We start from the raw sequence: 118332 nt of genomic DNA, 5'->3' as shown, positions 1-118332 counted from the left end.
GATTTGTTATCAAAATGCATTATGAGTATGAGTTGCAAGAAAAAAATAAAAAAAAATTGATTATGAAATCATGCATGTGGGGCAATCAAATGAACTTAAAGTCAATTAGAAAATAAGTTGTCTCATGAGAACTACTTTTCAATAGGTATCCATACTTGAAATTAAAAATGGCCATCTTTCAAAATTCCCTTTACAAAAAAAAAATATCCATTTGCTTTCCCTTTTGAGCCTATTAATTATTCTTTCTAAATGAATCTATTCAATTATCACCATCCAAATTTGGGGGTAAGTTCCAAAAAAAAAATGGATCTCAACAAGATTGTATGTGATCTTATGTTAAAGGTTAGAAAATAATCCTTTATGTTAAGAGGCCAAGCTTGAAAAAAATGAGTTCTCAAATTTTGAACTCATGGAAAAAAAAAAGAAAAATGAAAGGTGAAAATGCATGTTTTGAGAAAAAGAAAAATGTCTCTAAGAAAATGATCTTTGATTTGATCATATTTAAATACATTTTTGGCCCTATTTATCCTTTCTTTCAAAACCTAAACCACGCCCTATGTTATGTCTTTTAAAAAGCCTATTTTGATCATGTGTGGATACTTAGGTTGGAAACTTATTCCTTAGAAAATCATTATGATTTGATTTTAGATGAATTTTGAATGCTCAAAAGCATGATGAAATAATAAAAAAAATAAAAAAAAAAGAATAAAGCTCTAAAGTAAAAACCCGAAAGAGCAGTCTAAAGCAAAATTGAAGAAAGTAACTCATGACTTTTCATGTAGCACCAAAAAGGCATTTTGAAGGGACATTAGAAACTTTTCTTTAAAAGACCAAAGAGATCAATCTCACTATGAAGATTCCTTCTAAAATTTAACCCTTGTTCATCTTTCAAACCAAAAATTTTGAGCTTATTATAGTTGGTCTTAACATTTATTAAATATTACATATCAAGAACTGAAAGGAGTGCCCAAAGATATTACACTTTAAAAGATGATTTTCATTTATGAGCTCAGATGAAAAGATGTTTCTGTTCTCATTCAGTGGCCAAATTCTTTAGATGACTAAAATTCTTCCTAATGTGCAAACCATTATATCCTTTTGGAAAGACCAAGTTGCGATTCATCATTTTCATTCTAGGCAATAATCTCTAGTTTTTAAAAGATTTGATCATATATGAAAAAAAGTTTGTGTAGGGCAATTTCCATTGTTATTATTTAGAAGATTTAAGAAATGTTCAAAATGCATTGAATCTTAATACTCATGATGAGAGGTAGGTGAATACTATAAGAGATTTTTCTGGGCAAAAAAATGCCAAATGAAAGAGACTAATATTGAAATAACTCATTAGATGAAAAGAATGGTTTTCAATAATGAAAATGTTGAGAATGTTTACTTTAGTGCGTGAAAGCACTTATCAACTAATTAGAGGCTATGTCATGAAAAGATGAAAGGAAAAAAAGTTTTGAGAATCCTATTACCATAATTAAGGACATTTGGTATAAAATTCATACATTGCATTCATTGCATTTCATATGGTGCACTCATATTTTCTAGGGAAAAAAGATGTTGACTTTAATTTTTTATAAAAAAGAAAACTTTGTTCAAACAAGATTACCTCAGGGTATATTTGTTAAAACTTTTGAGTAGTAGTCTTAAAAATCTTCATGTAATTATTCTTAAAGCCTTTAGGTGCATCATCAAAACTGTTAAACTCTTTTTAAAGTCTTCCGAGCAAAATCTATAAAACCTTTAGGCATTATTTTTAAAACCTCCAAATATCAATTTTTAAAGTGGTGAACATTTAATTTAAAGAAGTTTTTTCAAAGTTTGATTTGTAAGACCTTCAAGCATAATCACCAAGTCCTTTGAGCAAGATTTGTAAGTTTTTCGAGCTGAATTTAATTTAGAGTTGAGATTTGTAAGACCTTCAAAGATAATCTTTCAATCCTTCGGGCAAGATTCATAAATCTTTCAAGTTAAATCTATTTAAGAGTCAAGACTTCTAAAACTTTCGAGCATAATCTCCAAATTCTCTAGACAAGATTTGTAAATCCTTCTTGTTTAATCTATTTTAGAGTCAAAATTTCTAAGACATCCTAGGGTAATCTCCAAATCGTTCAAGCAAGATTTATAAGTTTTTCGAGCTAAATCTATTTTAAAGTTGAGATTTGTAAAAGCTTTAGGCATAATCTTCCAATCTTTTGAGTAAGATTCGTAAATCTTTTGAGCTAAATCTATTTTAAAGTCAAGATTTATAAAAACTTCTAAATGTAACGTCCAAATCCTCTTAACAAGATTTATAAGTCTTTCAAGCAAAACCTATTTTAAAATCAATATTTGTAAAACTTCTGAACTTAATCTCCAAATCCTCTGAACATGATCTATAAAACTTTCGGTTATGATTTTTTAAAACCTTCAAGTACATTTTTTAAAAAAGTTATGAAACATTTATTTAAAGAAACATTTTTCAATTATTGATTTGTAAGATCTCCAAACTTAATCTTCAAATTTTTTGGACATGATTTGTATGACTTCCAAATATAATGTCAATACATTTAGGTGTTATCCTTAATTTTTAAAGAAATTGCATGCCTTCGCTTTTGGAGAGCCTTTCACAAAAAAATTTAACCCTGAATGTAATAAATATCTATATCTTTGTATAATTTTTATTTCATAATAAATGCACAAGAAAGAATAATTGTAAATACCCCATTTTATTGAAAATTTTATTAGAATTAAAACGGGCCTTCAATTGTAAATTGGGCCTTAATACGACAAAATGAATTTTATGCCCCAAAATTAAAACTCTGAAAATTTTAATTTTGCTTTTAGTTTTAATTTTGGTTTCAATTTTAGTCTTAATTTTGATTTTGATTTTTAATTTTAGATTTTATTATTTTTAGTCTAAGAGTCAAAAAGAAAAAAAAATCAAAAGTAAAAAAAATCAGAAAAATAAAAAACGTGGGATTGTTGTAAAAAAGGAAACCTGTGATTAAGTCTTGGATTTGATCTTGGGCACAATTCATGCAAAATCAAATCCTAAAGAATCAATTCATGAAAAAAAAAAAATCACAATCATAGATTTGGTGACATTGATATTTTCCAAATTGGAGAAGTATGAATCCGTATAAAGGATTTGAATCTGCAAGTCAAGGGAGAAGGAGAAAACAAGCATACATGGACAGCAATAGTTCACCATTGCCTCAGATAACATCACTAATCCTCCACTGCCTCTACCTACAATAACCAAATTCCAAAATCACCAGTCGCCAACAAATTCCCTACAAACATCATTGTCCACCGTTCACTAACAACCTTATGACCACAACAACCATCACTATTTTACTATCTTTACCTCCATCTCTGAAAGTAGCCGAATTCAATAGAAACAAAGCAACACAGAGGAAGGCCTTAATCAATTAAAGGAGGCAATCACACAGAAGCAAAATAAAAAATAGAATTGGCCTTACATAACCCTACAGTGAAGCAGCTTCAAACTGAACCCAACCAAAATAGAAATTCAATACGGAAGAAACCCAATTTCAAGCAAAACCAAATCCATCCCAAATTCTTCCAAATAGAGAGCCACAATCATAGTACAACCATACCATACCCATACCCAGCAAACGCAAACGCAAACCGAAAGCCATTAATCCCAAACAAAAAAATCATACCCACCTTAGAACCAAGCTCACAAGCAGCCCAATTTCAAGAAGCAATACCCAAAAAGTCATACAAAAAAATCAAAACCCAACCAACCTAGAATCGACGCATTCAACGTACAGAAGACAGTAATCGAAAGCTGTAACCCATTAAACCAAAAGTCAACCAACCTGAACTCAAAAATAAGAACCCATTCACAATCACAATCAATTAGCAGCAATCTACAATCACAAAAAAAAAAAGGCAAGAAGTTAGCAATAAAGGGATTTTTTTAAAGGTTTCGATTTGGGTCTTTTTTTGGGTTTTGTGAAAGGAAGTTTTTCAGTGGTCTCGGCGAAAGGTAGTGGCATAGACGATGGTGGTGCACGGCGAATTGACGTCAGATTCTAGTAGTGATATTTGGTGGTTTTTAGGCTTGTTTATTTTTTGGTTGGGGGTTCTTGGTTGTTGGAAAGTTTAGAAACTTAGAAGAAAGGGGAAGAATAAAACAAGGAATGACGAGATCAATAGTGAATCAGCGCCAAATTCTAGGGAAAGGTCAATGGAGTCTAGGCTTTGTTCTTAGGGAAAAAGTTTCAGAGGAAAGTTGAAACATCAGAGAGTAGCCATGGGAAATAAATGGGAAAAGATGATGATTTTGTGTTCTAACCCAAACGGCATCGTTTGGAAAGAAAAGTTTTGCCTCGTGCGCCTATTGACCAGTTTTTGGGTCTCGCCCAACTTAAAGAATTCATCAAGCCCGCGTGAAGGAAAGTCAAGCCCAATCATGAGGCCAAGTCATCCAGCCCCTCATTTCAAACTTGGGTCAGAATTTTGTTTGGGCCATTACAAGCTCAATTTGTTTTAGACCTCAACTGGGCTTCCTCCAATAATTGGTATGTATTTTTTTAATTTTTTGCTTTTATTTATTTTATGTTATTGTGTATTATTTATTTTGATTATGGATGTTTTAAAATATATAAAAATATTTTTTTTAAATTAATCCATGGTATTCTACTAAATTATTGGAAGATTTTTGTAGATTTTTAAAAAATATATTTTTTATTATGAATTCTACCAAATTATTAGAAGATCTCATTTAATTAAAAAAAAATTTCAATCCTACTAAATGATTGGATGATTTAAGTCTTGAATTAAGTCTTTCCAAATTATTAGAGAACTTAATAAAATTTTTATAAACAAAAATAAGATAATAGCAAAATTTTTAATCATACCAAACTATTGAAGGATTTAAATCTTGAATTAAATCTTACCAAACTATTGAAAAATTTAATGAGTTTTCTTAAAGCAACTTTATAAATAAGTTTTCGAATAAAATCTCATCAAATTATTAGAGGATATGCATCCAAGTAAATCTTACCAAACTATTGAAGGATTTTATTGATTATTTCTTTAAATAAAATATATTAATCAATCTAATGATAAAGCATCTTCAAAGTGGGATATTAGTGTCCATGAATATTTCTAAGGTAAGTAAATTATTTTAAATTGCTACTAAACAATTGGAGTAATTTTGGAATCAATTTTCAATAATTAAATTATTTAGTAAAATTATAAAAATATTTTAAGGTTTGAATAATTTGAAATCAAATCGGTACCATCGTTTGGATGGGCGCTATAAAGGTGTCATAACCTTTCTCACACGTAATTGCACTCTTAAATATAAAATATAGTTATATGAACTAGAATCTACTATTTAAAGACACCCAAGTCAAACTTAAAATTTCTCTTTAAATGAGACAGATTCAGTTAAGTGGTCAATCATACCTAAATAAAAAAGATTGACAGTGACTTCTTAAATCTATGTCTATCGATAGGTTCACGGATCTATACATTATGAGAAAGTAGATTAGAAAAAAATTGGTCTCCATCAACTTTCCCTTAATCATGATTTTTTCTTGCAAGAACTTTAAGATTTTTTTTTTTGTTTTCACCCATAGATGGGGTGCCGTGAGAGAATAGTTAAACAAATGCGTAAATGGCACAATATTTCCATGATGAATTTGTAAAAGCATGTGCATTAAAGATTATGCATACTTCCCTAAGATGCTATGCATCACTATTTGAATCTAACAAAAATCATATTATATTATCAATGTATGCACAAAATAACAAGATATATTTACATGAAATAAAATGTATATACAATCCAATGTGATGATAATTATACCATTTTAGAATATATGCATATGAAATGAGTGATGAAACACATTTATGTGAAATGCATATCATTTGTGAATGTATGTGCACGAAACATAATGACATATTAGGTGAGTAATGATATATATATATATATATATATGATTGATGTAACATATTTGTATGAAATGCACTGGCATACCATATACATAACAAGATATGTTTACACGAAATGCAGTGCATGTACTATGCAACTTTAATGAAATTGACTCTACCATTCAAATGTTTATAAAATGAAATGTATGTACAACCTTAAATATGAAACAAAATAAAGATGAACGCAAAAAGATCAAATGAAATGCAAAAGGTAAAATAATATTTAAGGTTAAAATTTTTTCTTTTCTTCTTTTTTTTATAGAAAGAAATAAAAATTTAAGAAAACATTTCCTATGGAAAGACAAGTACATAAAATGACCAATATTCAAATATTTTCTTCTTTTTTTATGCTTTTGCTTTTTATTCGGTTAATAAAAAAAAGCAAGAAAATCTTTTTTTAAAAATAGTTTTTAAAAATGTAAAATTTTGACAAACATCAGACGAATTAAATTGTATTTCAATAAATTTATTGAAAGAATTTTTTCTTTTATTTTCAAAATTTTAGTTTTATTTGCGTTATTATTACCTCTATACATAGATTGTATTAGAGTGTTCCCTATGTGTCCTAATTTGGGTAATTTTTACAAAAAGAATTAGTATGGCTTTATTTAAGGCTGATTCTTTAAGGTTTACTACATGTTGGATTAAGATTTATACGTCTAAAGATTACCAAATTGCTCTTCACATCATTGTCCATTATAGACTAGTAAGGTATCCTGATTCTCACTCATTATAGGCTTCAAACGAAAAAGATTCATTTTGAGTGAGAGTGTTTTGTTAGCAAATACGGAGATTATTACCTTACGGGAACGTAGCTACTTTACTTTTTCATAATAGGGATAAAGCTCAGGTCTAGAGCTTATGCATGCAAGTGAATGTGCAAAGTGTGACGGGAAATAATGCAATTAAAACAATACAAGTAAAGAAAAAATAAATGACAAAATCAAGGTATGAATGTAACTAACATGCATTATTCTTTAAAAAAACTTAAAATGAAAGAATTAAAAATAAATATCAATTAAAGCTTTAAATCTAAAACTTGGGATAACACAATTAATTTTTGGCTTGACTCTAAAAAATGTCTCCAGTGGAGTCACCAAGTTGTCACAATATATAGGTTTATGAATTTGACCACAGAACGTAAAATATTTGTAAATTAAAAAAAAAACAAAGTCACTATAATCTTTTTTGTTAGGTGTGATTAATCACCTAAAAATTTTATCTTTTTAATAAAACTAAAAAAAGAATTTAAGATTTATCAAAAAGATATTTTAATCTTTGAAAACAGAGTTAGGTTTGAAAGTACGATTATGTGTGAAAAAAGATTAGCACCCTTATAGCGCCCCGTTTAAAAATAGTACTAAGTAATTATGTGTTATCTTTGGTGTTGGATAGAAATGATTTCAGTTTGAAATTTAATAATAATTCATTTCACCTCTTTTTGAAAAAAAAATCAATTTTATTAATAAACCTTTATTTGGGAATATTGAGAAAATCTTTAAGTTAAAAAATTACCTTAAAATTCTCTAACATCTAGGCAAAATTTAAAGATAACTCTTTTCACTTAAGATTCATCATGACATTCCTTAAAAATAAAAATAACGTTATTTGCATATGATAATTATTGGTGACTTTCTAACATCTAGGCAGAGTACCAAAATTATTTCTCTTGTAATGCTATTTTAGATTTATTTTCAATTTTCTTGTAAATAATATTTTCCATCAAAAAAATCTTTATACGGAAAGGGATGATTTTACAATTAACCTAGAAACAATAGTAACAATTAAAAACGTAGCATGTGGAATGACCGTAAATCATAATCTAAAAATAAATATATGAAAATGAATGTTATGTAAGTTGATGAAATGCAATTTAAGATCAGGTCCTTAAATATAAAGAGACTATCAAGACTCTTCAATCTCTAGGCAGAGTTTAGATGTGACTATTTATATTTAAGATCTCTTTTTTTTATTTCTATTCTTTTGTTTAATATTGTTATTATTTCATATTAAGGAATTGTATAAAAAACTTAATGAAATAAAAATTTCTAAATACCTCATCCTCATATGAGATTTTCATACAAATCTTTCAAATTTCAGTATGGCTTTGGGTGTTAGCATAGGTCAAAGTTTTTAGGATTTGAGTAATTTTAGGGTCTAGATAATTTAGAGTTGTGGGTTGCATTTAGGGTTTGGGTCCAATTTAGGGTTTTGGTAGGTTGTTAGGATTTCGAGGTTTCATGGTTTTATTTTTTTTTAGAGAAAAATGAGAATTATTGATAATTAAATTTCCTCAATCATCCTTAATATTTAGACAAACTTTCAAAACAAATTTGGTTTTCTAGTTTCCTTTTTTTTTAAAAAAAATTTTTATATTAATGCAACATAAAGCAAATAAATAATGCAAATGCAATCCAAAAATTAAAACAACCAATTTAATCCATCTTATGCATATTTAATCCTATCTAGTTTCTTTCATTTCCTTTCCCAAATAAAAATTAAAAATGAAAGCAACTTTATTTATTATTTATCTTGAGAGAAAGTTTTCTTTTTTTTTTCTTTAATTAATTTTTAATTTTTTAAAATTTTCAATGTTTAGACGGATTCAAATTCCTTCCAATATTTAAGTAGAGTTTTCAAAATAATTTTTTTACTTAAAAACACTATCTTATATTTTATTTTTCCAAACAATGATAATAATTATCCCATTAGTAAATTTATGCATATAAAAATATAACATTAGCATAAGCATTCATAATTTTAATTCCTAAGCATTCATTTCCTTATAATTAAGCTTATGCACTCATAAAAATATATAAACATAATTAAAGATTAAAAAAAAAAAGAAGAGTGTTACGCAACAAGCTTTCCACATTACAGCCCAACATAAAAATCCACTAAGCTTAAATGAATGGTGTATTGGATAACATCTAGTCCAATGAGAGGTGGATCATGGGTTGTAGGTTTGGGCTAGTGGAGTCTTGGCTCTGGTCTTGGGTTGAGTCAAATTGATCTGTTTCTTTTTCCTACTCTTTTTTTTTCACATTATAAAAACCAAACCCTTTTTTTAAATTTCATTTCTTCTTCCCCTTAAAAAAGAAACTCAACTTTTCTCTAAACAAAATAGATTGCTTACCTATCTAACACATAAATTTTAGTGGTCGGCCATCATGCATCCATCATTCACGATTGGCCAACCCCCTTTTCAGCTTAAATTTTACCTAGAGCCTCTTTTTCACCTCTTTTTTCTCATTCTCCAAGTGGTTTTTCTCAAAAATGCCTGTAAAGCCATAGATCTAGGATTTTGAACCGAAACTTCGCACCATAGTTTCACCCTTTTCCCATCATCTGATCTCCTTGCATTTTTAGTATGTAGTTCCCCTTCTTTTTCTCTTTCTTTTCACAACTCAAATCTGTAAAACTCTTTACCATCATGAGCCAACACCACTTCACTGCTGATGGTGATTTTTCTTATTTCCTTGCTTTTCCTTTTTTTCATTGAACCTCAAAAGATCTAAAAAAAAAAACCTTTTTGACCCGAAATTAAACCTCATTCCCACCTTTGTTTTTTTAATTTTTTTTTGTCTTATTATGGCTACCGATCTTTTAACTTGTGTTAATTGTGGCTCCCTTTGGGGATGAGTTTTTTTTTTTTTTTTTGTTAACAATAGGAATAGATTTTGGTTTTGTCCAATGAGAATTGGTTGTGGGTTTCTTATTTGTACTTTAGTTGTCAAAGTTGATGATGGTAAATTGTGGTTTTAATGGTGTAGGAATTATAGGAATCTGGTAGTGATGAGGTGAGGTTTGGTTGATGAGAGATGGATAATGGGTAGAGGTTGTTTTGGCAAATGCTGGTTCTGGTGGTTAAGAGGATTCAATGGTGGTGGCTATGGAAAGGGATATTGGGCCTTTTGGCTTGCTTGGGTTGAGAGAATAGTGCTATTGGTTTTTATATGTGAATGGGTTGCAATAGTCCAATGTTTAACAACTCCTCAAAGCTGTAGGTAGTGGCCAACAAGATAATGGAGTAAGGTAATGGCCAATAGGTTTTGGATGGTTACAAGCAGAGCTTGTCTTCTTGCTTCTTCTTTTTTTTTTACCTTTTTTAAAGCAATTAAATAAAATTATGTTTAAATTTTGGGCTTTAACTTGGATTGCATTTGGGTTATGAAGAACAAATTTGGGCTTTAAAAAGTGTTTTAAGCCTCCTTTATAAAATTTAGGCTTTAAAATGTAAATTAGGTCTTCATAATTAGATTTGAGCTTTTAAACTTAAATTTTAAATGGCAGCTAACAAAATTAAATTGCACCTAAATGACCTTATAGGATAAATTTAATCGAAATTCTCAAATTTCCAAATCATGACATGTAAATTAAGGAAAAACAAAATTGAACCAACTTGGATTGACCTAGATAAAATTAAATATTTACATTGGTTAAAATCCTCTATTCACTTCTAATTAACGGTATCTATTTATTAAAAACCGACAATAAAAGAAGAGTGAAAAGGAAATTCTAGTCTCTTCATGAATTGATGTTACTTATACTTATCAACTATGTTTGCTACAACATGTATGAAATATGATTAAATTTGGTGTTCTAATATTTACATATGATTTTTAGGATTTAAGGTTATGCATACAATATCATCTAACTCATTAACTTGAATTCATGGTAAGCCATGAACAAGATCAGATTGCAATGTTTTCCCCTCTTCCCTCTAGCATCCATAAAAGCTAGCTAACTCGATAATTAACATTTTCCTTCAAACTGATTGTTGTTCATGGCAGAGCATCAAGATATCAAGACATGAATGAAACATTGATGATTTGCTACGAACACTATCTGATTTTAGGCAAATTTTGTTACCTCCTCTGCCCTCTAACAATCATAAAAGCTAGTTATCTCACACCGAAATTTTCCTACAAACTGATTGTTGTTCATGTTAGAGCATCAATATTTCAAGAGATAAAATAAAAACATTGATGCTTTGCCATAAACACGATCTGATTATAGGCAAAATGTGTTAAAATGTTGGACATCGAGAGTCATAGGTTGGTTTTTTTTTTTGTGTTCAAAAAGCAGTTTTTTTTTTTTTTCACTTAAAATTTTCAGGAATTGAACTCACCAAAAATCAATTCTCCTATACTAAAACCCAAAAGTATAACTTAACGAATTCTTAAATCATCCATGCATTACATCTCACTTTATCTAACCATACAAGATATCACACAGGTCTGTGAACTCAACAACAAGATAGAAGGGAAAGATATTTTGGAATTTTTCTTTGTGTTAGACAATGATTTTGAAACTCATTAATTTCGGGTCACTACTAATCTTACTCATCTCACAATAGCCGTCTATCATTATCATCCGGGCCACCCACTTGGCAAAAGGATCACATTTCCAATTTTCTCTCTGCCCTTTTAGCTACTTTAATTAGCTTGTCTTGATCAGCATTGAAGCCTGCATTTAAGCCTTTCCCTTTCTTTCTCAGATTAATTGCTTCGAATTTGGGTAGGCTGCGATTTTCGTTCTATCACCATTGTTGTATCATTGATCTGTCCATGTCATTTCCATTTGTTATCAATTCCATGCATTCATGTTCTTCCAGGCCATACAGTCGCCACGCTGAATCTTTTTTCGAATTCGTCTTTCATTTTGGATACATCAAAAAAAAAAAAAAAACCATCATTAATGTTGGCAGCCATGTGGGTGAGGCATGGCATGATGCAAGCAATATTGCAAGTGTTCATCTTAAAATAAAAAAATTTTTAAAAAAAACCTGAGCTGTATCGACTCGATCAATCGTGGGATGACACATTGCAAATTGACTGAAAAAAAACCCAAAAGTTTCTTTTTATGCCTTGCTGAATCCCGTTTCAACATTGATTCAGGGGGGACCCATTTTTCTCCATTGGACAAGTAATGCAAAACTTTTGTCTTTTATATTATCCTCTTTTCTGGATTCAAATGTTTCGGCTACAAGCACTGTACTGTTCTAGCTAGTTAGTGATCAGTCCAATATTTAAGTGTTATTTCAGAGAGTAGTTTGGAAATTTGTATGGAAGACAAGTGTTTGGTTTCGTTGTGAAAATTAAGTAAGCCTTATAAACTAATTTATTATCTTGATTATGTCCTGCTAATTAAGTCCTTGGCCTTCTGATATCTGTAAGATACGAGCAATAATACTCGATTACTCAGGTTTAAGAATTAGGACTAACTCGAGTCTTGAATGAAAGAATACATATATATATTTACTATTGAATTAAACATTCGGATACAATAATTCCATAGATTCTCAGCGGACATTTTCTTAAGAAGTCCTCGTAATGTAAGGTACATTAATTTACTTTCAGTCTGCATGCTTTGAACCTTGAGTGTGACCTTTTCTGTCACTTTGCAGTAGCAGCCTCAAACAGATGATTGAAACAACTCAAATATGAACTTGTCAACAAGGTTAAAGCAAATCTTTACAGGTACTGTGAAAATCTGTTTCATGGAAATTTCAAATACCATGACAAAGCAAAATGTATGCAAGAATTGATGTATATTGTTAAAATTTATTTTGTGGCTGAAATTACCTTATCGTTGGCTGACACTTGTTAATTACGTACCAATGCTGATGTATCTTACCCCTTTCTTCACCATATTTTCCATTTTTTTTCAGTTATATGAAACAAGAATTTTATATATGTAGCTCAAAACCAGGCACTAGCAGGTGATCATGCATGTTTCACACTTCAACAGTTTCCAGTTTTCTTGATCTTTATCAAAACATTTAATTATTATTCATTTGTAGCTGCATAGACATTAGACAATTAATTTTGGCACATGATTTCACCAACATTTTTTAGCAATGCCAATGATGCCACCTTTGTGAGAAAGGGGAAAGCTGGGATACAAAGGATTTAGGCCACTGACCAACAGTTTATTTATTTCAAAGGCAATTATGAGGGTTTCCCCTCATCCAACCAATCTATGAAGAAATTTTGGTAACCTATCTCCACCTCTAGAAACTTCTGGATAAGGATTCAGCTGATGGCATTGGCAGGAGCAGCATTCGTTTGCCACATTTTCTTGACGAGTATACATAGCATAAAACAAAGCGAAATATTGTCTATATTGTAATATACAATTCAAACAAATAAGTATGCGTAACTGGTTAAGAAATCAAAATATTAGCAACAGAAAGATGATTTTGATAAACTAGATATAAGTAATTTTGGAGTTGCATTTTACAAATGATCCTTATTAACGTCTTTATATAATGTCAACGTATTTATGTTGTAAAATTTAAATGTGACTAATCCAACACTACAAAATATTTTTCATATATTGACATTTGGTTATATTAACAGTTAAATTTAGTCAAGAAAAGAAACTTTTATTAATGGATTTTTAATATAATCAGAATATACTATACTTATACTAACACTTTATTTAACCGTTGATATAAATAAAATTTTTTTGATGATGTATAATTATCCATCAGTATAAATATATTATATATTAAAGGTTATTAACGTGACCATTAGTATATGCCCAAAACAAAAAAACTATTGGTTTACAAAAAATTGACTGGGATTATTTAAAGTATTTTTGACCAAAAACACATTTAATAATCCATTCAAAAAAATTTTTGAAAGGGATTATTGAAGGTGTTTTCGGCCAAAAACACCTTCAATAATCTATGCAAAATTTTTTTTGCATGGATTATTTATTTACGGTTAAATTCCGTCAATAAAAGAGACTTTTATTGACAATTTTTTAATACCGTCAAAATATATCGTATTTATACCAACACTTTATTTAACTATTGGTATAAATAAACTTTTTTTGATGGTATATGACTATCCGTCAGTATAAATATGTTATATACTGACGGTTATTAATGTAACCGTCAGTATAGGCTCAAAACAAAAAAAAATATTTGCTTACAAAAAATTAAATGGGATTATTAAAGACATTTTTGGTAAAAAATGCATTCAATAATTCATTCAAAAAATTTTGGAGAGGGATTATTGAAGACGTTTTCAACAAAAAATCCTTTCAATAATTCATACAAAAAATTTTGGAGGGGATTATTAAAGGCGTTTTTGTCCAAAAATCCCTTCAATAATTTAAACAAAAAATTTTGTTGTGAAGATTATTGATGACGTTTTTGACCAAAAACACCTTCAATAATCTTTTGAAAAAATTTAGAAGAGATCATTGAATGCGTTTTTATCCAAAAACACCTTCAATAATTAAAAAAAAAAAGTTTGTTGAAGGGATTATTAAAAGTGTTTTACAAAAAAACATCTTCAGTAATCTCTTATAAAAATTTAGAAGGGATTATTAAAAGAGTTTTTGGCTAAACATGCCTTAAATAATCCCTTGAAAAAATTTATTGAGAGGATTACTGAATGCATTTTTAGTTAAAAATACTTTCAATAATCCCTTATAAAAGTTTATTGAGAGGATTATTCAATGTGTTTTTGATCAGAAATGCCTTTAATAACCTTATTAAATTTTTTGTAAAGGATTATTCAAAGTATTTATGATAAAAAAAACACTTTAAATAACCTAAAAAAAATGGCGGGTTTATGAATTTAAATCATTTTCTTTACCTCCACTTTCAACCGACTCTACATACTTAATTTTTACCTCACACCAACTCTCTCCACCTCTTACCGACTCTACAAACTTAAACTCATCGGCACCCATTTTGTTTTAGAACTAAATCAAAGTTGAAGCATCAAGACTCTTGTCATTTCTCAAAGGTATTTTTCATTTTTTGCATTTCAATTGTGTGTCATCGAGCATGGTTTTTTCTTTTGGGCTATATTGGATGAATCTAGGCTCAGTCTTTGTCACCTAAAAAAATAGAAGAGGGCCTGAAAATATTATTAGCATACTGTTTTTATTAATGGAACAACTTTAATAGGAAAAATAGATGAAAACTTCATCTGTTCTACTGTAGATTGGTGGCCTCTTGATAAATGTGATTATGGAACACATAGTTGGGGAAGAGCTTTTGTTCTTAATCTAGTAAGTAGCTTATCCTTAGGCTTTTTGAATAAAACATCACAGAAAAAAATCTTTCCTTATGAAATTTTAATGCTTGCTTCACTTTTACGAAAATTTCTTAAATAATAATCTAACTGATCAAGAAATGAATTGTATGGCTCCGACATTGAAACAAGAGTTGCAATAGATCAATATGCATCTAATATGAACAATCTTCAAAACATTTTTCAAAATATATATAGAGAATTTGAGGTTTGGCCATTAGTAATAGCGCTAGGAGGATTTTTTGATGCAAACTTCGAGCACCACGTTTGTAGACATTTAATTATAGATATTAATTTTCTTTTTTTTTTTTCTGGATTTGGTACAATAATATTAGTTCTTGACTTATTTTAAATTTGTGGATCAAAACAATTTAGTTGTTGTTTTATTTCAAATGTTATTAAATATTTTTACTTTTTTTGTGTATTTTTACTTTATATGAAATCATATCATATTATGATTATAAATAAATTAATTTTAATAATTAAAAATATAATTAAAAAAAAGTTTTTATCGACACCTTAAAATTTATATCGATGCCTTAAAACATACGAGTCTATATCGATGAGCATTAACTGTCAGTATAGACAAGAAATATTAAAACATTCAAGTCTATACTGATAGATGTTAACTGTCTGTAAAAGGCATAACGGTGAAACACACAACAGATACTATACCAATAGATATACATTTACTGACAGTTTTGAATCGTAAGTATATCTCTTTAAGTTATTCTGACACTTTAAAAACTAACAATATAGGTCTATATCGACAAGAGATATATTGATGGTTAAAAATTTATCAGAATATACATTTTAATCATTAGTATAGGGTTTATGGTGTTATACTGACGGATTTTGGGGTTTTACTGATGCTTTTTTTAGCGTCACTATATATCAGTTTTCTTCTAGTGTATTTGATTCAGTTGGATGATGCATGAATTTTTTATTCAAAGAATAGAATTTAAATTTCTATTTTTTTTAAATAAAAAAGGTGATTAGTAGAGTATGACATTCCAATCTTATATCTAAAGATTGTAAGGACCTGTTATACTATACATGTAAAGTTCTAAACCCAATTTGTGACACATATTTTGCAAGACAAATCGTGAGTTTTTCAAATTATGTAGATATTCACAAATAGTATACAAGCAATTTCCAGTTAGATAAGGGTTAAGTGTTACACCTTAGAATTTACTTCTAAAATTTTAAGAAAGCAAAGCGCTATACAGTGGGAATTACTTTTATAATCTTAAGAAGCCAAGTGTTACATCGTGAGATCTACCTCCAAAATTCCAAGAAAGCTAAGTGTTATAAAGTGAAAGTCACCTTTATAATCTTAAGATTTGTGTGATCCTAGTTCTCCTTGTGCCATACTTGTAAGGCGAAAATCATGGAATAATGAAAATGAATGTCAACAATATTTATTCACCTTGTTAACATTTCCTTTTCCCTTTACCAGTGGAGGGGTACTGGAGAGTTTGGAGACTATGACCAAGGATGACTAAATGGTGTAAACTAAAAGAAACAGTTAGCCCTTTGTTTTCCCATGCCAGCCACAACGATGATGACAAGCCATAAACTTTGACAGAAATTGACATACACCATCCTTCGGCAGCCAAGATCTCTCCACTATTTAATCTTATGTATAACTTCAACAGAAAATTAAGATTAGATTTCACCTTATAATCCTGTTAGACAATCATGCCAATATTGCTGAAAGAGACAGGTAGCAGCCATTGGATGGTAAAACATTGGCTTCATGATAAGTTCCGATTAGTAGGTTTACCAATTAACTATTTCCCTCCTACTCAAAATTTGATATAAAACAAATTGAGTTAGAAAGCAAGTCACGAAAACCACGGATATATCTATCTTCGTATTTTGTGTACTCGGTTTGTTATATACTAATGAGCTGCAAATCAAAATTGTTTTCTATATACACTTTGGGAGGATTCTGTCATGAAATTAGAATTTTGAATACAAATTGGATCAAAATGGAAGCAAACATCTATTTCAGACCTTGATATATGTAGTAACCACCTAATTTATTAGGGTTGTTATATCATATATGCAAGTAGCAAAATGGGACAGAACCTTATATGTTTGATTTTGAAGCTGCTTATTGCATGTTGGGAATTGCTTTTGGGATATAAAATATAAACAAGGCCATAACTTTGAGCTAGCTCTAAGAAAGTAAGAACCTGAAGGACCAACCACAACCATAGAACAGAATTAGAAAGGAATGGATACTTATCCTACCTGCTGAAACACCATCCAAACTCAACAGGTAGAGCAGTTAGTCCATATTCTTCATGGCATAGCCTCTTTATAGCTTTCCAGTGGCGAGTAACAATGATGGCAAAACCTCATTTCAGATTGAAAAAACTTGTATTGGATATATGGACCCTCCAAGCATTACAGCACTACTAGTAATATGTGTAGAAATGCTTAAAGTTCTTCTCGGTCCGCCTCTTCCCCCCCCCCCCAATAATTGAGTTTCATTGACAAACCACAATCTATGACCGAAACTCAAGCCCCAGACATCGCACACTAGCAAAAATGGATGGAGTTTCCTTTCCTTCAAGTGCCATAAAAGTTTAAAATTTCATCAGCAATGGCATAACTACAAGGTGCTACTTTTGTTGCATCAGTTTATATCATCTACAATTTGCATTAAATAAATTATCATTGATATTTCTAAATGTGACCAATATTTTAAAGTCATAGTCCATTTATTTTGGGAACATAATTCCCCATCTGTGACTGTAGAGTTATGATTTTTATATCTGAAACAATATGAGGGCAACCTACTTTCACTAAGGGAATCTGAAATTATTCACATTTTCAAGTTCTAAAAATCAAGTAGGCTATCAATGTTGACTTGAAATCATCTAATCTCCAAATTTGAGGATTGGACTGGTTGAGTCAAATCACCCTTTATGCTCCCTATTTTAAATATCTTAGTCATTGTTCAATATCTTAGGTGTTGAGTTTCGTCCCACCATGATGTTTCTACTGCCAATGGTATGTAGCCACTATCAACTTCAGGGTTTGCAGCCGAGTTTGAACTTAAAATCTCCAAAAGGGTTGCCAGTTAACGGATTTGATGACTAAAAAGGAGATCCAATCTTTATTTTTAACCAATCCTGGAATGATTTAACAGTTAACCGTGCTGTTTTCTCATTTTGTTCATTGTTCTAAATGCTACTTATGTTCTTTATAAAATAGACCAACCATCAGATATCTAAACAAATTGACTTCTTGTCGGCTGTCTATGCAAAAATAATCTAGGCACTTTTCTTCTCAAAATTTTTTTTTCTTCTTTTTAATTGTTCACTCCTGATTAAATCTCTTTGGCCAAACATACCTCAATTATACCATTGATAAGATTTGCTCAAGGTCTATATCGAATGGTAATAAACAAGGTACTGATATTTATATTATAACCAGACAAATACACGCTACATATTTATGAACGGTTTCCTGCACACAAGTAAAAGAATAAGCAGAAACCAGCTGAGCTTCAATATTACCTATAACCAAAAGCTACAAGCTGGCCTCTCAAAACACCTTTCACTTTAAAATAACCAAAAAGGTAAAAGTCCAGGACTGACCCAAAAACAAGGTTGTCAAACTGTGAAACAGAGAAAGAGATTCCGGGGACAATATATGCAAGCATCCCTCTGGTAAATCTCTCCGTCAAACCTGCTAAACCATCTAAAAAACTTGATGATAACTTAACAAGGCTATTCAAGCTGAGTTAGGCCTGCTTCTCCAAGTCCTTGGAGCTTATGAATGTTCCATGAAATCCATATGGAACTCGAGATGGAAGCTTAACTGTGGCTTCTAGCTGTAAATTCATAGCATTCACAATCTGTAGTTCTGATTTCCAGGTCTTTTCGTCATGAACAAAAGCCAAAATATAACCATCATCTTCGTTCTTTGAATTGGGGTTTCGACGAAAGAACAAAGGTTCACCACCATACCTTTGGCCTCCATAGATATATTTCTTGACCTCTCCAGTTGAGAGGTCAACTTTGGCAAATCCCGACACTTTAGGCCAAGGCTCAGCAAGAGCTAAATATGCGAACTGGGTTTTTCTTCCCAGCAGGTTCCGGTTCACCATCCCTGCCTCCAAGTTCACTTGTTCAGATTCTGAAATGATGGGGCGGCGTGTTGACTTGCCAGTCTTCAAATTCAATCTAATTTCAGACAGAACACTCTTGAGACTCTCATCACATTCATTGAAAATGGAATCTGGAGGTGTCATGCTGGAGCCAATTACCACAACTTCATCAGTCTCTGGCTCCTCCCAAGCATTCCAAAGATGGAAACAGAAGCAATCAGGTGCCTCAACCCACCTAATACCAGAAGCATCAGTGGCATTCTTGTCCAATATCCCAAACCTTGACATCTTGTTCTTGTCATAGACAACTGGTGAGCCACCATGAATCATTTCAGGCAATTTGAAGACGACTTGCTGATCAGGGATCACCACAAAGTTTTCTGTGATTGCAAAATCATGCATCATTGTTGGACCGTCTACTGGAATCTCAACATCAGGTGATTTCTTACCATCCGGTGAAAAACGGAAGTACTTGAGATATGGCTTTTGTATAACATCATAGCTAAGCGCAAAAAATTCACCGGTTTCAGGATCAACTTTGGGATGAGCAATCATTGTAGACTTTAACTGACCATCAAAATCATATCTGCCAACCGTTTTCAAGTCCCCTGATGGAGTGATACGAACATGGTAAGGCAAATCATCTTCGGACATAGCAAGGAGATGACCATCAAAGTAAACAAGTCCAGCGTTAGCAACTCCAGTACCATGCCTTGGATCAACAAGCCCAAATATGCCACGGGCGTAGAAAAGTAACAGTCTAGCTATGCCAGAGTGGCCATGGAGTTCACCTATGGCCTTGGGGAAAACTGGACGCCCAAAAGCTCGTTCTTGGACCAGACGGTTTGTTTCAGTGAACCTACAAGCATAGCTAGCTGAGCCATTTTTGAACCGAACCGCATGAACCATCCCATCCCCATCAAAGAAATGGTGTCCGGCGACCGGTTCGTGAAGTGGGTTGGCTCCGTTTCGAACGTAGACTCCTTGTATGCACTCAGGGATTGTTCCAGTGACAGGAAGCTTATGCTTGACTGGTCGCTCTGGTACTGGAGCAAAGTTGCCAGAGATTTGGATACTGGGGTCGGCTGTTTTGGGAAGAGGACGTTGACGCTCATGAAAGACCAAAGCATTCTCAACCACATCTAAAGCCATAGCTGCAGCTCTTTGAAAAGGATTCCATTGTTGGGATTGAGTTTTCTCAGTAGAACAAGCGTTTATGGGGCGTTTTGTGATGGGACTAGAAGCTGGAGTAGGTGATGGAGGATATGTTGGTGATTGTTTTGGCAAATGAAGAATGGGAGGAGTTTGGAGAGAGCAGGAAATGTTAGGCTTTCTACTAGGCCTTTTGAAAGGTATAGAAGAAGAAATAGAACCCAAGTCTAGAGATGAAGAGGTTGAAACTGAGAGTTTAGGCTTAAGACAATTGCCTGTTGCAGATGAAGCCATGGGTGCTCAATTTTGGCCAATTAATAGTTGTTATGGTTTGTTTGGAATGAAGGGTGAAACTTTGAATATTGTGAGATTCTGCTTTATATGTATTGGGATGAGAGAGACTTTAAGTGATGTTTTAGCTTAACAGAAGAGGTGTGGAGTGACTGTGTTTTGAAGAGGGAATGGGAGAGAGAAGAGGGTATTTATAGGAAGAGAGGGGGCAAATATAGGTCCATCTGAGACACGTATCATGTACTGTGGGAGAATAACCACCTGTTAAATTTTATTTGAAAAAAAAAAGGGAAACAGTTACAATTTCAAGTGATTTATGCTTTATTTAAGAGTTGGAGCATGAATCTTAAAAGTTTAGAAATCTAATTACTTATCCATGCCTTAAAAGCGTTTTAATTTTAATAAATAAAAACTCCAGTAAAATATATTATTTCATGTATGAGAAAGAAAGAGAAAAAGTTACCTTCACCTCAAAATCAAAGACTTGGTTTATTCATTAATTCTTCTGGAAACTATGATATTGAGTATCAATGATCCGTCAGTAATATATTATTTAAAGTTATACATTAACGTCTTGAGGGGTTAGAGTAATTTATCAAACTTTGATTTTATGAAATGGAAAACTAGATTTGATTTGTATATTGAATGGTTTGACGCAAGAAAAAAAGAGGTAGCGTTAGTGTAGGGTTCGGGTTGGGGAAGGTTTGTGGTTGGGTGCGATGTTATTGGTCCCTAATGGACACGTCTAATTCTAACCCCGCGTTGCTTCCTCTTTTTGACGAGAGACATTTCTCCCTACACATGACCTTTGCTCTGTGTTTGCTGCCTTTCAACACCTCACATCAACTGACCCACACACTTGCCTTGTCATCCACATTCATCTCTTCTCATACAAAAAGAAAAAAAAAAAAGACTTAATTTTCTCTTTTTCTTTCTTTTTCAACATATATGTAATGTAAGTGACAGTGAAGGAAAAAAAAAACCATAGTAATGCGTTATGTGTATCATTCCCCACGAAAACTACCCAAAGTTTCTTTAAACTAATGACTTGATCAACAACGGGGAGACAGCAGACAGGTGATAGTTAGGTACTCTCTTTGACGGCATTAATGTTCTTGTGTTTTTAATTTTGTTATTCCAACTTTTCTTTGTTAATTAATTTGTATATCTTCTGAGGAAAGATTTTCTTCCTCGGAAACATATGCTAATTGTTTTTTTATATTAATTTCAATTAAAAATTTCGCTTAATTGATTAAATTTTTATCAGTTGCAGCTCGGTAAGAGAGATTCCTTTTTAATTTTTTGCTCCAATTAACATGAGAGAGGTGAACAATTTTTTTTAGAATTAAACTTCCAGTCATGGACAAACAACCATATCTCCATTCACGTTATAACAAAAAGCATATAATTTTTTGAGTGCGAGATTAGTCTCTTACCCTGAATGACCCTAAATCACTGAAAATGTTAATATTATATTCTTTCACTTTATAATATTAAATTGATTGAGCTAACGGTTGATTAATTTGTTGAAGATGACCAATCTTTTCATTATTTGCCAAGATCAGACCTCATCTTAATTTATAGAATAAAATACAACATTCTCAAACCTTCAACATGTCAATTTACGGCTGGTGATTTACTAATGATGATTAGGTCTTGAAACTTTTTATTTTTTAAAAAGTTTTTAATTTATTATTAAATATTTTATCTTATTATATATTACGCAAATAAACTTTTTCGAATTCGTAATTTTCAAATGTCAATCTACTCACATGTTAATTGATCTAAAGATCAATCTATTGAAAACCTTTTATTAAATATAAAAAAAATTAATTTTATTTTTATTATTACATGGGAATTAGATCGATAGAGTTTAACTACCTAGCTACTAGGGCACCTTTCTAATTTCCTTTAGTGGTCAACTTTGATTCTAAGATATTCAAACATTGGCTTTTCTCCAACTCTACATTTTGGTTATTTTAATGCAATATGATCACTAGGTTTACCCAACTAATCAACTACTTGCTTACTTAATTAAAAAGAAGCAGGTATATAATGTTAATTACCACCTAAAACCATGTTATTCAACCCACCATATCTAACTTTCTCTATAACTGAAATGAAAGAAATTACCTTCATTTTGTATAGATAATCAAATATGTCAAAATAAGAATATTGATAAGCTACGCCATAATATTTACATATCATTGATTGTATTCTAGTTTGAAATCTTACCACATAGATTTTTCCACCATCAAGTTACTTACCATTTTGTGGGTTTGGTTCGACTTTGGTTGGGTCATGATCTAGGTTTTGTTTGTCAAAAATAATATATAAATCTAATTAATAAAAATTATTTTTATTTAATTTTAGTTTTCAAATATATTAATATTTTAATATTTTTTTAATTTTAAAAATTTTTGGACCCAACGAGCCGAGTCGAACCTTATATAAAAATTTTCAAAAACCAATCGAGTTTGACCTAACTCATAATCACTTCTATGAATATGACATAAGATTTAGCCATAATCATGTGAAAAAAGTTGCCATAAATTAATTATGGAGGTCCATGATCCACGCTAGATGGGAATTCACATGATTAATATTATTAGTGTTATTTGTGCATCATAATTTAACTTAGACTTTTGTCATGCAACAAGGAATTAATTAATCAATATGATTGGCCATAGATAACGAGAAAATCGAGATTTTAGTTATGTTTGTTCGCAACGAGGCACATGAGGTCGTTCAATTTCTATTGAAAAATGAAGATTAAAAATTGAAAGTTATATATGAATAAAAAATTAGGCTACCACTTAAATTATTTTGGAGGAAGAAGAAATGAGGCTGCAAGCATATGGATTCGCAATGAACAAAGAAATGTTTGAACTATTGAAGAAATTTTTAATTGGAATCTTGCTGGTTATTTTTAAAAATAAATAGTGATGTGAAATTTGTTTGAAATGAAAAGAAACTTCATCTCGATTTTCAAGCTAAGCTTTCATTCCTCCATGTGAAACAAAAAAGAGATATTTTAGATAGAGCAAACATTTCAATTCTTAAAAAAAAAAAAAAAAAGAAAGAAAAGAAAAACAATCTTGCAATTTTCTATTGTTTGAGCCTTATTAATTTACAATCATCAATGAATCATGAAATTAAGAGTTTATTTGTTGATAATCTTTTATGTACATGCATGTATGTGCAATCTTAAAATTATTTAATTATGATAAAAAATTATGTGAGAATTTATCACCTATAAATGTAGTTTCCATTCAAAATTTTAATGAATAATATATATTTTTAAATTATAATTATTAATTATAGTGTAATTATTATAAATTATATGTTTTCAACAACTACATATTAGTCCAAGGTTTAGGTTCAACATAATTGTTCTTTGATGAACAAAATCGGATTCAAATTCTCCTTCTTTGAATTAATTTAAAAAAAAAAAAAAAAGAAACAAGTTAAATCTGTTTTGCAGATATAGTAGTTAGTGTTGCACATGTAAGGCATGGAAGGCACCTCTCCTAGTTATAAGAGACGCAAATGCAACCACGGTATCACATGTGCACATGGTGACATGTGCTAATTAATTAAATGCTATCTAAAAATCAAAGAAAAATGTTAGTCAGTATTGAAATGATATCTAAGAAAATAAATTTTTAATGAATTAATTTTTTTTAATTTTATAAAAACAATATATTAAATGTAATTTTTAAAGCAATATTTTAATTATTTTTAATCATTAATTTATAAGCACCCATTAATTAGACGCAATACCTATCCACCAAATGCAAATATATTCCCAGAGAAGTAGTTTTTTTTTTTTTTTTTTTAAATTTATCTTCATGAAATTGTCTTCTTGCAATAAATTCATTCTTGCAAATGGTGCCAGAAGATCATGTGCTTGTTTTGACGGACAATTAAACCTAAGAGAAATCGATAGCTTCAAACATTAATTTCTGAACATTAAATACAGGAAGAGCAAAAGTGATGGGTAGTTGCCACAAATGAAATTGCAACAATTTTATTCTGCAACTCGCATTTCCAATATGTTAAAAAGAAAAAAGCATAGCCCTTTGGTATCTCCATATGTCATGGAAGAATTTCTTCTAAGAAATAATTCAATTTACAACTGTTCGACCAACCGACTTTACCTGAAAAAACTGCCAACTGCCCAAAACCAACCTACCTTTCCGCCTTTCTTTTTGGCTACCTTTAATCTATCAAATAATTAAATTTTGTTTTATAGACCCACCAATGGTAAGGCTACAAGCTCCAAGAAAAAAAGAAAGACAAAACATTGAGCGACCCTTTTCTTGGATTCTTTTATCAAAGTGCATGCACTTTAATTTAGTTGATAAACATTAATTATGATTAACCCAATGTTTAAACTAATTTAGGTTATGTTAAACATTGATTAAAAATAGTTTAAAATATAGATTTTAGGATATTAATTAATTAAATTATTATTTATAGTAATATTCTTATATTAAATGCAACAGTTGATAGTTAATTTGATGAGTGCTTCTGTATTGGGAGAAGATATTACATATTATTTAGAAAAGATTTAGCAGTAATGCATTGATTTCATCAAAATCAAGAGAAAACAATATTAATTACAATTAAAAAAAAATTTACCATAACTAGTATATAGTTAACCTTTCTCATATTCAAATAATGCAAACTTTAAAGCAAATGTTTTTCATACAAAAGACTATTTTTATATCACTATATTATTGGATTCTTTATGGTTTAATATGAAATTAGCAATGATAATTAAGAGAAGGGGAAGGCTCCATGCTTTGACAATTAGTCTCTTCTATATGGCCCCATAAATAAAGGGGGTGTTAAATTAGGGCACATGGAGGGGACATTCCATGGGAGCAAAGGACAGGTGGTTGGGTATATTAAACAAAATGCATGGTGGGCACTCCTTTTTGGGATAAATTTATAGCATTGTATTGAAGACGGACGGAACAAATTTAATGAGGAAAAACATTCATTTTGTTTTCGTTACATGTAGAAATTTTGCTTTAATGTTATTGAATCGACTCAAATTATGAACAACAATTAACATGAAAATAAGTCATTTTTCATTTGGTTTCATCTTTCGTGTATGATTTGAAAAATATGTGTCAAATTTTGTTTGGTAATCAATGATCACTTCCCATATTTAATGTATGTTATTTCTTTTTTCTTTATTGTATTCTGTAAGTTAATAATCCATTTCAAACTTAAAATTTTCATTCTTTGTGTCTTTTAGATTCATGGTGTTATTGTGAGTATCACTTATCTCGCAAAAATTTTATAATTTTTACACTTATAATTAATATTTATAGTTTAACATTCTGATTCCATTTACCTTCATTCGTATTAATTAAAATTTAATTTGTTTTACATTTTATACATTACTTATTATATATTAGTTTTAAGCTCGATAACCTTGTCTTAAAATTTAACACAAGCGTAACTATCAATAACACAACGTTACTTGTCTAGGTTTTTGTTCATTTTACAAGACAACTAAAAGAAAACTTTGTTATTTTTCACAAGCTTTCTTGCCATTGGCTTTGCCAATTTTATATCAATTATCATCCAAGCCAAAAGCAAGAGAAAATGCATTTTGCTTATGGTGACTTGACACCAACTTGATTCCATTGGATGAATGTAGACCGTTAATGCCTTGCACCGTAACTTCACTTGTAACAATCAAATTTTTGTTGCATGAATATTGAAAAAGGCATGTCAAGATCTCGAAAAATATACATATAATTTGTGTAGTACAAAAAAACAAAACATAAGGCCTTACTGTCTAATGCATGATGTGGAGCACCTAGAATGTACCGAATGAAGGCTACCGTGCAAAGTGTCGAAAGTTGTAGACAAGCTGACGTGGACGAGTTATCGTAAATGGTCACCAAAGTCCACTTGGATTGCACTGAACTTTCCCACATCTCCCACTTATGGAATTACTTTTGTGTTTTAAGCCTTACGTGTGCATATTCCATGACTGTTTTTGCAAATTGTTTTGAGCAATAGGGCATTTTTCATGTTTCTATCTCTAAAAGAAAGGTAATATTTCTTACATAATTCTTACATAAAGAATTATATATATCATAGGGATAGGTTAATGACATTTTGAATACTTCTGTAAAAAGTTATGGTCATGGATTTTGATGTAAATTTAAGACAAATTATATGTCTATCTCTTAAAACAATTTTTTTTTTTTTTGAAGTAATTAAAAGAATCATTTTTAGAATAAGAGAATGTTTGTACAAACTAAAGACGAGATTAATGTGAATACATGACAAGTAGACAAGGTGGGGCATTTTTGTATGGATAGCTTTTAAATTGAAGGAAAATAATTGTGTTTCCCTCAATCAAAGTTCTCTGATAAGCCTGAAATCAAGGATTATATCAAATCAAATATTTTTTCTTTTCATTTTTTTCCTTTCTTTAAACATTTGTGAACAACCTTTTCCTCCAAAAATATCCTGTCGATGCCAATCCAATCAGAAAAAAAATCTGAACACATGGCAACATATGGTTCGAACACTTGTATCCTTTCTCCAGACAAACTCGACTTGCATTTTATCTTGATCTTTGTGGGACAACCTTAATAAACGGTACTCAAATTTGGCCAAAAAAAAATAAAAATTCAGTAGTCAAAGCCTCCTTTTTGGTTCAATATTCTTGCTCCAAATTACTACTTTGTGGATTTATAGAACATTTATAGTCTTTGTGGTATGGGATGTGCTAATAATTTGAATATGAAAATGTAGAGAAACAATAATGGTATTATATATAAATAATATAATTTTTAAAGATAAGATTTAGTATTGTAAATTGGAATTATTTAGATTGATAGTTTTTTTATAAACTCTTTAGTATTTCTATTAGCATATAGCAATACAAAAAAAATTTAACCAAAACATGATTTATGAGAAAAGTTGTAGAAATGGATTCACCAATCAATGCAAAATATTGTAAATCTTCAAGATTAGATGCTCATTTCTAAAAATTTGTCCAAGATCTCAGTCTGTTTCTTAAAATTATTTTGTGCTCATTATTATTTATTAATAAAAATTATTTTTAGTAAACGGGTCCGGATTTGAAAAATCTTATCGATCAAATGGGCTTCTTAGGCCATGAACAGGTAGGTATTCAAGGTTAGATTACAATCTTGAGAATATTTGCTATTAGTATAGTACATTTCATTTATTTATTTTTATATTCAAGATTCGAAACTACAAAGATTTTAGTCGGCATATCATCCTTCATTGTACCAAAAAAATAATACATATGGAAAAAACGCGTCTAGTATCGGCTAAACCTAATCTAAAGAACAAAGTAAATAAAAAAAAATATTGTTAATCTTTTCTATAGAGCAACTACTTAATTATATAACATACACAAATTTTACACCTATCCCTTCTTCCAAACATGGCAAACTTTTTAGCTTCCATTAGAAAACGTGTTGATGGAAATTTAGGGTCCATACATGTGATCATATTTCCACATTTGAAGTTGAAACTCTATAATTGTCCTAATAATTTTATATATCTCTCGCATGAATCACTTGTTATTATTCTAATCAAACGCAGTTTAAGCTAATAGAATGAAATCGAAGTTCATATACCTAACCTTAATGGCCTAATCAAGATATACAATATCCGCATATTACTTAACTATAAGATTTATTTATATTTCTAATCTTTGATTTGGGTTTTGTTAACTCTGTTTTTTTTTTTAACTTAAGAAAAAGGCCTTAAGATTTAAGAAGCTTTGCCCTTTGAATTAATTAATACATGCTATGTATTAATTAGTTAATGCATTAGCACTTTAATTGGATAAGAATTTAAAAGATTGAAGATAAAGACTAAATAATAAAGTTGAAGAACTTCTAACGTAATCAATGACCACAGGTTGCTAAGATTTAAAATATATATATATATATATATATTATTTTAGTGTATAAAAAAATTTGTTCAAACTTGAGCTTTTTGACACAATCCCCATTATAAAATGACATCTCTCTATATTCTTTTAATAACTTTCCCATCATCAATTTGAAATCTATACCATATATAATGCAATGTGTTTGATTAAATTTGGCATCACAAGTTAAGTAGAAAAACTATTTAAATAACAACAACAGTATTTTTTATGTCTTTCAATAATTTTTTTTTTTTTGTTTCACATACACTTAGAAAAAAAAACACTATTAAGTACTCACTCATCATTTTTTTTTTTTATCTCGTCAGTTCTTTTTTCCATCCACATGTTGAGTGCGTCAAAATCGAAATCATATTTATGTAATTATTATTCAAGGTGAAATGTTCCTATTAACTAATCAATCTAACATATGTCTCACCATAATGAATTAGGTTCATGGTATTTGGGAGAGATGATTTACGTTAGTGACTTCATTCAATTATCCATAGTTTTTTGCACTTTTTTTTTTCCTGAAAATTTCTTTTATATGCATAAATTTGTTCTTTGGCAAAAAACCCTGCTTTACTCAAAAGTTTAATTAGTAGGGTACTGTAAATAGTTGATACTTGATAAGAAGAAAAGAAAAATCCAAAAATAAAAATTTAAAAAAAAGGGTAAGCTAGTTCTTTTATGGAACCGAAAGAAAGAGGTGAATCATAATCCAACTTTAAACGACAAATAATCCCATCAAAGTTTTTTTTTTTTTTTTTCTCTATCCTTTTAACTTCCTGTTTTCTTTGGTCATTTTCTTTCATCGATCCTTTTAACATTTGGAAGTTGAGTCCAATCAAGATTCGTGATTTTGGTTTCTTAGCTTAGTCCAATATGTGCAAATCATGTCTGTCAAAATCCACATTATTCCTTCGGTTGTCAATGCAGAAAAAGCAAAAAAAGACAACCTTGGATTTTTGGCTCCAACTTACACTTGAACAGCCTCAAAAAACTGCCGTCAAGGGTGCTGGGTCGTTAATCTATTGCCACGTTATCCCATTTTTGGATTTTCCGACAAGACATCATACCCGAAACGTGTCGGTCCATCGATGCTCTACCAAACGTCGTTGGAAACGTGTCCGACGTCGTGTTTTTTCCATCAAGTAACCGACTTTTCTTAGCAGTCCCCTTCTCAACTCAAACCAACCGCACTCAAATTTGTGCTTTCTTTGTTGCATAAAAAGGACGTTGATTATGACAAATAGGAAAAAAAAGAGCATTTGTGCCATTCAGATGTAAGAATGAGTCCTTGTAGGAATCCTTTATGGCCTTACCTAACTCAGAGAGTAGTCAATTCTCATTTTTTTTGTTGATATTTTTTGGTGGATTGGAACTAAATGGTTATGGAAATTTCCAAGAAAGATCATATGGACGAAAAAAAAATGTTGGAAACTAATGACAAATTCCATTCAAATATTTGCTTTGGGTACTGGAAGATATATGGAAACTTAATTTGGTCCATTTGCTATATGGTAGAATTTTTGGTAAAATGGGTCGTCATCTTTCCACTTGCTTTTTGTCAAAACTTGGAATCTTTTACTCTTGTTGGCCAATCAACTATTTGTATTTGATTCACCTTTTATGACCAATATTAAACATTTGTCGAGGAAAATATATAAAATTAAAAGTTGATAGTGATAACCGATGATGTTTATTGGTTGGACCATACATCTTAATCGATAAAGATTTAGTGGATCATTACAAATCTCGTATTAATTGTTTGTGTTTTCATTTTTTTTTTAAATTTTGTTTATTATCATTTTTTTGCAGAATATCAAATCCTAATTAAAACCAACGATCAATTAATTTTATTTTTCATCTCCTTTTCTTTCTTCTCACTCAATTGCAGCACTAATTCATTCATACGAGACAACGTTCAAATCTTACATAATTTTCATAACCTAACTAATATCAATATCCATTTTCTTTGGTTGGAATTGGTTGGAATATTTTCAATGAACCATTGCAAAAATTAGGGGAAGAAAATTTCAATTTAAAGTTTCTTTTGTAGAATTTTTAGGTTTTGGATAATGTAGACACCGAATTTTATTCGAGTCTATATTTTTATAATTAAAAAAATTTTAATTAATTAAAAAAATTAAAAAAAATTAAAATTAAAAATTAAAAAAATAAAAATAAAAAAGAAAAAAGACAAACAGAAAATTCAAATAGAAAAAGAAATGGCTAGTGCCAGCACGTGCCGTGCATGGCACCACTAGCCACCCATGCCTGCCATTACCCCAGCCATCATACTACCCCTTTGTCCAGTCCCTTCACTCCGTCAACACACGCAACTACCGTTTCAATTATAAAAAAACACTCTATTCTCTCTCATTTCAGGCGAGCTGAAACTCTCGGATCCCCTCACCAGAACATTAGAAACACGCTCCCTTACCAAAAATCTTTCAGACAAAAAAAACTCACCCCTCAAATACCCAAATAGATCTACGAAAATCAACAAAAAAAAAAAAAAAAAAAACCATAAAACAAAACACAGTCCTCTCAGCAAGGAGGAACCCAATGTCGAACCACCTGCACCAAGAAAGAAAGGTTATTAGTTTGAGTTTTTTTTTTAAAAAAAGAAGAACAGAAAACTTTGAATCTCGATCTACATTGATCGGAGCCGTTTTCGATGAAGAGGAGATCGGATTTAGAAAAATCGTGTTGAAAGCAGCTTTCTGGACACTTTTGAAGTTTTCGGCCACCGACGACGGTGGACCAGGCGACGGTCGGCGCGGTGCTCCAACGGCTAGACGGTGAGACGGTCGGAGAAAACCCAGAACTCAGAGGAAATTTTTTTTTGGTCGAAATGGTGAAATGAGCTGGAAAAAAAAACCTGACATTTATAGAAAATATAAAAGCAAAAATGACGTTGTTTTGAGCATAGGGCCAAAACGACGCCGTTTCAAGCGTAAGAGGATTCGCACGTAGACCGAACCAGACTCGAGATTCACGTAAACCGACTCATCGACCCGCCTCAGCCAACCTCCAGCCAGTTCAAACGAACCACCAGTGAACCGATTGAACCGGTCTGAACCGTTCCTTAATCGAATCGCGCATCAAATCGAACCTTTTTCGATCCAATCGAACCGTCATTGATCGGTCCGGTTCAGGTAAAAAAAATTTTTTTTTTGAATTTTTGAATTTTTTATATATTATTATTTTTGTTATTTTAAGTATATTTTTTATATTTATGCATGATAAAGTTTAAATTTGTTAGGATAAGTTTTCTAATTGTTTTTAATAATAATAAAATGAAAACAATATAGGATAATAACTAAAAAAATATATTAAAAATATTTAAATAATAATAATAATGGGATAAGCTTTTTATTTTTCCTGCTTAGATATTGGAGGAAATAAAAAACATTTTCCTAAAAGAATAATTTCGCATAGATGTTGGAGAATTATTATTAACAAATTTTCATAAAAATATATATATATAAGAATTTTTTAGTTTTCAAAATTCATAAAAATCGAACTTGCTTCAAAAATTCGTCTAGATGATGAGAATTTTTAGAGATGTTCGCGTTTTAATTAAACCCCGAGCCCTAAACTTAAACCCTAAACCTTTACCCTAAATCTATTTTAAAACTTTAAGGATACACGTGAAAATCTCACATGAAATAGTTTGTTCCCAAATGCTGCCTAAATAATGGGGTATTTAGAAAATTTCATTTCATTAAGTTTTGCACACGAGTTCTTAATTCACATTAATAATAAGATTAATAAATAAAGAGCATAATAGTAAATTGAGATCTTAAATATAAACAGTCGCACTTAAATTCTGCCTAGATATTGGAGAGTCGCGATGGTCTCATTATACTTAAGAATCTAACTTTAAAATTGTATTTCATTTTACATAACATTCATTAGCATACATACGTTAGCATGTTATCATCGATAATTATCTGTATTATTCTCTCTTTAATTTACTGTTCAATGATAAAATATTTTATAATAAAAAAGAATAATACTTTCAAAAAAATTTTTTTTTTGTGATATTATAAAATAAAATAAAAATAACATTCCGAAAGAAATAATTCTTGGTACTCTGCCTAGATGTTGGAGAGTCACTAACAATTATTTTCTATAAAGATTGTTATTTCATTTTAAGGATTATTGTGTTAAATCTTAAGCGAAAAGAGTTATTTTAAAATTTGCCTAGATGTTGGAGAATTTTAAGATAATTCTTTAACTTAAAGATTTTCTCAATATTTCTAAATAAAAATTTTAGCAAAATTTTATTTTTTCAAATGAAGAGAATTAGTGTTAAATTTCAAATTAAAACCATTTTTATCCAATATCGAAAATAGCACGTAATTAAATGGTACCAACTTATGGGCGTTATGGAGGTGTTAATCCTTATCCACACGTAACCAACTCCTAAACCCAACCTAATTTTTGTAGACTAAAATTCATCTTTTGGATAAACTTTAAACATGCTTTTATAGTTTTATTGAAAAGATAAATATTTAGGTGACCAATCACACTCTAACAAAGATTGGTGGCGACTCCTCTTATTTACTTCGATTTTAAAACTCATTTACGTCTGACAGTCCCAAAACCGTTACGACAGATAGTAAGATTGGGTATTTATTATAAATTAATTTAATTTTGTCTCATTTTTAAGGGTTCTCTTTCATTTGAAATTTTAATTTTCTTTCTAGTTCAATGGATCCAATAACCAATTACAAATAGGTCGGTTTGGAGATTAGATGCATGAATTTAGTACATGCAATTTTATGTGGTTGATGATTCAAACCTTGCATATATTTGACTTGAAAATGTGTTAATTCCTTTTTTTGTTCTCTTTTCATTCCTCGTTAATGCTTCAAAATTTTGAGATTTACATTCAAATGAGGTTAAAAGAGACTAAACCTTGCATATATTTGACTTGAAAATATATTAATTTCCTTTTTGTTCTCTTTTCATTGCTTATTAGTGCTTCAAAATTTTGAGACTTACATTCAAATGGTATTTAAAGAAACTAAGTGACTAAAATTTTTATTTTATTATGCTTGAATCTTCTTTCTAAAAACAGTTAAATCTTTCATTAGAAATGAAGGAAAGGATTGAAAATTAAAAGAAAAAAAATTATAATAAAAGAAAATCCCACATATATATATAGTGTTTTAGGATTCTAATTATTATTCCTTCTTTTGGGATTAAGGATTGGCCTTTTAAATAGACGTGTAATTTAATTGGTATTAAAATTATTCCTATTATGTTTTTGTATGTTATTAATAACTCTTTTTTTTTGTATAAGGATAAAAAAAGTTCTCAAACAAAAATTAAATAATCATTTACGTTTTTAATATTTTGTTACAATTAATCAACTCATGAATTTTTTATTTCAAATCATTTGAATTTTTAAACATTTATTTTTATCTAATTGAACCTTGATACGTATATTTTTACTCAATTAAACTTTCAATTAAACTAAACAATTAAGTATTTTTCTTCTGATAAGGGTTTAATTGATAAAAGTAGATATTTGAGGATTTAATTGATTGAAAAAAAAAATGCTTGATGACTATTGAATTTTACATCGAGAGCTTTTTTGACTCTTTCGCTTTTTTCTTTTTGTAAACTTAGTTGGCTTATTATATTGCTGTATTTGATTTAGTCTTTGATATATTTATTTTTATCTCCATAGATTAAAATTTTGTTTTCCCAAATAAAAAAAAAAAAGGAAAATCCCCTCAGCAGTCCGGTTTATAAAGTTGGGCTCAAAGACCAATTTAGTAATTGAGGGTTGTTTCGGGGCTCGATGGGTCTATGTGGTTGACTGTAGTTTTATGGTTTGATTTGTTGGGTAATGGGCCTGTGGCTGCCTATTTCTTATGTCTCAAACCAAAAGGCCCAAAGAAATACTAGTTGTCATACTGTAGACTAGACTGATGGAGTCACTCGACTGTAACGGTGAACATAATCTCAACCATACATCATGACCACACTGGGTCCACCTCAATCAATAATAAATAGCAGTAACTAGAATGGACGGAACCGACTTGATTAGACCTTCTGCTACTAGAACAAAACTCACAGATAGGTAATAACATCGTAAGCCACCTCTTTGTCTCTGCTGTCTACTTTCTAGTTTACCCACCCTGTTTTTGAAGGAAAAACAGACACTCCCCAAGGGTCTTAATGAAAAGAATTCGCAATTAAGCTGCCAAAAAAAAACAAACAAGGTAGTTTTCTTTTGCTTTCCTTTTTAATTTGTTTATGTTCGTATTACTTGATTTTTTAACTGTTTTTTTTTTTTTTTTTTCATTTGGACTGTGGTAGCTTGTTGGGAAAATTTATTTTGATGTTCCAGCTAGAAGTTTTACTAGCTTGATTGGTTTTGGGTAAGTTTCTGTCTTTGGAAATTTGGGTTTTTTAAAAATTATTTTTATGTATTTAAATTGTACTGTTTTCGAATTCAGCATTTCCTCTCACTCTGATTTCTCAGGTCAAGCTTTTTCTTCCAAAATTAAATAAAAAAATATTACTTTTTATTACTCATGATTTGTGGATCGGAGAATGTGAGTGGTGCTTATAGTGTAATTAGTTTGATTTACTATAGAATGTATTTTATTTATGTAACTTGACTAGAGATTGCTTTACTGTTTTCATGATATAGTTTTCATTTTACATTGTTTTGACAGGTTCTAGAACATGGTTGTCTTTTTAGGATTAAATGTTATACAGGATTTGTGTAAATTGCATCATTGTATTAGCTTCTGCTTGTTTTTAATTCTCAATGTTGTAAGGCTTTTATGCCTTTTTAGTGTTTTTAATCTACTTTTTTCCTTCAGGTATGTGAAGAGGAAGCAAGAGCTTAGGTAGTTGAGTCAGAATGGAGTGCAACTGCTTTGAGCCACAATGGCCTGCAGATGAATTGTTGATGAAATATCAATATATTTCTGATTTCTTCATTGCACTTGCTTATTTCTCAATCCCTTTAGAGCTTATATACTTCGTCAAGAAATCTGCTTTGTTTCCATATAGATGGGTCCTTGTTCAGTTTGGTGCCTTTATAGTTCTTTGTGGGGCAACGCATCTTATTAACTTGTGGACTTTTACAATGCATTCAAGAGGTGTGGAAGTAGTAATGACCACCGCTAAGGTTTTGACTGCTGTGGTATCATGTGCAACTGCCTTGATGCTTGTACATATTATTCCTGATCTATTGAGCGTAAAAATTAGAGAGTTATTTTTGAAAAATAAAGCTGCGGAGCTTGATAGAGAAATGGGTCTGATTCGTACACAAGAAGAAACAGGTCGACATGTTAGGATGCTTACTCATGAGATCAGAAGCACTTTGGATAGACATACTATACTAAAAACCACTCTTGTTGAATTGGGTCGAACTTTGTCTTTACAAGAATGTGCCTTGTGGATGCCGACATGTACTGGGTTAGAGCTCCAACTTTCCTACACTCTTCGTCAACAGAATCCAGTTGGTTATACTGTACCAATACATCTTCCTGTGATCAACAAAGTATTTAGTAGCAGTCATGCAGTAAAAATATCCCCAAATTGTCCAGTAGCTAGACTACGGCCTGCAGGGAAGTACATTCCTGGGGAGGTGGTTGCTGTCCGTGTCCCACTCCTACATCTCTCTAATTTCCAAATTAATGATTGGCCAGAACGATATGCTTTGATGGTTTTGATGCTCCCTTCAGATAGTGCTAGGCAATGGCATATCCATGAATTGGAGCTAGTTGAAGTGGTTGCTGATCAGGTAAAAATTGCCCTGTTTGCTTCTTAACCAAGTGTTGAATATTTTGTACCACCCCTTCCCAATTTTTATGCTTTTAAGTGTTGTTTTATCTGTTGAATCTTAAATTTAACTTCAGTTTTTTTGTGCATATCCATTGGTAGTATTCCAAAGTCAATTATATTTTTTCTGATGACCTATTGTAATTGCCTTGTGGTAATTGTAATAGCTATATGGAGTAGCTTCAAGGATTTATTTTATTTGACAAAGCTTTCTCTTTTCTTCTGCATTGTTTTTCCACTTTGCCAGAAGCCTAGGTTTTCTACCATTAGGAATTCACTCATAGGGGAATATTGCTGTTAAGTGTGCATATCCTTGGACACTGTTTTACTAGTCATTTATGGAATTTGGAGAGCTGGGTTGTTCTTGGGGTTTACTTCCTAAAACCTGACCAAAAAATGAAATATTTTCACTGAAATTATTTTTCAGGATTTTAGATATTTGCAAGGTGTGTCAAAATAACTTAAAATTGATTTGTTTATTATAAAGGGAAGAAAGACAATATCACTTAAGAAAATGCAGTAATGAAGAGCCTTTGTCTAAGGATTTTACATGCCCTTATTTTAGGAGGGGTATTTTGAGGTTGCTACGAATGTGCTTATTTGTTTTGGAGCTAGTCTGCCACAATAAATACCTATTATTGTAATTATCAGATGTTAGATTTGATTCAGAGATTCTTTCTGCTTTCTCTATTCTTCATCTATTACTGTTTTCTCCCTTCCTCTTCTCTGTCTCTTTGCATTCTGTTCTATCTCTTATTGCCACATTCTGTTGTTTTTCCTTATAGCTACTTGCTGCGGATAAGTTTGTCCTTAAATTGCTACTTATGTTCCAGATTCAATGTTGCTAAAAGCCCTTATTTGTAAATTTGCATAATGAATTCAGGTGGCTGTTGCCCTTTCGCATGCTGCAATTTTGGAAGAGTCAATGAGGGCTAGGGATCTTCTTATGGAGCAGAATGTTGCACTTGATCTGGCCAGAAGAGAAGCAGAGACAGCAATCCGCGCTCGAAATGATTTCTTCGCTGTTATGAATCACGAGATGAGAACCCCAATGCATGCAATTATTGCTCTATCTTCTTTGCTGCAGGAAACTGAGTTGACACCTGAACAGCGTCTAATGGTTGAAGCGATTCTTAAGAGTAGTAACCTTCTCACTACTCTAATAAATGATGTATTGGATCTTTCAAGGCTGGAAGATGGCAGCCTTCAACTAGACCTTGAAACTTTTAACCTTTATGCTTTATTCAGAGAGGTAGAATTTCATTTTCCTATGGCTTTTGGAAATTTCTAAAATGCCGCTGGGTTTTTGTCATTCTAGTAGTGTGCATTTATTGCGATGTAGGTCCTTAACTTGATCAAGCCCATTGCGTCTGTTAAAAAGCTGCATGTTTCATTAAATTTGGCTCCAGACTTGCCAGAATATGCTGTTGGTGATGAGAAGCGCCTTATGCAAACAATTTTAAATATTGTTGGTAATGCTGTGAAATTTTCAAAGGAGGGCAGCATTTCAATCACTGCTTTTGTTGCAAAATCAGAATCACTGAGAGATTCTCAAGCCCCTGAATTTTTCCCTGTGCCAAGTGATAATCACTTTTATTTGCGTGTACAGGTTGGTGCCATTGTTGGCAGTTGTATTTTTCTGCCTTAGTCTGCTATCATCGTATCTTAGATGTTGGTAATGTTGATTCTTCTTTGCTTCTGGTGTAGGTGAAAGATTCAGGATCAGGGATTAGCCCCCAAGATATTCCGAAGTTATTTACCAAATTTGCACAAACTCAATCAACAGCAACACGAAATTCTGGTGGCAGTGGACTAGGGCTTGCAATTTGTAAAAGGTACGTTCTTTTTTTTTTTTTTTTTCTTTGCATTTACCATCATCTATGGTTGTACTGATTTGTCTACAGAGGCAGTGTGTTTTGAATTTTTAGCTGTCATTCTGATGTTTTAACTTTTTTTATTGTGATCAGGTTTGTAAATCTAATGGAGGGGCATATTTGGATTGAGAGTGAAGGTCTTGGAAAGGGATCTACTGCTATCTTCATTGTAAAACTCGGTATCGCAGATCGCTTGAATAAATCTAAACTTCCCTTCATGTCTAAGGTGTCAACAAATCATGGTCTGACAGCTTTTCCTGGGCTTAAAGTGCTGGTTATGGATGATAACGGGTCAGTTCTATTGTGTTCATTTTAATCCTTATTTATTTAATTAATATGTTTTCAAATCATATTTCTAGTTACAGATAATAAGATCTGTATGGTACTGGTGCTTGTTAATTTTTTAGTTACAAATTGTTTTCATGTATGCTTATTCTATGCATTATTTGTAAATTCACAATGTCAAAAATCAATAGTTTTGTTTGGTGTTGTTATGATTGCACATGATACTACATAGTCTTTTTTTTTTTTTTTCTGGATTTTGTTGTATCCTGTTTACTGCTATTTTCTTCTTCCTGCATGTCATGTGAACGAACATTGAATTTTTTTTTTTTTAATGGGGTAATGCAGGGTTAGCAGGATGGTGACAAAGGGGCTTCTTGTGCATCTAGGGTGTGATGTTACAATGGTAAGCTCGAGTGATGAGTGTCTGCGTGTGGTTTCTCAGGAGCACAAGGTTGTTCTCATGGACGTTTGTGTTCCTGGTATAGATGGTTATGACATCGCCATCCGCATACGTGAGAAATTTACAAAGCGCCGTGAAAGGCCATTACTAGTGGCGCTCACTGGAAATACAGACAAGGTGGCTAAAGAGAACTGCATGAGGGTTGGTATGGATGGTGTTATATTGAAACCTGTTTCACTTGATAAAATGAGAAGTATTCTATCAGATCTTTTGGAGCACCGACTTCTTTTTGAGGCAATATAAGCACGAAGAATATCGGAGACAGACCATATAAGGGTGAAAATGAATAAAACGAGGAAGACGATGAAAGAAATTCTCTGGATGGTTCTGTCCATGTACATACCACGCAAAATCAGAGCACTACAAGGGAAAATGATGCATTTGCTGCGAAGCATATAAAACAATTGGTGTGCCAAAATGAATTTTTGTGTCTTCTCTTGTGCAACAACAGATTTTATAGCAAGTGCTGCAAATAGGTTGTCAGGAACTAAGTCTGTTGTGGATCAGTTAAATTAAAACGGTACTAGCAAAACACTCTGTGCGTGGTCATAATTTTTTTTTTTGTTCTGTCGTATCTAATTAATTTCTTTTTATTGAAAAATTCATCTAATTTAAAAAATAAGCTTATTGTAGATCAGATAAATTAAAACCGTACTCGCAGAACATTTGGTGCGCGGTCAAAATTTGTTTGTTTCGTCGTCTTTATTTAATTATTTTTTATTCTAAAATTTGTTTAATTTAAAAAAATCGAAAGGTAACAAAAATAAAAACGAATGGGTCTAATATGTGTTTATTTTGATTGGTCTTATCTTTTTTAACAAAAGTTATCTAATGTTTTAAAATAAAAAAGTAAAAAGATTAAAAAAAGAAATAAAAATGAAAAGAAAAAGCAAAGAAATAAAAAAAAAATCTTATATAAGATGCTATTTGGATATTTTTATTAAATTTTAAAATATTAATTTTTTAAATTAAAGTATCAAATAATTATTTTCTTAAAATATCAAATAATCATTTTATTGATATAATATATATAATTAATAATAAAAACATATATTTTTATGTATACTTTAAAATTAGTCGGATAAAACACCTAAAAATGCTTTTGTTCCAATCTCCCCTTTGTTTTTTTTTTTAAAAAAACCGAAATGTTTCAATTTTACCTTGATTTAAAAAAATTTAAACCTCTTATCTAATTGAGATGGATCAAATTTATCAAATATAATTTTTTTTTATATCTCTATCAACCAACACAATTTATTCTAAAATTAATCTAATAAAATATTCTTTTAAAAATCCAAAAGAAAAAAAAAAGTTAAAATAGAGTTATGACATGGACACCTCAATTAACTTCTTTTTTTTAATTGAATTAATTTAAAAAAATTAAAAAATAGATTTATTAAATTAAGGTATTAAATCATGATTTTATTAATATAATAAACTATTTAAATAAAAAAATAAAATAAAATAATAAAAATAAAGTTAAATCAAGGATTTAAGAAGATATTGAAAAAAATTAATTATATTATCAAATGAAAAATATCAATATATTTGAATCAAATAAAAAATTATCAAATATTGAATCAATAATATTAAACGGATCCCAATTTTTTAAAAAATTTTAGAATATTTTAAAAAAATTATTATAGATAATATGTGCTTAGCATTAAGGGGATCATACAAAAAAATAAATAAATTCAGTAAAATATTTATAAAATATATAAAAAAGAAAATAATAGAAAAGAGGAAAAGAGAACCAAAAAAGCAAACATGCATAATATAACTGGTATTAAATGGGTCCCATAAAACTAAATCTAAAAAAGAAGACTAAAAAATCAAATCCAAAATGTGATATCAATAAATTCGTCATATTTTTTGAAAAAATTAAAATAAAAAATGAAAAAAAATATTTTAATAATAATATAATATCAATCTTACATTTTTAAAAATATTACAATTTTTTATTAAATATATAACGAAAAAAAACTAAATAGAAAAAAATTAAAAAGTGAAAAAGAAAAAAATTAAATAACTTAATATGTGATGTACCATTAAGATTAAGTCCTAAAAAATGTAAAAAATTTATTTAATAAATATATCAAAATAGAAAAAAAAATAAAAACTGAAAAAAAAATGCAACATACTTTTGATATAAAAATAAAAAAATATAAAAAAGTTTATTGAATCTTCTAAAAAAATACATAAAATTTAATATTAAGTTGATTATTTAAAAAAAGATAATTATTAAAACATTTAAAAAAGAATAAAAATTCTACGTGATATTAAAAAAATTTAAGAAAAATACAATTCAAAAAAATTTTTTTTTAAAATGATCTCATTAAAATTTTTTTAATAAAATACATAAAAAAAATTACAAAATCAAATGCGAGTTAAAAAAAATTACAAAATCAAAGGTTTTTATTAAATATAATAAATAATAAATAATTAAAAAAAAATTGGATGAAAAAAATCAAATTGTGAATCTCACAAATCAATGTAAGAAATGTTGGGCCCACAACATTTAGAAATTTTAAAAGAGTGAATCTCACCAACTAAAAAACAAAAAACCAAAAAGGTCAAAAATTGTTCCACAATTTAAAAAAGTAAAAAAAAAAAAAAAATCTCGCAAATAAAAAACCGATTAAATAAAAAAAATTAAATCCATACCTTAAATAAAAAAAGATGTGGACTCCACATCCTTTAAGAAAAAAATTTTAAAGAGGTGGGATCTAAAAAAATAAAGAAAATTAAAAATTAAAAGGATGTTACGTGGCAGGCCTCATGCCCAACACGTGATTGCCATAAATCTACGGCATTTATATATAGAATTTTAGGAATGATTTTATTTTTTTCCAAGTCATGCAATTTCCTTTAGGTTTAAAATACTACTCAGAACCAACCTTGTAATTAAATCCACATCTCAGACAAACATAGACATCATCAGTCAAATGTTATGCATTGACACATTTTTACCAAATTGCCACTCAAAGAATACACTTAAAAATTGCAACTCAAAGAATACGTTTGCATCTCAACCACCCACATTTTCCATATAACAAGACTTTCGTTCTTCTGCTGAATAAGCTTAAGAAGACTTTCTATTTCTTGTTATGTTATAAATTTACGTTCTTTCTGAATACTCCCTCAAGAAAATCATACACAAAAAAAAAAAAAAAAAACCACAAGGAAAGATGGGGTTGCTTGTATGGCTCTTTTAAGTTTCTCAGCTTTCCATTGTTGATTCTTATGTTTTCCCAGGCTATTTTTTCATCAGTGTCTTTCACTTCTTCTGTGCACTTGTGCCCTCCTGATCAGAACCTTGCCTTGCTCCAATTCAAGAACGTGATTTCCTTAAACAACTGTTCTTACCAGGGTCCATTTATAAGAAATCTATCCGGGATGAAACCAAGAAAGATTCTGTCTATGAAGGAAGGTACTGATTGTTGTTTATGGGATGGGGTTTCCTGTGATAATGTAACAGGTAATGTCATTGGCCTAGACCTTGGAAGCTGCCAGCTTTATGGAACAATCGATTCAAACAGCAGTCTCTTTCTTCTTTCTCACCTTCAAAAGCTTAACCTGGCTGACAATGCCTTTTGCATGTCTCAAATTCTTTCAACAATCTCACAATTAGCTAGTGTGACACATCTTGATTTATCTAATTCCGATGTTTCAGGTTCAGTCCCACAAGAAATATCCCATCTTGATTTATCTAATTCCTCCTCGTGGGACAACACAGTCAAATATTGTAAGGTTGAGGGCATTTCTAATTATTCCAAATAGCAACCAATGAAGACGCTTACACTTGGCAAACCACACAAATATGCTACGATTAGATAAAGCCAACGAAGACTTTGCGTTTTATGTTGAATAGTTTCCGAAGACTTTCCATTACTTAAGTATTATTTTCTAAATTTACATTGTTTATGATAACATTTTCTGCTTTTCGATTTTGGGGAAATTAAGATGGAGATGCTGGTATGGCTCTTACAATTTCCAAGCTTTCTGTTTTTTTATTTTGCTCTCCCAAATAGTTGCCTTTTCATCAGGGTCCTCTTCTTCTTTGCACTCGTGCCCTTCCTGATCAGAACCTTGCATTGCTCCAATTCAAGAACATGATTTCTTTAAATAACTGGTGTTCTTTTCAGGGTCCATATGTAGGAAATCCATCTGGGAACATACCAGGAAAGATAATTTCTTGGAAGAAAGGTACTGATTGTTGTTTCCTGTGATAATTTAACAGGTAATGCCATTGGCCTGGACTTGAGAGACTGCCTCGATGCCAACGGTAGTCTCTTTCTTCTTTCTCACCTCCAAAGGCTTAACCTGGCTGGCAATGCCTTTGCATGTCTCAAATTCCTTCAATGATCTCACAATTAGCTAGTTTGCCACATCTTGATTTATCTAATTCCGACCTTTAAGGTTCAGACGCTCAAGAATATCCGATCTATCCAAACTTGTTTGGCTTGATCCCTCTTCCAATCGTTATTTATACTTCGAAAGACCTGCTATGAAAGATTGGTTCGAAACATGACCAATTTGAGGGATTTATCACTCAATGGAGTCGGAATGTAGTTGCACCTCCTACGTCGGCCAGTTTGTCTTCTTCTTTGGTCTCTCTCAATCTAGAGTTCTGTGATTTGGGTAATAGTAATGGAGGAGAATTTCCTGTTAATATATTCCTGTTACCAAACATGCAAATTGCTCCCGTTATCGTACAATACTAAGGTGAGAGGTTATTTTCTGAAGTCTAACCGGACTAGTCCCCTGAAGTTCTTGGAAATTTTGGGCACAGGATTCAGAGGAAAAATACCCAATTCTATTGGGGGGTTTAAAGTCTTTGGAACATTTATTTCTGGGAGGCAACTTCGCAGGAGAATTACCCGCTTCGATTGGCAATTTAGTGCCCTTGAAGCACGTGATTCTTGCAGGCCGTAATTTCACAGGGTCTATTCCTGTATCAATCGGAAACCTTACAAAAATCACTGAGATTCAACTCTCCAATTACAATTTCAGAGGTGAGCTCCCATTATCACTTAGCAAACTTGGAACATCTTAACGTTTTTATTTCTTGAAAATAGCAACTCCCATGGTCAAATTCCAAATGTTTTCACAGTTCTCACCAAGCTGTCTATCGTAATTCTTCGATTCAATAATTTCAGTGGCCAGTTACCATTTTCTTTAGTCAACCTGACAAAGCCTGTTCATGTAGACTTTTCAGATAGTCAACTTACAGGTTCATTCCACCATCTATAAATAGTGATGCAGGTTTGGTTTCCCCAGACATATCCCGTAACTTATTCAAAGGAACAGTGCCATTTTTCTTGTCTCTTATTCCATTTTTACAAAACTTGTATCTTAGTTGTAACTAACTAGATGGTTATATCGATGACTTTCATGTCAACTCATCACAGTTGGTTGATGTTGATATAAGTCACAACAAGTTTCATGGCCTTTCGAAACTTAGGATGGTACAACTAATCTCTTTGATTATTTAGAATTTTATAAAACTAACATGATGATGTGAGAAGCAAATGAGATTTTCATTTGTAAAGGATTGACAACCACACTCAAAGAGCCAATTCGGTCTTGATATTGTAATTTGAAATCGAGGTCTATTACTATTTTTAAAGAGTTTAACCATTCTTTTCTAACTCAATTTTAAGTAGAAGAAAAACTAAGAAAATAACTCTAAGCTTGATGTCTATCCATCAAGGTAGAAATGAGTTTCTATAAGATTACATTATGCATTTTATTGCGGAAACTCTATAAGTGAAAGATCTAAAGCAAACGGCTATAGTGACTGCCATCAACAATGGACTCAATGATAGAGAATACCACTTCAAGCTTACACTTTTCTTTGAACCACCAAAGACATTAGTTAATGTGCTATTTGTCATGGAAAAACTGAAGTTTCAATGAAAAACCAAGGTGAGAGAGGCTTATCCCCCCATTCGACTAGAAGAAAGGTAAGGAAATCTATGATCCTCATTCAAAAGGAAGACAACAAGGGTACCCTAAAGCTAAGAGCCTGAGCAGACAACAGAACTACATAGCATTGAATATTTTCAGGAAGAGTATTCTAATGCAAATAGAAAATGATCCTGAGCTCAAATAGCCAAAGTCACTAAGGCATAACACTTGACTAGACCCTAACAAAAGATACGCATTTCACAAGGACTTCAGCCACAACACTAAAGACTGTGTTAACCTAAAAAACTAGATAAAATGTTTGATCAAAAGAAGTCGACTAGATAGATTTGTGGACCTACCAAGATATGGTCCAGGTAGGCCAGACTATAGAAGGAGGAATCGAAAAGAAGAGCTAGAAAGGAATTAGGGGGCAAAGAATGGAGGAATGAACAAGAAGAAGAAGGCTAAGCTATAGACAATCGACTCATTACAGGTATCATTAATGTGGTAACTAGTGGGAGCTCCACCTCAGCTAAAAGAAAGTTTGATTAGGGGATGATCATTGCCATTGGGTCCTCGGCCAAGAAAAAAACTAGAAAGACGAATCAATCTCCTTCAACTCGAAAGATTTGGAAGGAATTCAATTCCCTCACGATGATGTAATAGTGGTCATTGTTGTGGTGTACAACTATGTGGTGAGAAAGATTCTGTTTGACAGTGAAAGTTCAACCGATGTACTATACTATACCATCATGTTAAAAATAGGTATAAAGGAAGAAATGTTAAAACCAATCACCACCATTTTGATCGATTTTAGGAATGAACAAGTGCCAGTAAAGGGAACTATCAGGTTGTAGATCACATTAGGCATCGAGTCGAGGAACATCATCTCAATTACTAAATTTATGGTGGTAGACGTATCTTTATCTTTCAACATCATGTTAGGTCAACCTAGATAGTTTATTATGTCGTTAATTGGCTTAGCTCTTCATCTATAGATCAAGTTTTCAATGTCAAATAGGGGTTAGAGAGGTCAGAGAAGACCAATCCATGATGCAATAATGTTATGTGATGATGATGAAAGGTAAGACTATGAAGTAAATTGATAGCAAGGCCAAAACCAAAACACCAGAAAAGGCAAATGTGATTGAGATGAAAGTAAAGGAAGTGGAAGAAGCAAAACAAGACAACCTTGGTAAAGAGTAACATGAAACAAAGAAATGAAAATAAAAGCACTTTTAAATCACTAAAAGCTTTTAAGCTCTTAAGCTCTATAGTTGTATATACTATAAACTTTTTTAATTTTTAAGCAAACCTACAAAAGCCAAGCTCATAAGCCAGCATATATACATACATGACAAACAAGATTGAGCTATCAAGCTAGCTAACATGCACACTTGTGAAACAAGACCAAGCTTTAAGCTAGTTAAAGAAAATTTTAAATGAAATTCCACTTTTTGATCAAGTTCTACTTTTTTGCTAAATTAGTTCACTAACAGTCAACCAACTGTTATATCATGATTTATCTTTATTGTAGAAAATAATCTCGACCTAACTGAGCATAAAGAAATAATTGATCAAACATGAAAAGTTGACAACAACCTACTTGAACCGATAGAAGACCTTACCTCTATACCATTTTTGGGAGAATAATTCTAAAAAGTATATGCAAATTGGGGCAAGGCTTCACAATAAAAAACAACTAATTCAATTATTAAGGAATAATGCCGACCTATTTACATGGACTCTATCTGATATGCTAGGTATAGATTTTGAGGTGATAGTCTATCGATTACACGTAGATCCAAACATAAAATTAGTTCGGCAAAAGAAAAAAACTTCACCCTAGAGAAGCAAAAAGCAATAAAAGAAAAAGTCAGCAAATTGTTAAAGTAGGCTTCGTCAAGCAGGCATACTATCGTAATTGGATTACTAACATAGTCATGGTAAAAAAGCACAGTGGCTAATAAAGAATGTGTATAAACTTTACTGACCTGAACAGAACTTGTCCAAAAGGCAGCTTTTCTTTTCTTAAGATAGATCAATTGAAAGAAGTTAAAAAATTTTAGATTGCTTAAATTAGGTTGGTTTGAGAGCAAAAAGGTTGTAAAGTAAAAAATAAAGGCCCCAGAAAGCTCTTTATATAGCAAACATAAAGATCAAATTAATATTTTAGGTCGTGCCACGTGTCCTAATCTAACCAAGGATGAATGCTTGCGTTTTCAGCTCTAGGTTTTTTATCGTTCAATTTTTTTTCTTCTCATTAAATGTAATTTTTAGACAATAGAATGGAAAATTAATCATTCCACTTATTCAGATCAATCAAAAACCTAAGTCACACTAGTTAAATAAGTCAAACACCAAGTCAATCCGTGCTAAACTAAAAGATCAAATTCTAACACCAAGAAAAAAAACACAAGTCCTACATTAATCCACACCACATCGACACATAAATCACGTCAGTAATTACTTATAAGCTCACTTGGTCCAACTTTGGCCTATCTTGACACTAGATCATTCACCTCGATAACCCTAAGATAGGCTAATTAAGTATATAATTCGAACCCATGCTCAAGGTCAAGCTTGACACTGTCAAGCACACATCAAGTCGGCATTTACCAAATCAACCAAGTCTACACTCTACAATTTGATACTCAAACTGTTCGGTGAGGGGATAAAATGTTAAGGGTATTTTTAAGTATAAAAGGCAAAATGATCTTTTTTCTCATTAGAGACCGTTAGCAGACAACTAGGGATAGTTTTTACTTTTGGATTGACTTAAATGTCATGCTGACCTGGCATTTACAATACCACATCAACTCAATCACATCACCAATTTACCCCATAGATCATTCACCTTTCACTTATAAATAGGGCTATTTAGGTACTATCTATCTTATCTTACTTTTTACTACTTTCTTTTTATTTTGCTCACTTCCAATCTCTTATAGTTGACCTCTAACTTGAATATCGAAGTATAAGCATAGAAAATAATTATTTTTTTTATTTTTAACCGCTTTTTTTCTTTCATTATTTCAGGGTTTTATCCCTTAGCTCGAAACTCTACCACAATAATTTCCATGAAAAATTACTTTAAGGACCACTCACAGTTGTATTGCCTTAGCCATATGTTGTTTTAATTTTAAACAATAAGTTGACTTGAGAGATTCTTCCTTCAATCTACAATAGGAGTTATGTTAAAATTCTTGACTTGTCTAATAACAACTTGAATGGCACAATTCCATAATGTTTGGGAAATTTAAACTACTCAATGGTGGTTTTAGATTTGCAAATGAACCACTTTCATAAAGTTGTCCCTGCAAAGTTTGGAAAGTGCTAAGCCTTAAGGACTCGTGGCTTAAATGAAAACTAATTGGAAGGATGTTTGCCACACAGTTTTCTCAAATGTAAAGAGATAGAAGTTCTTGATGTTAGGAAAAACAAAATCAATGGTGAGTTTCCCCATTGATTAATAACTTTTTCAAAGCTTTAAATTCTTGTCTTAAGATCCGAGAAATTCCAAGGTCTAATAATCAGTTCTAAAACCAATTTTCTATTTCCTATGTAATGAATTACATGTCTCATAATGAATTCATAGGTCCATTGCCTTTAAGTTTCTTTAAGAATTTAAAAGCTATGATGAGTGTGGGTAGAAATAAATTACACAAAGTGAAATACACAAAAGAAGACAAGTAGTATCAGAATAATATAATGATTACCATGAAAGAAATAGATATTTAATTGGTGAGAATTCTTATTGTTAGGGGCATTTTTGGGTTTAAAGAGCAAAATGTTTTTTTTTTCACTTTAGAAACTACCAACAGACAACCAAGGGCATTTATGACTTTTAGGTCAACTTACCATGTTAGGTTAATCTGACATGTACAATGTTACATCAACTCGGTCACTTCATCAACTTGCCTAATAGATCCCTTTTTACACTGACTTGTCACTCCTTGAGTGGATAATTAGCATCCAGGTTAACTCAGCCCATTAGGTCATCTTGGCCACAAAATTGATCATAGGTAGCCTATGCTACCCCAAAACCTTTCACCTTCAACTATAAATAAAGCCATCCAGAAAACGCATACACATACACACACTTCTATTTTTATACTTTCGTCTTTCTATTTTCTTTTTTAATTGACCTTTAACTTGAGTGTTGGAGCATAAGCATTGGGAAAACTTTCAACCTTTGCCTGTAATCACTATTTTTCTTTCCTTTACATTTTTAAGGTTTTACCCTTAAGTTTGAAGCTTAGTACCAATATTTGACATGTCAGGTAAAGGTTATTCATCATCTAGCTGAGCTAAATACCATGCTGCCTAGAAAGAGAGTCCTTAAAGAAGGAAAACCAATTGTTCAAGCTAGAACAACAACACATGCCAACCAACCCATAGACTGACTTAAGACTACAAAAACAAGCCCTATAATGGAGTAATTTTAAATCTTAACCCAGCAATTACAGTCCCTTAAAGAGATGATTCAAAACCTCATGTCTACATAAACTTCTAAGGTACCTAACTTGGTCACCCCTGAATAGCTGTTGGTTGAAAGGCAGCCAAGCTATAAGATTTTGAAAGCCTCATCAACCTCAGGTGAAGAAAAACATACTACTTTAATCATCAATTACCAAACTTACACCTCAACACAAGCTTTCACCATGGAATCCAAACAAATCGACTTAGAGCCATAATTGAATAGAGATTTAAAAGTTAGAATACAGGCCATGGAGAAAGAGTTAAAAGGAAAGGCTGTAGCATTCGAGGATGAGTTTAAGTGCTTGGAGACTTTACCCTTTACCTTAGAAATTGACAAAATCATGCCCTTAAAAGGATTCAAAATGTTGACCTTAAAAACTTATGATGGTACTTTTAACCCTTTTGATAATTTAAAGCTTTACAGAAGTAACATGATAATGTATGGGTGAATGAAACTCTTATATTCAAATACTAGCTACCATGCTTAAAGGGGTAGCTCGATCCTAGTACAGTAGTTTAAAACTAAGGTTTATTACAACCATTAAAGAGCTCAATCATGCTTTTCTATCTCGATTTTTAAACAGCAGTAGCATAAATAAAACTACATTTGGCTTAATATTGATCTACCAAAGCAAAAATGAGTCTCTAAAAGACTACGTAATGAATTTTAATGCAAAGGCCCTCTAACTAAAAGATTTAGAGCAAACTGCTATAGTGGCTACCCTGACTAGTAGACTCAGTGGCAAAGAGTATTGCCTAAAGCTTACATTTTCTTTAGAACTACGAAAAACATTTGTCATAAAAAAATACATAAACGTAAAAGCTACAATGAAAAACGAAGGTGAGATAAGCTCATCCCCCATTCTCAGTGGTCAAGGTGAAAAAGGCTTATCTCATTTCTTCAACCAAAAAAAAAAAAAGAGAAATCTATGAACCTCTTCTAAAAGGGAAACAATTAAGGTACTTTAAGGCCAGGAACCTAAGTAAACAAAAAAACTACACAACATTGAATACCTTAAAAAAAAAAGATTTTGATGCATATAGAAAGTGACCTTTAGCTCAGATGGCCAAAGTTATTGAGGTAAAATAAAAAAAGAGATCCAATAAAAAAATACACCTTTTACCTAGACACTGACCACAATACAGAGGATTGTGTCAATCTAAAAAATAAAATAGAAAGTTTGATTAAAAGAGGTTGACTAGACAGGTTCATGGACCAAGCAATATAAGGTTAGGGCATGCTAGATTATAAGAAGGGTAACTAAAACGAATAGGCAAAAAGAGACAAAAAAATAGATAAGAAAAAGACTAAGATGAAAAAATCTAGAGAAACGAGCAGAAAGAAGACAACGTTAGAGCTATAGATAACAAGCCTATCACGAGCATCATCAATGTGGTAATTGGTGGAAGCTTGATCTTATGAGTGTAATAGAGCCGAGCCGAGTGGAAATGCTAGGATACTCGAGTTTGAGCTCTAGCTCGATTTAAAAATCAAAGCTTAAAGCTCAGTTGAAACTCAATAAATTTTTACTTTCAAGCTTAAGAGCTTGGCTCGAACTCAATTGAATTTTATTTTAAGAATGAGCTCAACTCCACGTAAAACTCAAGTCGAGCTCAAGCTCGATCCACTTGAATCATAATAAAAAATATATGATTTCATAATCATTCTTAACAAAACAAAGAGTAGAACAACAAAGCATAAAACAGAACCATTTACAAGATAAAAGAAATAAAATCTTCTACATATAAGTTAAACCTATTGAAGAGAAGTATACAATTAAGAAGATCATTCTAGTAGATCATTCCAGGAAGCTCACTTGAACTGCCAGCCATTATATGAAAAAAAGCATAAACATTCAAAAAAATAAAAATAGTTTAAAGAAAAAGAACAAAATAAAAGAAGAAAAATAAATCATATGCCATCTTTTTTTAAAAATCATTAATCGCATGATGATATGAACAATTTAACAATCTTGTTCACACATTTTGTCACAAAAAATGAATAATTTGATATAAATATTAATCAGATTTAAAATAAATTTAAATACTACAAATACCCAGAACAAATTTTTTCAAAAAGCCAAGAAAAAAAGACATAACCAAGAGTGGGGATAGTGGAAAAGTTGTCTTCTCCTATCGGGATAGGATTTGGACTTGGCACATGCGATTGATTTGTGTCTTCGTTTCTTATAGGCTAATTCTTTGATGCCTTCTCTTTTCTTTTTGCTTATCACAATTTTTCTAGCATAGTCTACATAAGGGAAGGCTCTTCTTATAGGAATTGGAGAAGGAACGTGATAAGGGAGAAAGAGTGAAAGAGGAAACAACTTCGCTGGGGGGGAAAGTCATGAGATTGAAAAAGGGCATATAGATTTTAGGGCTTCTAGTTTTAGGTATTTATATTTTAAGGGTAAAATTATAATTTTTTAATTAAAATAATATAAATATATATTAAAATAAAAAAGCTTAATAAGCTTATGAGCAACTGAAGTCAAGCACTAAAATGCTTAAATTTAGCTTGCTCAATAAGTCAAGCTACTCGAGCTCAAGCTTAACTCGACAATGATCAAGCTGAATTTGAGTTTTTTTTTTTTAGAGTTGAACCCAAATAGCTCGCGAACATAAGTGCATCATTTACACCTCTACTCGACCTCGACTAAAAGGAAGTTTGACTCGAGGGTGATTATAGCCGTTGGTTCCTTGGCCAAAAAAGAAAAAATTTAGAAAGATGAGCTAGTCTCCTTTAGCTCAAAAGATTTAGAAAGGATTCAATTCTTGCATGATGATGCAGTTGTGGTTACTACTATGGTGTACAATCATATAATAAAAAAGATTCTATTTGATTGTGGAACTTGATCGATGTGCTGTATTATGCCACAATGCTGAAGATGGGCATAAAGGAAGAGATGTTGAAGCCATTCACTATCACTTTGATCGATTTTAAAAATGAATAGGTACCAATAAGATGGACTATTAGCTATCAATTACACTAGGTACCAAGCCAAAGAGCATCATTTTGGTCATTGAGTTCATAGTGGTAGACGTATTTTCAACCTTTAACATGATTTTAGATGGACCTAACTAGTCTATTATATGATTGATCACCTCAGTTGGTCATCTCAAAATTAATTTTTTGACACCAAATGGGGTTGGAAAGATCAAAGAAGATCAGTTAGTGGCACAACAATGTTTTATGACAACAATGAAATGACAGACTGAGAAGCAAATTGATAAGTCAGCTAGAGTGGAAGAACCATGAAAAGAGGATCTAATAGGGGTGAAAGTTGGGAAAGTGGAAGAAACAAAGCAAGATAACTTAGGTAAGAAGTAACATGAAATCAAAAAAGAAAGAGAAGCGTGTTCTTTAATCTCTCTGAGCTCTTAAAATCCATAATTGGATATGCCATAGAATTTGTGAATTTTTTGAATGATTTTACAGAAGCCAAGCTCCTAAGTCAGCATACTGTTAACAAAGCTGAACTCTTAAGCCAATTAAAGAAATTTTGAATACAATTCTACATTTAGCTCTTCTTTACTTTTATACATGTTATCCCACTAATAATCTACTAACTCTGGATTCATCTTTCTCATAAGAAAAAAATCTAACCTAATAGAGAAAAAAGAAATAATTGATAAAAAATTAGAGACCAATGACAACCAATTAAAAACTAGCAAAAGGCCTTGTCTCTTTACTATTATAAAAAAAAAAAACTTTGAAAAATACATGCAAATTAGAGTTAAGATTGACCACAAAGTGAAACTAATTCAACTTTTAAGAGACAATGTCAACCTGTTTGCTTGGACATCATCTGATATGTTCGAGATAGAACTCGAGGTAGTGGTTTATAGATGACACACTAATCAAACATGAAACCAATTTGGCAAAAAAAAAAAACTTTTACCTTAGAGAGGCAAAAGATAATAAAAGAAAGGTTGACAAAACTATTAAAAGTAGGATTTATCAAGGAGACCTACTACCCTTATTTGATTACCAACATAAAAATGGTAAAGAAGCATGATTGAAGGTAGAGAATGTGTGTAGACTTTATCGACCTCAATAAAGCCTATCTAAAAAATAGTTTTCCTTTACCCAGCATAGATTGGCTGGTAGATTACAGTGTTGAGTAGGACTTACTCAACTTTATGGATGCTTACTCTAGTTAGAACCAGATCAAAATATTAAAAGATAGTGAAGAGAAAATGGCCTTCAAAATTAAGAAAGGTTTGTATTATTACAAGGTTATGCCTTTTGGCTTGAAAAACATTGAAGCAACCTACTAGAGGTTGGTCAACAAAGTCTTCAAAGATCAAATTAACCGAAATATAGAGGTATACATAGATGACATGATTGTGAAAAGCATAAGCTTGATGAACACCTAAAAGATCTAGAGGAGACCTTTAACACCCTCAAAAAGTATAATATAAGATTGAATACGAGAAAATGTGCTGTTACGATCATGTTAGGAAAGTTCTTTGGCTACATGATCAATAAAAGAGGCATAAAGGGCAAACGCCAAAAGGTTTAGGCCGTCTTTGACATGAAAGCATTGACTTAGTGAAAAAAGTACGAAAGCTAATTAAAAGAATAGCTGCCCTTACTAGATTTATGTCTAGATCAACAACTTGGTGCCTATCATTCTTTAAAATCTTTAAGAATATCTCATAAGTTAAAGGGACACGTTAGTGACAAAAAATGCCTGAAGAGTTCAAAGAGTTTTTTTCCTCTCTTTTTATTTTGTCTAAGTCAAGTCACGACAAGGTTCCATATTTTTATATCGCCATAATCGACCAAGCAATCAGGTTGGTAGTGGTCAAAAAATAAGAAGGGAGATAAAGTTCAGTATACTTTGTGAGCAAGATTTTAATAAGGTATTAAATAAATTATGCTAGGATAGAGAAGCTAGCTTACGCAGTTGTCACATTAGCCATATTTCTCAAGTTACACGATCAATGTTCTGATCGATCAACCATTTCGATAAATCCTAAAAAAGCCAAAACTATCAATAAAACTAAATTAAATAGATAATGGAGCTTAGTGAATATGACCTGCATATATTTTTTAGGTCAATTTTAAAATAATAGGTGCTAACAAGTTTTGTTGTTGAATGCATCTTAGCTTAAACCAATGAACAACTTAAAGAAACCAATGAGATTAAAGAAGAAAAAATTTTAAAGCTTTTTGTTAATAGGTTAGCCACTAATAAAAAAAGCTTTTCGACCTAATCGTGATCATTCTAGAATATCTACAATTTCAATATGCTTTGAAATTTGAATTTAGAGCTTTGAATAATGAAGCTAAATACGAGGCATTAATAGTTAGATTGAGATTAGCCATCGAGCTGAACGTAAAAAATATTATAGTATACAGTGACTCCTAACTTGTAGTTAGCCAGATAAATAGAAAGTTAAAGCCTGGGGAAAAAGAATAAAAAAAATCTAGATAAGGCATTGGCTTACTTGACTACATTCTCGAAGGTCGAAGTAAAGAAAATACCAAGAGTGAAAAACACGTTGGCCAATTCACTATTAAACTACCTTCTGGAATAGCAACTAACAGCTCATCCATTTTTTGGTAGAAAAACTAGTAAAGAAAAAACATTGATAAAAAATTGGTAGGCTGGGTTGAAGAAAATGAGTCGTGGATGACACCAATCTGAGCTTACCTCATGAATGGTGAATTGCTCAATGACAAAGTCTGAGCTAAAACTTTAGTAAGAAAAACTCCTCGATACACCTTGATCAATGGAAAACTATGTAAAAGATCTTTTATCTGCCCTGTCTTAGATGCATGATAAAGAGGGGACAAATTATATGCTTAGAGAAATTCATGAAGAGATCTATGGCAATCATATCGGACCTTGAACACTGACCTACAAGGTGCTCAAACAAGGTTACTATCGACCTAAAATTAGAAAAGATGTAGCCAACTAATTGACAAACATATGATAAATGCTAGAGAATTGAAAACATACAAAATTTTCTATCAACCAAGTTGACACCTATCATCAATCTTTAGCCTTTCATGTAATGGATGTCCTTTGTTCTTTAACCACAGTCATAAAGCAAAGGAGATTTATGTTAGTAGTAGTTAATTATTTCACAAAGTGGCTTAAAGTTAAGGCCCTAACTACCATAACTGAATCTCAAGTTGAAAGTTTTGTTTGAAGGAACATAGTCTATAGATTCGATTTACCTCGATCTATAATAATGAACAATGAAAAACAATTCAATAATTCAATATTCAAAGAGTAGTGTTCTAACTGTCATATCAACCTAATATTTACCTTTTTGCACTTTCAATCCAATAGCTAAGCCAAGGTGGCGAATAAGACCATACTAAAAGCCTTTACTGGTATGGTCAACATAGAATTTGAGCTGAGCTTGAGCTCGTTCGTCTTAAATCATAATAAAAATTTATGATTTCATAATCATTCCTAACAAAACAAGGAATAAAACAACAAAGCATGAAGCAAAACTATTTACAAGATAAAAGAAACAAAATCTTTTACATATAAGTTAAACCTGTTAAAGAAAAGTATATAACCAAGAAGATCATTCTAGGGAGCTCACTCGAACAGCCAAACATTGTATGAAAAAAAGCATAAAAATTTAAAACAATTTCAACAATTTTTAAAAAAATAAAAAAATAAATCACTTGCCATCCCTTTTAAATAACCATCCAATCGCATAATGATATGAACAATTTAACAATCTTATTCACACACTTTGTCACAAAAAATGAATCATTCAATATAGATATTAATCAAACTTAAAATAGATTCAAATACTATAAATACGCAAAAAAAAATTTTAAAAAGCTAGGAAAAGAAAACATAGTAAAGAGAAAGGATAGTTGAAAGGTTGGTTTCTTCTGTAGGCCAATTCTTTGATACCTTTTCTTTTCTTCTTGCTTATCATCAACTGTTCTAGCATAGTCTGTAGTAAAGAAGGCTCTTTTTACAAGCATTGGAAAAGAAACATGACAAGAGAGAAAGAGTGAAAAAAGAAGCAGCGTCACTAGGAGGGAAAGTCATGAGATTGTAGCAGGGCATATAGATTTTAGGGCTTTTAGTTTTAGGTATTTATATTTTAAGGGCAAAATTATAATTTATAATTAAAATAATAAAAATATATATTAAAATAAAAAAGCTTGATAAGCTCACAAGCAACTTGAGTCAAGTACTAAAATGTTCAAACTCGACTTGCTCAATAAGTCAAGTTACTAGAGCTTGAGCTTGGCTTGATAATAATCAAGTCAAATTTTAGTTTTTCTTGAGTTGAAGCCAAATAGCTTGTGAGCATAAGTATATCATTTGCATTCCTACTCGACCTCGACTAAAAGGAAGTTTGACGCGATGGGGATTATGGCCGTTGGTTCTTTGGCCAGAAAAGAGAAAATTTGGAAAGACGAGCTAATCTCCTTTACCTCGAAAGATTTGGAAGGGATTCAATTCTTGCATGATGATGCAATTATGGTTACTACTACAGTGTACAATCATGTCATGAAAAAGATTCTATTTGATAGTGAAGCTTAATCGATATGCTGTATTATACCACAATGTTGAAGATGGGCATAAAAGAAGAGATGTTGAAGTTATTCACAACCACTTTGATTTATTTTGAAAATGAATAGGTGCTAGTAAAATGGACTATTAAGTTGCCAATCACACTAGGCACCAAGCTAAAGAGCATCACCTTGGTAATTCAGTTTATAGTGGGTGATGTACCTTCAGCCTTCAACATGTTCTAGGTTGACCTAGCTAATCTATTGTAAGATTAATCACCTAAGTTGCTCATATCAAAATCAAATTTCTGACACTAAATGGGTTGGAGATATCAAAAAAGATCAATTCATGGCACAATAATACTATATGATAATAATGAAATGACAAATTTAGAAACAGACTGATAGGTCAACTATAATGGAAAAACCACAGAATGAAGATCTAACAAAGATTAAGGTTGGAAAAGTGGAAGAAGCAAAGTATGATAACTTGGCTAAAAAGTAACATGAAATTGAGAAAGAAAAAAAAGTATGCTTTTTAGCTGCTCTAAGCCTTTAAAATCCACGATTGTATATGCCACAGAATTTGTGAATATTTTTGAACAATTCTACAGAGGCCGAGCTCCTAAGTTGACATACACACATGTCAACAAAGCCAACCTCCTAAGCCAGTTAAAGAAAATTTGAACACAATTCTACATTTTGCTTAACTTTATTTTTATATGTGCTATCCTATTAATAATCTACTAACTACCACATCGAGATTCATCTTTTTTGTAAGAAAAAATCCTGACCTAACAAAGCAAAAAGAAATAATTAATAAAAAAATTGAAGACTAATGACAATCGACCAAGAGTCGGTAGAAAGCCTTATCTCTATACTGTTATAGAAAAACAACGTCAAAAAATACATGCAAATTAGAGTTAAACTTAATCACAAAGTGAAAATAATTCAACTTTTAAGAGATAATACCAAACTATTTGCTTAGACCTCATCTAATATGTCTTAGATAAATCTCGAGGTAATGGTTTATAGACTACACACTAATTTGAATATGAAATCAGTTCGACAAAGAAAAAAACCTTTACCTCAGAGAGGTAAAAGGTAATAGAGAAAGAGGTCGACAAACTTCTAAAAACAAGATTTATCAAGAAAACCTATTACCCTGATTGGATTGCTAACATAGTAATGGTAAAAAAGCATAGTGGTAGATAAAGAATGTGCGTAAACTTTATTGGTCTTAATAAAGCCTATCCAAAAGATAGTTTTTCTCGACCTAACATTGATTGGTTGGTAGATGACAGTGTCGAACATGACCTACTCAACTCTATGGATGCCTATTTTAGTTATAACTAGATCAAAATGTTGAAAGATGATAAGGATAAAAATGGCATTCATAATTGATAATGGTATATGATGTTACAAGGTTATGCCTTTTGGCCTAAAAAATGTTAAAGCAACCTATCAAAGGTTGGTCAACAAAGTCTTCAAAGATCAAATTGATCAAAATATGGAGGCATATGTAGATGACCTTGTTATGAAAAGCATGGGCTCAGATGAACACCTAAAAGATCTCAAAGAGACTTTTAACACCCTAAAAAAATATAATATGAGACTGATTCCAAGAAAATATGCTTTTGGGATCACATCAAGAAAGTTCCTCAACTACATGATTAATAAAAAAGGCATAGAGGCAAACCCTAAAAAGTTCATGCCATCTTTAACACGAAAGCATCAACTCAATGAAAAAAGTACAAAAGCTATTAGAAAAATAGCTGCCTTGAGCAGATTTATGCCTACATCGGTAAATTGGTCCCTACCATTCTTTAAAATATTCAAGAACATCTTAAAATTTATATAGACACCTCAGTGCCAAAAAGTGCTTGAAGAGCTTAAGGAGTTTCTTTTTTCTCTTTCCATTTTGTTTAAACTAAGGCACGATGCTGTCTTATATTGTATATCACCACAACTAACCAAGCAATCAACTTAATAATGGCCCAAAAATAACAAAAGAGATAGAGGTCAATACGTTTTATGAATAAGAATTTGATAGGGTCCTACATAAATTATACTATGATAAAAAAGTTGGCTTACGTAATTGTCACATCGACCATACTTCTTAGGTTACATGATCAATGTTTTTATCAATCAGCCACTTTGGCAAATCTTACAAAAGCCAAAGCTATATGGAAAATTGATTAAATGGATGATGGAGCTCAGTAAATACAACCTACACATACTCCTAGGTCAGTTTTGAAATCATAGGTACTAATAGATTTTGTTATTAAATGCATCTCAACTCAGACCAAACCTGATGAAATCGATGATATTAAAAAAAAATGTGAAAGCTTTTCGTTAATAGGTCATTCACTAATTAAAAAAAGTAAGGCCGACTTAATCTTGATTATTCTAAAAGATTTATAATTTCAATATGCTTTGAAATTCAAATTTAGAGCTTCAAATAATAAAGCCAAATTTGAGGCATTAATAGCTAGATTGAGATTAGTCATTAAGTTTAACATAAAAAATATTATGGTATACAGTGACTCTCAACTTATGGTCGATAAGATAGATAGGGAGTTTGAAGCCCAAAAAGAAAGAATAAAAAAATTTAGATAAGGCATTGGCTTACTTAATTATGTTCTCAAAGGTCAAAGTAAAAAAAATACCAAGATTAGAAAACACCTTGGCTGATTCACTGTCTGAACTACCCTTTAGAATAGCAATTGATAGCTCATCCCACATTCTAGTAGAAGAGCTAGTAGAAAAAAACATTGATAAAAAATTGGTCAGCTAGGTTAAATAAAATGAGTCATGGATTATACCAATCCGAGCTTGCCTAATGAATGGTGAACTACTCGAGGACAAAGTTCAAGCTAAGGCTTTAGTAAAAAAAGCTCCTCGATACATTTTGATCAATAGAAAACTATATAAAAGATCTTTTAATCTACCTTACCTTAGATGTGTGATAAAAATGGGACAAACTATATGCTTAGAAAAATTCACGAGGGGATATGTGGCAGTCACCTCGTACTTTAACCACTGACCTACATGGTGCTTAAACATAAATGCTAAAGAATTACACACATACAACAACTTTCATCAATTGAGATGACTCTTATAGACACTCATCTGTGTCCGGGGCCAATCGATGTCGATTTTCATTATTATTATTACTATTATCATTTTTTTTATTATTAGTATTATTATTTGCTATTATTATAACTATAGTATAATATGCTATTATTTTATATTATTATTATTATTATTATTATTATAGTATAAAATATTATATTGTATATTATTATTATTATAGTCTATTAGTATTATTATTATTATATTATCTTTATTTTTTTCCTTCTTTCTTAATTGGCAATCGAATAAGGGAGTAAAATTTGGCATAGTCAGAGGATCTTGATTCAGAATCAAATTAGAGGTTTTTTAGTTCAGTCCAGACAAATTAGCAAAGACTTTGCCCAAAATCTTGCTTGAGCATAATCCAATTTCAAGATTTAAGCCTGGATTGGTTCTATCCGATTTATAAATTTTTAATGAAATTAGCATATAAATTGGATAGTTTCCATAGAACACACACGATCGATTTTTGGAATGGGGAAATTAGTGAAAAAATTCAGTTGTTGTACCTCTGGAAATATATTTCTAGGTAGTAAAGATTTGAGATTTTGATTTTAATTTTTTTTTTTTTGGAATTCTGGGTTTGGATTTGGATTTCCAGGGTTAGGATTGAAATTCTGGGAGGTTTTTGAAAAAATCTAGGAAAATCTGAAAATTTCTAGGATTTTTTTGGAAAACTAGGTTTTTTGGTTGAACATTTGAATTTTTTGATGAGTTTTTCAGCGAGGTTTGAATTTTTCAGTGGGATTTCGATTTTTTTTCATAAATCAGTGAACTTTCTAGTTTTTGATGGTGTTCTTGGATGGATTTTAGAGAGAAAAGAGAGAGAATCAGGCTAGAGAGAGAAAGTAAGGAAATTTTGAAAAAAAAATTTGAGGGGTGTGGCTTTTATATGGTGAAAAAATGATATCGTTTTAAAAGTTTCAGACTCGCATGTAAACCCGTTGACCTACTGCCGACTAGCATACGAATCCGACCCGATCACAAATTTTTCTTTTACTATTTTATTTTTTTTACTTATTTTTATCTTTATTTTATTTTCTATTTTTTCATTCATTTTATTTTATTGGTTTTTATTATTTATTTATTTTTATTTAGTAACTTAATATTTATTAAATTTTTTTCAAAATTTTTTTTTGAAAAAATATTTAAATAACAAAATAACAAAATAATTAAAAAAGATTTTTTTAAAATAAATTCATAAATCCTACCAAACTATTACAGAATTTTCGTAAATTTAAATTTTCTGAAATCGATCAAATTATTGAAAAATTTCATAAATAAATTTTTTAAAAAATTATCCTTTAAACTATATAAGGATTGCTTCTTAAATTAAGTCTTACCAAACTATTGAAAGTTTTAATGAACTTTTTCAAAAGAATAAAAATTTAAAAAATATTTTTAAATAAAATCTCACCAAACTTTTAGGAAATCCACTTCAAATTAAATTTCACCAAACTATTGGAGGACTTTACTAATTTTTTTGAATAAAATATATTAATAAATTTAACGACGAAACCTCTTCAAAGTGGGATATTAGTTTTCATGAATACTCTTGAGGTGAGAGAATTATTTTAAATTTTTACTAAACTATTAGGGTAATTTTAAGATAAATTCTCAATATTAAATATTTTGGTAAAGCATAAACATTTTTAAGGCTTGGATAATTTGAAATTAAACTGGTATCATCTTTTGATAGGCGTGTAAGGGTGCTATTACATTCCTTACACGTAACCATATATTTGAACCTAAAATATGATTTTGTGGATTAGAATATACTATTTAAAAATATCTAAGTCAATATTGGGACTGTTTTTAAATGGAACAGATTCGATTAAGTGACCAATCATACTTAAACAAAAAAGATTAGTGGTAACTCCTCTAATTCATATCTAACAGCAGGTCTACGGATCTATACGTTATGACAGTTTGATGACTCTACTAGGAAAATCAAAAGTCAAGCCAGTAAATGATTTCTTATTATCTAAACTTTTGCTTAATAAATTTGAGTTTTTTTCTTTCTTTTATATTTTTCTTCCCTGCTTATATTTGTTTAGTTATTCATTTATTTATTACATATATTTATCATTCATTTGCATGTACATAACATAAAACTCTTCACCCAAGCTCTACCTTTAGAAGAGAGTGAAGTACATATGCCTTCGTGAGATTTCATGTCTTCACTTGGGCTTACGAAATACTTCTACTCAAATTAAACCCTTTTCACTTATAGCTTATGATAGGCGAGGATTGAGGTGCCTTACTAGTCTATGATGGACAATGATATAAAGAACAATATGAGAGCCTTTAGAAGTAATCTAAATCACATATAATTAACTTTAAAAGCCCAACCATAGGTAGAACCATGCCTTCATTTGTGTTAGAAAACCCTAAATAGGGCACATGATTGAATATTTATTTTACTTATAAGATTTTGTATCCTGTATGTTGGTCATTGTATATTATTTTTTACTAACTCTTTTATTTTATCATGCATTCACATCATTAGATTAATTATAAGGAATATTTTCCATAAAATAATTTTAACAAAAAAAACTCAGTTACATCCATAGAAAGCCTAGCAAAGTCTTATACTAGTCTGAAAAGAGAGTCTGAAAAGTTGGAGCTTGCAAACAAAATGTTAAAAAAAGAAGTTCAAACACTGGGACAAGAAAAAAATGGATGGAGGAGTTTATGCATTGACCTTAATACAACATAATCATCCACTAATCAAAAATTGGCCTGACTTTTATAAAAAAATAGACAATTACAAGTAAAACTACAAGAAAGAGATGCAATGCTCTCTGAAGCACAGAAGCATATCCATATGCTAAATGGAGTGGTAGTGGAAATCAGAGCACAAATAAAGGCTATAACTAAAAAATGTGAGCAAATGAAGAAAGCATATGTGAAGAAACATAATCAGTTGAAGTCTCTATTTGACTAAATCACTATGGCTATTTACAAAGTCAAGGACATGGTAGAAATGATTAAAAAATAGAAGGCAAGGGTACCATTAGTGGGAGCACATGGTCAAAATTTGATAGATTTCCTTAATAAAGTGCAAAGCTAGTATCAACAAGTTATGGGTTTTTTTTTCCAATAGTTCTAGACTTTTCATGAATGTATTACTAGATTTGGTTAAAAGTGACTTTTAATTCAATAAAGATTTTCTTTGGTAACAATTTTTATGTGGTAAATTCTCTTTATTACATTCATGCCTTTTGTTTTTGCATTCATTCTCATGCATAATTTGAGAGTTCCATAAATATCATTTTAAATTTACACATTGTAAGAAATCAAAGTTTGAGGATAACTCAACATCAGTAGTACACTCGAGCTAAAGCCAAAAATATGGAGCAAGATAATGTAAACTGTTTTGAGAGGTTAAAAAAGGCTCAAAAAGTAATTAAGGAAAAGCTAAGTAAGATCTTTAAAGCTTTGAAAAAGATAAATAAAAGGAACGTAGTAGAAAAAGATACTTCACATGAAGTTATGGAATCACTATATCCTCCAGGTTTCGGTCTATTCCAAACCCAAACCATTTAAAGCTTTCAGCAACAATAAACCACATTTCCAAATTACAATCAAATGAATGTTCAGAGTTATACTAATCTTGTCTTTAGTGAAAAGGTAGTTAAGCCCCATCCAAATCCTCAATTGGGATGAGATAAAAGAAAAAGTGAAGTTACAAATGATTGTACCCTAAGAAGACTCTAAGAGTAATCAAACCATGACCATGATTAAAAAAAAAATTATGGGCTGTAGAAAGAATAGATTTTTATGGTTCTATGAATGCTGTCAACATTTATTTGGTCCCAGATGTTGTGATTCCCCCAAAATTTTAAAGTGCCAAAATTTGAGAAGTATAACGATGTTAAGTGTTCCATTACAAACATCACAAGGTATTGTCTTAAGATGACAACATATGCCAGCAATGAGAAATTGCTCATACATGTGTTTCAAGATAGCTTAATCAGGTCTGTTGTAAGGTGGTATGTTCAGTTGGATAAGACTCACATAAAATCATGAAAAGATTTGACTCGATCATTCATTAACTAATACTGTCACATTATAAATATGGCTCCTAATCACCTTTTGTTACAAGGTATGGAGAAGAAAGCATATGAGTTTTTCAAAGAGTATGCCAAAAGATGATGGGATGTTGTCATTCAGGTACAATCACCATTAACAAAAAAAAAAAAATAACGGTGCTATTTGTAAGCACTTTAAAGTTGCCATACTATAAGAAGATGATAGAAAATGCGATTAAAAATTTTGTTAACATGATGATTTTAGGTGAGACCATTAAAAATGCAATTAAAAGTGATAAACTGAAAGAAAGAGAATCTTCTACTACTGAAAAGGTACTTAAGAAAAAAAAAGTGAGTTTTAAGTTGTAAGTTTCAAAAGGTAGTGATTTAGAAACTATCCTTAGTCGATCTATCCCACATATCATTCTACTATAAGTTATGCTTCTGATTCACCCTACCAATCAACTACATAACCTTTTTATCCATCCATAACTAGGTTTTCTATTCATCCAATTATCCCAACAAGTGGTGTGTGAAAATCACAAAATCGAGAAAAACCTACATTTGATCCTATTTTCGTGCGTTACACATAATTGTACCAAAAGCTTTATAAAAACCACTTGATTGCTCCCTTTCTCATAAAACAACTTGAACCTCCCTATCATAAGTGATATGATTCACTGCTCATTGTGACTATCATTATGGGGTGACTGGTCATTCTACTGAAAATTGTATCATTTTGACGCATAAAGTGCAAAGTCTGATTAAATAAAGGTTGATAAGCTTCAACATTAGTGGAAACATGACACCTAATGTCAGTGGTAACCCATTATTCAATCATCCAGGGGCATGATTTTTAGGAGGCTGATTGGAACTGTTTATCATCTTAAGATTTTTTGAAAATAGGGATCTCTTTTTGTACTTGGATTTTATCTTATTTGATATCATTTTAATAAAAGTGATAGATTTAAAGCATTGTTATAACTTTTTTTTTTTTATGAATCACCATTATTTACTCTTACCTTCCCATACCTCTCTTCTATATCCATTCTTTGATTCTAGATAATGAATGTTCAGACAATCATGATAATAATTCAATATTCGATTTAAAAAACATCATTCATGATGATCTGATTAATAAATAAAAATTGTTAATTCATTGGGATTGCAATAAAAAGAAGATAGATCTATTGAAAAATTTTGAAAGTGATGCAACACATAATCTTTGTGATTGTTCATTCACAAGTCTACTTTTGATCAATAAATATTCTTCATTGAGAGTATTCATGTTCGAGATAAGAAATGGCTATCTTTCTTCTATCTTTAAAAAAAAAAATTATCCTTTACTACCTTATTGAGCTTGTTGAAAATTTCTTTTGAGGAATCCTAACCAAGGGTCACCTCCACACTAAGGGCAAAGTTTGAGAAGCTTATTTATCCTTAGTGATTTTAGGGAGCAAAGCCTTTTTGTGCCCAAATTTTTCTTGAAGAATGATGAAAAAAAAATGAAAGAGAAATTGATGGGGCAAAATGCCAATGTACTTCACATGAAAAATGATTCTTGGTTTGATAACCCTTCAAATACAATTTGGACCTAATTTATCCATTTCTTTCATAACCCCCCACTTAACCTACATTACATCTTTTAAAAATTCATTTTGATCAAATATGAGTACTTGAATTGAAAATTTATTAATTAAATTAAGACATATTTGCTATTGGATTATTGGGATTTTGATTAAAATATCACTAATGGATAAACGGGAAAAATAAAAAAAAATGAGAGAAATGTGTGTAAAAAAAAAAGTAAAAAGCCAAAGAAAGCATAAAAAAGAAAAAAAGCAAGAAAGAAAAAAAATGCTTAAACTGAAAACCCGAAAGGGCATTTAAGTAAAAATGAAAGCTTGAAGAGATAACATTGTGTCAGGGTCCCAAGAATGATGATGATGATTGGTTCAGAGACCAAGGATATTGATGGAATGTTTTTTGAAAAAAATTATGAATTGAAGTTTAAAATTGTCTGAACAATCATTATTTTGGATGTTGATATTCCATTTGAATAGTCTGAATATTTTACCTTTGTTCACCTTTGATTTGTTATTTACCATATGTACATCTTCTGAATGAATCAAGGAAATGTATCATGTCTGCCACTAATTTGAATGATAATAAATAAATGAATAACAATGTTCGTAAAGATTTTTTTCATTCTTTTGAAAGAAATCCAAGATAAGAATAGTGAAAAAAACTGAGAAAATTATTTAAATGGGGTAAACAAGGTGACCCAATGATGAATTCAGTCATAGATTGGTTGACATGACCTATGAGTTATGACCAGATGAGGAGAATGACATGAATCAGTTGATGAAATTTATTTTGAGATTGTTAATACTAAGAAGCTAAGAAGGAATGGTGGAGTCTTGAGAACCTTATCACTTCGATTAATATTTCATGGCATCTGCCTACATACATTATGTTTACATTGTATTTACATTTGCATCATGGATAAGGCATGCATTTGCATCATCGCTTTATCACTTATTACTCATTTTTTATCTTAGCTCAGCTTAGTCCAAATTATTTTTCAAACTTATGGTTTAGTCTTGGCCATTTGATGTCGGCTCAGTCTAGATTATTTTTCTAACTTGTTGTCCAATCCCAGTCATTCGATCTTGGCTCAGTCCAGATTATTTTTTAGACTTGTGGTTCAGGCCAGATCATTCAATCTCAACTTAGTCTAGATTATTCTTTTAGACTTATGGTTTAATCTTAGTGGTTTGATCTCGGTTCAATATAGATCATTTTCTTGAATTATGGCTCAGTCTTGATCATTTCTGCTTACTAATTTGACTTTTGTTTTTTGCTCCTAACAGAGTTGGTGTCTAAGTGTTTGCATCATCCCTATCTAATAGAGATACACAAAAAGGGACAACTGTAGACATCCATCTGTATCCAGGTCAATTAAAGTCAATTATTATTATTATTATTATTATTATTATTATTATTATTATTATTACTATTATCATTTATTATTATTATTATTAGTATTATTATTTGCTATTATTATTACTATAGTATAGTATATTATTATATTATATTATATAATATTATATTACAGTCTATTAGTATTATTATTATTATTATTATTATTTTATTTTCTTGTTTTTTTTCTTAATTGGCGATCGAATAAGGGAGTGAATTTTGGCATGGTTAAAGAATCTTAATTCAAAATTAATTTGGAGCTTTTTTATTTTAATCCAGACAAATCAGCAAAGATTTTCACCAAAAATCTTGTTTGGATAAAATCCAATCCCAAGATTCAAGCCTAGATTGACTCTGTTCGATCCATGAATTTATACTGAAAAAACCTATACATTAGACAATTTCCAAAGAACACACACGATCAATTTTGGGAATGGGGTGAAAAAATTTAATTATTGCAACTTGGAAATAGGTTTTTAGGTAGTAGGGATTTTGCCATGTTGATTTTTTTTTTTTTTGAAATTCTGGGTTTGGATTTGGATATCCAGGGTTAGGATTGAAATTCTTGGAGGTTTTTGAAAAAATCAGGGAAAATTTGAAAATTTCTGGGAGTTTTTTGGAAAATTGGGTTTTTAGGTTGAACATTTGAATTTTTTGATGAGTTTTCTGGCAAGGTTTGAATTTTTTGTTGGAATTTCAATACGTTTGTTTCCAAAAATCAGTGAACTTTTCCAATTTTTGATGGTATTCTTAAATAGATTTTAGAGAGAAGGGAAAGAGAATCAGGGCTAAAGAGAGTAGGGGAATTTTGAATAAAAACTGAGAAGTGTGGCTTTTCTATGATTCCAAAATGATGCCATTTTGAAAGTCCCAGACCTGTTTGTAGACTCATTAACCTGCGTGCTGACCTACGTGCTAACTCAATCCGATTGTAGGTTTTTTTGTTTTTATTTTAATTTTAATTTTTACTTATTTTTATCTTTATTTTATTTTCATTCATTTTATTTTACTAGTTTTTATTATTTATTTATTTTTATTTAGTAACTTAATAGTTATTAAATATTTTTCAAAAATTCTTTTTAAAAAAAGTAAAACAAAATAAACAAAATAAATAAATAAAATTTTAAATAAATTCATGAATCCTACAAAACTATCGAAGACTTTTCGTATATTTAAATTTTATAAAATCTACCAAACTATTAAAAAATTTCATAAATAAATTACAAAAAAATAATTTTTATATTTCAAACTATTGAAGGATTACTTCTTAAATTAAGTCTTACCAAACTATTAGAAGTTTTAACGAATTTTTTAAAAAAATAAAATCTTTATAAACATTTTCAAATAAAATCTCAGCAAACTTTTGAGAGATCTGCTTCAAAATAAATCTCACCAAATTATTAAAAGATTTTACTAATTTTTTGAATAAAATATATTAATAAATATGATGACGAAGTCTCTTTGGAGTAAGATATTAGTCTCCATGAATACTCTTGATATAAGAGAATTATTTTAAATTTTTACCAAATTATTTGGGTAATTTTTTTAAAAAAATTCTTAATATTAAATATTTTGGTAAAGCACAAACATTTTTAAGGTTTGGATAATTTGAAATCAAACTGGTACCATCTTTTGATGAGTGTTGTGGGGGTGCTATAATCTTCCATACACGTAACCATACTTTGAACCTAAAATCTGGTTTCATGGATCAGAATCTACTATTTAAAGATACTTAAGTCAATTTTAAGATTCATCTTTAAATGAGACAGATTCGATTAGGTGACCAATCACACCTAAACAAAAAATATTGATGGTAACTTTTTTAATCCATGTTATCGGTAGGTCTATAGATCTATCGTTATGACAACTCTTACCATCAATTTTTAACCCTTTATGCAATGAAAAATGGATGTCCTTTGTCCTTTCACCATGGTCATAGAGCAGAAGAGATTTGTGTTAGTACTGGTTGATTATATCACAAAATGGCTTGAAAGGCGAGGCTCTAATTACCACAACCAAATCTCAAGTTGAAAATTTTGTTTAGAAAAACATGATCTACCAATTTGGTCTACCTCGATCCATAATAATGATCAATTAAAAATAATTCAACACTCCAAGATTCAAAGAGTGGTGTTTTAACCTCCATATCGACCTAATATTGACCTTAGTTGTGCACCTTTAATCCATTCGCCAAGCTAAGGTGGCTAATAAAACCATACAAGAAGCCCTTAAAAAGAGAATAGATAATGCTAAAGATAAGTGGGTTGATGAGTTGCCCGATGTGCTATGGGCCTTTGGGACGATCAATGAGGTTTCTATAAGGGAAACTCCTTTCAATATTGCTTTTGGAACATAGGCCATCATGCTTGTGGAGATAGACCTTTTAATCTTAAGGTCCAGATCAGATTTAAAAAAAGAGTAAAGAGGCCCTTAAAACGAATTTGAATTTTGCTCAAAAATAAAAGGACATAGTTTTAACCAGAATAACGACTTATCAATAGTGAGTGTCCAATTTTTACAACAAAAAAGTTCTCATAAGAACATTAAAAAAGGTAATCTAGTACTCAGAAAAGTAGAAGCTTCAGGAGTCGACAACCAAGGTAGAAAGCTAGCTCTGAACTAGGAAGGCCTCTACATTGTTAAAGAAGTCATCCATGACGTGGCCTATAGGTTGCAGAATATAAATAATGACCCCATATCGAAGACATAAAATACGGACAACCCCAAATTTTACTATCAATGAAAGGGTGTATAGTCGAGCTTAATGGAGTTGAACTCAAACTTGCACTATGGAATTTCAAAGCTAAATAAAAGATTTAATCTTGCTTAGACTACTTAGTTCATGATGAAACCTAAAGCTCGAACATTAGCTGAAGTCCAAGATAATTAGGCACAATTTCATCCAACCTAATAACAAAATACAAAGCTGAAGTCATTAACTCAAATTTGGTAAAATATTATATGGCAGGCTAAGGTCCAAAACCAATCTTAAGGGATAGATTTAAAAATTAAAAATTAGATTCACAAGTTAATTTAATAAATTTTTAAGTTAATTGAGTTGTCCTATCTGGGCTAAAACTTGTGCAAAAGAGAAAAAACAGAGCTAAAATTTGTGCAAAAATATACTTCTATTTAATTGATAAAATTTGAGTTGACAAAAAAATTTTGTTAAGTGATTTTTACAAAATTTGAATTGATAAAAGTGTGGTAAAACGGTTTTCACAGAATTTGATTTGAGATCTTCATAAAACCCAATCTTAGAGTTACAAAAATCATTAAAACTTTATCAAAAAATAAAAACCTATCAAAAAAGAAAAACCATCTTTAGGCCTCCCTCTCTTCAACTCTTTTATCCTTAGGAACAAGAGTCAGAGGTCCACCAGCACTGAGCCCAGTAATTTTTTCCCCCCTGATGGTTTTAATCTTAATGTCCACATCTTTGTCATTATCCTCTCATCATCTTCAACTTGTGCTGAAATTGGCCTGGACCTTATGTTATTCAGGCTAATGTCAAATAAGTCCATGTTCAGCTCAACAAATTTAAACATCACCTCATCCAATGCCAAGTGAAAGGCACCAACAACATTATATCAAGCAAACTCAATCTATAAATCATAGTACTTTTTAAACACCATGAACTCTTTTACTACCTACTATTTTGTTCTCTTCTCAACCTCTAATGTTAACCTCGGCCAAAACCTCATTAAGCTTCAGTTCAACTTTCTATTGAAAGGATTCAGTTGTAGCCTTTTGAATAGACATATCCTCAAGCTTGGCTATGAGGTCTTTGACCTTCTAGTTGAGGTTAGCATTATCTTTTTTCATGCTAGCAAATGAACCCTTCAAAGTCTTATTGGCATTGGTCGTGGCAGAGAAGTCATGAGAATACTTTTTAAGATCTTGTTCAGTCTTATAGCGATGCATAAAAGCTTGATAAGCACTCATAAATCCTTACCCCGAGGTCTGAGAGATCGAGTTAGGTGCTGTTTGTTGACTATAAAATAAAGATTAAACTTAAACTTGAATAAAATAAAAAAAATTAGTGACAAAAATTTAACTAAGCTAGAAGATAGGCTAACCTTTTTTAGAAAAGGTCACCCTCATGATCTTTTTTACCAACTTGGGGTCCTTAAAAGCATTATCTAAAGAGTCATATTCCAAATTGATTGTAAACCTGTCTGAGGTGAATTGCAACCCAAATGTTGCTGGCTTGTAGAGGGAGGCCTCATTTTTTTGTTTCTTCTAGCTACTACCAGTTGTTTTCTTATGCCTTTTTTGAGGTAAAAAAAAGCTCAATATAGGTCAATGAGTTGAAAGATCAATTGTTTTAATGCTTTCTTAAAAGGGCACCAAGTTATATGAGGGCCTTCTTTATTTTCTTCTACTTAGAGGGATGAGTAAGATTACCAAAGTCAAAATCTCCCATATGGATCGAGGTAACTGTAAAATAAGCTAAATGTTAAAAAATTTTATGAAAATGAACACTGCATGGAGTTACCTCAAACCTACATAATACTTGGTTCGCTTAACAACTTCAGATGATGTCAACTTATATGCATCTACAATCAACTCTCTTTTTCTTTAAAAAATCCAATATTTTTTCTCGAGTAGTGAAGTTAAAGAACATCAGAAGGTTAACCTAGGCATCATTAAAAATGCCAAGAACATTAGTTATTTCCTATACTTTGAGCTCCTCATAGTCATCCTTCTTTTCTATGTAGAAAAGAGCAATTTATAATTTTTTATTGAGCACGAGCAATCCCTAAAAGTTTTCTTAGTTGGTTGAGCTATTTAATATAATCGGCCTTTACCATGAAAATGCTTTTTAACTATAAAAATCTCCTTAAATTAAGATATGGTTGGAAAAAGATCAAATTTTTTACAAAGAAAAATAAAAGCTACAATGTACATAAAAGAATTAGAAGTGAATTGAGTGATAGTTAAATTATAAGAAATAAAAATCTCAATGATAAAAAAAAAATGTAAAGGGAACCTTAGACTGGCCACTATAGACTCTCAATACATCCAAATTTTGTGATGTTTTAAGGAAATGGTGACTCAATCGTTGGTGGTCGGCTCTGCTATACTCTACCTTTTATTGGGAAAGTCAAATTTGACTTTCAAAAAATGAACGTGATGCAAATAACATGTTAGGGCAGTTTTCGAGATTGGCCTTACCCTTCAAGTTTTGTATTATGTCTTTGAGATTACACCTAAGCTACAAGAAGTGTAAAAAGGGACTTAATCTAACACATCATCTAAGGAGGCCTCACTTTCTTTACCATCACCTTTATTCTCAGCTTGGTTAGACCCATATGCATGTTCCTCATTTGAACCTTACTCATTCTCTGAAAATTCATCACTGGATAACCCATGCTGAAAAAGTAGCAAAGGCCACCATCGAACAAAAGCTAGGATCTCTCTTACCTTAGAAAAAAAAAAAGAGAAAAGAGTAAGAGATTCCTCAGACATTAACTAGGACTAAAGTTAGAACCTAAGATTGGCCCAAAAACTCGTCGAGAAAAAATGGAAGAAAAAATTTTTGGTTGAACAAAAAAAAAGAAGAAGAAAAAAAAAAGAATAAATGTAAGAGAGAGAAAAAAATGGTGAGGACGAAAAGAAGGAATAGAAAAAGAAAGGTCAGTTGAAAAGTCAAACTAACCTCTAACATTGAGATTGGTAGATTTTGAATATCATGATTTATTGTAGCAAGAAGCTTATTTGCCTTATGAAAAACCCACTCTCCCCTGGCACGAGCACTGTCTTCAATTCTTTGCTAATCAGTAACAGATATTGTATTAAACCAAAAATAGCTTGGGTATAATCTTTTACTATAATCATAGAAGAGACTTCATCACCTGAACCTTGTTGACCAAGCTAACCTCTTCTTAGCTTTATCCTAAAACTTTTAAAACTTGAATCAAAAGACATAATTAAAAGAAAAGAAGCATATTGAACTAGATGAAAATAGGAAGGTTGGTTGAAATATAATCAAGAAGTTCGAAGTTGAAAAAAAAATATTGGCACGAGAGTAAAAAAACTATAAAGTGAAAGATGAAGGTCGTATAAGGTTTTTAATATAGCTAATGAAATAACCAAGGGAACACTCTAGATCGTGCCATGTGTATAAAGCGATTATCGAAGACAACCCTTCATATCCCCAGCTTTTAGTTTTACTACTTAATTTCCTTTCCTCTCATTAAATGTTATTTTCAAGTAACAAAAGGGCAAATCGATCATTTTACCTACCCACATTGATCAAACAGCTGAAACGCACCAGGTTAACCACATTCCAAGTCAAAAAATTAAATTATAAAATAGAGAAAAAGCAAAAGTCCCACATTAGCCTACACAAAAATAGGCCATCATGTCATGATCAAATACAACATTTCCCCATGTGCAAGTTATGTCGACCATCACACATAAATTCGCCTCGTCCAATCCCTATCCACCTTGGCATCCACAACCACTCACCTTAGGGACTATAGGTTAGGCCAATTAGATGCAAATCTCGAAGCCCACTTCATTAAGTTTGGTAACATCAAGCACATGTTAGGTTTGTATAAACCGAAGAAAACTAAGACTACACTTAATAGTCTGATATTCAGATTGCTCAATGGGATAGATAAAATGCTAAGGTCATTTTTGGATCCAATGGACAAAATGGTCTTTTTTCACATTAGAGACTACCAACAAGTAGCCAGGGGTATTTATGACTTTTGGGTCAACCTAACATATTAGGTCAATCTAACATGTACGATGTCACATCAGCTTGACCACCTCAACAACTTGCTTAACGATCCCCTTTTATGCTGATTTGTCATTCCTTAAGTGGACAATTAATGTTCAAGTTAGCTTGACCAACCAAGTCATCCTTACCACAGAACTGATCGTAGGCAACCTATGTTGACCCAAAGTCCCTTACCTTCAACTATAAATAAAGTCATCCAGATAATATCTAGAAGACACACACACATTTTTATTTTCATACTTTCATTCTCCTATTTTCTTCTTTGTCCAATCTTTGACTTAAGCGTGGGAGTGCAAACACTAAAAAAACTCCTAACATTTGCCTACAACCATTCTTTTTCTTCTTTTATATTTAAAAAGTTTTAACCCTCAACTCATAGCTGACACCAACACTTATCATCTTCACCACGATTGATTTATCGAACAACAACTTCAGTGGGAAACTTCCAAGAAACGTTGGAAAACTTAAGTCGCTTAGAGGGCTCAACTTTTCTCATAACAATCTTGTGGGGCATATCCCACCATCAATGGGATCTTTGACAAACCTTGAATGGTTAGACCTCTCTTCAAAACAACTTACTTGGAAAATTCCAGAGAAGTTGTTGGATCTGAAATACCTTGAAGTCTTAAACCTTTCGTATAACAAACTTGAGAGACAAATCCCACAGGGCAAACAGTTCAATACTTTTTCAAACGATTTCTATCTAGGAAACTTAGGATTATGTGGATTTCCATTGTAAAAAAAGTGCAACCAAAATGAAACACAACCACCTCCGCTGCAATCATTTGAGCGAGAACAAATTGTTTCAGGTTCGAAAATTAGATTCGCATGGAAAGTAGTATTCTTGGGGTATGGATGTGGAGTGATATTTGGATTGACTATGGGGTTTATGGTGTTTTCAACCTGGAACCCTCAGTGGCTGGTGATGATGGTTGCAGGATATCAACCTCGAAAAGTGACAAGGTCGAAGAATGGTTGTAGACGCCATAGAAGAGGCAACTAGTTGCAGATTAGTTCATGGTATCAGAAGGTTGTTTAATTTGATCATAAGTAAAAGCTCTTTAATTTCATGAAATTGGTTCTTTTATTTTGTTTCCTTCCTTTTCCAAATTTTTTAAATATCTTTTTTGTGTAATTGAGATCGGAAAAATCAAACCTTATCATTTCGGCATTCTATTAACAAATAAGACAACTGTTGATGACTAAAAATTGGCAGGGAAAAAAACACAGGTGAACATGTATAGAACAAGAATCTCATCTAGCTAAGTAGCTTCTGTAAAATAAAGTGTTGATGGGAAAATTGCGGTGTGTCATATTTTGGACAAGCAACCAAGTACAAAAGTGATGATAACAAGTGAAAAAAAATTAAAAAAGGAAACACAAATGAGAAAATCGGTTCTCATGAAACAAAATTCCCCCATTATTACCCTTTTATTTATGGAACTTGAGCCAAAATTGGAGCTTTTCAATATTGCAACTTGCATACCATTCAATTAAGATTACAAGTAAATGATCTTTGTCACCTAAAAACACAGTCCTCCCCCCACTATTAATTCTAGGGAAATAAATAATACTAATAATTATATAAAAAATATATATTTAAAAAATTATTCTCTAACTAACACCCTTGGTCTATGCAAATTATCATAAAAAAAAATATAATAGATTTTATTGTTACAGATCATATAACATAAACTAGTAATAAAAAAAAAAAAATAGCCCCAAGGAAAAAGACAGATGGTTAGCAATGTCAGCAATTCTTTCATTATCTTTGGCAGCTCCCAAAAGTCCCAATTCTAGCCCTCTAACCACCAAAACCTTTTTATTACCTACACAAGGAGATAATATTTGGTTCCAAAAATATTTGGAGAAAGACAATTTTATGCTTAAATATTTGAAAAATTAAAGGTATTAAACCTTCAAAAAAAAAAAACTAATAGTGGTTTAATATATTCTTAGTGCTCTATTTTTAAAAAATATTTTGATATTCCAACAAGATAAATGCATCAACTTTTCTGTTTTTTGAAATATTTTAATTATTCTTTTTTATACATTTTTTATTTCAAGAATCAAAACTAGAATAATTTTTGTCAATAAATTCTCAATTAAATGATTATGGCAGACAAATTGAAATTCTTTTACCATTTTTAAGACAAACATCAGCATTTTTTTAACTTTAATTTTTAATTTTTTATTAATTTTTATGTTCTTTTTATAATTTTTTGCTTTTTTATTAAATCTATTTTTATTTGTTTTTTTTTTTTTAACTTTTTCTTATATATTAATTTTGTTGGGAATGGAGGAAGGAGAGAGTGTCCATATGGCACCCTTCCCTTCCTCCAAAACCCTATCTTTTTTATTAAATTTATTTATTTATTTATTTTTAAAATTTATTTTATATATTAATTTTGTAGAGAATGGAGGAAGGGGAGGGTGTCCATATGGCACCTTTCACTTCCTCCATAACTCTTATCTTTTTTATGCTTTTTTGTTTTTTTAATTTTTACTAAATTTATTTATTTATTTTTTAAATTTATCTTGTATATTAATTTTGTGGAGACTGAGGAAGGAAAGGGTGTCCACATGGCACCCCTCCCTTCCTTAAAAACTATACCTTTTTAATGCTTTTTTTTAATTTTTTGTTTTTATTTATTTTTTATTAAATTTAAATTTATTTTTTAACTTTTTATTTAGTTTTCTAACTTTCATGTTTTATTAAATAAATTTTGTAGAAAAAGCCAATTAAAGTAAGGATAATAAAATAATTTGTATCTGATTTAATTTGTGCTAATTCAATTTAAGTGCTTTTTTAAAAATAAAGATTAGATTGAGATTTTTTAAAATATGGTTGGTATGGAGATGGATTTATAATATTTTATTTTGTTTCGGGTGTTTATGTGGTATTTCCCTCTTTTTTCATCTTTTAATTTTTTTTTAAGCTTTTTGATTTTTTGGGTTTTTTTTTTAGTTTTTATTAGATAAATTTTGTAACAAAAAAGTTAATTGAAATAGAAATAATAAAATAATTTATATTTGATGAGTTTTGATTTACTTGAAATCAATTTGTGCGCTTTCTTTTAATTAGAGATAATTAGATTAAATTTTATTTTATTTAATTCAAATAAGAGTAAAGTTTTTGATGCTAACTTCAACTATGATATATATGTATAATATTTTTTATTATTTATTTAATTATATATTTATATATGTATTTTATTAAAAATATTATTTAATACTTTAATTTAATAAATTTATGTGTCACCCCATTTGACTTATTTTTTTAGTTATTTTTTCATTAAAATTAATTTATTAAATAAATTTTATAAAGAAAAAAAAGTCATTAAATGTAGGGATGATAAAATAATCTATATTCAATAAATTTCAATTCGTCAAGATCCAATTGATATTATTTTTTTAAAGATAAAGATTAAGTTAAATTGTATTTTTTTTGAACAATTTAAATCCAGTCGAGATCGAATTTGAGATAGTTTGCTTTAACCGTCATTTGAATAAATAAACAAAATATTTTATTATTTATTAAATTTATATTTTTATATATATTATATTAATAAAAATATTAGTTAATATCTTAATTTAATAAAAATTAATTTATATATAATTAAATTATAATTTATGTTAAAAAATAAATTCGTTTACATTTGTCTATATATTTTCATCGACTAAAATTTGATATAAAAATTTTACTTCTCTTATATTTAAAATATAATTTTAAAAAATAAAAAAATTCTACAATAAAACTCGAGTCTAATTCTAATAATAAATAAATAACAAAAATATAAAAAAATATATAGAAACTAACAAAATGTCTTAATTCATCTTTTACCTCTCTCAGCGTCACCTATTTCTACTAAATTCTTTATTTTTTTAAAAAGAAAATTTTTTTTTAAAAAAAAAAAAAAACCTCTTTCTTATGGTCATTTATTCCGTTCCTCCAAAACCCTTTCTTTTCCTTTGTCTCTTTCTTTTATTTTTTATTATTTGATAATAAATATTATTTGATATATTTATTATCTATTTAATTTTTAAAAAAAAGAAAAAAAAATCCAAGGAAACTCAATCTGCATTCTCAATTTATTTCCATTTCTAGACAATTCATTTTTTTCCAAATGGGAATCTGTTGACTATAAAAAATATATTTTTTTCTCTAAAGCTCTCAACTTTCTTGCTCTATGGTGAGAAAGAAGATACGAAGAGAATAAATTTACAAAGGCAAATTCCCATTTCTTCTGATCATTAGTTTGTTTTCCTTCTGTGGAGTGTTTGTGGTTTTGATTCTATGGCTGCAGTTGCTGACAAGTCAGGTGAGGCAGCAGCAGCAGCAGCAGCTGCTGCTAATAACAACAATATGGTGGTGGAAACAGCCAAATCAGAATCAAAGGAATTCAATGTGCAAAAGCTGGTTGATATGTTCACAAAGTTGAATCCTTTGGCAAAAGAATTTTTCCCATCATCTTATCATCATAATCAGACCAAAAATGGTGATTTTAATCAGATTCCTGTTAATAAGCAAGGGAATGAGAATTACTCCGATAGAAGGGTATTTCCTTTTCACTGATCATTTACATTTTTCTAATTGCATTATTTCTTATTTTTATGTTTTGAATGATGGTGTTTGCTAGTTTATAGTTTTATTTGTTTTTTGGGTTGTTTTTGTCTTGTGGGAAAATGGTCTTTTTTCTGAGATTTTTGGGTTATTGGTGGATATGATTTTGATTGCAATTGCATAGCTAAATTGGGGTTTTAGGATTTGCTTTGTTTTCTAATCCTAATGGATTTAAATTGGCAATTTGATTCCTGTGTCCTTGCTTATTCAATTCTGCATTTTGAACTAGTCTCTGATTTTTTTCCCCTTTGGATTGGTAAAGTGTTGTGTTTTGCTGGCCTAGTTATTGTCTAATTACTAATTTGATTGACTTGTTGGAACTTTGATGTAATTGGAGTTAGCTTTTCTTCCTCAACATATCATATGTTGGATAAGGTTATGCTGAATATTGAAAAGTGATGGTCTTGTGTTTGTTCTTTTTTCTTTCCCTTGGTTAAATTTGGTAAATCGTTATAGTTGTGTTTTTCAGAGAAGAAATAACTACAACCAGTGTAGAAGAAAGTTTAAAGCTTTTCGAGCTCAAAGAGACAATAGTGTTAGCCGAACAGTATATGTTTCCGATATTGATCAGACTGTAAGTTTGAAAACAGCACCATTGAGTGATTTTTTATTGTTTCATTCTGATTTGGTGAAGTCACTTGTGAAAATCATTTCTTTCTTTGTTTTAGATTACTGAAGAGCGACTTGCAGGCTTATTTAGTAATTGTGGACGAGTAAGTTAAAAATGCTGGGTTTAAAGCTTTTGCTGTAATTTTGCTTGCTCCTGGCTAATGCTACATCTTGCACTTCATTCCTTCTCTCATAAGACATGTAGAATAATTTACAATAATGTCCTAGCTTTATCATTTCTGTCTATAGAGTTGTGTGTGTGTCATAGGTGCAAAAAACTCCAAGTTTGCCATTTGTGTATCTTGTTAAAGTATTGTTCTTTATTTCATCTTTTGGCTCTTCATTTAGAGGCCCCTTAAAATGCCAAAAGAACTTTCAAATTTGATTTTGTGGGTTTAGTATCTCCTTTCTCCTTGAGAAAAAGAAAAGGATGTTGAGGCTTTGGTTGATACTACTTGATAGGGTTGCTTTCCACTTGATAGCTTATGTGGCAGATTGCTGTATATATGACATTTCTAAAGTGGTTCGGGAATTATTATTGAAGGTTGTTGATTGCCGAGTTTGTGGTGATCCACATTCAGTTCTTCGCTTCGCATTTGTGGAATTTGCAGATGAAGGTAAGCAGCTGCTATGGATCGAACTTAAACTTTTCTTTTATAAATCGATGTACATTTATTCATATGTTACATTTCATATGAACTTTGTTTCCACAGAAGGTGCAAGAGCTGCTTTGAACCTTGGTGGGACAAGGCTAGGGTTTTATCCAGTTACAGTCTTGCCTTCAAAAACTGCCATCCTTCCTGTGAACCCTAAATTTCTCCCTAGGGTACGGATGAATAACTTTCTGACTCTTAACTGTCTCAGTTTTGCGTAAGACTTCACTTTATCCTATGCTGTTTCACCATTGCTAAGTGGCTCTTGGAGTTTCTCTCTATATTTTTCTTTCTAGCCTCAATGTTGATAATCAAAATAACTACAATTTCAGTCAGAAGATGAAAGGGAAATGTGTTTCAGGACTGTTTATTGTACAAATATTGACAAGAAGGTAACCCCCTTGTTTGCTCTCATGAATGTTTGAGTTCCGGACTTCTATCACTTCTGTAATTGGTTATCATCTCTTCCACAAGCATATACACTATTAATATAACTTAATCGATCTAATCCTCATGAGCATTTTCACTTTGACTGAAGGTTTCTCAAGCTGATGTGAAGAATTTCTTTGAATCAGCTTGTGGTGAGGTTAGTGCAGTATCCATACTATGCACACCTTTTTCTAATGGTTTTTGACAAGATTAAAGGTAGAGAGCATTTGAAGGTTGACATCATTTTCTTTTAATTCGCAGGTCACTCACTTGAGGCTCTTAGGGGATCATGTGCATTCAACCCGTATTGCTTTTGTTGAATTTGCCATGGTAAGTTCATGTTTACAGGATTGATGTTGAAAAATATTTGGATCAGAAGTGTTTCAAATATGTTTATAATGTTTTGAAAACTATGTTTCTGGGTCTGATTCTAAATATTTTACTTTTTCAAGTTGTTAAAATTATTTATAATATGTCATCTGCGTCTGTTTGCAAACTTTTTGTGCAATTGTAGCCACTCCAATTTTTCCCCGTATGCTTTAAATCATTTGATATGTTTGACTAAAATCAGCCTTCATTCACAATTTCTTTCTAATTTTTGAACATATTTGCAATTCCTTCGTAGTGTTTTTTTTTTTTTATTTTAATTCCTCACCACTGCTCTCTCTCTCAAAACAGCTGCTGCCCATTTCCCAAATTATTGCCAAATTTTCCTTCTATTAGCGACCTTCTTTGAGCGAAAACTTCACCTCTTATGAAGAAATTTACATTAGAAACATTACATCTCATAAATCCAAAAAAATATGTCTATTAATATTTAATCATTTATCAAAATCAAATCATCAAAAAAATTTTGAAAAATTTTATATTAGAAGTGACATGTGAAACTTATTTGAAAAAAGAGATGACTTTAAAAAAACTATAGGAAAATTTTGATGTGGTTAGGTTTGTTTAACTAGGTTTTTAATATTAATAAAAGGATGGATATACTAGTCTTTTTATAAAAAAAAATAATAATAAATTTTCCTTTCCTTAGCTTTTTTCCCAAATTTGGGTATTAAAAAAATGAGGATTACAAGGGAAACCAAAGGTTATTGAGTTTTTAACTTTTTTCTTTTCTTTAAATTAAAAGTTTATTCAAACAAAGGAAAGATTTTTTTTATTTTTATTACTTTCTTTTATTTTTTTTTTTCTTTCCTTTCCTTCCCCTCAATCCAAACATAATGTAAATTTTGATTCAAATTCTATTTTGATTCTTAAACTTTAAAAAACTTTAGTTTTAACATAATATTTTAAAATGATATAGAATTTTTATTTAATTTCTTAATTCGATATAAAAATTTTTTACTTATTTTTTTAAAATGATTTGTAATTTTAACAAAATTATTTTGAAAATTTCTACGTAATTTTAATTTTTTTAAAATTTATTTTGTATTAAAAATATTATTTTATTAATAAATCATATCATAATAAAAATTTAAAAATTATTTTAAATTATAATATTTATAAATTATATTTGAAATATATAAAAAAATTAATTGTTTTGAATTATTTTTATCTTTTGCTTATTTATTTTTTATAAAATATATTTGAAAAAAGAAAATAAAAAATATTTAATATTTTAAAAAATATATTTTACGAATAAAAAATAATATTTTATTATGATTTATGAATAAAATAATCGTTTTAATAGAAAATAATTTTTTTGTTTTTAAAATGATATTGAATTTTTCAAAGAATTTTGAATTTTTAACTTAATTTTAATTTTTAAAAACTATTTTCTATTAAAAAATAACTAATAAATTATATTATAAAAAATATAAAAATTTATAAAATATATATGAAATATATAAAATTTTGAGATAATTTCATCTTTGGTCCCTAAAATTTTAAAAAATTCTATTTCGATTTTTCATCTATCACAGGAGATGCTAATTGATATTATCACGTGATGCTAGTTAACATTTGCGATTAATTTAGACTGTTTCATAAACAGAATGACTGAAACAATATAACTCTGGACAATTAAGGATCCAATTAGAATGGTTTAAAGTTTGGATACTAACATAGAATTTGGATCAAAATTTGAGGACTGTGGATGCTATTACCTACAAGATCCTGAGATTAGCTGTTGCTTGAAGTCTTGTTACATGTTGAAATGTCTTCACTGCTAACCTTTCCTTCTTAGCCTGTGCTGCGAATCATAGATTAACCTATTAGTCTATCGAATTATGATCTATTCATCTGTTTTTGGTAAATCTATTTCGGGTTTTAATCCCTTTATCTGATTGCAGTTGGCATTGAGCATCAGTAATGATATCAAGATTAGATGGTTAGGTCTCCCTACTGAAAATATTGTAATAGTAATATTGGTACTACCTTTAATGTCAAATGCTTTTAGATTTCTACATTTTGCTTTGTTGGATGGAGTCATGTCACTGTTTTGGAAAATGCACACCTCTTGAGTGTTTTCAATGATTGTATCTCTGGGTTAAGTTTCATAATCTATAAATGTTATATAGGTCTTCAAGTTTCTTAAGTTTTGCTCCTTGACTCAAGACTAATAATTTTCCCCTTTATGGACAGGCGGAAAGTGCCATAATTGCACTAAATTGTAGTGGGACGGCGCTAGGAACCCAGCCCGTCAGGTGTGTTCCTGAATTGTTTCCATGCTTGTCAATTTGTCATCTATTAAGCTAATGCTTTTATATTTCAATCTAACAGGGTAAGTCCTTCAAAGACACCTGTGAGGCCACAAGTTCCCCGTTAAACATTGCATTAACTGATCAACGAAGCCTTTTAAGATCCATGGATGGAATTGAGTGACTTCCCAATGGAGAGAAACTTTGTTGTGTTGAAGGGATGGTGAAACATTGTTTCATAATTTCCATCTTTTCTGTAGCAACAGTTGCACTTTTTTATCTTTGACTGAAGATATGGTGACCATGCTTCGGATTGAAACTTGATCTTGAAAACCTTTTTACCTTATTCCATCCCTTTGTTTTGACAATGTCATGTTGAGTTTTGCTGCAAGTTTCCATGTATTTCTAATAATGACTATAAGCATGCTCATGCTGAGCGAGGAACCAAAGATATAGTACCACCACGTTGTTTTTCATTAGGTGGTGATACCTGTCTAGTTAGCCAGATTAATTTTCCCCACTACTTTTTTTTCCCTTCTTTTTTGTCAATTTAAACTATAAAACCAATTTTTTATGTACAAACTATCAATTCTAAAACAGTAATGTACAATTTTTTTTAATTAAAAAAGGGGAAAGAGAGAAAGCTAGATGCTATATTCAATAAAAATTTGGAACCGACTCTGAGTCAAGTGGAGAGTGACTAGCAGACTAGTCATGAAGCAGGAATTTGGAAGCGGAAATGCTGCAAGAGTACTGCTAAAAGCAAGGGGGAGGATTTTGTCGGCCATAGACACGGCCATTGACGTATGAGCACCAAGATTTTAAAGGTCCTTCACGTCCAAGATTAGCCAAATTGATGTCCTTCATCACTATGTTTTTGCATGGGAAGTTTTTGCTGCATTGCATAGAAACTGCAATTTGTGAACTTGATGTGCCCCATATATTTCTGTATGTGACATCTTCAATTTGGACATGGGAGGCTGTCTGCAAACCAAGACCAGCATTAATTCATGAAATTTTGATGCAAAATTATATAGTAATCAAGCGAAAGTGCTAAACTTTTAATTAATTTCTATGACCATAATTCAATCCTTGATAATCTCAAATATATATATGTAAGGAAACATTTTTCATTAGAATTAAATCTATTTTAATTACCCGCTGATTGCATGGCGTATGTGGGCAATATGTCTGATCAACAATGATTGGATTGCGAACTTTGTCCATGAAAATGTCTTCAAATATGAAATTGGAAGCAGTGCTTCTCCAGGGAGATTCCCAGGTCTTTATTCTAACACCATTGTCTGTTCCACTGAAAGTACAACGCCTTACAACCAAGCCCTTCACATTGTCTTCACCCCGGAACTTGCCAAGGCTTCCTACGCTGATTCCATGTCCAGGGCCACAATAAACGTAGGAGATGTCGATGTTTGTGCTTCCGGAGAGGATGGCAATGCAATCATCGCCGGTGCTTATTTTAGAGCTCGAAATTCGGATGTCAGTCGAGCTTCCTATCTTGATTCCATCTGTGTTGGGGCTGTCAGCTGGAGCTGATAATTCAATTTTTGATACATTTACCTTCTTGCATGCGAACAAAGTGATATGAGCATTTTTGCTGTTGACTGATCTTATGTACTTAATCCTAGAATTTGTCACAAAGTCGAATCTTATTGACTGAAATTATCATGCCACCAGAAAGTTAGATATCCATTTTTCTATAAACAAAAAAAAATTAAGAAGAAATCTCAACAATTAACCATTGATATAGAAAAGAAATAAACTAAAAATTATACTCACAATAGGAAGAGACTTGCAATTAGTGTTCTTGTCACAATCATTGAAAGGCCAAGCAGAGGCTCCTTGACCATCCAATGTTCCACCTCCTTTCACTATCAACTTATTTACATATCGAAAAGCTATCCATTTCTCTGTACCAAAAGAAGGTCCTGTTGGAGCCATTAAATCTCCAGTCATCAAAAACGTTATTGGACCTTTGCATGGACCTGAAAATTCCACTGTTCCCAACATGTAAACTCCTTTAGGGATATAAACCGTCGCAATTCCTTTCTGATTGCAAGCTTCGTTCCATGCTTTCAAAAAAGCCTAATAAATATACATACACACATAAAAATATCACTCACAGAAAGTAAATATGAAGAAATGGCGAAAGATCACATAAAAATGTACATTGCAAAAACCAAACATTGGTACTTGCCTTTCTGTTGTCTGTTCGGCCATCGGTAATAGCACCATAATTTCTTACATTGAAAATCTTGGCATTATGAGCTCTGGGAAAGGATACCAATAGAGATAATAATGCGCAGAAAACTCTAGCAAAACCAAGCTTCAGAGCCATCTCTGGTAATATTCCCACGTTTGTTTAATTTTGGTGTTCTAAAAACAACATTGGGTCCAATTTAAATGTGGTCATATATTTGGGGTTGACAAACGAATTTTCTAAATAAGTTTTTAATTTTTTTCCAAATTCTGGGGCAAATGGTTCTTGGATTTCTTGGTAAGTTTTGATCATCTTTCTTGTTTGAAGGATGTCACTGATTTCTTTCCAATTTTTACATAGAAAGTTTTAAAGGATCTTAAATCAACATGATTCTAAAAGGCCCTTTTATGGTTACTTCTTAATTTTCTTGATATTTAAAATCAAAGCCTTTAATCAGTTAAACAAAGGTTAAGTCATAAACATCCCTCTTGCACATTTAGTGGCGTGAATTGTTTTTTTTTTTTTTTTAAATAAATACTTTATATTTGGTCCCTTAATTTTTATTTTTAAAATCAATTTATTTTAACACATGATTCTACTTTAGATCATTTTTAAATTGTTAAATTTACTAAATGTTTATTTTGAACATTAACAAAGATTAATTGAATCGGTAAAAAAAAAATATTTTATTAATAAGATTTAAATTTAATTCTTGTCATCAGTAATTATATGAATGTAAATTCAATTTAAATTTTAAATAAAACCTATGGTATAGTTAAATTTCTCCAATCTTTTAGAATATGGCTTTGGTGTAATATTATTTCATCTATTTTTTTGCCAAGAAAAAAAATTAAATGCCCAATGTTCTTTTGCTTTATATAATTTTAATATATTTCTTTATGATTACTGAAATATCAAATTTCTTTTCTTTTTTTTTTTTTTTGATAAGGCAGCTTTGAATCCATAATTAACCTTTGTATGTAATCTACCTTGTTCCTCGCAAATTTTTTTTTGTATATTTCTCTTTCTATTAAAAAAAAAACGTCACATGATTATCATGAATTATTACAAATTGCCCTAAATTATTGGACGCCAAACGCCTATTTACCTAAAATAACGTTGGTATCTTGATCCATTATTAATTAGTAGTTTTAAACTTATGCAAAACACGTGCGATTCATAAAGGTATATATATAAATATATATATATATATAATTCATATTATTAGATAAGATTATATATTTATTAACAACTCAAAATTTATATATTTACAGTCATGCAATGTCGAACCTAACAAAACAAAATATAGGATTAAATATAAAAATGACCTATGAATTAGATACTTTTTATTAATATGATATCTATAAAAATAAAATTTTTAATTTGATATTTTAAGTTTGATTTTGTTATCAATTAATATCTTGAACTAATGTTATTAGTCTAAAATATTGACATATTACAAATATGTAATAAAATCTTGATATATGTCAAAATTTTCATTAAATGCCACATTATCATCAACATAAAAAATTTTCAAAAAAATTTAAATAACTTCTAAAAAACTTTTAAAAAATACTAAAAATTTTTTAAAATTCTAAAAAATATTTTTAAATTTCTAAATTTTTTAATTTTTAAAATTATGCAAAATTAAAAATGAATTTGAAAATGTTCATAAAAATTCTAAAAAATTCTAAAAACTATTTTTAAAATTTTTTAAAATTCTAAAGATTTTAAAAAATTCTAAAAAATTTTTAATGATTTTTAAAATTTATAAAAAAATAACAAATATAAAATATTTTTAAAAATTATAAAAATTGTAATAATTTGAAATTTTCATAAAAATATAAAAAAATTAATAAATAATCCAAAAAATTCAAAAAGATGAAAATTTTTTAAAAAAAGTTAATTTTTTTAAAATTTAAAAAATTGCAAAAACCTAAGAAACTGAAAATTAAAAAAATAATTTTTTTAAATTTTAAAATTATAAAATTATAAATTTTTTTGAAAAAAAATGTGAAAAGTTTTAAAATAAAATTTAAAATTTTTTAAAAAATTTTAAAATTTTTAAAATTTTTTGAAAAATTAAATAATTTCTAAAATCTAAAACATTCCAAGAAATTAAAAAATTTTGAAAAATAAAAATTGAAATATTGAAGTATTAAATAAAAATCCAAAAAAATTCAAAAAAATTTTGAAAAATTAAAAACTATAAAAAAAATTAAAATTTTAAGATTCAAAAATGAAAACTTTTCAGACTTTTTTTAAAGATTTTTTTTACAGTTTTTTTTTTTAAATTTTTAGATTATTTCAAAAAATTTAGACTTTTTATTTTAAATATTTTTAAGTTTTGTATTTTTTTTCATTTTAAGAAATTTATATTTTTCTTAAAATTTTCATTTTTTTTAAATTGTTTCAAATTTTTTTTGAAATTTTTGAAATTTTTATTAAAATTTTGAGATTTTTTTGAATTTTTAAAGTTTCCTTCATTTTTTTAAAAATAATTCATTTTCGTAACTTTTTATAATTTTTAAAATATTTTAGATTTTTTTAAAAAAAATTAGAATTTTTTTTAAAATTTCCTTTTAATGCTAATGTGATATTGATTATGTAGGGTTAATTGAACATTTTAATGCGTATCAGTATCTTATTAAATATTCATATCACGTCAATAAGTTGACTAACAACGTTAGTCTTAAATAACAAAGTGAATGATGAAATGAAAGTTAGAATACTAAACTGATAATTTTATTTTTTTAGGAATTGACAGAAAGTATATAATACCATTTTTATATTTAACCTAAAACATAATATTTGCTTTAAACATAACATAAACCTTAAGCACTTTAACATATTAAATGAAATTAAAAGTAAAATATCAAAACAAACATTCAATACTTTATATTCAAGTTGGACAAAAAATAATTAATATATATATATGTATGGAGGGATAAGCTCTAAAACAAAAAAAAATTATATTAGAAGTATTGCAAATGTGAAAAAAAAAAAAAAAAAAAACGATTAAATTCCAAAATAATTTTTTATTTGAGACATTCTTTTTCTAAATTAAGAATATGAGCAAATCAATCCCAACTCATGTGCTAGAAACATTTTGATAGTTGCACAACTTCGTATTATTATTATTTTTCGTTGAACCCTATTAGATAATATTTATAGTGTTGAATAGCGAACAAAAAATAATAAATAAAATTAATTAAGAGAGATATAAGCTATTAAAAATGAATGTGATTACTTTAAGTAAAATCAAATTAAATTACAAATCAAAATTAATTAAGGGAGATTTAATCTATTAAAAGTAAATGTAATTAATTTGGTTAGAATCAAATTAATTAAGAACTAAAATTGATTCAGAAAGAAATTTAAATTATTAATATAAATGTAATTAATTTGATCAAAATCAAATTAAATTAACGAAGATATTAAGTAATGAATACATGATAATTAGTTAAGGTTATTCACCATGTCAAAAAATTATATTATCCGCATAGGATAATTATTTTTTTTGCCAAAACTTTGGTTTTTATATATTTATATAAGATTAAAAATAAATGTAATTAATTTAATCAAAATCAAATCAAATTAAGAATTAAAATTAATTGACAGAAATTTAATTTACTAAAGTAAATTTAATTAATTTGATTAAAATTAATTGAGAGAGAAATTTAAGCTATTCAATATAAATACAGTTAATTTGGTTAAATCAAATTAAATTAAATTAAAGACATTAAGTAGTGGATACATAGAAAAAAATCATGCATAAACCCAGCAAGAGGGCAGAAAAGGAATCAGAGATGATTTGGAAACGACTGATAATTAATATTAAGTAACGTATTTTTATTTTTATCAACTGCACTACAAATGTGAAAGAAATTAAGAAGATTCAAAACCGATTCTTTGAGTCATGACACACATGCCAACTGGTGCATCGTATTCTAAAGGGCATCGGACTCAGGGCTCTCACCATACTTCCTCCCCTTCTCAAACGATGCTTAAATTATTTGAATCTCAAGTTCTTAATGGCCAAGAGATTTCCCCTTGAGAAGGATCATGATGCCTTCGTAAGGAAAAGAAAGGTATATAAGAACTACTTAAGGTGATGTGGACTGTGGAGGAAGGCTTTGAACAGGTTCACACTACAAATGACCCTTTCTAAACTTGCTAACCGAAGTTTCCTATTGTCTCTGTCCCAACAGCGGTCTTGATTTGCAGCGGTCTTGATTTGCAGCGGTCTTTGCCTTATCTTACATGTACAATACAAAATGATGGAAGAAAAAGCTCAACTTCCCAAAGAAAATTCATCTCCAGCATCGCTGGCAACTCACAATCTTCCTCATATCCAGGGTCCAATTCAAAAGAATTGAAGAAAAGGAAGATTCGGATCGCGTCGAGTATGTGCCAACAATTGTTTACAAGTGGGTTTGACAAAGTGCATATACAACGCATTTCAACAGGCAGTTACCGTCATGTGCAAACGAATTAATAAACAAATATAATTTTGACTCACTCATTAATTTTTTTTATATATAATTTTATTCAGTCTTTGGTCCTTCTAGACTGCTTAGAGACATAACGGTCAAATAATCTCATCTCTCAAACCAACTAATTCCTCCGTACAAGTTTCCATTATTTGGTTTTCTACACAATTCCTATATAAGTGGATACGCATAAACGAACCAAATCACACCCTTTAAAACAATTAGATTGTTTTCTTTTCAATCTTTTTTTTTTTTTTGTTCTTTTTCCATACCAAAATTTTAGTTACGTTCTCGTTAGTAAAATTTCGAGTGCCTGAGTTGTGTGATTCGAGCCATAAACAACTCGATTTTACACCGGTTAATTAGCTTTAGCTGGGCTAATTTTGATATGGCAAGTGGTAGAGAGCCAATGAAGGTAGTGATCATCAACACCAAGTATGTAGAGACAGATGCTACAAGCTTTAAGTCCGTGGTACAAGAGCTGACCGGTAAAGATTCAGGAGTTATGAGCAATTCATCAAAACCGAAAAGCCGGTTTTATCACGAGCAGATGAACAAGAAAGAAGAAGGGATTCCCCCAGAGGCTGGAAGTTCTACATCAGGCGATTCGGTTTTGATGAAAAATTTGTCATTCATGGAATTCGAGAGATTGCTAAAGGAGATGCCTCCTGGGGACAATTTTTTATGGAATGTGGAATGAATTATAAGTCGTTTGATTACATTATTTGTGGTCTCCCAATTTGATTTGATAATTGTTCATCAGCTCAACTGGTTCATCAAAGGGCTAAAATGTTGGAAATGGAAACATATATCTATCTTTAACTAGAGACTAAGAAACCAAAGAAGTCAGAAAATTTTAATTGGCATCTCTATAACCAGATCTCATCACACCATAAATATCTCCAATACCATTTAATTTTTCCTATTTAAATCATAATATCTTTTTTTTTTACTTGTAATATCTTTTTTTTTTACTTGTAATTATCAAAAATTAAATTCTGATTATTAAAATAAAAAATTCGATATTCTATTAATAAACCGCACTGGCTGATATAACAATGAATGTTTTAGTTGTCATGTTAATACCCCATGATGCAGCTTTGGAAGAAAGAATCACCATCCATATCTCAAGGGTGAATCAATGAATGGGTCACTGTGTTTGAAATCCTTGTAGCGAGGCATGATATTAAGGGCCTTTGGTTCTACTTGGTAATATCATTACAAGTGACCTCAAATTCAAACAGAGATAAGTAGTATTTTGTTGTTGATGCCATGATCAAATGTGATGGACTTGTCCAGCTAAACCATGGTGAGTGGGTGCCGAAGGTGTTCCCCAGCTTTGGTCAGTCAGGATACATAATGGGGGAGTGAGAGGGAGTTTGAGATAATCCTATAGGAGTCCATAAACAATTCTACTTATGTCCCATTAACATGAATTTGACCTTAACCTTAAATCAAATCACAAAAAAAAAAAAAATTGAAAGATCGCAATATTAATAAATACAACTTATGAAAGTCAATGAAAAATTAACAAAAATCTCGGACAATAAATGCAATTTTTGAAGAAAACCACTCAAGCCCTTTTATTCTCCATAAGAACAATTCCAAGTATAAAAGGTTAATTAGGTTGGGTTACATTAGGCAGAGAGATCAGCCATAAGAGTGCAACACATGAAGATTCATGGGTTCACCATCCACAACCAATTGGGTGAACCAAATACCAAACCCTCAAGGGACAACTTACATTTGTCAAAGCAAAATATATTTGTATATAGTAGTTGTTTTTTTTTTTTTTCTTAATCTTTGAAGAATGCATAAAAGGATGAAGGTTTCATGTGAAAAATATAAATTTTTATATGATGAAACTAACCTAAGACATGAGTTAGTTATACAAGAATTTGGTCAACCAACTAAACGGGAGTGATATTTTATGGTCCACTCATGGCAGGTGTCGACAAAATCATCCAGCTTTATGGGCCATCCTTCTTGCTTTTGAGATAGATTAGTTACCCACTTTTGTCCATGGAGTGTAGAATAAAACATTTATTATCAATTTGAGTCATATATTAATTAAAAAAATTATATTTGAAAGAAAATTAATTAACATTGCTTAATTTTTATATTTTAAAGTAAAAATTGTGTATTTATATAATGTAAAATATTAAAATTTTTATATTTATATTATATTTTATATAAAAATTATGTATCATAATTTATATTAATATAAAAATATAATATTTTTTTAATTTTATTAAACTTATATATAGTTATTATTAACATTTTAAATTTATTATATTTATATTTTATTTATATTTATATCGTATCATTATATTATATTTTAAATTATTAAATTTATTTTAAAATTATGTTAGACAATGTAATATAATAAGGAAGTCCAAGAATTGCCTCGCATCTTAATCAATTATTTTTATTTGAAGAGGATTTTTTAAATGAGAAAAAAAGTTAATTAAGGTGTAATATAACAAAAAATAGATTTTCAACTGATCATTCAAATATAATTTAAATTATAAAAATTTATTAGCTATTTACTATTATTAATTAATCAAAGTCTTGATCAATGAGAATTTGACTTAAGGAAGAAATTTATAGTAGTGAAATAATTTCAAATGTACTATTCTTATAAATATAACAAAATTTATCTTACTTTAAAAATTAAAAAAACTTATTTATTTCTAAATTTTAACCTTCAAAAAATTTTAATTAATTTATTTTTGTCTTTTATTTTTATTTCAATTGTATTAGTTATTGAGTAATTGTAGAAATATCATTTAATTCAAATATGTAAATTTTAGAAATAAAGTTGTCAAATTCTTAATGTATTTCATACTATATATAAAGAGATAGTATGAAAAAAAAAAAAAAAGAAAATGAAAACATATTTACATTCTTCTATGTAACTTTAGATTATTATAATGAAAAAGGCGTTTGAAGAAGACGAGCGATGGGAAGCGCGTGAGGAAGAAAAGCATGCCTGTGGAAGTAAAGCTGGCTGTCGGGGCGGTGATGATTGATTCTTTGCTCCCTCTAGTACTCCAGCTTTTTCCTAATAATCCCTTTCTTCCCCGCATCATCTTCTTTTTCCCTTTTTTTTTTTTTTAATTGTAATCACATTTTTATATAATTTATAAAATTTTAATATTTTATTAAGGTTAAAAGAATAATAAAAATAAAAATCAATTTGATAATATAATGTTTTATTTTATTCTAGTTGTTTTTTTTTTTTGTTTAATTTAGTTCAAAAAAATTAAGAAACAAAATTAATATTTTAATTGAAATAGGATCAATTTTCATATCATTAGATGAAAAAATTGAAATTATTTAAATTAAATTATTTTTTATTAATTTTATATAATTTTTAATTTTTTATATAATAAAAATAATTATTTTATATTTAAGCAATTTTAAATGTATTTAAAATAATATAAAGATAATAAATTTTATTTTTAAAAAATCTATGAATCTAAGGAAATTGAATATAATAATTCGAATAGTTTCAATCTACAAATAATCTTAAATTTTAAAATATTTTACATTAATTAAAATAATTAAACTAAATTCCATCTAATCCAATTTATTATTATCTCTATCTTTTACAATGGATCAATTAATTTTTCAGATAAAGTAATATTGTATTTCTATTAAACTTATAGAGTTAAAATTTGTATTTTTTATAAAAAAAAAAATATTGCTAATAAAAAAGTATTTTCCATTTTCTCAACCTTTATATATAAAAGTTTCCGTCCAAAAGCCGAAAAGAAACCAAAACTGAAAAACAGAAGAAAGCAAATACGCGTATACGTACTTAGTAATATATAAAGAAAGAAAATGATACTATACGTAAATTAGAAATAAAAAGGAAAATCTCTGTCTCTCTCTTTCTCTTTCTGAGAGAAATTTCTGATTCTGTTTCTATTCTCGTTAGTAAAATCTCTCCTTATTTTCTCTCTTTTTTCAAGTCTCCAGTTTCACTTCTCAATTTGCTCTCAAGATTTCAAGGTCAGTTTCCTTTCATCTCCCAAATTACCTTTAAAATAGTGATTTTTTTTGTTTGCTTCGATTTTTATTCAAAAGCTGTTTTCTTTTTGTTTGCTTTTTGTTTTGTTACAGGAATGATATGTTTTTCGAAATGATTTCACTTTTCCTTTTTAGTTTTAGTGTTAATTCTTTTGGTTGAATTATAGGTTTCTGAAAGAAATATACTTTGGCCAATTTAGCTGTGAAAATTAGAGTTGATAGGTTAATTTCTTTTAGAGTTAGATTTTAATGAAATTTTTGTTAGTAAATTCGCATCTTGGAAGCATTTTTTAACTATTAATTCAGATTCCTATGTTTAATTTTGAGCATTTTTTTTTGTTTCATTTGCAGGACTCCTGGGGCATAATTTTACATAGTGAACTGTTGTAAATTTGGATTAGAATTCAGTTTTTCCATAGCGTGCGTTTGATTATGTTGTAAAACTACGAATTAGGGTTTTAGATGCTATCTAATTATTTGTCATAATGTGTCTGTTACTTTTAGTAAACCAAATAATCAAAACTAAATGTGTATTTATTTTGGTTAGTTTTGGTTTTGGAGAATTTGAAGAATGATCGAATAGTAAGTAGAAGGAGAAAGGAGAGGAGGAGGAAAGATAACTATTTTTGGAACGCAAATTTGATATATTTTTTATGGGCAATAAGTTGGGAAGGAGAAGGCAAGTGGTGGACGAGAGGTATACGCGTCCACAAGGGTTGTATGTTCATAAAGATGTGGATATTAAGAAGCTAAGAAAGCTGATACTTGAATCAAAGCTTGCACCATGTTATCCAGGCGAGGAAGAGTGCTGTTGTGATCTTGAAGAATGCCCAATTTGCTTTTTGGTTTGTATTTATTTCATTGGCTTTCTTGTTATGTTTCCTGTTCAATTGTAAATTTCAAACTCTTTCATCCTTTTGCTTTAAAATTAGTTGCGATTGACTGCAATACCTTTTGATTGCCTCAATATGATTTTTTTTCCATTGTATTTTAGTATTATCCAAGTCTCAACAGATCAAGATGTTGCATGAAAAGTATTTGCACAGGTAAACTATGAGTGATTTTTCTGACTGATACTTAGTGATATTGCTAGTTGATTGACATTTTGACACATCTTATTTGCACCAGAGTGTTTTTTGCAGATGAAGAATCCTAATTCAAATCGTCCTACCCAGTATCCTTCAAATTAATGAATTTGACTGTAAAACATTTCAGTTTGATTAGTTGTTGATGTACTTGTATTCCAATACTTGGATTCCTTAATATTTTGAGGTGTCCTTTCTGCAAAACCTCAAACTATGCTGTGGAGTATCGAGGTGTGAAAACAAAAGAGGAAAAAGGGATAGAGCAAATTGTAAGAACAGCCCTTCTCTCCCAAACAAACAAAAAAGGGTGTAAATCTTATGATTTTCACTAGATAAGGAATAAATTTAATATTCTTTTGTGCTATTTAAATTTGGCAGGAAGAACAACGTGTCATAGAAGCACAAATTAGAATGAGGCAGCAGGAACTTCAGGATGAAGAAGAAAGCTTCCAGAAAAGACAAGAATTGAGTTCTTCAAGCACTGGTGTTGCACCAGGGGAAGTTCAATATGGTTCAGTTGCAGGTTTCAATTTGTTGTTATTCTGTTTTTCCTTATATATTGATTCGTCATTTCGTTTGACATTCTTCTATCTTGTATTTTTTTCCCAAACATTTCTCTTGTTATTGTAGCTCGTTCCTCTGGTGAGGAGGAAATAGTTTCTTCTCTAGATTTGCAGGCTTCTTCAACAATTAGACAACCCTCCCATCCTCGGGCAAATAGGTACGCAGACCTTTTGGATGCTTTACTTCTTTGGATAGAATTTACGATTCATATTTAAGAGCGCATAGAACATACTTGCTAGAGCGCAGGGCGACGAAAAGCTGCCCATCAATCTTAGACAGCACTAAGTGGTCAGTGGATGCACTTAACTTTGTTGAATTGGTGCAAAGAATGATGTTGATTCTTCTTTGTTTGCTACTGAAAGACCTGTTGTCTATAAAAATAGTTATACTACATAGCAGTGAATGCCTGCTTTCTTTTTGAATGAGAAAGAATGGAGAATGGTGAGCAGCTGTACCAAACAATTCTGTTGGTGTAAAAAGAATGAAGCTAACCATTCTTAGTTTGTTAAATATAATCCTGTTTTCTATGAATGAGTTATGGAAAAAAAAGAAAAATTAAAAATGAAAGATCACATTGGGTACATTTCATTGTGATGAACTTCTATTTTATTTGCTTTTGAATGAAAAAGATGAGACAATATTTTGTTTTACACTGCACAAGCACTCAAGTACTACTCTCTCTCTCTTTCTCTTTCTCTCTCAGAGGCCTAAACTAGGTTATATATTGTTGATTTTATGTTCCAGAAAGAATCTGATTGAATCTTCTTTGACTATCTTGTATCAAACCCTTAAATTGCAGGGATGATGAGTTTGACATAGATCTTGAGGAAATAATGGTCATGGAAGCAATTTGGCAATCAATTCAGGTATATTTTTAAATTGGATGAGATTTATGTATGAAACTAATTGCTGAATTTAAGCATTTAGCTGCTGTAAGAAAAGTCATACTTGTCAGTTCAAGCAAAGTGTGCTTATTAATATGGTTATTCTTTCATTGAAAGGTTTTTCTGTAGTTAAAGAAAGAGGCTGTTTTTCACATACATGATTGTGCTGTGGGAAGGTGTAATTGATTAGCCCAATTGAATAATGAATAAAGGTAAATAATCTGTATGGGTCCATGCTGACAGTAGCCCTCAAAGATGTTGTCTTTGATTGGAACTTCAATATATTCATGTACCTTAATGAGAATAAACTTGATCAAACATAATTTTATCTTGGGTAAGAAAATAGTATCACGTGTGTGCATATATATTATTTTCCTGAGAGGATTATAGGATGACGTTAGAAATAATCTTATATTATAGCATCTGACTATTGATTTGTTAAATTGAACTGATACAGGAGAACAACAAACAGAAAATTTCTAACCATGGAGATGCTGCTTCTTCCATACAATATGCTTCAGGAGATCGCTTTATCTCACCAGCAATGGCTACAGTGGCTGGTTCATCATCATCCCCGTCTGGTGGTCTTGCTTGTGCAATAGCTGCCCTTGCTGAGCGTCAGCAGATGGGTGGAGAATCTTCTGTCAACCATAATGGAAATATGCCAGCATTCAATGTGCTTCCCAGTAGTAGCAGAAGGTTTTATAATAGGTTGGACCGAGTTGCTGAGAACTATCCTCCTGCAGAGAGTCCGGTTGATATGCCAGCTGATGGGGGGATGACACCAGCAAGAGATGAAGGGGAATGGGGCATAGATCATGGGTTAGAGGTGGCTGAAGCAGGGACTAGCTATGCAAGCTCTGATGTGACAGAAGATGCTGGTGGGATCTCTACAATACCACAACAAGATGAAATTCGGGGCAGCTTTCATAATTCCCCCAGACCCATTGTTCCAGAAAGTTACGAGGAGCAGATGATGCTGGCTATGGCTGTGTCTCTGGCTGAAGCTAGAGCTATGACACGTGGCCCTGGAGTTTCATGGCAATAGTTTTATACCCAAGCTACCCGAGATTGTGTTTCTTGAATAGATGATGCTGGCCATGGCTGTTAGCTAGCTACGTCTCGAGCTGGGACAAAATGCAAAAGTAGCTCCATTGCAACCAGTTTAAAGATCAAGGTAGTGATGATCCTTTCCTCTTCCTCACACTATGTCATTCCATATATAGATGTTAAAAAAGTAAACAGATTATTCTAGCAAATGAAAGGTTGTTTGTTTATCCTATTCATAATGTTTTGGACCCCCTTTGCTACATTGATTTTATTTGTTAGCATGTTCATATCCCAGAAACAAAATCATATTATGATGCTTTCTTTAGTAGTATTATTTACCTTGCATTTGTCAAATGAAAAGAAGCGTTTGTAAAAATGAAGTCGTTGACAGCAATGGCTATGAGGTGATAAAATGAAATTGGTTTGTTAAATCACAAGCATATCGAAGGCAAATTAGAAGTTGGTAAAGGTTTTCAAGTCTTAATGTCTTATCTGCCACTGTACTACAATCCGTGGACAATGAGAGAAATCAGAAATGAAATACCTTTCTTTGTAAATCGTTCCTCCTTAAAAAGGCAAGAATTAGCTACGATATCCTTGAAGTCTAGTGTATATTTATGACTTTGTTCCATCAAGATGGTCTACCGGAGGCCATTTGACATTAAAAATTTATGTGATCGGGGGCCATAAGAGTGGTTGAAAAAAAATCAAAAGCAATTAATTTTCACATGCAATGCCTCTTCTTAATACACGAAAAGTTCTCGTGTTTGGATGGGTTAATAAAAATTGAATATTTCATTTGTAAAATTTAAATTTGATATAATTTTAATATAAAATTTTGCTGAAATTTGTAATATAATTTGATTTTGAAATGGGATAACCTCCCTTACCTAATTTTTTTTCAAAAACAAAAAGGAAAGCTCATATAATTGTATGGGCTATCACATGCTTTGTCATAGACTAGGCTTGGTTATTATCAACAGGTTGTTCTCCATTTTTTTTCTCCTTAAATGACGAAAATATACATATCTATCAAGGACCACATCGACCTACATTCCTTCTATAATTTGAATAACTAAAATAATCATTATTATTGGATTCTACATTTAATGTGACAAAAAAAAAAATCAAAGCCTTAAGATGTTGTTTGGTGGCTATTGGGAACACTTTAGATAGATGCTACTCTGGACTAATTGATTTGATTATCTCATGATTTTGACTCTACTAAAAGTCTTAACCCTCACTTTATAAATTTCCACTTTTAACAAATGAATTTAGTAGGTGGCAAAGTTTGTTCTCAAATCATGATTATTAAGTTAGAAAAACCTTTTTTTCTAATTTGTATATAGTAATTAAATAATTTTTAATATAAACAAATGATATATAAATGGACGAAATTCATAACTGATAAGACTGATATATGATATCTTTCTCTTTGTACAAATTTCATGGCAAATGCCAAAAACTTATGCGGCATCCCCTCACTTTTTTATTTTTAAAATATATCTTCCCTCCCCTTTTATCCTTTCCTCACTTCTATGGACCTCATGCAAAATTGACATCTCAGGTTTAGGTTGAATTGTTGATGGCCAAGCCCAATTTTTACTATCAATCTTTTCTCTCAAAATTACACTCGTGTCCTTTTCCTTCCCTCATTTTATTATTGATTCTTATTATTTAATATGGTATAATATCTTATTAATGGATCCTGTTTATTTTGCAGCTTTAATTCAAACTTTTGAACTCTCTCTCTCTCTCTCTCCATTTTCTTTCTCTCTTGTGCTTCATTGCTCTGAACAAATTTCTAGGTCATTTTCCTTTTCTAGTTCTTCATGGCCTTGTTGCATTTCACTTTGAGTACTGAAAGGTTTTTCATGGCTAAGATTTCCTTGTTCCCACCTAACAATAGAAGCTAAAGACTAGTATTGCTGTTTTTACTTTTGTAAGGTAAGATATTAACCTTCTTCACTCTTCGTTTTCTTTTTATTTTTTTAAATGAAAAAGTTTGATGTTTTGATCCATTTATGAAGCATGCATGTTTTAGTTCAATTTCATCACTTGCCTTTTGATCAAGACACATAAAGTAAAGAGAAGTCCAATGTCCCAGAAAGTTAAACACCAAAAATTTCTTTCCTTTTTGATTGTTTTATTAGCTATGCAGACATGCAACAACTTGTTAAAACAAGGTTTGAAGGTGCATTTTTATTTATTTATTTTTTGTTTTTAAAGATATGATCCACCAAGTTGTTCACGTAGTTAAGCATTGCTGGTTTCTCCTTCAGAATGCAGTTTCTTAAAGTGACCCATTTCTGATCTTGTTGGGTAAATTCCTGAACTTTGATCTGTTTTGGTTTTTGAAATTCTTCTAATACAGTAAAGAACTCAAGAACTTTGTCTGAATGTCTGCACTATAAGACAAAAATTTTCAAACATCACCAAGAGTCTTTGATTTTGACTCGTAAATCTCAATTTCTTTCTCAGGCATGCTTGGCTCCATTTTTTTTCTCATTCGTTAATCATACACCACATGTAGCTTGTCAAACTACAAAAATGCCCTTGGTAAATTTTAAGTGACCATGCATTTTTTTAATGGTTTACTGTCCATATGTTAATGTGCATAGGTAGTGAAAAAAGAAGACAAAGAAAAGCTTTTGCACTGCCCTAGAAAGCAAGGGAAACAGCAAAAAAATCTAAGGAGTCAGGACATATGGAATTGGAAAAGTAAAAACTATTTTTGGATGTTTTCATTTAGAATATATGCTTTTTGTTTGATAGTGCTGTGATTATTTGGTTTGGTTTGACCGTTGGAGGACTTTCTACTTTTACCTCTGGAAACAATAAGCAAAAAATTAACAGCTTTGATTTTTCACAAGGTGGGATTTGATGTTTGAATCCATGACTAAGCTTTTTATTACTATTAAAACTAACCACTTAAGAGAAAGTAGTTAGCATTAGAATTAGAATTGGCAGCTAAAAATTTTAAGACACATAAATAATTGGCTAGTCTTATTGTTTTTACACAATCATTAGTTTGCTGGTAATGATAACAATGATATCTCAAGTGGCCTAAGCAGTGTCTTACCTTTTCAATGTTACCTGCATTCTCCTCAATGCAGCTACTAGCGATAAAAGGTCATTTGGGGCAGCCCAAAGTGGGATCTTGAGAAGAAACTGATCTTGGCAATGGTTTGTAGCTCCAAATGGAGGAATCGTTTAGAAAAGGTTCAAGGATTTAACTCCTCTAACCAAAAAGAAGAGAATCCTAGGAGGTGCATTTGAGAGCCCAAAAATTTTAAATTGGAATTGTTGCAGTGCCATTTGCCTCATTTAACAAAGATTTTCATTATGAAGAGAAGCAAGCAGATGATATCACCCTTATGTCATTAGTGTACAAAATTAACTTTGCTAAAAGTTTTTACCCCAGAAATCAGTCAAAAGCCATACACTTGCCTCCAATAATTGAAAAAGTTGATGGCAAACCTGCTCCCATGACATGGTGTGTACACCATAATGAACTGCATGTGCTCCTTTCGTGGCTATGGTGGACCAAGTGAGGACTTCTGACAAAGAAGTTTTCACTCTACTGCAGGTTTTATAATCCAGCATTTCATGTACTTAAAGTAGATGTTTTAAAAATGCTTTACAAGGAGTGAATTTGCATTGATCTGTGTTAAGCCCTGGGCAATTTACATGTAATTTTGTATTTCCTATTTTCTACTGATTGGCCATTTGATGGGAGGAATTCTTATATGGTATCCCTCTTACTATTCCTTATTAGAGGTACTGTGAATTTTGAAGATCTGCATTTTGCACCGTGTCATTGTCGTATTGCATGCAAGTTCTTGTTTAAATCTTCTAGCTTTTCAGCTTTAAGTCATCTTGTAACCAATGAGTGATTCCTGAAACCATGCAAGATGTCACATAGGAAGATGGGAAATCGTTTTTCTCTTCCTTTTTTTTGTCTCTGAAGATTTTGTGTCATGTGGCAATAACTTATTTGATTTGGTTACTGTCATAATTGGATCCAAGCTAAGGGCATACATCTCCATGTCTAAAACTTCATTCAAATTACCTCCTGAATTTATAATTATATTTATTGTCTATATACATCTGACATTCTTACCTTTTTTCTTTGGTGCACATAAAACTCTGCAGGTCACAAGTTTTTGACCTAGTAGTTCCTTTCTAATTACAAACTCTGTGACATTTAAGTGCCAAAATGCCTAGATCAAGGTGAGAATCTCTTCTTTTTGCTTGTGTTAGATCACATTCCATTATGGTTTTTCTTTCCGCTTTGAGACTCTATAATTTATCAATGGTTAAAACTAGTTAAAACTTATCATCTTGGCATTCATGCATACTAGAACAATGGTTTGCATTCAGGCAAAAGACAAGATCAGCTTGTGTTAACATGTTTACCTGTTCTTTCTTCTGAGATGATGTTTCTCTTTTAAGTTAGAACTTCATTAACTTTTACATGATTTTATATTTAATTTTTCCTGTTTTTCCTTTTATGAGTAGGGGCTCAGAAATGCCACAAAGGCAATCCTCTCGAGGCACACAGCTTAGGTCATCAAGTTCTGATTCAGATCCTCTGCATCACCGACCAATTACTGATCGTAGTAGTCTCAGGCTCGGAGACCATCGCTCTCCAAGAGGAGCTTCCCAATCAGATCCGGTGAATCAGAAGAAACTTGGCACCCGCATTGCAGATTTAGAATCTCAACTAGGGCAAGCACAAGAAGAGCTGAAGGTTCTGAAAGACCAGTTGGCTTCAGCAGAAGCTGCAAAGAAAGAAGCTCAAGAAGAACTGGAAAAGAAGAGCAAGAAGCCAAAAGCTCCAGAACCTGCTGAAATTCATGAAAAGATTTCTCTAAAAAAAACTCAAGATTCTAAGAAAGCAGACAGCAGCCTCAGAGATGAAGCTCCTGAATATAATCAACGAGCAACTGATGTTTTTGAAGTTCCAGTGGAAGTGGTAGCAATTGAGCCTAAGGTCGAAGTCCATGAAGCCAATCAAGTAGAAGAAGAAACCAAAGCAATAGAAATATCAAATGAACCACCAGCAATATCAGAGCAAGAGAAACCATCTTTCCATGACTTGGCTTTGAAAAATGATGAGATAAATGTGCTAAAATCCAAGCTAGAAGAGAAGGAAAAGGAGCTTGGGGTGTTTACTCAAGAAAATGAGGACCTGAAAAAGCTGCTGCATGAAGTGGCCTCAAATATTTCAATTGCTAAAGCCAAGGAAGAAGAAATGACCTTGAGATTGAGACAAGTAGGAAAGGAGCTGGAAGCAAGTAAAGCAAATGCAGCTCAACTGAAGGAAAAGCTCCAATCTGTCGAAGTGCAAAAGGAAGCATTGGAAGCAGAGATGAAGAAACTAAGGGTGCAGACGGAACAGTGGAGAAAAGCAGCAGATGCAGCAGCAGCTATTCTTTCTGGGGGAGTGGAAATGAATGGAAGAATTTCAGACAGGTGTGGCTCCATGGATAAGCATTTTGGTGGTGTGTTTGAGCCTCCAGCTGGTGGGTATGCAGGTTATGTTGGATCACCTGGCTTGGGTGATGACGATGATGGTTTTGGAAGTGGAAAGAGGAAAGGCTCCGCCATCAAAATGTTTGGAGACTTGTGGAAAAAGAAGGCCCCAAAATAAAACGAGAAGTATGCCAAAGCATATTTTAAGCTGCTCATGTATAATTGTTGTGAAATTGGCTGCTCAGCGGTTTCAGTTTTTGTTGGTCATGTATGTCCATTGTTGCAGCAATTTGGTCATCTCATCCTCAGTAGGTAGTATGCTTCTGCTATGTAATGTAAACCATTAAGGATGATCTTAAGGTTAGGTGTGGGATAGAAGAGGCATTTCTTGAAGCCCTTTGTGAAAAAACAAGGTTCCATCATCAATGTTTTATTTGTTTTAAATTTGGCTGTGTTCTATTATTTTGCAGAATTTGTTTTGAGCTGAGGAAAGGGCATCATAAGAAATTATACTGATGTCCTCTATTATCAGCAGGCAACTAGCAACTGAAGTTATTATTAAGGTTTCTTTGCATCTTCCACTTGGATTTAAGAATGAAAGTCAATTCAATTACGTTGGCAATATCCAGAAAAAAAAAAAAAAAAAAAAAAAAACTAAGAACAGAATTAATTAGGTCTAATTTATGCTCAGATTAGATTCATAAACAGTGAACTATTGTAATAGCATACCAACTTACCAATCAGGCCATCGAAGAACATCCAAGCCTTATCAGAAAGTTACAGATACTGCCAATCTAAGCGTGATACTAGGCCTTGGCAACCATCCTGAAAACCAATGAGTTACCCAATATAACCAAGCTAGCATCCGAATATTTAAGTTAATGATAGGTGCATATATCTCCCACCAAAGAAACAGCACCAAAATTCTATATCTTGCACTTAAATTTGGCAATCTGTGTATTTTTATTGTGTAATTAGTGTTTAACATGTATAAAATATTAAAATTGTCATGTCCACATATCAAATACAAAACTTTTTTTTTTGTTTTTTTCAAATCTATATTTAATTTTTCGTTAAAATTATAAATCGTGTTACTTTTATATATTTTTTTTTATATTGTATCGTAACATCTTGTTTAAAATTAACAAATCTATTAAATTAATAGACTCTTACGCAACTATGTAACAAACATAGATTATGACTCAGCATTTTTAGACCAATGTTACGATGTTTAGGGGAATGTTTGATCAGATTTATCACTAGATATAACCTAATTCAAATTTCATTGAGAGACTGTTAAGAAAAAAAAAATAAAAGAAGAAAAGAACGTGGAAACTTTGCACTTAACTCATTCACTAATCATCATCGCTTTCATAATTTTGGCATAGAGATTGGAGTCCAATGCTTGTATCATTGGCAAATTTCCCTTGCTATCTTCTCTTCTATTTTTCCTCTGATATTACTATTTGTAGCCACAACAGGTTTCATAATAACAGAGATCCTGACTGAAGAATTGAAAGGAACCTTAACATCATGAGCCCCTTAAACACTTGAATTTCCTGTCAAAACTAGATAAATATGCTATTATTGTACAATATAAAATGAAAATATAGTAAACTAGATATCATGTCTTAAAAGAAGGGGAAGGAATTATCTGATTTACATTTAGTTGGTTCACCTTAAAACGTATCATTTAGCTGATTTAAGACTAAAATTTTAACTTTTGTAATCTCTTCCCTATTTTGACCTTCTTGTTATTAAAAAATGATAATATATTTTATTTTTCACTAATTATTAACTTTCAGTACATTTGAAAACTCCATGAATAATTTAAAAATAAAATTTGAATATTTTAATCACGTTGTCTGTATAAAAAATTAAAATACATCTTATTTCAGATCAATTATTTTATAATTCAAGTAAAATTAACAGTGTATTAAAAAGTTAGATTCCAGTAGGATTGTTGAAACCAATTCTATTTGAAACTTGGATAAAGAATCTTTGTAAATGGTTAGCCTTATTATTAATATTCTTCATTTGTTTTATTGAATTATGAAATATTTTCATAATTTATTTATTGAAACGGTTGGTGATGATGATGGTGATGATGGGAATAGAAGAAAATTGTACTATATTAACATGAAGGTTAGTTACATTTGAGGCTGGAGAAGCAAAGAAGAAAGTCAAAAAGTGAAAGAGCAAAGATTACATTGTTTTTTCAACTATAGGAATACATGTAATTCAACTATGGGAAAATAGGAAAATCAGTTGCATGTATTGATATTTGAACTATAAATTTGCTGAATATCATTTTTTAAAAGTGATTACATTATTTAATTAACTAAATTAAATTTTAGATTTAATTATAGGAAATTTTGATAAAAGCTTTCTAATCCTATTTTTCTTTCAAAGTATAGTAAAAAAACTGCTAAAGAAACATCATAATTGTTGGCCTAAAAGATGTGACTTAATTAAACATTATGAGGCAGCTATTCTTTCAAAGTGCATGAGCCTGTTATCTGCCAATCTTGAATCATAAGCAGATTTTTTGTACTCAAACCATGTAAATTCTTTGTACAAGCTTTGTTCTCCTCTCATCAGAGATGGCAATGGAGCTATTTTCTCACTCAAAGGTGGTCCACCAAAATATATCATTGAAAGCCTTGATTTCACACTGTTGGCCAAAACCCTATGCTTCACACTTTTAAACCTTCCATTGGTCATAACCTGAAACATCAACCCGCCAAGGCGAAAAAAAAAAAAAAAGGAAAAACTCCATTAGAGACTACTCAAGAAGAAGTGAAACTGAAAATTTTTAATAGACCCAAAGTTCCAATTCTGAATAAAATGAGAAACTATAACCCAAAAGTTGTTTTCCTTTGTTTTTTTGTACTTGGGATAAAGTGATGGTTGTTTGAAAAGCTTATACAGCTAAGCTGTACTCAATAAAAATTATTAGTGGGGACCGTAAACGAGATTGACAGATATTAAGTGATCAACAATTCAAAGAATACTCCAAAATCATTTTTAAAGCTAGTGTACATGATGACAATTAGAAAGAATCATATTTTGTTCGTAGAAATAGGGAAATTGACTAATGAAAATTTTGGATTATTTTATTTGCTTTCATGCGTTTAGATGAATAAATAGTGGCTTTTCTACTACGTTTGATTAGGAAAAAAAATGTAGCTTTTTTTTTTTTTGTACCTGTAAGGAGTCACCAACATTGATGAAAAATGAGTTTTGGTCAGGTGGCACTGAAATCCAACTTCCATCTCTAAGAGAGATTTGAAGGCCAGAAGTGTTGTTGGATCTTAGCACTGAAATGATTTGTGGGTCAGTGTGTTCTCCAAATCCAATCATATTGCCACCATTCATAGGTTGAACATCAGGGCATGGAGGGTAGTGGTTAAGCCTGAAAATAGAGTCACTCTGTACATCCATCAGCAGCTTACTGAAAACATTCCTAGGTTGAATCTTTAGCCCATCAGCTATCATTTCAAGTATCTCACATGCCATTTTCTTCGCTGCTGACATATAACTATTCAATGTAAAACTGCAATAACAGTACCAAAAGTTTAAAACAAAAACAACCCTACAACACAAAATGCTACAACTGACTAGAAAATTTACAGAAAAAATAAAAAAATAAAAAACAGAATTCCCTGGTTGGAAAGTTTCCCAAAGTTTCGATAACATACCTGAAACTTTCCAGGTTTTCACCTGAAAGGAATCTAAGGAGGTTGGGATCTTGATTGGTTGTCAGGAGAAGATATTCCACCCAACCAACATCACCGTTCGTTCCAATCCTTTTATTACCATAGCCATAAGGTTTAGGTTGTCCTGTTTTCTCTTTCTCACAAAGTGGTAAAGAGAAAAACTTGGTGGCTTCAGATTCCAGCCTGGAAATGAATTCGATTGGAACCCCATGGTTGATCACCTTGAAGAATCCAAACTCTTCACAGGCTTTGATTATCTGGTGTTTGGAATCAGGTTTTGACAGGTCCACAAGAGGGATTTGAGGGAACAATGTAGTTGGCTTGCTGTTTCTGATATCAGAGAACTGTTCAATTGCTGGTTTTGATAACACAAACATTGTTTTTCCCACTTTTTCTTTGTCAGTTGTTGATGTTATTGTTGTAGGTTTTTTTTTTTTTTTTTTTTTTTTATGCAAGTATGAAAGCAGGGAAACAGATGGATAAGATTGAAATTTTTTTGGTGATGGGTTTAAATTTTTTTCTTTTTGAGTGAATTGATAGAATGGATGAGTTTGATACAGATTTGTATAGACAAAGGGATGCATGAACAAATAGCTTTGGGTTTTGCTTGGGTATTTATAGGAAGAGAGAAGAGAGAGTTTTCAAAAAGGGAAAAAGAAACAAATATTTTATTAATTGAAAAAACAAAAAAAAAAGTATAGAAAGAAGAAAATATTTCTTTTTCATAAAAAATTTAATAATAATAGAGAAGATACATTGTTTTTTGACAGTTATTTTTACTCTAAACGGCATAGATCAGCATCATAACCATTCAAAAAAAAGTAATTTAGAAATTTAATAATTTAAAATATTATACCATAATATAATATGAATAAAAGATATAAAGATAATATAATTTAAAATTTTTACAAAAATTTTATATTAATTTAATAAAATAAAAAAATATACTTTATACTTTTATATTGGTACAAAATATAACATGTAATTTTTGTATAAAATAATATATAAATACATGAATTATCAATATTTTATACGATACAAATATATAAATTATCAAATCTAATCAACATGAACATTTTATTATTACACACTAAAATTTCATCATTGGACAATAATTCATGAACAAGGATGAGTTCTTTCATTTAGAATTCTTCTAGGAAGAAAGAAAGAAGTCTTATCTTCATTCAATTATTATTGTTTTCTAAATCTTAAATGCTGTATTAGAAAGAATCAAATTCGATTTCCATGTTGAATAAAAAATACTGTTAAGTCATGATTATTGACTTAAGTTCTTATTAAAATAAAAATACAAGAAGACATTAATATGATTTCTTTTTTTTTTTTAAGTTGAGAGTACATTAAATAATATCAAAATTTTGAAATTATTACAATTATAATAAAATATTACATTCATATAATTAATTGAATAATTAACTATTACATCATAATTAAATTACAATAACTAAATAATCAATTAACAAGTCATAATATAATTAGACAATCAAACCTGTATAGGTAAGTCGATTGTTCTATTAGCAAAGTGGTTTGTTATAAAATTACGCTAAGGTAGTTAGATGCCGTATAAGGGAGTTGACTGCCTTAATTCTGAAAGTTGTGTATTTTTGAAACGTGAAAAATAATTTTTTTTAATGAAAATATAATTATTCAAATGAATTAATATAACTTTAATGATTCAAGAAGGTATCTTTATGATTAAAAGAAGTGTTTTTTAATTAAAATAACACAATCAAAGAATCACAATCTTAAAATTTAATCTCTATAAATAATTATTATGAGTATTCATTTAGGGAAGTTCGATAGATTGAACAATACAGAACCTCTCTTCCTTTTCTCCCATTCGTTCACAAATAAAGTAAACTTACTTTGATATTATTTTCAGCAGAAATTGATGTTCAAAAGTTAATATTTTCATTTTCATCCAAAAAATGTGTTTAGTGGTTTGATATCACAAGTACAAAGTGAATCAAACAAAGCTTCATTTTTATCTTGGAATCATTTCGATTATATCTCTTTTTGCATACTATAACTGGTAAGGATGAAATAAATCTTAAGGAAAATGATTTTTACAGCATGCTTAAAGTTGTTTTCTTAGTCTTTAAAGGTTTCATCTTAAAATAATCCAAGGCTTGAAAGAAAAAAAAAAAAAAAAAACACCAAAGACACAAGTGAAAACTCATTACCAATTTTGCAAAGTTCATGATAAAGATGTAAATTTTGGATTTTGAATTTTCTAACAGGCTACAGGGGAAGGAAAACCTTGATTCCCAACTCCTCTATAGCCTATAGAATGTAAGCTAAATACTTAATTTTGGATTAAATATTTGGGTGATTATTCAATTTAAGATTAAACATTTTATTTTATATGAATAAAGATTAAACGTTGTCGTTTTATAATAATTTAAAATTTTTATAAAAAAAAATAAAGCTGTCAAAGGCACGCGCTATTAGATTACCCTGTTGGAAAATAATCAAATTTGTCGTTAAGTTAGAAAAAAAAAGTCAAACTTAGTTGTTAAATTCATTAAAAAATTTAAAAATAATATTAAATGAAAATGTTTAATTTTTTATTTTTATTTTATTTTTCTTTCTATTTTATCTATTCTTCTCTCATCAATTTTTTTCTCATACTCCTCTTTCCCTAATTTTTCAAATTCTCCGTAGCCACCATTGTTATAACGAATAAATTACAAAATTACAATCCAACGAATATATTTAATTAATTATAACTTTATGGCAATTTCTTACCTTGTAAAATAGGTGAAAGGTCAAGGGTGATGTAGCAAATTCAATACCATAAACTTTTACTAGTTAAAAGAATTTTATTTTCTTTCTAAAGATGACTATATTCAAATTTCACCTATGATTTACTAATGCCTCATTGGCTTTAATCTTTTTTACCTCAAGAGTTTTTTATTTTTTATTTATGTCTTGTATATAGATGATATTGATTAAAATGCACTAATCATGTGATCTTTACAATAATATTTATTTCATTCTTAACTTTTAAAATTTATTTTTTTTATTTATACCCTTTTATAAATATTCTAAATCCATCAATTATTTTTAAAAATTTAATGAAACTATCTAACTAATTAAAACGAGATATCCACACGACATAAAACAAATCCTGTTAGAAAAAATAAATAAGAGAAGAGAAATAATAGAAAAAAATTTTGACTTTGAGGGGTGAAGAATTTTTTTTTAAAGGCAATTATACTTTTAGGATATAATGAAGTCTCAAACTCTCTAATTAAAAGTAGTGAAAATTGTTATATTAAAAAATTTATTTATAATAAATAAACAGACATAAACTTTTATTAAGATGGTTATAACCTTCTGTATAATCATAACCTTTATGAATAATAATCTATTTATATTTAAATAGTTATGACTATTTGTCATATGATAATTATTTCTGTTCAAATATAATTATTTAAAATATTAATAAAATTAATACAAAAAATAATTTTATTCACCTGTAGACACCGATTTTGTTCGAATCTACTATTAAAATTAATAATAATAATAATAATATACATATTTTTTAAAAAAAATAATAATTATTAATTATTAAAAAAAAGAAAGAGAAAATAGGAAAAAGAAAAAATAGAAAGTAGAGTGGCTGGTGTACAGTGCTGTTGCCGCCCACGACCAGCCACCCTACAACCCACCTCCACTACTTACTCACCACCCTACAGCCCACCTCATGCCACTCCTTACAGCCACCCTACAGCCACCAGCTATTCCCCTTTTGAACTCCTTAAAAACCCTAAACTTCTTCTCCTTGATCTCTCTTTCAGACACCCTTTTGGCACCAGACACCAAGAGCTTACCCTTCATCATTGTTCAGCCCCCCTTTCAACAAGCTCAGTCCCCATACTAGCACACCAATCCGAGCCTCAACCCTCACCAAACCCATATCCAAACAAAAACACAAAAATAGAAACAAAAAACAAAGACAAATAGTTCTACCTGTAGAGAGGAACCTTAGCGTCAAGCTCCCTGCAAAAACAAAGAAAATAGATCAGTTTTAGTCTTAAAAAAAAAAGGTAAAAAACTTCAAGCCTCGATCTATGACGATCGGGACTGTTTCTGGCGAAAAGAAAGCCAGATCTGGAAAGAGGGCATTGAAGAGAGTTGTCAGAATAATTTTTACATTTTTCGACGATTGAAAACCACCAGCAGCGATCGTCGACGGTGACCCAAGCAGTTGCTGGCGCGGTGGTCCGACAATCGGACGGCGAGAGCCCCATAGCTCTCTTTCCCTTTTTTTTTCTGAAATAGAAAAGAATGAACAAAAAAAAAATCTTTAGTTATATATAGGAAAGCAAAACTCAAAACGACGTTGTTTAGGGAAAGACCCAAAATGATGACGTTTTAGCCAAGGAGGATCTGCGTTAGACCTGGATCCGACACGAGATTTGCACAAATCGACCCGTCAACCCGTTTCAGCCAACCTTGAACCGGTCCAAACGAATCGCCAGTGAACCGGTCGAATCGATCTGAACCATCGGACTGCCCGAACCACTGATTGAACCGTCAGATCGATCCAGACCAGCGTTGACCAGACTGTTGATCGATTCGGTTCAGGTAAAAAAAATTTTTTTTTAATTTTTTAATTTTTTATATATTATTACTTTTGTTATTTTAAGTATTTTTTTATATTGATGCATGATAAATTCTTAAATTTGTTAGAATAAATATTTAATTGTTTTAATAATAATAAAATTAAAAACAAGTAATAATTAAAAATATATATTAAAAATGCTCAAAAATAATAATAATAACAATTTTTATTATTTTTCCTACCTAGATGTTAGAGGGAATAAAAAATATTTTCCTAAAAAAATAATTTCGCCTAGATGTTGGAGAATTATTATTAATAAATTTTCATAAAAAATAAATATATTATAAATTATTGATTAATTTTCAAAAATCACTAAAATTGAACTTGCTCCGAAAATTCACCTAGATGTTGGAGATTTTTAGAGAGGTTCACATTTTCTTAAAAATGAAACCTCAATTTTTAAAACCAAAACCCTAGGATTCTAAAACCCTTAAAATCCAAAACCCTTAAATCTAAACCCCTTAAAATCTAAAATCCCTTAAATCCAAACCCCCTAAAATCCAAAATCCTTTAAATCCTAAACCCTAAAATCCAAAACCTTAAAATTCAAATTTCTATAAACCCCAAATTTGATACGCATTTTTGAATCTTTAAAACCTTGAAACCCTAACCTTTAAAACCTCCACCTAAGCCTTTACTCAAACCCATTCTAAAACTCTAAGGATACGTGTGAAAATCTCAAGTTGAGTAATTTATTTTCGAATGCCGCCTAGATGATCGGTATTTAGATCTCAATTTACTAGTATACTTTAATAATAGGTTTAATAAATAAAAAGTATACTAGTGAATTGAGATCTTAAATATAAACAGTTGCACCTAAGCTATGCCTAGATGTTGGAGAGTCGGGGTGGTCTCATTATACTTAAGAACCCAACTCTAAAATTACATTTCATCTTACATAATATTCATTGACATATATATGTCATCATGTTATTCGTGTTGTATCTCTCTGTCCTTAATATTTTTTGCTACCTGACAATACTGTTATTTATTTTCTCATATAGAACTTTCTTACCAAAAAAAAAATACATATTTTAAAATTTTGATATCATAAAATAAAAAAATAACATTCTGAAGGAAACAATTCTCAGTACTCTGCTTAGATGTTGGAGAGTCACTAACAATTATCTTCTATAAAGATTGTTATTTCGTTTTAAGGATTGTTGTGTTAAATCTTAAGCGAAAAGAGTTATTTTAAATTCTGCCTAGATGTTGAAGAATTTTAAGATAATTCTTTAACTTAAAGATTTTCTCAATATTTCTAAATAAAAATTTTAGCAAAAATATTTTTTAAAACAAAGGGAATTAGTATTAAATTTCAAGTCAAAACCATTTTTATCCAACACCGAAAATAACGCATAATTAAATGATACCAATTTATGGGTGTTGTGGGGGTGCTAATCCTTCCCCACACGTAACCGACTCTCGGACCTAATCTGATTTTTCTAGACTAAAATTTATCTTTTTGATAATCTTTAAACCCGTTTTTATAGTTTTATTAAAAAAAAAACTTTTGGGTGGTCAATCACACCCTAACAAAGATTGGTGGCGACTCCCTTTTATTTTTTTCGATTTTAAAACACATTACGTCTGGCGATCCTAAAACCGTTACGACAGCACTACATTTTAAATTATCAACAATCCCCCACTAGTTTTGAATGTTGGTGCTTAATTTTTAACCTTTTACACAAATAAATATTATGAATACAAGAATGTATCTCTTAATTTAAATCTTCAATTAGCATATATATCTTAGAATTCTAACGAAGTTGATGGTATTCGCAGATTAGACCTCAACTCTTAGTGTTAGAATTGAAGATATAACACACATAATACTTATTTATTCTTATATCCGAGATTTATAATCGCTTTTAGTACGTTATGGCTATGTGCTTATTCTGTTCATAAATATTTGCAAGAAAGATCCTAATTCTTTTTGTTGAAGTGACATCACTTCTATGTTTATATAAGTAGAGTTTCCATTATGTCTCTGTTGTTTTAGACATTTAAAACTCTATAAGAGTATAAAAACTCATCATTCCCACGTAATGGATCACATTAGTTTCTAAAATTTGAATGGATTTTATTAGTACTTAGCAAACACATAACAATAACTTATTTTTAACCGTTAAACTTTGTAATTAGAGGTTACTAATTCAAAGTTGGGTTTCCATTATGGTGTATAATAATAAAGGTTTAAATTCATTCTACTTGTAGTATTACTAATCAAATATCTTAGACTTCAATTATCTTTTATGGTAATTACCTTCACTTGAGATTGAATCTCTAATATAATTACTTTAGGCTAATATGTCCATACTTTTCATTTTGCATATCATTTATATGCTCCAGACATTGTTACCTCATTCTTATCATTTTAAGAAATAGTTAGTTTTAGTTGTGGCCACAACTCTATACTTATAAATTTCAACCATTCTATTTTTATACTTTTATATATTTTTAATACAATTATACTTCTAGTACATTTGGATAAACTCAATAAAGAAACCAATCCGTTTAAGTCTTTTTAAGATTTTTGAAGACTTTTTTATGACCTTATTTTAACAAGTGTCTAAATTTATTAACTTGTATAATTTGCTCATAAAATTATACTAAAATCTTACAACATTATGGTGATAATTTTTTATTTTTTTATTCTTATCACCCCTACAATGTGCAAGTATACATTTTTTTATTAAAGATTGTCTCATTCAATTATCAATATATCATATATACTTAATCAAGTTACCATTTCATTTATCTTTTCACTATTTCATGGTTTTTTTTTTCAAGTAGGAGTCATCTAAATCCACCATTAGTGAATGATAACTAGCAAATATTCTATATCTTAATTTTTTTTTTTATAAAAGTTTCAAAACTTTTATATTTTAACTCAATATAAGAGTTTACATTAATAAGCAGATTTAAAATATAATTATACTTCTATAGTCTTCTTTTTAGACTTTTTATGTCAATTCATAAATATTTATATGAATCTATTTCATCATGGACATTATTAATATATTTTTTTTATTATCATGAACAAAACCATTTTTATCACCCAAATGGATCAAATAGCATTTCTTTTGCTATTATAAAAGTTTTCATATTCACAAGAACTTTGAATCACTCATGGCTTTCAAAATAAATATATTTTGAAATTTTCACTATATAAAACCATAGATAATAAATCATTTGTACAATCCATGAATTAGACCATGTACATAACAAAAAAATTACCACAACGTGATCAAGATTGTGGCATCAATTTTGGCTTATGGCTATTCTAAGCCAATCATAATAATCCACATTATACCTACAAATCATGTAAATTGGGCTATTGAAGTTATCTTATTTATTATGATGGCTTTAAGTGAAAACCAATTCTCTCAAATGTTATCATGAGTTTCTAATGCATATATTAATTGGCCAATGGCCAATTCGAAATTTATAACTCTTGAAACCTCTAAACTTGATTTCAAAATTTTATGAGAACTTTATTTCTCCACTATTTTACAGCTTATATATCTCTATTATTTACCACTTTTAATTGGTCATAATATTTTCAAATATTAAATAAATTCAAACTTTACTCATAAGACCGATATGCTTATGTATAAGAGAGTCCATAATCTATTTAACCCAATTTCAAATCCTTTCACAATCATTTGTGATCAATATGTTCATATCTAGATTACCATATCAATGTAAGTCATGAAATATGAATCCAAAGAATCATTTTCATAAAATAGCAGAAACAATAATTATAATATGAGTTATACTCATATTTCATGCAAAAAACTCATGATGAATTTGCATTAGTTAAATAATTGATTTGTTAACTTAAGGCTTACAGCTTTCATAAACCAATATTATTATCTGAGCCCATATATTAATATAATGTATAACCAGCCACATCTTTACCATTGTCATGAAATTATTGAAAACCTCAAAAATTTGTTCACTTTTCATTTTAATGGCCTAGAAAAGGCAATTTTTTTAGGTACAAAAAGCAAAAATATCTTCATTTTTTTTAACCAATAATGTATTAATTGGATGGTGGCATTCTATCTCTATAGTCCATATATTTCTTATATGTATAAGAATGAAAATTCCATTCTATTCAGTTCATTTTCGTAATATATGACAAACTATACCAATGTTATCCATGCCATCACAAAATGGAATTGAACACATGGATGTATTAATGCCTTTGGAACACTAAATTTGTATGTTCTTTTTTAATTTATAAACATGCTTAATTAGACATTGATGAGCACCTTTAAATTGCTAGTAACTGACACATGCTTTAATATTTTTAATGGCATACTTTTTCTTTTAATCAATATCCCATATGCAAAAAGCAACAATCTTTTGAGTAACCATTGATTAACTCTTTGACAGCTATTTATAATTTTCACTTTGTAATTGTTCATAATAAAATTTGATTTTGTAAAATCATTTCTAGTGTAATTAACCCAATAGCCAAAATACATGTCACACTGCTTATGTTTTTTATAATAACAATTATTTGGTTTATTATCCATCAATTAATCCATGAAATATCATATCTTAATAATAATTATTCATATACATCAATTTAATTTTAATTGATTTTCATGAAAATTGAATACTATTCAAAATTTGAACCAATAATAAATTTAATATATATATATATATATATCAATCTTTGATTTATAGACAACCAACAAAGATAAAACCATACAAATAGTTTGACTAAACTTATTATCTCAAATTTAGCGCCATGATTTAAAAATAAAACTAATCTTGCAGCAAAATCTTATTTTCTGCATATATTCTCTACTTACATATAATTTTTCATGATAAATTCTTTTACCCATTTTTTATTGTTTTTATAGAAACTATGGGACAATTTATCTGTTATATATATAATTAAGACATGATAATTAAACAATCAACCATTCTATTAGAATCTAATTTAATTCATTACTTTATAACAAGTGATAATTCTTTTGGTCATAGATTAATTCATATCTTTCTTTTTCTTTTCTCTTTTTTTTTTTTTTTATGTTTTCAAGCCATTTTCCATCCCAATCTTTATAAGCATCGATTTTTCAATAAATATAATACAATTTATTAAACCCAATTATGGAGCCAATTTCAGTATATGCATAAATTTATACAATGTAATCAATATTTTGCATATTGTATTTTGACTTTACACACTAATGAAATTAATTGTTAAAAATATTTACCTTATTCAATCAATTTTCTTACCAGCAATTATACAAAAAATAAATTACATTCCTCTAATGAAGATCTTTATAAAAATTAACATTTTGGTCTATGGAAACATTAATCCTTTGACACCTTGAGCCTCTTCTAATATTGATCTCTAAATCATGCCAATTTTTTTTCTTATATCTTTTTTATACGAAATATAAAATTCTCATAATTACTTTTAAATTATTAAAAAATAAATAAGATAAGAGAAATAATAGAAAAAAATTTTGACTTTGAGGCGTGAAGTATACTTTCTTAAAAACAATTATGCCTTTAGGATACAACAAAATCTCAAACTCTCTAATTAGAAGTAGTAAAAATAGTTATACTGAAAAATTTATTCATAATGAATAAACAGACATAACATCTATTTAGATGATCATGACCTTTTGTATAATCATGACATTTATAAATAATAATTTATTTATATTAAAATAGTTATGACTATTTGTCATATGATAATTATTTTCATTTAAATATAATTATTTAAAATATTAATAAAATTAATACAAAATTAATTTCATTCATCAATAATTAAAATATTTCTATCAAATGTAGGATGTATCATATTCTAAACTATCAATAAATCAAAGTCAATAAAACCTATCTTTTTTGGCGACGGCCAAATTTTAGGCCCTATAAAATTTTGTCATCTGAACATCCACGTAAACATCGACGTAGTTTTAAGGTGAAAGATTCTATCAAATTTTAATGAAAGTTGATGGAATTAATGAATTTAAAATATTTCTAAAAGATTGTAAATATAAAAAATAAAATTTAAATTAAATTACTATATATATATATATATATATATATATACTATACCAAAATTATAGATATTTGATACAACTTACTCTATAATTATATTCCTTCAATATGTAGATCATAACCCGACATCTTTTCTGCTTCAACCAATAACCTTGTACTATATACATTCCTCGTTCATTTTTATCTTGTAATTCCGACAACAATCGACAAGCATATTCACTTCAATCTTCGTCAAAAACCTGTAAGCTAACTTGACATATATTAGCATAGTGCAATGCATAGCATGAGTCTTGATTTCCCTGTCTAATCAAACACCAATCCTTCCCTTATTCTTTGAAGAAAATCCTAGCAATATTAATAATTGATACTAATCACTGTTTAAAATAAATAATATTGCATCCGCGCATTTAATTTAATTAAAATACATAGATCTTCGGCGAAAAAATATATATATATATTAATTAGGTTCAATTTTTTTATACCATTTTTTTTCTTTTTCAATGTGTCTTAGATTTCATAATAAAATGTAGTATTCTCTTATCGTATAAATCTTGTCATCATTTCTGTCTCAAGATTTGAGTACGAAAATTTGAAATTAAGTCCTAATTAACCCAATATAATAATTAAGAGAGCAAAGTGAGCAACACCCTCATGATCCCAATCACCTTAGGCGATTATTTAACCTTGAATTTGGCTCATTTATAAAACAAGCTTAATAGAAAATCAAGCATAAGTTAATTAAGTTTAATTCTAGTAGTTCTATTTGCCTAAACTATGACTCTACTATAAAATTTCTTGCTTCGATTTTGGAAAAAGGAATTCGAACTTACTCTTTAAACGGGGAATAAATGTATTTATCATTGAACCGAATGCTTGAATGTTAATATAATTGAATTCTTAAATAAATAATCAAGTTTGGGTCAAAATATATAACTTGAGCTTGATAAAAAAAAAAAAAGAACTCATATAAACAAGCTTGATTAAGGCTGATTTTTACCTCAATTATTTATAGCCTAGCTAAAGATCAATGGTATCTGTTTGACAAAGGAATCGTGCTTCTATATTATCTTAGAATGTATATCACATGGCTACAGTTTTTCTTACTGGCAAGTATTATCATGTTTTCTTATAGGGAGAATACTTACAATTCGATTTGACTTAATGTTTCAAATTCATCTCCCTCTACAATTCTAAGTCGTTTAATCAAGTTCATCTTTTTAGGCCAATGTTTAATCAAACACTACTTTTAATAGTCAATTTTGGTACAGTGTTAGTCCTTTTATGAGTGTGATGAATAATGATGAAACTTGATATTGACAAATTAGGCAACAAAAGAAAGTGAACTACTAATTCAAGAGGGTTTGTCCTTGAAGATTTTGTGCAACTTTCTATGTATAAG

General features: G+C 30.2%; 8 protein-coding genes, 1 long non-coding RNA gene and 1 pseudogene across 18 annotated transcripts; 6 read left to right on the top strand and 4 right to left on the bottom strand.

Moving 5' to 3' along the window:
• Positions 1-3122: 3122 nt before the first annotated feature.
• LOC149519089 (uncharacterized) lies at positions 3123-4602 on the bottom strand. The gene is made up of 2 exons (XR_016341922.1): positions 3834-4602; positions 3123-3237 (listed from the first exon to the last, which is right to left on the bottom strand). It is a non-coding gene; the product is annotated as an uncharacterized LOC149519089 (long non-coding RNA).
• Positions 4603-18419: 13817 nt separating this feature from the next.
• On the bottom strand, positions 18420-20762 carry LOC111287483 (9-cis-epoxycarotenoid dioxygenase NCED1, chloroplastic-like). Its single transcript, XM_022878079.2, has one exon. The coding sequence runs from the start codon at positions 20587-20589 to the stop codon at positions 18778-18780; it is 1812 nt and encodes a 603-aa protein (XP_022733814.2). The 5' UTR covers positions 20590-20762; the 3' UTR covers positions 18420-18777.
• Positions 20763-34590: 13828 nt separating this feature from the next.
• LOC111288040 (ethylene receptor-like) lies at positions 34591-39572 on the top strand. 2 transcript variants are annotated; one of them, XM_022878793.2, is made up of 8 exons: positions 34591-34776; positions 34874-34935; positions 35386-36314; positions 37236-37604; positions 37695-37961; positions 38060-38187; positions 38320-38517; positions 38857-39572. In XM_022878793.2, the coding sequence occupies exons 3-8, from the start codon at positions 35427-35429 to the stop codon at positions 39212-39214; spliced, it is 2208 nt and encodes a 735-aa protein (XP_022734528.2). In that variant the 5' UTR covers positions 34591-34776; positions 34874-34935; positions 35386-35426; the 3' UTR covers positions 39215-39572. The 2 variants fall into 2 exon arrangements, with proteins under 2 accessions (XP_022734528.2, XP_089615505.1); XM_089759379.1 differs by lacking the exon at positions 34874-34935.
• A 2587-nt stretch (positions 39573-42159) lies between these two features.
• On the top strand, positions 42160-74840 carry LOC149519088 (uncharacterized; annotated as a pseudogene).
• A 3054-nt stretch (positions 74841-77894) lies between these two features.
• LOC111287380 (polyadenylate-binding protein-interacting protein 9-like) lies at positions 77895-83094 on the top strand. Of its 3 annotated transcripts, none has more exons than XM_022877899.2 (10): positions 77895-78327; positions 78863-78967; positions 79062-79106; positions 79547-79619; positions 79716-79828; positions 79988-80047; positions 80194-80241; positions 80346-80414; positions 82671-82732; positions 82809-83094. In XM_022877899.2, the coding sequence occupies exons 1-10, from the start codon at positions 78067-78069 to the stop codon at positions 82852-82854; spliced, it is 882 nt and encodes a 293-aa protein (XP_022733634.1). In that variant the 5' UTR covers positions 77895-78066; the 3' UTR covers positions 82855-83094. The 3 variants fall into 3 exon arrangements, 2 of the variants coding, with proteins under 2 accessions (XP_022733634.1, XP_022733635.1); XR_002689979.2 differs by having other exon boundaries at positions 77940-78327; positions 79716-79872; XM_022877900.2 differs by lacking the exon at positions 79062-79106.
• A 388-nt stretch (positions 83095-83482) lies between these two features.
• Positions 83483-85082, bottom strand: LOC111288793 (exopolygalacturonase-like). Its single transcript, XM_022879769.2, has 4 exons — positions 84942-85082; positions 84524-84829; positions 83885-84400; positions 83483-83710 (listed from the first exon to the last, which is right to left on the bottom strand). The coding sequence occupies exons 1-4, from the start codon at positions 85080-85082 to the stop codon at positions 83483-83485; spliced, it is 1191 nt and encodes a 396-aa protein (XP_022735504.2).
• Positions 85083-89661: 4579 nt separating this feature from the next.
• LOC111288639 (VQ motif-containing protein 10-like) lies at positions 89662-90323 on the top strand. Its single transcript, XM_022879603.2, has one exon. It carries the CDS (start codon positions 89826-89828, stop codon positions 90135-90137), a length of 312 nt encoding a protein of 103 aa, XP_022735338.2. The 5' UTR covers positions 89662-89825; the 3' UTR covers positions 90138-90323.
• Positions 90324-93297: 2974 nt separating this feature from the next.
• Positions 93298-97287, top strand: LOC111287167 (E3 ubiquitin-protein ligase DA2L-like). Of its 3 annotated transcripts, none has more exons than XM_022877468.2 (9): positions 93298-93454; positions 94020-94317; positions 94467-94518; positions 94601-94646; positions 94745-94826; positions 94936-95080; positions 95188-95278; positions 95921-95987; positions 96463-97287. In XM_022877468.2, exons 2-9 carry the CDS (start codon positions 94126-94128, stop codon positions 97051-97053), a joined length of 1266 nt encoding a protein of 421 aa, XP_022733203.1. In that variant the 5' UTR covers positions 93298-93454; positions 94020-94125; the 3' UTR covers positions 97054-97287. The 3 variants fall into 3 exon arrangements, with proteins under 3 accessions (XP_022733203.1, XP_022733201.1, XP_089615499.1); XM_022877466.2 differs by having other exon boundaries at positions 93824-94317; XM_089759373.1 differs by lacking the exons at positions 94020-94317; positions 94467-94518.
• Positions 97288-98779: 1492 nt separating this feature from the next.
• Positions 98780-102977, top strand: LOC111287168 (interactor of constitutive active ROPs 4-like). Of its 5 annotated transcripts, XM_089759375.1 has the most exons (5): positions 98819-99002; positions 99285-99377; positions 99677-100644; positions 101211-101288; positions 101577-102977. In XM_089759375.1, the coding sequence occupies exons 4-5, from the start codon at positions 101275-101277 to the stop codon at positions 102709-102711; spliced, it is 1149 nt and encodes a 382-aa protein (XP_089615501.1). In that variant the 5' UTR covers positions 98819-99002; positions 99285-99377; positions 99677-100644; positions 101211-101274; the 3' UTR covers positions 102712-102977. The 5 variants fall into 5 exon arrangements, with proteins under 5 accessions (XP_022733207.2, XP_089615501.1, XP_089615502.1 ...); XM_022877472.2 differs by lacking the exons at positions 99285-99377; positions 99677-100644 and having other exon boundaries at positions 98780-99002; XM_089759376.1 differs by lacking the exons at positions 98819-99002; positions 99285-99377; positions 99677-100644 and adding an exon at positions 100668-100807.
• A 1697-nt stretch (positions 102978-104674) lies between these two features.
• LOC111287169 (gibberellin 2-beta-dioxygenase 1-like) lies at positions 104675-106969 on the bottom strand. Its single transcript, XM_022877473.2, has 3 exons — positions 106235-106969; positions 105741-106089; positions 104675-105260 (listed from the first exon to the last, which is right to left on the bottom strand). The coding sequence occupies exons 1-3, from the start codon at positions 106834-106836 to the stop codon at positions 105012-105014; spliced, it is 1200 nt and encodes a 399-aa protein (XP_022733208.2). The 5' UTR covers positions 106837-106969; the 3' UTR covers positions 104675-105011.
• Positions 106970-118332: the final 11363 nt, after the last annotated feature.

This window comes from Durio zibethinus, chromosome 4 (assembly GCF_047325235.1).
Source record: "Durio zibethinus cultivar Kanyao isolate XHJ-2024 chromosome 4, ASM4732523v1, whole genome shotgun sequence".
NCBI lineage: Eukaryota > Viridiplantae > Streptophyta > Magnoliopsida > Malvales > Malvaceae > Durio > Durio zibethinus.
The sequence above is the reverse complement of the archived record's forward strand: the minus strand, read 5'-3'. Positions and strand labels throughout refer to the sequence as shown.

What these genes read in the sequence shown, in the direction of transcription:
- LOC111287483 (XM_022878079.2), bottom strand. Translation starts at nt 20,589, where the DNA reads ATGGCTTCATCTGCAACAGGCAATTGTCTTAAGCCTAAACTCTCAGTT.
- LOC111288040 (XM_089759379.1), top strand. Translation starts at nt 35,427, where the DNA reads ATGGAGTGCAACTGCTTTGAGCCACAATGGCCTGCAGATGAATTGTTG. An exon ending in ACTTTTATTTGCGTGTACAG is followed by an intron (nt 37,962 to 38,059) that starts GTTGGTGCCATT and finishes CTTCTGGTGTAG; the next exon opens with GTGAAAGATTCAGGATCAGG. An exon ending in GGGCTTGCAATTTGTAAAAG is followed by an intron (nt 38,188 to 38,319) that starts GTACGTTCTTTT and finishes TATTGTGATCAG; the next exon opens with GTTTGTAAATCTAATGGAGG.
- LOC111287380 (XM_022877899.2), top strand. Translation starts at nt 78,067, where the DNA reads ATGGCTGCAGTTGCTGACAAGTCAGGTGAGGCAGCAGCAGCAGCAGCA. An exon ending in TATTTAGTAATTGTGGACGA is followed by an intron (nt 79,107 to 79,546) that starts GTAAGTTAAAAA and finishes TTATTATTGAAG; the next exon opens with GTTGTTGATTGCCGAGTTTG. An exon ending in GTACAAATATTGACAAGAAG is followed by an intron (nt 80,048 to 80,193) that starts GTAACCCCCTTG and finishes CTTTGACTGAAG; the next exon opens with GTTTCTCAAGCTGATGTGAA.
- LOC111288793 (XM_022879769.2), bottom strand. Translation starts at nt 85,082, where the DNA reads ATGGCTCTGAAGCTTGGTTTTGCTAGAGTTTTCTGCGCATTATTATCT. An exon ending in GCCGAACAGACAACAGAAAG is followed by an intron (nt 84,830 to 84,941) that starts GCAAGTACCAAT and finishes TATATTTATTAG; the next exon opens with GCTTTTTTGAAAGCATGGAA. An exon ending in ATTGCAAGTCTCTTCCTATT is followed by an intron (nt 84,401 to 84,523) that starts GTGAGTATAATT and finishes TGATAATTTCAG; the next exon opens with TCAATAAGATTCGACTTTGT.
- LOC111288639 (XM_022879603.2), top strand. Translation starts at nt 89,826, where the DNA reads ATGGCAAGTGGTAGAGAGCCAATGAAGGTAGTGATCATCAACACCAAG.
- LOC111287167 (XM_022877468.2), top strand. Translation starts at nt 94,126, where the DNA reads ATGGGCAATAAGTTGGGAAGGAGAAGGCAAGTGGTGGACGAGAGGTAT. An exon ending in CATGAAAAGTATTTGCACAG is followed by an intron (nt 94,519 to 94,600) that starts GTAAACTATGAG and finishes TATTTGCACCAG; the next exon opens with AGTGTTTTTTGCAGATGAAG. An exon ending in AATTCAAATCGTCCTACCCA is followed by an intron (nt 94,647 to 94,744) that starts GTATCCTTCAAA and finishes TAATATTTTGAG; the next exon opens with GTGTCCTTTCTGCAAAACCT.
- LOC111287169 (XM_022877473.2), bottom strand. Translation starts at nt 106,836, where the DNA reads ATGCATCCCTTTGTCTATACAAATCTGTATCAAACTCATCCATTCTAT. An exon ending in GAAAACCTGGAAAGTTTCAG is followed by an intron (nt 106,090 to 106,234) that starts GTATGTTATCGA and finishes CTGTTATTGCAG; the next exon opens with TTTTACATTGAATAGTTATA. An exon ending in ATGTTGGTGACTCCTTACAG is followed by an intron (nt 105,261 to 105,740) that starts GTACAAAAAAAA and finishes TTGATGTTTCAG; the next exon opens with GTTATGACCAATGGAAGGTT.